The 144179-nt window shown below is 45.4% G+C and overlaps 1 protein-coding gene across 3 annotated transcripts; it reads right to left on the reverse strand.

Moving 5' to 3' along the window:
- Positions 1-1867: 1867 nt before the first annotated feature.
- Positions 1868-61257, reverse strand: PRAG1 (PEAK1 related, kinase-activating pseudokinase 1). Of its 3 annotated transcripts, none has more exons than XM_075352330.1 (6): positions 61147-61257; positions 40646-41052; positions 37644-39115; positions 18795-18970; positions 9317-10056; positions 1868-5095 (listed from the first exon to the last, which is right to left on the reverse strand). In XM_075352330.1, exons 2-6 carry the CDS (start codon positions 40982-40984, stop codon positions 4061-4063), a joined length of 3762 nt encoding a protein of 1253 aa, XP_075208445.1. In that variant the 5' UTR covers positions 40985-41052; positions 61147-61257; the 3' UTR covers positions 1868-4060. The 3 variants fall into 3 exon arrangements, with proteins under 3 accessions (XP_075208445.1, XP_075208440.1, XP_075208453.1); XM_075352325.1 differs by having other exon boundaries at positions 61128-61257; XM_075352338.1 differs by lacking the exons at positions 40646-41052; positions 61147-61257 and adding an exon at positions 39328-39447.
- Between the last annotated feature and the right edge of the window lie 82922 nt (positions 61258-144179).

Here is a 144179-nt window from a genome sequence, read left to right on the forward strand (position 1 = left end):
AGATGAAACCAAAATAGAACTTTATGGCATAAATTCCACTCGCAGTGTTTGGAGGAAATTTGGAAATCAAGGTCCCTGAGTCTGGAGGAAGAGTAGAGAGGCCACAATCCAAGCTGCTTGAGGTCTAGTGTGAAGTTTCCACAATCAGTGATGGTTTGGGGAGCCATGTCATCTGCTAGTGTAGGTCCACTGTATTTTATCAAAACCAAAGTCAGCGCAGCAGTCTAACAGCACTTCATGCTTCCCTCTGCTGACAAGCTTTTTGGAGATGGCAATTTCATTTTCCAGCACGACTTGGCACCTGTCCACACTGCCAAAAGTACCAATACCTGGTATAATAACAAGAGTATCACTGTGCTTGATTGGCCAGCAAACTCACCTGACCTACAACCCATAGAGAATCTATGGGGTATCATCAAGAGGAAGATGAGACGCCAGACCCAACAATGCAGACGAGCTGAAGGCTGCTATCAAAGCAACCTGGGCTTCCATAACACCTCAGCAGTGCCACAGTCTGATCACCTCCATGCCACGACGCAGTGATGCAGTAATTCATGCAAAAGGAGGCCCAACCAAATATCGAATTAATTTACTATACTTTTCAGTAGGCCAACATTTCTGAGTTTAAAATCATTTTTTCAGTTGGTCTTATATAATATTCTAATTTTCTGAGATGACTTTTGGGTTTTCATTGGCTGTAAGCCATAATCATCAACATTAACAGAAATAAACACTTGAACTAGATCACTGTGTGTAATGACTATATATAATATATGTTTCCCTTTTTGTTTTGAATTATTGAAAAACTTTTTGATGATATTCTAATTTATTGAGATGCACTTGTACAATGTGTCATTTTGCTGTGAATAACTCATGCATGGTCTAAGGGGAAATCTTTTCTCCTTGTGGAGACCTGACAAACCAGTCTGGCTGCCAGTGAGGAGTCTTATAGCTGCAATGGTCCTCTGGGAAATAGTCAAATGGCCTCTTCAGGGAGGAAGGAGACGAACTCTAGTGCCACCTATTGGAAGTAGCAATCCTAAAAGTCAAAAGTGGCCCTTTAACGAGTCTTTTCATAAGAATTAGGATATATGCCAGATCAGAACCTCAATTTGTCTGCAAATCCTTAAGGGGCCCTTTGCACGCTACAACATCGCAGGTGTGATGTCGGTGGGGTCAAATCGAAGGTGACGCATTTCCGGCGTCGCTCTCGACATTGTAGTGTGTAAATAGTTTTAACTAAGATTACGGAGCGCAAAAGCGTCGGTATCGTATGATCGGTGTAGTGTCGGTCATTTTCATTATTTTGGCTACAGTGATGGTACGATGTTGTTCCTCGTTCCTACGGCAGCACACATCGCTGTGTATGAAGTCACAGGAGCGAGGAACATCTACCTGCGTCCCGTCTGCAATGCGGAAGGAAAGGTGGGCGGGATGTTTACGTCCCGCTCATCTCCGCCCCTCCGCTTCTATTGGCCGCCTGCCGTGTGACGCCACACGACCCGCCCCCTTAGGAAGGAGGTGGGACGCCGGCCAGAGCGACGTCGCAGGGCAGGTGAGTGCATGTGAAGCTGCCGTAGCGATAATGTTCGCTACGGCAGCTATCACCATGATATCGCAGCTGCGACGGGGGCGGGGACTATCGCGCTCGGCATCGCAGCATCGGCTTGCGATGCCGTAGTGTGCAAAGGGCCCCTTAATCTTATGAAAAGACTCGTTAAAGGGCCACTTTTGAATTTTAGGATTGCTACTTCCAATAGATGGCGATAGAGTTCGTCTCATTCCTCCCTGAAGACGCCATTTGAATTCAAGTCATGCATGCGTCACTTATTTAAACCCCCAATACAATTACTTGCACAATAAAAGGTCTGTTTTAACGAAGTAGTTTATTTTGCAAATATTATAAAAATTAACACATGAACGTACAAAACATGAAACGATTCGTATTCCGTATGTGATAAATGTGATTTGTAAACAGTATTAAAGCACACAAAAATAAAACCATAGCATGTGAAGCTAATAAACCATTGCACTGCAACGTGATTAGCCTTGCACAAAAATGCTCTAATGATAACTTTATAGAACAAATATACATCTATAATACAAAATACTGGATCACAACTGAGCGACTTCTACTGCTACCTCTTGTTATCCAAATGGAAGCTATATGTAGCAATCCGGGCTACGTTAGCCTTTGTTATATACATATATACGATCAGCGTGGCACGCAACATTCATACAGCCAATGAGGAAAAAAAAACCCCATAAAAAACGAGTCAAGTATTGAAAAGTAGTGGTAAGGTTTTAAAGCAACTCAACCCCAAAATCTGTAATCACCATGAACACAAAATCAGATAAAAAAAATGTCCATCATTATTCGAACAGGAAAGGGATTAGAATGCACCATCCACGGTAGAACTGATAAATGTTTGATCACTGGAGATCCGACTTCTAAATACCCCATCGGTCATAAGAACAGGGGTATATGGGGGGGGGTTCTGTATGAATGGAGCAGTAGTGAGCATGTGCAACCACTGCTCCATACACTATAGCAGAAGTGGTCGCACATGCTCAGTGCTACTCCAGGAACTTTGGGCCCCTGTTCTGTGGATTGACAAGAGTTGTATTTATTGATTCTGTGCATACAATGTTGTTTGAAGGGAAAAACGCTTTTAAGCCAGCCATATACTCAAGATTAGTGTTCAATCAATGGATATTTCTCCTAATTTTACAAATTTGGTAATTTTGATACAGAGGAGTCTGTTAATGCCATGTAAAAAAAAAAATTAAAAAGTGGTAAAATTCAGCATGACCTTGCCTGTTTTTCCCCTTAACGAGGCCACTATACACTATAGTGTAGGCTTCTCCTAACAATCATCAGAATTGGCTATTCTCAAGTGATGGCTCGCTTTTAATGGTTTTTTAACACAGAAGAAATAAGTTTTCACATAATATACAGGAGATTTATTGAAAATTGGCTTTCGTTTAGCAACCTGTGCACTATAAAAGGGTCATTACTTTTCCGATCAGGACATCACCATGGTTCTGTACTGGCTTTAGTAATTCTAGATGGTCACGGTGTGTGGTGCCGAGCTGAGAAGTGTATACCGGGTAGGTACAGAGGCCACGGCCCTGTTTTAGTGCTTAACTTTTACAGTACAAATGCTATATTCAAGTACAGGTCAGAGTGTTGCTCTGGGAGTGATTTCCTTTATAATGCATCGAACAATAGCCAATGTATAACCAGGAGCCATGTAATGGAAAGGTTACATTAAAAAAAGAAAAAAAAAACAAAAAAACAAAAAAATGATTGCTCTGTGCCAAGGAGAAGATAATTGCTAAGTAAGAACATCTTCAACTAAATAAGTCACATTTGGGATTAAATATGTAAAGTTATGTGAAAAATTGGAAAAAAAAAAAAAATTATATATATCTAGGTAGTTGAACAAGGACCTGTCACCAGGCCAAAAGTGGCCAGTGTTCCTCAATTTATTCCTACTGCTCTAAAATGATTTTTTCCTCTTCTTTTTGCCTTCATATGGTTTTAGAGTTATGGGACTTACGCTATTTATTGCAAAGGTTTCTGGGCTTTACAAGGGGATTACCTGGGTGCGCGTTGTTAGGCTGTTCTGCATAACTAACCTGTGAGCCAACACCCCCTTGGCATAGACTATAGAATGCACTAAATATGGCTCAAATCTCCAAAAATATATATATTTATTTCATAGGAGGTAGCAAGAATAAAATAAATGTATAAACTAAACTGGCCTGGCCACTTTGGATCTGGTAACTGATCCACCTTGAAGCCCTCGAGGTGGTTGCCAAAATTCATAAATATTTGCTACAAAAAATATCCCACTACTAAATTTTTTAGAATTCACAGCATTGGATTAAAAGATATTTAGTGGAAATAAGTAAGGAGATAGATCTTTGCCATGTAATGTCTCCAATGAAATGTCTATACTAAAAACAAGGAAAACCCCAGACCAGCTAAAAGTCATCATTATTGTAATATATTGCTTTACACCGATCTCAGGAGGTTAGAATGATACAGCACAGATCATGTAATAAGTTTGATAAGTTTCAGAGTTTTATAAAGGTAGCATGGATCTGCAGATGCCAAGTATTGACAGCATAGCCAGTCCTCGAGAGAAATGTTATGTTCAGGCTCTAAGGCGCGCTCTGCAAACTTCATCATAAGAAGGGCTCGCTTCATGTCAATCCAGTTCTGAAGGGCACAGTGCAACGCTTCTTCATGGCTGAATGGTTGATCTGTCAAGTCTTTCCTTGGGCCCCACAAAAGACATTGAAGAATGCGCTTTGCTTCAGAAATGCGAATGCGTTTAATTGGATCAGCCTCCAAGAGTAAGTGGGCAAGATGTTGAAGGCCACGAGAATAAACTGACAGATTATGGAGTGGGGGCAAGTCTTTCTGACTATACTCATGTTCATGAAGACTTGAACGGACCTCAAATGGGTTTGGTTGGTGGAGTAATTCATAAATAAGGATCCCTGTCTGGAACTCATCAAACTTTTTGTACTGGGAAGCAGCCATGATTTCTGGTGCCAGTCTGGTCTTATCTCTCTTAAGTTTGGAGTCCTCAGAACCAGGTCTGTGTTTGGCTTTGGAAAAGTTGCTCACTATAAGTCTTGGCACATATTTGCCATCTTTAAGTTTATCAGGTGTGGTATGGCAGTGAACAAGAAGTAGATTTTCCAAGCAAAGGTCTCGATGGATGATGGCATGTTCCTTTAAGTGCTCTAAGCCATTACAGAGTTGTAGCAGAAGAAGGCAGACTTGACGTTCATAGATTTCCGGTTGGGTTTTATGAGTGGTTGTGGACTCTTTGACAAAGTCTGCAGTTGTACGATAGGGCACCTCTCGAGTGATCACCACCACACAATCTTCCTCAGAGGATAGGCCAGCAGCCTGCGTTGTTTCACTTGTTGAATGGCCTTTTGATGTATTGGAGGGATGTAACAAGCTTGAAGGCACTGTGGCCAAAAAGTGCCCACAATCTTGCTGTATGTTGAAATGGACCGGTAAAGAAAGGTTGGAATAAAATGGGGTTTTTGTGTCTTCTGTTCTACAAAGCTGTAAAAAAAAGAAAAATAAAAATTTACAATTCTGGTATGAATACAGCGGTTAATATCTTACTAATTAGGCTTATATTTTGTTCAGCAAAGTAGGATGGGTTTACATGATCATATGCCCATTCATACTACGTGTTTCCCAATCCAAAATCATATCATCAGACACACATGAGGCTGTAAGGACAGGTCAGGAGACCCGCTAATAGATTAGAGAAATCCAGTTTCTGTTCAGAGTGTAAAATATATCAGGTGTCTTAAGTTCCATAAAGATGCAATTTTTGTTCAGAGTGTGAAATATGCTCGTGTGAACCTTAGACTAAGTTACACAGGTAAACCTCATGTGAGTTAAAGGGAACCTGTCATCAGAAATTTTGCACTAAACCTAAAAATTCCCCCTCTGCAGCTCCTGGGCTGCATTCTAGCAATGTTCCTGTTGTTTATGTGCCCCCTTTCTGACCAAAATAAAGACTTTGTAAAGTGGTAGATTTTTGTATTCAGATCTTGATAATGGTACACGGGGGCGGGATCTCTGGTGGCCGTTAGTCTGCCTCCTGTCGCTTTAGGCCGTCCCCCATCGAGCAATTTCAAAGAGGTGACGTGAGGTAAGTTGGCCAGCGCTTGCGCAGAACGGTGGAGGCGGTGGTGAAATCGCGACCACGAGATTATGGGCAGGTACTTGCTGATGAAAATCACAGCGCCGCCCATAATCTCGCGCATGCGCAACACGTCATCCAGCGGTCACACTGCACATTGCAGTCCCGCGAAAGTGGCACGGCGCATGCGCGAGATTATGGCCGCCCATAATCTCGCGCATGCGCCATGCCACTCTCGCGGGACTGTTCAATGTGCACAGTGTGACCGCTGGTGACATGTTGCGCATGCGCGAGATTATGGGTGGCGCTGTGACCGTCATCAGCAAGTACCCGCCCATAATCTCGAGGTCGCGCTTTCACCGCCGCCTCCACCATTCTGCGCAAGCGCTGGCCAGCTTACCTCACGTCACCTCTTTGAAATTGCGCGATGGGGGACGGCCTAAAGCAACAGGAGGCAGACTAACGGCCACCAGAGAGCCCGCCCCCGTGTACCATTATCAAGATCTGAATATAAAAAGGTACCACTTTACAAAGTCTTTATTTTGGTCAGAAAGGGGGCACAAACAACAGGAACATTGCTAGAATGCAGCCCAGGAGCTGCAGAGGGGGAATCTTTTAGGTTTAGTGCAAAATTTCTGATGACAGGTTCCCTTTAAAGCGGGTTGTCCCTTTTCAGAAAAAAATTGCCTGCCGAAGACAAAAAAACCCTGCACTTTACTCATTGTCCCCAGGTCCAGCAGTGAGTCTCCTGCACTTCTCTATTGCTTGTGTATAAGGTACAATAATATAGACAGCACAAGCTCTGTGACTGGTTGCAGAGATGTCAACATTACATTACCACTATAGCCAAACAGAGATTGGGGCATTGTCAGAGACCCGAAGAGGCTATAAACTGAGCTGGCAGGCAAAGTTTTCCAAAAGTATAAATTATGGAAGTTTTAAGCGTTTTATATTGTTTTGTTTTTTTTTTTTATGTACTACAACATACAAGCCTGTCCAGCTACTCTTGGGGTTCACGAGTTGAAAATTTTCTCCACGTTACAATGGTAGAATTATTGATCACACTACACATTTTTCAAGAAAATGCCAGTGAAATTGACCAAAATTACTTTTAATGGGATATGTCATGGTTTCAGTGTGTTTGATGGCAAACTATTGTTTTCCCCATATAAACGGTGCTCCGACCTTGGCTGCTATCATCTGTTAGTCAGTAATTGCAAATCCCGTTGCAAGTTTGTCTAAAAATTCAAATTAAGAGGCCGATGTATTAAGTGTATGTGACGAAAGGTAACTAGAGTTTACTTCCATGCAAGTTTAATGAATGCTGAAGTTAAAGCCAGCCATTGTTTTAGAGTCCTAAAACGAAGCCCCTTTTTTAGCCATTTTAATATAATGTAATATATCGCTATACATATACAATAGGTATAGATTTATTTTTTAGCAGATTCTGTAGAAATCCAGAAGAAATACGTAGTGGCATTCTATAGGATTCCTGATAAATCATATAGTGGTATATGATGTCCCTGTGGCTTATTAGTTCACAATCAGTTGAGGGTGTGCCTGTTGGTCAGCCCCCTGCACACACTTTTGCTATGTGCATGATGCTTTAAAAAAAAAAAAAAAACCCAAACTAAAATACCTAGAAAGTACAGCTACATACCATGAGCACTGTGTACACTATGGTGAACCTTGTACATGGCATGCACAGGGCAAAAGTGAAAGGTGGACTTCGGAAGCATACTATATGTAGCAAAAGTAAAATCAGCCATTTAATAGCTAATGCCCAAGTCATTTCAGCAGCTTGTTAAAAAGAGAACCTATCCCCAGTTCAAAATGGGCCACTTTTTGCGTTTTTTATTCCTCCTGCTCCCAATTATTAAGGGCGGCACGGTGGCTCAGTGGTTAGCACTGCAGTCTTGCAGCGCTGGGGTCCTGGGTTCAAATCCCACCAAAGACACCATCTGCAAGGAGTTTCTATGTTCTCCCCGTGTTTGCGTGGGTTTCCTCTGGGTACTCCTGTTTCCTCCCACACTCCAAAGACATACAGATAGGGACTCTACATTGTGAGCCCCAATGGGGACAGTGTTGCGTATGTACTGTATGTAAAGTGCTGTGGAATTAATAGCGCTATATAAATGAATACAATTATTAAATTATTATTAATCTGCCATTTGGTCCTACAGATACAGCCTATTTTATTTGCCTCAAATTTTAATGGTACCGTATTTTTCGCTTTATAAGACGCACCTAATTATAAGACACACCCCCAAATTTGGTGAAGGAAAAGAGAATTTTTTTTTTAATGTTAAATGGGGTCCATCTTATAATGCCAGTGTCTGTCTAACAAATCATATAGGGTATATGTCCCTCATAGCCCCCCCATCCTTAAATTAGTCCCCTTAATCTGGATATGGCGCCGTTATATTGAATATAGCCCCCTTGTGCTGGCACACGCCCCCCAGTGATGCCACATGTCCCCCATTGCTGGCACATGCCCCCTATTGCTGGCACACGTCTCCTATTGATGGAACACGTCCCCTATTTATGGTATATGTGCCCTATTTATGACATATGTGCCCTACAACTGGCACAGGTCTCCTATGGATGGCACACTTCCCCCTGTGTTTGATATGGCCCCCTATGGATGGCACACCTCCCCCTGTGTTTGATATGGCCCCCTATGGATGGCACACCTCCCCCTGTATTTGATATGGCCCCCTATGGATGGCACACCTCCCCCTGTGTTTGATATGGCCCCCATGCTGCTGCCCATAGTAAAATAAAACACTCTTTCCTTACCTTCTCCAGCGCTGCAATCCCGGTGTCTCCCTCCATGCTGCTGAACTCCTGCACTTCCTGATTCTCGGTGCAGGTCATGTGATCGGCACAGCAGAGTGATATCATCTCTGCGTGCCTGATCACAGCGGCAGCAGAGAGACTGGGAGATCAGCGCTGGAGGAGGTAAGTAAAGAGTTTTTTATTTTACTATGGGCAGCAGCATGGAGGCTATATCTAACATGTGCCATCAAAGGGGGGCGCTGCTCCCCCAGCCCATCACTGCGGTGCGGTTTCAGCACCACGGTGATAGACAGCGGCAGTGCATATTATATGAGCGGGAGCAGGAGATCTCCCGCTGCCTCCTGCAGCTTTCACCAGCCTCCACCAGCGCTCCAGAGCTGCCCCCACCTCCCCTGGACCCTGTAGTAGATATATACCCGCATATTTGGATTATAAGACGCACCCCCTACTTTCCCCCAATATTTGGGGGAACAAAAGTGCGTCTAATAAAGTGAAAAATACGGTATTTACAAGGGGGCTGGCTCAGATCACGGGGTAATAAAGTGGAGAATCCCGTGAGCCACGCCCACTTTGTAAAAACCATGAAAATTTGCACCAAATAAAAAAAAGGCCTATACTTCTAAAACTGTATGGTAGAATTCTAGAGGAGCAGTGGTAAACAAAAATATGAAGAAAATGGCCACTTTTGATCTGGTGACAGGTCCACTTTAAATAGGACCTTTCACTAGTTTGAGCAGCCACTATTACATGATGTGGCCAGGTTAACATGCTCAAACTGGTGAAAGGTCCTCTTCAAATTCCCACAAAAAAAAAAAAAAAAAAAAAATTACCTTCACAGCATAATTATTTAGGGGGTCCTTGGCACAAGTGGCACAGTAGTAGATTGCATCCCCAGCGTTGCAGCATGGCTTGTTGCTCGTCAGCTTGAAGAGTGACCAGTTATTTTCATTGAAATGCAGTTCCTTTTTTTGATCCCGCATGAAGTAGTCCTCACATTTGTTCATTAAACGTCTTGTTGACTGTGCATAAAGCCCACTAAGCTTGGCATACATGCCCTCTTTGCTGTCTATATTGCTAAGAAGGTGGTGGAGCTGAAGACTTGACGCTGAAGATGTTTGACTAGAAACGCTTAGCTGGGACATTGACAGGGTAGGTGTTCCTCGGCTTTGAAGACAATTTCTGCTCCTCACCTCATTTCTGTGGCCAGGGCCTCTGCAGCAGGTCTCCAAGGACTCAGAGGAAGAAAACATGGCATGTCTGTCGACTGGACTTAAAGGATGGCTGTGCAGCGTGGATTCTTCTCCACAAACATTGTTTTCTGATTGACTAAGATTAGACCTTGGACTACTGAGATTAACTCCAGTTCTTGATGGGAAAGCCCGACCCCACGCAGAATTATCTGGTGCTGATACAGCTCTATTCATAGACTTCTTTACAGGCAATGGAGGTGGCTGTCCAAGTCCATTCTGAGCTTCCATTCCAGAGTCTACAGAGAATGAAACTTGGGCGAAACGCTTCTTCTCAGTACCAGACGAAAGACTTGGAGAAAGGACCGCTTCACATGACTGACCTACAAAAAAATAAATAAATAAATAAATAAATAAAAAGGTAATTAAACTTGAGAGCGTCATAATAAATGCCATACACTTGGTTTATTTTACGCAAACTACAAAACCAATACTTTTATATGCATGAACACAAACATTTTGCTCCAGATAAAGCTGGGTTCCAATCAAACCAAGAACAACCTTTGCAAGGAGTTTGTATAAGTTTTGCCCCAAAGGGTATGTGCCCACAACATCATCTTCAGACAAAATACTGCTGAAAAAGTGCTTAAGGCCCTGTGCGCACTTGCCTGTTTTTGCCACGGATTTCCTGCCGTTTTGCTGCATGTTTCGCTGCAGAAAATGTTCATAACATCTCTGCAGTGAATCACCAGCAAAACCTATGGGAAAAAAAAAATGCTGTGCGCACTAGGCGGATTTTGACAGCTGCATGTTTTGCTGCGGGATTCCCGCAGCAAAAACAATTGCATGTCAATTCTTTTCCGCACGTCGCTGCAGGATTTCACTCCATTGACTGCAATGTAATTGTGAAATCCCGCAGAGAATAACGCAGGCAGCAAATTCTGTGCGGTTCATTGCGTTTTCCTGCGTTATTCCCTGCGGTATTTCGCGGTTTACCAGCGGTAATGTAAATCGCTGCCCTGCGGTTTGCGAGACAGCAGAGGTAACCACAGGGCATTTCCTACGGCCGGTAATGTGAACTCACTACCGACCGTGAGAAATGCAGCGATCTATCCCTCTATCTATTCTTCTGTCTATTTATTTATCATCTATCTACTATCTATCTCAGAAGGAAATTATTTTTTTTTTTCTTCAATGTGCTAAAACACATGTACCAAACCGAACGCTGCAAAACCGCAAACAATACCGTGGTAAAACCGCAGCAAACCGCATGCGGTTTTCGGGTGCGGTTTGCCGCGTTTTTTTACCGCGAGTGCGGTAAATCTTTCAATGCCTGCGGAATTTTCTTGAGAAAATTCCATTTTCCAGTGCGCACAAAGCCTAAAATAGTTTTAAAAATAATATATATGTATGGCAAGGTCAAGACGACATGTTGTTCATATAGGTTAACTTTGAATCTTAACTGGTTCAGGCTATGAAAGCTGTGAAATGGCTAAAATAATTAGTTTGACCATTTGGAAGCTGCTGATTACTTTTCACACACACACACACACACACACACACACACACACACACACACACACACACACACACACACCCCACACACCACACCACACACACCACACCACACACACACACACACACACACACACACACACACCCCACACACACAACGCAGGTGTCTAAAACAACTAAAAGGGACCCCAAAAGAAGACTCTTCAGGAAAAACCATCAGTGGTGTTTTCCTAAGGCGTCTTCTGCGTCAAAACCTCATTGAGTATGAAAGCATCTAAAAGACACCGTGTGCATATCCCCATTCTCTAAAGACCTAGGGAATTCAGATTACAGGGATGATAATCCCTGTAAAGCGCTGTAGAATAGGTTGGTGCTATAAGTGCAAAGCGTAATATAGAAGATTTTTGGTTGCCATCATCACAGTGTCCTAAATTTGTATTCGACTACAGCAGCATAATTTCCTTCTACCTTTTCTGTGTAATAACTAGTAAACCTGATGCAAACAGATTTTGGTGCCAACAGAGCATATAAAGTTTGTTTGCGTTGCTCCGGTAGGAAGAATAAAGCACATTCCATGGCTGCTCTGTGACAAGAGGCTCATTGCAATCGGATTATAAATAGAGACAGGGAGTGGCACCTTACTGAACACTGATCTGGCAAGCTTATTTTATTTTAAGTACATATTCTGAGTAGAGGGCAGATGTTGCAATAGCCTTAAAGAAGGCTTACGGGGATCTTAAAAAGCAATGATAACCCCTTGCATAACCTTAAATATGTTAGCTTTTCAACGTGCCCTTCTTTATCCAAGCTTCTAAAAAACAACCTAATATGACTACAACGAGCAGTAGAATAGAAGTGTATTCAATACTTACATTGCAGATGAACCAGCTACGTGCAAAACCAACCAGTCCGGAAAGCAAAAAGGTCTACAAGATCATTTTTGTTGGACAAACCACTGATAATCCACTATTACATGGTGGTCAATGAGCAAAAATTATACAGAGTCCATATTGTAATTCTCGCACTGAAGCAAGTGAAAAAAATTAGAGTAAGTCCCGACATATTTGCATACACATGTCCACCAGACATTTGCACAGACTGTAGAAACAGATCTGGTGGACTTTGCTCCTTTCACAAGCGTTATGCAGATATCTTAGAAGAGAATGTTTATGGAGGACCTTACTCTTGTAGAAAAATTTCATAGGAAGAAAAGTACTGCGAGCAGGAATGTCATTAAATAGGACTATGTTTAGGTCACGGTGACCAGCTACTTTATGGGCTTGGCTATCCAATGAAGTAATTTGACTTCCTGATATTATTAAAAGTAAATGTAGTAGATCAGTTAAGCTGTAGGAATGAGAGATCCAAACGGTGAAGTTCAGGGTTTGTACCTGGGGCTGGAACTTAAACACAGACTTAAACAAGGAAAAAAAAAAAAAAAAGTGGTCTGTGTCAGAGTTCGGGTGCTGTTAGTATGTTAATAAATTTTGTTCTTGTGTTATCACGTGTGACTATGTCTGGGCATCCGCCTGCAAAAAGCGTATAGACCCAAAAATGGTGCAAGACAGAGCACACGCTTGCTCTGTCTGCTCCATTATACTCAATGGCCCTGTCGGCGCATACGACTGAAACCCGCTTTATGGGTGAGGGGCAGGATTTCGGACATATGCCCCGACGGAGCCACTGAACGCAATGTGAAAGGAGCCTAAGAAAGTATGTGTGAGTATGTATATACACACGCACACTATACTTGCCGGGTTAGTAATGGAGCTGTCCGATAGAATTCTCCCTATTACTAACCCCTGGACTTAATGCCAGTTTCTCACAGCTAACATCAACCCCAAAAAAGGTATTACCCATTTGCCACCGCACCAAGGCAAATCCGGAAGCACCAGAACTGGCACATCTAATGAGCGCTACTTCTGGGGCGACTGTGAGCTGCTATTTTAAGCTGGGAAGGGCCAAATGACCATGGCTCTTCCCAGCCAGATAATATCAGCTCCCAGCTGTTTGTTTTTAATTATTTAAAATTGCCCTGCAAAGAAACTTTAAATGTAAGGTTCCCCATCATTTTTGATATCTGCCAAGGTAAAGCAGGCAGCTGAGGTTTGCAGCCTGCAGTTGTCCGATTTACCTGCACTGGTTATTAAAAATATATATCTATTCCCTATACATCTTTGTTTGCAGGTCAATTGTCCTGCTCGCACCACTATTTTGCAGTTCTCTGGACCTTACTGCAACCATATTACAGCACCAAAGTTTGGGTCCCCATTCACTTAAAATGGGTCCAGGGTCAAATCGAGATCCTGAACTAAACTTAACTGAAGACCGGCCAAAACCGAACGCCTACAGGTCTGCTCATCCCTATTAAGCAATTTTTCGATTTCTTCAAATCCTGGAAGTAACTTTCAAACAATATTCATTGGCTTTTGCTTTCTTGTGTTAGGCTTAGAAAAAAAAAAAAAGCATTAGGTGTATTTTTTATTTAAAGATCAGTTTAATAAAACTGATCAATGATAGTCAACACATGGACTCCCACCGATCGAAATGTCTGCTATGACTAACCCCAATGATGGTCCACTGCATCGTCACAACACTAGGCCACTTAAGGCCCTGTGCGCACTTGCCGGTTTTTGCCGCGGATTTCCTGCGGTTTTGCTGCATGTTTCGCTGCAGAAAATGTTCATAACATCTCTGCAGTGATTCACCAGCAAAACCTATGGGAAAAAAAATGCTGTGCGCACTAGGCGGATTTTGACAGCTGCATGTTTTGCTGTGGGATTCCCGCAGCAAAAACAATTGCATGTCACTTCTTTTCCTCACGTCGCTGCGGCATTTCACTCCATTGACTGCCATGTAAATCGTGAAATCCCGCAGGGAATAAAGCAGGCAGCAAATTCTGTGCGTTTCACTGCGTTTTCCTGCGTTATTCCCTCCGGTATTTCGCGGTTTCAGGACAATGTTCATCGCTGCCCTGCGGCTTGCAGGGAAGTGATGTCATTATGACAGGAAGAGGAAGCGGAGCTGAGTGTAAACACCCAAACCACAGACACAGAATACACACATAACACTCACACACACATATAGAATACACATACAAATCAAACGGACATATAGAAAAGAGAAAAAAAAAAAAACAACAAAAAACCACGTGTGCTCCGCCATATTTTTACCGTCCAGCCGAGGTAAACACACAGCGGCGGCCCGGTATTCTCAGGCTGGGGAGGGCGAGGGGCAGGGTTAATGCCCCCTCCTCCCACAGCCGAGAATATCAGCCACAGCTACCCCCAGGACTGTCGCATCCATTATGTGGCAGTCCCGGAGTGTCCCCGACTCTTCCAGATGCCATGATACGGTGGCAATCCAGGTAATAAGTTAAATGGCAGCAGATCGCTGCCATTTAAGTCCAGGCTTGATCATGGCAGCGTCTATGTGACAGCTGACATGATCAACTCGTAAGTAAAGTGAACACACACACCGAAAAATCCTTTATTTTAAATAAAACACAAAAAAGCCCCCTCTTTCACCATTTTATTAACCCCCCCGAAGCACACAGCTCCGGCATAATCCACGTCCTGCGATGCTTGCATCCAGCCGTGACTGACACATACTAAATGCAGCCTCGCAACGAGACAGCAGAGGTAACCACAGGTCATTTCCCACGGCCGGTAATGTGAACACCACATTACCGCTCGGGAGAAATGCAGTGATCTGTCCTCTATCACAGAAGGAATTTTTTTTTCTTCAATGTGCTTTATTGCATTGAATGCATTAAAACACATGTACCAACCTGCACGTGGAAAAACCACGGCAATACCGTGGTAAAACCGCGGCAAACGGCATGCGGTTTTCCGCGTTTTTTACCGCGGGTGTGGTAATCTTTCAGTCCCTGCGGAATTTTCTTAAGAAAATTCCGTTTTCCAGTGCGCACAGGGCCTTAAGGCCCAGTTACACACAACGACTTACCAGCGATCCCGAAAACGAAGCGACCTGATAGGGATCGCAGGTAAGTCGCTGGGAGGTTGCAGGTGAGATGTCACAGTCAGATCTTACCAGCGATGCAGGAACAATACAGGTCGCAGTAGCGACCTGTATAACGATCTCAGCAGTCACTGTGACCCTGTCACACAGTGTCAAACACAGCGATGTGTCCTGCCCAGCAGGACATCGCCTTTGAAGAAAATGGCCTGGGCCATTCTGCAACGACTAGAGATCTCACAGCAGGGGCCTGATCGCTGGTAGGTGTCACACATAAGATCGCTAACGGGATCGCTACTGCGTCACGGAAACCGTGACTCAGCTGCGATCTCGTTAGGTGTGACGGTACCTTTAGGGGTACTTCACCCACAGCGAGATCGCTGCTGAGTCACGTTTTTGTGACCTCATTAGCGATCTCGCTGTGTGTGACACTGAGTAGCGATCTGGCCCCTGCTGTGAGATCGCTGCTCGTTACACAGCCCTGGTTCGTTTTTTATTGTTGCTCTCCCACTGATAAGCACACATCGCTGTGTGACAGCGAGAGAGTAACAATCCTGAATGTGCAGGGAGCAGGAGCCGGCATCTGACAGCCTGCGGTAAGCTGTAACCAAGGTAAACATCGGGTAACCAAGGTGGTTACCCGATATTTACCTTCGTTACCAGCCTCCGCAGCTCTCACGCTGCCAGCGCCGGCTCTTGCTCCCTGCACACGCTAAGCTAAGCGGTGTGCGCTGGTAACTAAGGTAAACATCGGGTAACCATACCCGATGTTTACCTTAGTTACCAGTGTCTGCAGCTTACAGACGCCGGCTCCGTGCAAGCGCAGCGTCGCTTGCACGTCGCTGCTGGCTGGGGGCTGGTCACTGGTGAGATCTGCCTGTTTGACAGCTCACCAGCGACCATGTGGCGACGCAGCAGCGATCCTGACCAGGTCAGTTCGCTGGTGGGATCGCTGCTGCGTCGCTAAAGTGTGACGGTACCCTTAGACCTTTGCCAATGAGCTGTCAACCTTAAAAGTGCTGTGGAATGATAACTTTACGAGTCCAGTTCCAGGCAGAGCTGGGCTCATACAATGATCAATTTAATCTTACAATTGTATAGCAAGGACACCAGCACGATCAAGTGTAACCTATCCACTTAATAAATGTTAATTATTGAGCTGAATATTTGGCAAATGTTAATTACAATTTATCTATCCTATAAAATCAAACAAAATTAAATTACATTTACTGATATATCCTTTAGGTCATAATATGCTTTTCCATAGTGAAAAGTGGGTCCTTTAAGTGACAGCTATCAAAAGGATTAAATTAAGTAGATAAACAAGAAGCACTTCAAAGAGATTTCTAGGAATTTCCCAGGAAGGGTCTCTTATGTAAGGTGACCTTGCTCTTCACCAAAGAAAATTGCTTAGAATTTGTATGCTTCATTAAATACTGGTATTTCCCAATTAGGCCATTATTGATTAGGCCGTGTTAACCATTTTCTTAAAAATCCATTCTACATAGAAAAAACTAATTTTTAAAAAATTATACTGTATATTTAGAATATATAATTCTAGAACAATGAAATTATGAAGGGCATAGATGCAAAGACACGAACACATGCACCAATAAAACTGTTAAAACCCCATTTGTTGTGCCCTATTCAGACATAATGGGATATATTAGACAGTTTTTACTCAAATAATTGCAAGGGATTAGAGAGAAAAATGGTTTCAGTTCACAAGGAAGAGAAACATCCAAAAACTAAAACTAAAATTCCATCATGCAAACCGGTATACATATACATAGGCATGACTTGAATTGTTTAGATGGTGGAATTTTAATGATGTGACAGTAAACTTGGATGTTTTTATTCCCTACGAGCTAGGACAATTTTTGCACTTTCTACTTGGTAAGGAAGCCCGGTGAGAGCGGGTTTCCTGCCACCTGGAACTAACATCATAACAGAAGGTGAGCTGGTTTTATTATTTAGGGAATTAGAAAAGAACCTGGACTTAAGAATCAACTAATTGCAAAGCTCACTTCAATTGAACAGAGGTGGTCTTCATGACAGCGTGAGGACCTGCATGGGAACGCACACATACACCCGATGGTACCTGGGATGCAAGCCTCTGCGGTGGAACGCATCGAGTACCTGTGGTGGATCAAATCAATGTCTTCTACAGCATCTCAAATGCCATTGCCTGCCAGAAGCAGTACAGTATCACCGGATGGATGGGTATGCGTGCATGCGTCAGCCAGAAGAGCTGGGGAGGACCACTGTGCAGCACACAAGGACCTGCTAAGAGCGGCCCCACTGTTGGTCGATTGAGAACCTGAGAGCGTTGCAGATGTCAGCTGTCTGGCAAGTATGATTCTCCTGGGGAGGGGGGGGCGCGGACCTGCCTTTTTGGGGGGTAAACTTACCCCCAACACATTTGGCTAAAAATAAGCCCTACCCCAAAAATAAGCCCTAGCACATTTTTTTGAGGAAAAAAAAAAAATATTAGGTAGTGTCTTATTTTTTTTTTTTACTTACTGCCCTGAAGACGTGGTATGATCAGACCATGTTCCTGTACGGTCAGACACATCCATTACACAGTACACAGCAGGAGCACATTCATAAGATCTCCGCTCAGGAATATTTTGCTTTTTTTTTTTAAAAAAAAAAACAAAACCCATCCAATTGTGGAATTTTTCTGAAATGTATTTATTAAAATGGACTTTAAAATTAACTGAGAAAACGCCTTTAATAAATCACTGGGGACCTGATCTCTGGGAACCCATCAGTCCTGAGAATGAAGAAACTACAGCACTATTTCCAAGTAGTGTCCATCATAAGAGATTTCATCTGTGCAACAGCGCTCCTAGTCGCCCATGTGTGCAGGGTTTTGCAGGTCACTCCGTTCAAGTAAATAGGGTCATGCTGCAGCGAGTGACAGAAAACTGTCACGTAGATGTAGTACTGAATAAGCTTTTAGGCATCTTCATTTTAAAGAGCCTCATGGGTCCCAGATGTTGGATCCCCAGTGATAAAGAAATGCCATCACATCATGGAGATGCAGATACCCCTTTAAAATAAGTTAAAGGAAATTCCTAACAATATGGCAGGTGATAATCTGCTGACTGATCCGATTGCTGATATCCCAACTAATCCAGAACATAGAGTCCTGTCTAAATGGACATGGGGCTCTGCAGAGCCCCACTCAGGATTTGTATGGGTCCCAGCTGTTAGTCACTCACCAACCAGCAAGTCATCACCATTCCTGGAGATCAGCGCTCCTCAACCTTTCTGACCTTGAGAGCCACATCCAGCTCTTGTCCCACTGACAGTAGTGACAACCAGAGCCCCAATTAAAGGCTTAACATCATTCAAAGCTTTTCCACAGAAATCCCACCAGTGCAGTATACCAAGATCCAGGGGTTACTACCTTACCTCCATTCAGATCTGCTCTTCTATGTGAGGTTACAAGAGTCACCATCTGTAGACCTGCTTTTCAAGCACCAAGCTGGAAAACGCCCGCAAGCCACACATGGGCCCGCAAGCCATGTGTGGCTCCCGGAGGACTTCTGCTGTAGGTATTCACAAAATTCTAACCTTTTAAAAAGCATCCCATAGAGTTACTACAGGCCCGTCCCATTACCTCCTTCACTACATGTCCTGGAGTCCAGGCTGTCCATAGAGTCGGTACTGAAGCTGACATTGATGTGCACATTGGAGCTGCTGATGTTCGTCGCCTTAAACGATTCTCCAAGACTCTCCACTGATCCAAGGCTCATTTTCTCCAGCTCGCCGCTACTCTTGTTCATTTTCAGATGCCTTGGGACCGCAATAAAAGCAAAAAAACATCATGAGTAACAGTTTTATTATTTTGTTCCTAGTACTTGTCTTTTTTTGTTTTCCAAAGTATTTAATGCTTTGCAAATTAGCAAAGAAATTCACTGAAAAGATTCCTGGGTACGGTTTTGGTGTTACTATAGGGAATAAAAATGATGCCATTGTACATACAGAAAAACACTAAATTATTAACGCTGACAAAGCAGGATGCACAAATTGACACGTCCGGTTCTTTACCCTTAACAGATGAATTAGGGAGCAGTAAAACAGGTTTCTCTTTCCACAAAAATGCACTTTTGAAATGAAGCAGAACGATCAGTATTGTGCCTCCCCAACACAAGCAAACATTAGAACTACTGGAATTACACAACGTATACCGCACCTACACTACAATAACCGGACACACCGTGACTGATGGTCGGTCTACAGAACAGACCCCCCCCTCCGTGCATAATCTGGATAGAATATATGGTATTTGGACCACTTCTAACCATAAAGAGTTGAGCCATTTACAAGACTCTACTTTTTTTCCTGTGTCATTGCCACCTTTGTTAAATGGGCAGCATCCAGTATTGCAGATCAGCACCACTCGTCTCAATTGGCTAAGCTGCAGCATCAATAGCCGTCCATGAACGCCAAGTGTGGTGCTCTTCTCCACCCTAAACAAAGTTCTACTCATAGACAACCCCTTTAGTTCTTGGATAAAAGTGCATAAACTAACAATTGTCAGTGTCATTTGCTAAATATTGACTTAAAAGTGTCACCACTTTGACCTTTTTAAACTGTTAATATGGGCATGTAATAGAATACTGACAACAGTCTTACCTGTATAGCTCATAACAGATGATAGTGTGGCGCCCTGGACTAGCCAGGGGCCACAGGTAACAACACACACACACACACACACACACACACACCAGGTCACAGCAGTCATCCCCAGTGAGACCTGATTTCTCCCTCGGGTTCAGTCAAACACACCAGGTGGGCGGAGTCAGGCAGATTGACACGTCCACCGAGGAGTCTAGCTGGTCTGAGGCAGGAAACAACGCAGACAAGTCCAGGCAGAGAAAGAGAGAGGAGGTGTGTAGAGAGGCAGAAGCAGACTGCCTAGGTTGGAGCCTAGGGCCCTCGTGTAGCAGTCAGGCAGACTGTAGTGGCAGTCTGCGGAAGCCGGGAAGACCGTCTTGGTGGAACCGTAGGTAGCCGGGGTTGGGCGGTGGCCCACCGGTACCGAACCGGGGAGCCAGCTGGAAACCGGAGCACAGGAGGAGCGTACAAGAAGGTGCAGGAAAAGACTTACACTACCAAACTGGAGTCAGGGGAAAAACACCGCAGCCGCCTGTGGGACCCGTCCATCCAGCCGTTTGTTTTACCAGAGACTCCGTGTACGTTACTGGCTGAGTGAGTACCACTGTGCCGTCTGGCACCGCGCTGCCCCCCGCGACTCTGCATCTCGCCAGACCCCGCCATCCACCTTCCAGTCAACATCACTGGGCCCCGGGACCACCAAAATTCCCCCTACCCACAGAGGGGAGAGAACCATCCCAGCTGCTCCCTGTCAACGCTCCCGGGATCCCCGTACAGAGCAGCGGTGGTGTCCCAACCTCACCACATACCGTGGGTGGCGACACAAACCGACATCCCAAACCCCACCAAACCATCCCTTTCACTCACGGGCGAGGAGCGCCGCTCGAGTCCCCGGATCCGGCCCACCGCTCGAGCCACCGAACAGCAGCAGCAGCGCCGGACCCGAGTGTGGTGAGCGCAGCGCCCTCCCTGCCCGCGATAATAGTTCAACAAAAAAGGCACCTGATATTGGTTTTATGCTAAGGCGTTCTTCCAGGCTATGCTCCCCGGAAGATAGCCCTGCAATTCATTACCATAGTTTTTGCAATCTATTATCGTCACATTCTGCCTGTGACGTGTAGTTCCTACTCTTAAATCCTGCACCTGTGCACCAAAGTTTAAAAATAAGCAAACTCTAGATTAAAACAGGGCAGTTATACTTACTGAGTCCTCCACGCAGCTAACACACTACTGTACTTCCGGATCTGCTCATTAACCCTCATGAATATTCTTTACTTCCCCACTCACCTGCTGTGACAGCATCTGTGATTGGTTGCAGTCACACTGCCGGTACCTAATTGGTTGTTGAATGTGAAAATAAATAAGTTGGGGGGGGGGGGGAATGTGCACATACAGTAGCCCGATCCGGTAATCCGGCATATAATTCAATGGGTTCACCAGAGGTCAGTTCACCTGAGATCACACCTGGAGTACAGTGGGAGCTTCTAGCTGTGAACTCATTGAGGGTCCTTCCGTGTGTCACCGACACCACAGTGAGCGGTCACGTTTTCTAATGTGACCGTGCACAACAACCTCAGATGTAGCAGAGTCGTGGCCGTTGTGGGGCCTCCTGTGGATTATGTTGGACCTGCAGGGATTGGGGGGGGGGGGTGGGAGCTGGGGGTGTTAATAAACTGGAGAAAGCTAGCGCGTGTGTGCATTTATTGTAGTTAAAAGAAAAAAGGTTTTGGTACAGTGTTAGCCAGTTGAAAAATGATTGATTGCTCTCTCAGTGAGAAATAAAATTAAAAACTTTGTAGTTGTGATACCTTTTAATGGCTAACTAAAATAAAAAAAAATATGATGTTATAAAACAAGCTTTCGAGACATCTCAAGTCTCTTCCTCAGGCATGGTATAACAAAATATCTGAAGAAACACAAATATATACACAAAACAGGGCAGAGCGATGCATAGTAAAAGGACATTAAATTCATTTAAATGCATGTATTATATACACAGTATTTTATTTATTTTTTAAATAAATGAATTTTCTTTGTGTATTTCTTTTTACTTACAGGGTTAGTAATTGGGGGGGGGGGGTAGAGGGAATTTAACAAAATCACAGCTGTCTATAATATAATATATATACACACACACACACACATACACACACATACATATACACACACACACATACATACATATACACACACACACACACACATACATATACACACATATACATATATGTATATACATACACACACACACCGTATGTATATGTAACACCTTAATTGTCACAGTACCACCAGGGCAATCAGGGTGAGCTGTGTAAGGCAGGGCTGTGGAGTCGGAGTCGTGGAGTCTGAGTCGGAGCTCATTTTGGTGGAGTCGGAGTCGGAGTCTGTATAAAATGCACAGACTCCGACTCCTAAAATATATAATAAATTGGGGACAGGAGTGCAATGCAGAATGTGCTGAATATTTTACTAAATAATAACATTTAGTATAATGCTTATATTTAAGTGAAACATTTATTGTAGTACAATGTGAACATCAGACATTTAATTGTTTTTATGACACAATAATCAAGATATTTGGATAGAACATAAAATATTTATTGGAATACAACTTTAGAACACAAAAAACTAATAAATTGTAAATATGTTATATATATATATATATATATATATATATATATATATATATATATATATATATATATATATATATATATATATATACACACACACACACACACACACACACACACAGTGTATATACACACACAAGATATATATGTAATCTACTGTATATTACATAGTGTATTACATATTTACAATTTATTACAGTTTTTTGTGTTCTAAAGTTGTATTCCAATAAATATATTTTATGTTCTATCCAAATATCTTGATTATTGTATCATAAAAATTATTAAATGTCTGATGTTCACATACACATATTCATGTACTACAATAAATTTTTCACCTAACTATATAAGCAATATATGTAGGAGCCAGAGTCGGAGTCGGAGTCGGAGCCGGAGTCGGAGCCGGTGCAAGAGAATTTGAGGAGTCGGAGTCGGAGTCGAAGGTTTGGCTTACCGACTCCACAGCCCTGGTGTAAGGTGCCAGAATTGTTGCATCTAATGGACGTGACAAGTCTGGGAGGCTGCGGGCTATTTTTAGGCTGCCCACCCCACCCAATCAAGTACCATGGGCCTCCCCAGCCTGTGAATACCAGCCTCCAGCAGTCCACTTTATTTGGCTGGGTATCAAAGTTAGGGGGGCAGCACTCAGGTTTTTTAAAAACTATTTATTTACAAAATTAGAAAAAAAAGCCGCATGGGGTCCCTCGTATTTTTTGATACACAGCCAAGATAACACACACTGCAGCCTGTAGCCGTCTGCTTTATCTGTGCTGGATATCAATATACAGGGGACCCCCCCCAAGTAATTTTTTCCAATTATTTTTACACTCCACAGCCAGATCACAGATGCTGAGCGGGGGAAGCAGTAAATATGCATGCGGACCTGGAAGTAGTATGTCAGTTGCGCGGGTGACTAAAGCCCCCGTCACACACAGCGAGATCGCTAGCGAGATTGCTGAAACGTTACAGGTTTTGTGACGTATCAGCGACCTCACCAGCAATATCGCTGTGTGTGACAAGCATCAGCGAGCGGGCCCCTGCTCGTGACAAAACGATCAGGACCAATTTTTGCTCATTGGTCTCCCGCTGTGCAGCACGCATCGGCATGTTTGACAGCGGTAGACCAACGAGCGCCGGTTCTGAGTGTACAAGGAGCCGTCGTTACACGGGTCGCTGGTGGCTGGTCGCTGTGGAGATCTGCCTGATTGACAGCTCAACAGCGACCATGTAGGGACATTCCAGCGATCCCTGCCAGGTTGGATCGCTGGTACGTCGCTATGTGTAACAGGACCCTAAATATAACTCTCCTGTTTTAAATCTCTATTTTGCTTCCTTTGAACCTTTAATGCACAGGTGTGGAATTTCAGATTAGGAACTTCATGTCACCAGCAGACTGATGCCATTAGGCGGCAAAAACTACGGTATCCTAATGAAGTGCGGAGGCAGGGTTATCTTTCGCTCAGCATATGCCCCATAGCACCAAAGGACTCATTAGCATAAAGTGATAGATGATATTTCAATAACAATATGGAGACATAGGTAAGACTATTGTCAGCATCCTATTACCTGTATGCCCATATTAAACAATTTAAAAAAAAAAAAAAAAAAGGTCAAAACTGGTGACAGATTCCTTTTAAATAAATTAACAGGAAAAAACCCCCAAAAAACAGCCCCCACAAAAGAAAGATGTATCGTCTGCTCAGAAAGCACTCATCTTTAGAATACGACATCACATCCCGACAACATATTCTGATTGGTGGGAGCCAATTTCTAAAAAGCCATGATTTGAAGAAAGAAGAGGTTGCAGTGCTGCTCCCCCACAAAAGGCACCCGTACACATTAAATGGCGGTCATCATACGCTACTTTAGCCACCTTGTCCGGTTCTCCCATGCATAGAGGTGCTTGAACGGGAGAGCATTCTTATGCTCTCTATAAGATGATGCAAAACATTTCTGCTAGTGTCTAATCTGAATGGCAGTCTGAAATCGGACACCCATCTACAATCAGTTGGTTGGCGCCTCCATACACAGAGTCTCTGCTAATCCCGTTGATATTTTGGCGAGTGCATCCAATATTTGTTTGAGTTGGGGTACTTAATGCCTCATTCAAATGTCCATGAAATCCAGTCTGATTTACACACTGGCTATAGGTGTCCTGACATACTTAATAGCATCATATATGCATATAAGGATATCAAGTTTGGTTTTAGAGACCCGCGGACCGGCCGTGCATCATGGTCTATCTGAATGGGACCTTAAAAAAATGGGCCACCATATACAGTCAGAGCTTCAACCCCATCATTGTCAGGATTTGTGGGGACCTCATAGTCCATAACAGTAATACATATCCTATCCTTAATTAAATATTACTTTGTGAACATAAAAGATATTACTCTAGAAAATTGGATTAACCCTTTAAATATCCTGGTGTTAGGGGCTGAATTCCAATTATATCTGAAGTACTGTTTAGAAGCAGATAAACACACACACACACACACGTAAAGTGTCTGAACAAGTATCCTATGCAATCCCTATTGGCACCCATACGCCATCATACATGGCAGTGCACAGGTGAGGATCCTCAGACACAACACCTTTCATATCCGTCAGATCCTCCACTAAGCTGAAGCTGTGCTTGGCTAACGACGTACATATTTCTGGGTGATTAGACTTGGAACAGGTACAAAACAAAAGATAAAAGCTTGGATCTCGGCAGAAATGTGGAAAGACAACCTCGTCCGGGCATAATTAACAGGAATGTTTCTGAAAGAAGACATTGTGATGGTGAATGTTTGCTCTCCTTGGAGCATTAACAATCATTAACCCCATTCTTCTCCGTTCTATATTTATATGCCAGGCATTGGAAGTCTATGCTTGGTTATCTCGGGGTCTCCTCTTTAGCTTTTGGGCTGTAAAGATGATGCTTTTTTAAGCTGCAAATTGATTAGCATTTAGAGTAATGGAGGGCACAGAGTAGGCCAACCACCATGCCCTCGCCACAGAGGCTATGGGAAGAGATGGCAAGCACCGTCTACATAGAAGGTAGCAGGTCATTATGAGACTGTCTCCGGATTCAAGGACACAATGAATTCTTTGCATAACTCCCAGTTCCTCCAAGCGCTCTGCTACTGGGAATTAGAAAACAAATGCCATGTAAGGCTTTGAAGTCTTCTGGAACAAAAACACAGCCTGAACCCTATAACTGGAACAGGTTCTGCCTTTGATAAATGTTACTCAGTCCGTGCCAGGAAAAGTGTGTATAAGACACATACCATCTCCATAGCAGCCCATGGTGTCTCAATACGACTCATATGATTGAAGAGAGTGAAACACAAGGCAAAAAAGGATGCTTAACCATCTGTACAAATTCTTCTGCAAATAGTTACCCATACAGTGCCAATCTACCCCAGTCCGTATAGTCAACACAAGTAAATCACCCAATAAAAGGGGTTGTCCAGGCTAGCACATGTCATTTAGATCATTCACATGCTTTGGGCTGAGTGACACCTCACAATTTGGAGAACGAACTTTATTTTACTATAAGGCTAGGTTCACACTTCCGTTGTTTTGCATCAGTCACAATCCGTCGCCTTGAGGAATTACGGTATCCTGCAAAATATTTTGCAGGCATCCTGTTTTTCCCCATAGACTTCTATTAGTGACGGATTGCGACTGATGATGCTGCATTGCATCCGCTGCGTCACGGTCAGTCATTTTTTAACTGACCGCCGGGCGGGAGCAACGCAGCCTGTAACGTTTTTTGAGCAGCGCAATCCGTAGGATTTCGCTGCGCATGCACTCTCTGGCTCCCTGCACCCGTAACCAGGATACACATCGGGTAACCAAGCAATTTGGTTAGTTACCCGATATTTACAGTGGTTAGGTGTGCAGGGAGCCAGCGCTAAGCAGCATACGCTGGTATCCAAGATAAATATTGGGTAACCAAGCAAAAAGTGCTTTGCTTTTAGTTACCCGATATTTACCCTGGATACGAGTGCAAGGGGGCCGACACTTACCCGCTCGGCTCTGCCCCCTCCCGCCCTCCGCATGTGTACACACACACACACACACACTTGTCCCCAGCCCTGCAGTCCCCGCAGGACTGACGTCCTCAGCGCCACGGCCCCGCTCGGCTCCGCTCCCCTCGCGCTCCGCCCCCCGCACACAACGGAGTCCGACAATGATTTCTGTTCTTTGTCATCCGTTGTACAACGCATCAGTCACATGCGTCAAGCAACGCATGTGACGGATGCAAAACAACGGAAATGTGAACCTAGCCTAAAAGGTTTTATCCACATTTGTAAGATTTAAAGCTTAACAATAGTGGTCACAAAGAGTGAAGTCAGAGGGTCCACCAATGCAGCTGAATGTGTCTCTGCACAACTATACACACCACCCATCATCAGGCTGGCAGCTGATGTTTGCGTGCCCCTATGACAGCTATGGAGGAGGAAGAGGACGCTGCTTGTCGTAAGAGCCGGGGTCGAGGAAAGAAGAAAACTTTATTATTGTCTTTAAAAGAGGTGTCTGATGAGATCCCCAGGATGGGGACATTAGTACAGGAAGGGGCCCAAATCAGGGGACATTGTTACACCAAAGGGACATTATTACAGGAAAAGGTCCAGGATGAGGGACATTAAAGGACAGGTGCCAGGAGGGGGTGACAGACAAAGGCCAGGATGGGGCACATTACAGGTTGATGGCCAGATTGGAGGACATTATTACAGGGCCCATACATCTGGCCAACATGCTGCTGAAGGCCCATGTTAAAATTTTCCACTGCAGCCAACAGGACTCTAGTTGCGCCACTTTTGAATTTTTTTTTTTTTGGATAAGCCAGGAACATAAGGGTATGTGCAAACAACATCTTTTTCATTCTAAAACCCACCCGAAAAAGCACTCCTAATACACTTTCTATGCGTATGCACAGTTATAACATCAGATTTGAAAAGACACAAAGCTGTTACAAGAAGTGAGCCGACCATTCTGCAGGCATTTTCCGCTCTGATGACAGTCAAAAACTTTGAACAAGCCTTCAGGAAAAGGAACTGTGGTGCCCCTGAGGCTTCAGGCACCACAGGGTACTGAACCTCACCCGAGGTGCAGTATTCATTTCGGATACGGGAGTAGGTCATCGCCGGTAAACCACCAACCAATGCAACACATCCAACACAACACGGGAGCTCTCCCACTGGGACTGGGCTAGGGTAGGTGCTGGGGTGGACATCACGAGGTATGGGACCTCTTGCCCAACAGTTCAGCAATCCAGGAGGCGGGGCACCTGCAGGGGAAATTTAGGAACCATCTTACACATTCAGTTCGCTCCAGGCACAATAAGCGTCAGGTCACATTCAGGAAGAGACCGCAGTGAGAAGTGACAAGGACAGCAAGGGGCCCGTGGTCTGGAGCTGACCTGGGTTCTTAGAAAGAAGGGGAATCCTAGGGTTTGCGGGAGTGCAGCAGGCACCCGGAACCCATTCCACGGCCTAGGAGCGGGGGTGGAGGGAAACCGTCAAAGGGAAGGTACAGAAGGAAACACCAGCCTTGACCTCCGAACTATCTGGGATCGGCTGAGGTCCATCACAGAGGGACAGTGGGATGTGACACACCAAGGGCAGAGTGACTTCAGTGAGTAAAAAGAACTTGAACTGTGCCCTCTGTGTCGTCCCATCATTGCCAGCGCCCTGACCATTGTGCCCCTGTGCCATAGGCGACTACTACTCCTACAATCCTCCCTGGGGCCTAGTTCTACCTGTGGAGAGCAGCAACACCCAAGTTGCGTCACCATCGGCCCTAGAAGAGCAAACACCCACAGCGGCAGCTCCCATATTGGCCGCATACCACAGGTGTAGTCACTATTAACTACTCCCATCATCCCCATATTTATTGACACCAACGGGAGTCACGGAACCGGGCCAGGCTGCTGTGGCAACCCGAACCGACACCGGCCCGGTGACGTGTCCCCCAAGACCCCAAGGGTGCATCAAAACCCCCCTCCCCCCACTTCATCTCGGAAAGTAGGCTGCAGACAATCAGTGGCCTTATGATGTAATAGCACAAAACGGGTGGGGAAAATATGACTGATCAGAGAGGCAAATTTTGATTTTTTTCATATAAAAGCACCCTAGGGCCATTAATAATGGTTACTACAATAGTGAACAACCCATTTAAGCACCCCAAACCCTTCCAACAACTGATTAGGGTGGGGGTACAGAGAATTAGACCCAAGGAAAATGGTTTGTAGTGAAAATAGTAGTCTGCCCATGCAATGTATATCCATCCTTCGTCTTCTTGACTAAAACCCAACCTTTTATTGACTATCTGGCCTAGCAGATGAGAAAATGAGTGTTCACCATCCCCCATTGAATTGTCATTAGCATATAGAGCAGACTCTTAGCACACATCATTAATAAAAGTTAATTACTGGCTGTGACCAGGATTAGCGCATCAGTATATATTCTTTGTCCACTACCGCCAGCAGGGAATCTCTCGTACATTATGCATAGTCACATCAGACAAGTGAAAGATCATATAAACTTGAAAGAACGTTTTCTCTCCAAGTAGAGGTATTTTAAGGAGGTATCACCATCTTGGCTGGAAGGGATGTGAGAAACAGAGATAATGTTCACAGTCATGTGTTGATCTAACCTAACAGACAACCTTTTGTGTGTCCAGAGTCAATGATCCCATTCATCTTATGACACAGGTCAATGACAGGAGCTATCAAGTCACACACTTGTATGTGGTGTGTAGTTAGAAAGCCATCAAGCTGCACAATGCCTTTAAGGAATGTTGTGCTGAGTGCTGGAAGGAGGGCGATGATAATTGCTATCAGACAAAGTCACACACCCCATGGTAGCATAAAGCCCACTATAACCAATTAACTTACCATTAATAAAGAATAAATACTCAGACACATGACATTTGGATAAAAATGTCCGTGGTGTTTTATTATTGGTAACTTGATAAATTAAATTCACCATATTATTGAAATTCAATAACCATAAAATTCCATAAATACCACCATAAAGTACCATTAACCACTTATAAAACCACAATCCACCCAACATAGTTGGGCGATTTTTTCCCAAACGGCCGAGTATTAACAATACGAGGCCCCCCCCAAACACCGCAGCCATTTTTCTATCATATTCTGGATACCCACATTAAAAATGTCCAGACCAACGTCAGAGAGATGTACCCCATCAGACCTGTACAGGCCAACCGTAAAACCTTCCAGATCACTATGGCGATATGAGAAGTCGCCCAAACTAACAAAAAATTTTGCCATGTCGCGATTGACACGTTTCCTTATTTTTTCCAAAAAGGCAAGCTGGCCATTCCAAACCAGTCTCGGAACAATTTCAGAAAAAATCAATGCTGAATAAGGAAAAAGATTCTTTAATAACGCAAAATCTCTGCGGAAATTAGATAACAAGTCCAAAGTCTTTATTTTACCCAAGTCATTCCCTCCAATGTGTAAAATTATAAGGTCAGGATACGGATGAGTCAACAGCATACCTTTTAAGGTGCCAAGTAAATTAGAAAATTTCAGACCCCTTATACCGTACCAAAAAACATTTATCAGTTCATACTGAAAAGATAAGTTTTCTGTGTAACTTCTACAAGCCGCTCTCCTCTGCGCCCAGTGTATAAACGAATGGCCTACAAGCCAAATCACCATTGGGCCTAGAATTGGAGAGAGACAGAATAAATTAATTATAATAAATTCGGGCGTATATACAACTGATAGCGTTTTGACGCCCATCTGCCAATTTTACCAATTCTTTTTCCCGTCAGGCCAGCTCTTGCTGCCTCGGTTGCCGCCCCGATCCGAAAAGAATGTGATGAGAAGTTGGAGCTATCTAGCTGCAACTTAACCATACATTTTTTTAATATTGCATTAAATTGAAACTTAGTGGCAGGCGAACCGTCTACATGTAAAAACAACAAACCCGGGGTATCCCCCCGTACAGTAAGCCATTTACATAAATTGGTGACGGGGCATATACATGAATCCCATAAAGGACGCAACTTCACAGAACACCCTTTACCAAGTTGATCCATTTTGGACCTACTAATAAATAACACCGCACAAGAGTCAGAAACATAAACATCCTTTCTATATAAACCCGAGGTGTTGTACCGACTATGGGACAACAACTCACTAATTCTGAGTGCTGCGAAGAAACAAAGCACAAAAGCTGCACGAAATAAACATAACTCAAAATTGTTAAAACAAACTTCACTCAACATAAACCATAATCTTTCTAAAAGATTCACGGATATAGGCCTGCGGCGATCAGGCACAACACAACCTTTTTTACAACCCTTTAGCGCCTGCCGAACCACAAATAAGCTTAATAGAGACTCCTCACCATATAATTTTAAGAAAAAAGAAATTCCACAAAATGTTTTATACAAAAAATTATAACGATAACCTAAACCAACATAAAAATTCAAAAAACCAAGTGCTGTCGACACATCACACTTGCGGGGAACCAGATTCCTGGAATCACAAAATTGATTCCATGCCGACCAAGCAGCAGAGTATGCCTTCCAAGTCCCTGGTGCAATAGAATTTTTAATGGAATCTGCTACTAATCCAAAATTGCCTCCCACAACTGGGACGGGCATGCAGTCAAAAGGGGATCCATCTTTCCTGAACTCTTCCTGAATTCCTCTAACCGCTGAGAAGAGAGGTAAAAAACGGAAGCACTATTGCACTCAGGAGCAAAACGAGCCTTCAACCAAATATTCCACTTCAGACACAATAGAACCAATCTGCGCAATACACCACCCAGAAACCTACACTTCACCACCAAGGTGTTCAAAGCAAAAACCAAACCTTGACAATGCGATATGAGTATAATCCTCCTATTCGCTAGTTCCTTACCCCAAATATGCACTGAAACAAAAACCGGAAAAAGCTCCAATAACACCTGCTTCTCCAGCAAACCTTCCGACAACCAAGATGAAGGCCATGAAGAAAAGCACCAGTGTGTACGAAAAATCGTACCGAACCCCACTTCCTTAGACACCCCTGTAAACCAAAGGAGATCCTGAGACAACATAAAATCCTGTTGAACGCAGCTAATCCCGTTGAAACTTTCTAAAAATTCATACCAAACTCTTAAATCCTTCCTCATCTCACACGAAATTCTAATGTGTGAACCTGAACACCTAACACCCTTAGTTGCATCATACAAACGTCTGGAAAACACTCTCCCCATTGGCAGAATTCTTAATGCAAAGTTCAAACCACCCAGCAGAGATTGGAGCTCTCGCAGGGTACACTTTTTCTTCACTAAAAAACTCGCAATACAGCCTTTTAACTTCGTAATCTTCTGGCCAGGGAGTCTCAATTCCATTTTTTGTGAATCCAGAACAATCCCTAAAAACTCAAGCTCCGTACAAGGGAAAACTGTTTTATCCTGAGCTAATGGCACCCCAAAAAACTTCATCAAACCCAAAACTTTATTTAGCAATTGCAAACAACGTCCTGACCTACCAACAAAAAGGAAATCGTCCAAATAATGTAACATACCCCCCTCTGAAAACCCCTCTTGAACTGACCAATGCAAAAACGTGGAAAAGGACTCAAAATAATAACATGATAAAGAAAAACCCATAGGGAGGCACCTGTCAAAATAAAAAGAGCCCTCAAAACAAAAACCCAAAGAATTAAAACCCAAGGGGTTAATTGGCAGAAGCCGGAAGGCAGACTTGATATCAGATTTGGCCAGGAAACAATCCGGGCCAAACTTCCGTAGCAAATCCACAGCCTCATCAAAGGATGTGTAACTCACCGAAGATGTATTAGGATCAATAGCATCATTCAGTGAGCTACCTGCTGGATAAGACAGGTGATGTATGATCCTAAAAGAATTAACCTCCTTCTTGGGGACAACCCCCAAAGGTGATATCCTAAAATTTGTAAACGGAGGAAATTCAAAAGGACCAGACACCCTGCCTAACAAGAGCTCTTTTTCAATATGTGCCCTGACAACCTCCTTATGGCTATCAACTGATTGTAAATTCCTAGTTACATTACAACCTATACCTTCAAAAGAAGGTACAGGAAAACCTGCCTGAAACCCACTAAGAACCAGAGCCGCCTTCGGCCTGTCTGGAAAACGGTCTAGCCACGGGAGCATTCCTTCCAGGCTCACTGGAGTCTGAGCCTTTGAAAAACTGCTCCCTAACACCAGATGGCTGTACCGTGGACTGACCATGCTTTTTAAAACATTTAAACAAGGGGTGAGCCCCGCCACAAAACGAGCACTCATGGCGAAAGCGACAGGTACCCTGCCACTTGCACGAGGACTCATTGAATGCAAAGCACACCCCCCTTTTTGAATTGACATTCACCTGCTGTCTGTGAGGGTTCTGTCGCTGAGGCAGCATTAAATTCAGCCATAAACCGACATCTTTAACACCCCACTTGACAGCAGGGTGAACCGCCAACTTCTGCCTGAAAGACTCATCGTAATTCAGCCACGCTAAGCCACCGAAATTACGATAAGCCTCCAGAATACAATCTTGGTGCTGAAACAAACCACTACACAATTTAGGAAACTTCTCCCCAAGAACTGCAGCATAAATGGAGAAAGCCTGTAACCATGAATAAAATGATTTAAAATTTTTCTTTCGTTCTGACTCAACCTCTTGTTTTCCATCCAATTTCTCCACTTTATGCTGCAGTTCCCTAGCAACCGGTAACAGAGAAAAGATCTCTACATATTCTTGTCTCCAAATCTTTTCCTTAAGGGAAGCACTGAGATGAAAACCCAAAGGGGAAACATCACATGTCAGTGCTTCCTTTAAATGAGACTCTGCCACCCCAGGGAACCTGTCCTGAATAGAAACTTCAGCAACAGGTGCCTGGGGTAGCACTACATGGCCCCCAAGCAGTTCAGACTAAGTCCTAATGACCATGTCCTTTACACAATTAACATTGGGTGCTCCAGCAAGGGGGCTCTCACCATGTCCTCCGCTCCCGGGTCCATCCAACGCGCTGTACTGGGGTTGACGACCTCCGCTCGCTGCGACGTCCTCTTCGGATTCTTCTGTCGAGCTCCAGACCTGTGTCGCCGCCGCCAAAGCCCCAGCTGAGCTCTTTTGCAATGGGGCTGGCGGCGCGTACAGGCCCGTGAGCGACCCAGGATCTCCGCTATACCCGGCCACAACAGCCGGAGCGGAACTCCCGACGGCGACTTCCGGGATAAATCGCCCGCCGAGCCTTCTGGGAGTCGCGCCCTGATGACGCGGCCAAATCTCGTCGGCTTCTTGGGCGGTCTCGCGATGCTCCGGACCCTCCTCTCGCCGGAACTCCCGCCTCTCGCGATGTCTCCGGCGTCTTCCTCCCATCGCCGCGCCGACCGCGAGCCGATGCCGACCTCTTCCTCCCTCCGCCGGACCGCTGAGAACATGATGCAGGCGGTGAGTAGACGTCGCTCTTCTTCCTCTTCTTCCGCAGGGATCTCCGGACGTCTTCTCCTTCTCCGGGCCGCAGAAGTTCTTCCCTCCGCGCAGGAACGCCGGCGAGATCCGAAGCTGGATCCAGGACCACTTCGGCGGCTTCGTTCACCGGCGCCAGACACCTCTTCAGCCACTCCTCGCCGTCCGCTGCGCCGACCCGAGCCATCATCTTCTCCAGGAGGGACTCCATCTGGATTCTTCTTTCTTCACAGCTGGAAACTGACACAGCTGGCTCACAGCTGGCTCCTTATAAAGGCAAGTCTCCTGCATATTTACCTCTGTCCACCAATGACAGACTTTAAAATTGGCGCGCAGCATGCTGACCAATCACACAGCCTGCTCGCGTTACTCACAGGGGGCAGATTAACCCCATAAATTCCCATCATAACAACTTCCATTACCACCACGCAGCAGGCTGACCAATCACAGCAGCCTGCTCGTGTTACCACATGAAGGGAATTAACCCTTCATTCCCCATACTGAATTTGGCACCGCTCAATGCCACAGCTTAAACTTGAAACACCTATAAACATACTGTCAGGGGGCCCATGCCACCATGTAATCACCAGGCTATACGCTGCTGGTGATTATACATTACGGTGAAGTGACCTTTTTCCAATTACACAGCATTATAGAGTTAACCGGCATGAACAGTTTCTGGTGGAAAGGAAAAGTGGAGTGCGACGATTAGGTATAAACGGGTTACATAACTGGCATTACATTCGCTCTACTCATCCGACTGCATAAAGTGTAAGGCCAAAGCTAGAAAGGATTTATGGGAAATACCTACTTTACTAACTCATAGATTAAGAGGAAAAAAAAAATACGGACATTAACTGCTGATTAGACGTAAAGTTTAGGCCTGGGCTACGCTGTGACTTTTTGTACTACTGACTGACTTTAAATATTATATGGCCGCTGTAGTTCACCCAGTTGCATACAACTCTGTGTATATACTTATAGTCCAAATCCACCTGTAGAGTCACAAAGAGTTACAGTGTAGCCAAGGCCTACATTTTACAACAGGCTTTATATAGATCAGAAGATTGTCACATTAAATTGTCCAAAATTGCCTCCCATATGATGTGCATGGGCCTCCCAACATTATTAGAGGATATAAGGATCAGGATAATGACTCGCCCACCCCAGGGCTATGGGACACCCGGTGCCGAGCCGGACTAGTCCGGGGGATCGTCAGTGGTGGCGGGGCCCGACTCCGTACCCTGGTGGGGTCAATTAATATGGCTGGTGACTTGGGGGTGATTACAGTTTATAATTTTCGAGACGCCACCTGTGGTTTGCGGCTATTAAGCCGCTGCTGTATGAGGCCTCCGGGGTGATGGAACGGCAGCAATGGTGTTCCTGCTCCCCACAGGTGGAGCGGTGCCCCGGGGCAACAGTTGGTGCTTGTAACTGTCTATGGTGCGTAGTAAGGGAGGCGACACCAGGGGGTGCAGTTTCAAGATCTTTACTCACAATTCCTGGTTGTGGCGCGCAGGTGCCTTTGGACTGCTAGGACCCACTGTCAGGGACCTCCGCCGATCCCGGGTAGATCCTGGAATAAAAGCCGGTGCACCCCTCTACTGTGTTCCTTTCTTCAGCTGACTTCTGAGCCTCACCCTTGTTGGCTGAACCTGGCTTGGCCTCCACTACAGCCTCCGGGCCAGGGGCATGCCTGTCGGTAGTTTTACCCCCTTTCCAGAGGTTCTGCTGTGGGTTGTGGCCCGGGGAGTTTGCAACTTCCCTGGGCCTCGGTTTTTACTTTTGGAGTTGACTTCTCCTCCTCCAGTTTCTAGGGACTGTCCCCTGTGTGCAGCTTGATCCCTCCACCGATGTTTCTGTGGAACAGGCCACGAGCCTGAAAGCCATCTGTGGCCCTGGAATCCCTTCTGTTCTCTACTTTGTGTCACCTGGACCTACTGGGCCCCAGGGTCTTCACCAGGAAGCGTCGCTTTCTTCTTCTTGCTCCTGACTGACTAGAGCTCTTTCCTACTGCCTCTCCTTCTCCTCTGCCTCCCGCAGACCTCCTCACACTCCTTCCTTCTCTCTCCACTTCAACTTCATCTCTCTGACTACTCTTGACCTTCCTTGTCTACTCTGCTCTTGGGTGGCTCCTCCCACCCCCCAGTTGCTAAGCTCCCACCCTATGGGAGCAGGGATGGGTCTTACGGCCCCTCCCAGCATGCAGCATGGGAGGGTTGCTGCCACTGTCCCTGTGTGTACCCAACAATTGTGTAGTGCAAATTTGCCTGTGGACCGGCGTTTACTCCTTTCCTTACCCAGGATGGGACATCACACCTCTGGCTGGGGTGTAATGTTCCTGTGGCGACGGAAGCCTCAGGGGCGCCACAATAACTCTCCCCAAACATCTAATGTGTACGGCCACTTTAAGGGGTTTTACATTACTATGTTATTGATGATCTAGTGTTCGGATAAGTCATTAATATCAAATCGGAGGGGAATACCACAACTGGCACTCCACCAATCAGATGTTACTAGCTCTGGCAGTGACAGGATGTGACACATGGCAGCTCAATTATAACGTTTAGTGGCCGCGGCAGGGTTCTACCCATCAGTACTTAAAGAGGTATTCTCATCTCCTAGGTCCTATCCCAATATGTAGGTGTAATCATATTAGCAAATGCCTCCAATTAGAAATGTACTATAGTTCTCCTGATATAGCCATGTCTCTTACCTGATGTGCAGGGCATTGCAGCTTAGGTATCCATGGTTACGCCCACTCATAGTGACAGTTCGTTGCTGTGGTCATAAACATAGATACCCAAGCTGCAATGCCCTGCAAAAGCATATGTCAAACATCAGTTCCCAGTAATAGGAAGAGTTTATTGGCCTTTCGCAGGGAGCTTTAACCACTGTCTCAGTTAGGTCCCCATGTGGGCAGAAAACTTATTAAATAGAGCTAAGAACATTTCTTTTCACAGCGTAGCTTCCAGATTCTTGGCACAGCCGTAACCTATCAGACTAGTATGTTCTTGTAATTAGGGAGAAAAGAAAAACTAAGCATGATACAACCCGGGGCTATAAGCAATGCAGACTAGTACAGGGGACATTCCATTGCACTGAACTTTCATCTGCCTTGTGATTATAGACCATTTACTAGCAAAGACCGGAAAAACACTTTGTAATGAATACTGTGGGAGAAAACAACGGACATCTATTTTCCATCAACTGTATGCAGATCACCATCTACATTTTCCTTAACTCCGGAAGCCAACGCTCTAAAGGCAGAAGGGTCCCATGAAGCTACAAGCATGTGATGAACCAGAAGTCTGCATTTAAATATTATTAATTTGGGCATTTTTATAGATCGACAATGAATTCACCCTACTAGGCCATACTGACCTATAGATGTAAAAAAGGTGCCCTAAGCCATAAGTGTGCACTGTTACAGTGCACATCATTTATTCACTATAGTGGTAGAATGGTTTCATTATGTAAAGCACCATGGTGTGCCCATGTTAATCAAATAGCACACCGGCGGTAGCCCTTGCTTGGTTTAAAGGGAAATTATTTACATTAAAAAAAAACAAAAACTTTATGACCACACATTCATTTTCCTATGATCACTTCCTCTTCATAATCACTGATCTGTCAGATGAGGTGTATCCCATGCTAAATCCTATAAGTATCCAATCTAATGAAAGCATCCTGTATTAGAGAAATGATTCAGGAATTTTAGAATGAAAGAGTGCAATTAAGTCACAAATAGTTCATACCTGGTCTGTTTTTTTGGAGGAGGAGGTGGCGGTTCAGAGGAGCCTTCAATGTCAGTACTTGCGTTTAACAGTTCACCCGGGCAGGAAACAGATTTGCTCATGCCTTTTTGGCCCCTCTGTTCATCTAAAGTGTCTCTTTCTTTAGAAATATAGATGGGTGGACCAGGAGGTCCATTGCTTATGGCAGTTGTTTGTGGTTGTGATGGAGGAGGTGAGGTCTCCTCCTCCTCTTCTTCATCAATCCTGCACTGCTGGCTCCATGTTGTGTGTGTGATCCGCTGCCTACGGTCTCCAGTTAGACACCTGTCATTCAGATCCAAGGGTTCTTTTTTATGAGACGTTGAGGAGAATATCCCGGTAGTGTGTGTTGGGGATAAGGATTTGGAAGTAGAAAAATTCTCAAATTTGGTAGTTTTATTTGATGGTGCAACCAGACTGGAACTACACTGGTATTTCTGCGATAAGGAAGCCGGATACTTTTTATGGACATCCATACCTTTTCCATGGTTCCGTTCTGCCCAGAGAAACGTAGGCGAGAGATTTGCATTCTCTACAGAAGGACTACCACATGTCCATTCAACCCCAACTGCGGAGTCAGGGCTACTTAGGTAGATTGTCCGGTTGTCTTCTTCTGTGTGTGCAGCCATGACAGTTATCCTAGCTGCCACATGTGTGGTAGACTCCTGCAATATGCTCTCAATGTTCACACACTGGTTCACTTTGGTGCCATTTTCATCTTGCTTCAAATTAGTTTTTTCTGTTTGCATCACAGTTTTTGTCCTCTTGCTCTGAACACCTTTTCTTTTAGTACTTTCAGCATAAATTGGTTCAATGTTCCTTCTATCCACTGGTACTACAGACGACTGAAACGGAGTCTGGGAATCTGTAAAAGTTGGTGATGAAAGAGGGTTGTCCTTCACATTTGCACATGAGTGTGTCTCGGAGACGTTATGTGACTCAGAATGAAGTGATACTTTCATTCTGCTGAAGAACATGCTCTTACTAGAAGCAGATTCTGAGTTATGGCACGGTTTGCGATCACTCAAAGACATTGCTTGATTGCACAATTCGGGACTGGCTTTGGAGAATAATTCACTAGCTGAACCTTCTTTAGAATAAAGGCTTCTTTTGGGAGACAGCGCAGATTCAGTTTGGAGGCCATTCAGCTTCTTAGTTTCTCCATCTAGTTTTGATAACAAAGTACATCCGTCGGAAGGTGAAGGCAACTTTTCTTTAAGGAACACAGCTTTGTCAACCTGACCACCAAAGTGGCTTACATACGTTAAGTTCTGCACTGCATTAAATTCGAGCTTCTTCTCATTATTTGACAATCCATTGAAATTATATTTAGGTGCGTCATTGGACAAGTTGAAATTATGAGTGAAAGGCCTTGCAAATTTATCCAAAATATCATTTGAAATATCCCCAGACTTCAGAATAGAATTGCTGTTTGATGATTCTTTCCAGCTAACCTAAAAACAGAAACAAACAAAAATCACCAAAAAAAATTAAATAAATAATGATGATTGTAGAAGATTAAAAGCATTAAAAGGGAGCCTGTCAGGTCCCATATGCCTTGTAACCTACAAGCAGGGTGATGTGTGGCCTAGAAACCCCTCCCTACCCATCCCTGTGTTGTAATAATGTGTAAAATGAATGTATAAAAAAAAGTTTTATAACTTACGTGTTCCTTATGTAAATGAGCAGAGGATCTAGTCCTCTGGGCGTGGCTTCGACCCATGGGCGTGATACTATGGATTTACATGAGCGACATCACAGTTACAGGTTCCAGTGTTGCGCTGTGTCGGGTGTTTGCTTTCCGGCTTTAGACACGCTCTGTGCATGACCAGAAACCTCTAACCTGGCTCAAGTACACTGCGGAACCAAAGACCAAAGAGAGAGGACATATTTATAAAGGTGCACCCGGCTAAGAAGGCTGCGCGAATGAAAAGCGCGCACGCGTGGGATTTCTAAGCGGTAAAGGTGACGTTGCTCATGTAAATCCATAGTATCACGCCCATGGGGCGAAGTAACGCCCAGGGGACTAGACTCTCTGCTCATTTACATAGGGAACATGCAAGTAATACAACTTTTTTTATACATTCATATTACACAATATTACAACACAGGGATGGTTAGGAAGGTGTTTCTAAGCCACACAAACCCTGCTTGTAGGATAGAACGCATATGGGACCTGACATGTTCCCTTTAAAAGAACCCTAGGGTATGGGTATACAGCAAATTTTTTAATCCAAATCACCCGCTTAGTTTTTCAAGACACTTCAAGAAAATGCCAACAATCCTTTCTCTGAACTGTCTTTTCCTGTTGTCTACTTGGAAGGTTTTTTATACCATCTGTATATAAAATATTGGGGTTTTCAAACAGAAACCATTTAGCTCACTTTTAGCTCCAAGCCTTTTGAAACTTAAAGCATTCAAAAGAAGTGACAAAAGACTGAAAATATACAGAGCAAGTCATTTTGACATTGCTATGCATATGTTTATTTTTCTTGACACATATATATATATATATATATATATATATATATATATATATATATATATATATATATATATATATATATATATATATATATATATATATATATATATATATATTTTTATAGATACATACCCTTCGATAGTAACAGATCCTCAAATAGCTAACATGAGCTCCTTCTCCCGACGCCCCCTCTCCCATACGCAGCCTGGTGTACATGGCTTTTCACTGGAGAAAGTTACATAAGCCACTGCCAGACACCACTTTTGGTGACGGCTTATCTCCTCTAGGAATGAAAGGATCAGGCATTGAAATTTAACATTCATGTCAGATGATAATCAGGAGGCCGACCATGCCAATCAGATAGTCAGCTAGGTTTTTTAATTAATAAGCATATTCCTCACATCTGTATTTGATTGTCCCCTTTAGATAGTTGACTTTAGGTTCTAATATTTGGTTACTGCGCAATCCTTTAATATATTAATCTAAGGATGCCGATTACCTGAGCTAGTGTCTCTGTGCTGTTCAACTGTGCCCATTCCTCCACAGTCTCTGATGTAATCATTGTCGGTTTCACTGCTATGGTCGGCTTGGAATACAGAGCAGCAATTATAATGTCATCATCTTGGTTTGTGTTCTCCTGCTTGATCCTAATCCCATTAAGACTTGGCAGGACTGGCAAGTTGTTGGCTTTTCCATCTGAAGGTGCTTGATACTTTCGATGATCACTCTTTGGGTGAAAGCAATTCTTACAGGATCCAGGTTTCCAAATATGTTCAACAAAATCATTGCAGGCAGACATCTTCAAGCCTTGACTGGTCATTAGGATGGCTCTGTGCATGTTCGGTTCAGAATTTCCACTCTCATCTTGTGAACGCAAATGTGTAGAGCAAGAATGGAGGCTTCTTTCTGCAATTAAAAAAGACAGCATAACATATTAATTTATAGAAATGCACCGGAATAAAGTTCTATTTGCTAATGGTGGTGACCGCCTCCACCCATCCCCGCCTAAAATAGGGACTCTTTAGCATAACCCGTGTAAAAATGTACAGAGAATGAATGAATGAATGAATGTATGTGTATAATATATATATATATATATATTATATATATATACACACACACACACACACATATAGCTAGATAGAGATAGATAATCATGTAAATTAGCAATAAACCATATCCTATAATAGGGGGTAGCTGCTTTAATAGTCAGGTAAGCATTTTATTATTTCTTTTTCAGCCTTTTGATTGAAACAGAGGTTATGTCTAAAACTCAGTAAGAAAAAAGTGGTTTGGTTGTTTTGCACAACTACTCCACTTATAGTCTACATTAATTTTAGACCTCCAATATTGATAAAGCCCTCTAACCGTTAACATACCGGCCCGTAGTATAAAACAGAGGCGCTTTCTATCAAACATACCACGTGAAGAAACTTCAAAAAAGTCTGATTCCACAAATAATAGGTCAATGCAATTTAGAAGAATCGTACAAGAACCTTTGTCAGGACAATTTGTCTATATGCAACATTGGTAATGTTATATTATATATAGACAAACTGTCCTGATTAGAGCGGAGTGAACCCAAACTGTAAAATGTTGGGGTTCAAATCCAGTATTTTTTTCTTGAAAAAGTCAGATTTAGGGTGCTGTTAACCACTCAGATCAAGCATTGGGGGGTGCTCTGGTAAGCTCGGCCTAGTGAAAGTCACTTGGAGGGTCTCTAAAAACATTTTCGGATGTAATATCCAAAAAGAAAAAAAAAAAAAAAAAAGAAAAAAGCCCCCCCCCACTTCCCCGAAATGCTATGTTTATGGCTGACTGTGGGCAGAGCGCTGAACTGCCCAATCATTGACTTCCATTATGTTAGTTACTCGAGTCGAGCCAGTTAGTTCAGGTCCCCATTGACATATGGGATTCGGAGTCCAGGAACAAGTTCAGGTCAAGTTTGGGTCCAGTCTGGCTGAACCCTACCTAACATCCATGAGTCCATACATCTCTAGTCCCAATGAAGAGATCTCTACGACTTTGAAACACGTTGACCTATCGTCTGTGGAATCAATAAACTACTTTGATTGGAGACTTTATCGACCTTGTACGTTTGATGGCAGCAGAGAGGCCAGGTGAACCCACGTTTTGACAAGCCTGTGTTTTATACCTCAAACACTCTTAAATAGTTATATCCGGCAGTAAATTCTCAAAAGCATCATCTGATTAAACGTGATTAACTATATAAGGTGATTCATCAAGCATTGACTTGAGCAAATCCACTTAGGTCAGCACCAATAACTATACACTGAATGAAATGATATCATGAATCACCAATATAATCTACATGTCTTTTGACAGATCTGTTACTCAGTATTTGGCAAGTTGCACGAGCCAGAATCCTCCCTGTGATCACGAGTGCAAGAGTCACGAAACAGGGATTCTGATATTGTGCGATATCCCAATTTTCCTGCAATTCCTGTGTAATCTGGTGACTCTTTGCCCTTATGTACAGTTCCAACAGAAAACTTATTCATCCTGTATTGCAATAGTCATTTCCTTTCTTGGCTCAATGACAATTAAAAGTGACACCTTGAACCTTTACCATATCAAAGGTGCTCATTGCCATTCACAGATGCCCCAGACTGTTTGAGTTGAAAGGACAGGCTTTACATCCCACACCAATTGGTGTTACTCATTACATAATTGCCTGGGTCATCGTTATTTCCATATCCTAAACTGAAATATCCTAGCACACACCTAGAAATAAAGATTCAATACAATATGCGGAATTTATTGGCTGAAAACATTAGCACTGCTGCAGTCACCATGAGACATCATCAATAACAGATAGCTGGTGATTTGTTATCTACAATCAGGCTCTCGAGAGTCGAGACACTTTGGGCTACATTTATCAAGATTTTACTCCAGAATAATAAGCTTTGAAATGGCATTGTTTTGGCATAACTTAAAACGGAGCTAAAATTTTGGCGGTCTCATGCCATTTTCATTTAGTTCTGACAATGTGGGAGTTTTGGTGACCACTGCTCATCAAATTCATGAGGAGTTGTAAATTTGCTATGCCTAGAACCCTAATTCCAGCAGGGACTGGAGTAAAATTAGTGGTGAGACCTAAATGGAGGCTCATGCAACTCGTCCAACGCTCCTCATCCATTAAAAGCCGTGAGTGCGCCACTCCATGAATTAGGAGCGTCTGACTTTAGCACCCCCCCGCATCAAATACAAAGCCACTCCTGGCAAACTGGGCCCTTCATTTTTATGGGTGCCATCAAACAACCCTAGCCAAATCATTAAGTTTACAGCAATAGATCATTACCACTCTGCAGATTGGTTACTACTACAGAAAATTTGAAAAAGTTTCAGGAGTTTTAAAAATATTTTTATCCTTTAGTTTTATTCTAATAAAATTTACTAATTCATACTAAGCACAACCTCATGTGTATCGATTTGGTCCTCAAGAACAGATGTGAGATAGTAAAGTCACTGTTTCAAACTCCTCATTCAGCATATGGTCGATTTCAAGCAGACATACGAGTGGTTTTTTTTCAGTCCGTATTATGGATGCCACAAACAAACCTCCCCTGTTTTATTACCGTGTCGACCAGGGAATTGGATACTCGGTCCCGGGCGGTGTATCACTGGGGAATGTCACTTTGGTGGCCGTTGCCCAGTCCCGTGCCCTGGGTGCTTTTTTTTTTTTTTTTTTTTTAATGGGGAACATTTACAGGGGAGATTAAAGTCATTTGTGTGACGTCCGTACATTTTAGCATCTACCTTTATTCTTAGTGCACGATCTAGACGCACACAGCACTAGACTTATGCACGACCTGAAAGCAGCGGCCCGCCGTGACACGGAGCCTCGGTGTGTACAGCGCACGCTCCCATCTCCCCATCCCTTCCACCAACATTTTTAATCCCCAGATTCTGGTTTCCATAGACTTATATGGGTACTGGATTCCGGATCGGTCACAGAATAAAAAAACAAAAAAAAAAAACAAAAAACAAAAACAACCAAACAGGTTATCTGCGAGTCCACCCATCTCTAGTAATAATGTCATATGTTATGTTTTCATGTATATTGGATAGCACTAATATGTGGTTGCCAGACTATAGGGTAAGAAGTAGTTAAGTATTGGGACTCACTCACAAATGGGAGGGGTTAGTTCATAGGGAACATAAGACTATTTCCAGAAGTTAGTGAAGACCTAGTGTGTGATGAGCGCAGACCTGCAGTCTGAAGGGCATCAAGGCTACATGCAATGGGTTATTTATGGCAAGAGAAGGAGAAGGGAGACTGGAACGGAGATAGCATGATCCTGAAGGAGTGACAAACATGGACCTTTGCACCATGTTAAATGAAATCTCTCACCAGGTTTTTGCTTGTGAGCAGCATAATGTAGACACAGAGACCCTGATTACAGTGATGTGTCACTTATTAAGCTCTTTGCTGTCATTCTGATAAAATCAATGTTTTCTCTGCTGCAAATATAGCAGTTATACAGATCTCATGAATATACTGAACTACCTGCCAGCAAGCCAAGTAGTCCTCTAATGATAATCTACTGCTGATTAAACAGATTTAATGAAAAACTACCCTAAGCAGGCCAGCAAGTGACACCACTGGGAATCAGGATCTCTGCCCCTACATTATGCTGCTCTCAGATTAGGTGGCAAAAACGTGGTGACAGATTCCTTTCAGTCTGGAAACTGACCTTCCAATGGAGTGGCCCTCAGACAGGAAGATCCAGAAAATGCAACTGAAGAAGGTAGGCCCCCAAGTAGCTTACAGATCAAAAGCCAACATGCCACGATGGACTAGTGCGTAAACGGAGTTGACTTTTATCGGCATAGTCTACCTAGGGCTAAAGCGGTGACAGTGGCCATTTCAGCAAACTCCTCCTTGAAGTGAAGCTGTAGAAAGGGAAAGTGACCATCACAGACTGGACTGTGGCGTTAGGCTAGGCTGAGCTGAGCCAGGACTCAAATGCTCAGTAAAAAGGAACATCCCAGATGAAACTGAGTGCCTGAATATGGCCTGTATAACTAAAACGTACTGGAAGTTATGCGCTCATTACCTCATGTATAAAGTGGTGTATGAAGAACTGCTAAGTAAAGTTTTGTCGTTTGACCTGAACTGTTTGTCTCCTTGTTGGAATAAGTAGTCATCCAGTGGAAGCCATTAGCAACATACGGCCTGCACTACACAAGTCCACACGCGCAGCCAGGACTGTGCTTTTTATATAGCTTGCCGGGCAGTCAAGAAGCAATACCTCGCCCATGACTACCGCTCCATGCCACTTCAAAGAGTGGTGTATGGGAGACTTCAAACCACAGATCAGTGTTAGGAGAGATCAGGCTTGCGCAGATTGAAGGTAAACCCCCCACCTTTTTGGTCTTCAGCAGATAAATCAGTAGAAGGGCCATTTGGCATCACCTTTCTATGCTCTTCCCTTTGAATAAACATGAACTTTCAAACAAACCAATTCATCTGTATGTGGGGGACTGGAAGAGATGGTATCTGCAGAAATATATAGCAGGATCACATGATGACATATCATTTGCAATAAACTGAACAAACTCTAAAATGTACAAAATGCGCACTAACATTTTACTAGAATTAGAAATATCATCCTGAAGTTAAAAGTAATCTTAAGGCTCTGTGCGCACTGGGAAATGAAATTTCCTTGCGTAAATTCCGCATGCTCTCAAAGATTACCGCACCCGCGGTAAAAAACCGGGGGAAACCGCAGCCGAAAACCGCATGCGGTTTGCCGCGGTTTGCTGCGGTTTTACCGCGGTATTGTTCGCGGTATTGCCGCGTGCGGGTTGGGATGTGCTTTATTGCATTCAATGCAATAAAGCACATTGAAGAAAAAAAAAAAAAAAATACATTTAATTCTGATAGTAGATAGACAGAAGAATAGATAGAGGGATAGATAGATAGACAGACAGACAGATAGAGGGATAGATAGAGGACAGATCGCTGCATTTCCCACGGTCGGCAGTGAGTTCACATTACCGGCCGTGGGAAATGACCGGTAATTACCTCTGCTGTCTGCTGCTTTCATTCAGCGCTGTGTCTGTGACACATCGCGGCTGGATGTCAGCAGTGCAGGACCCTGTGGATTACGCCGGAGCTGTGGATTACGCCGGTGTTTTGTTTGGGGGGGTTAATAAAATGGTGAACGAGGCTTGTTGGTTTTATTTAAAATAAAGGATTTTTGGTGTCTGTGTTTTTTCACTTTACTTACGGGTTGATCATGTCAGCTGTCACATAGACGCTGCCATGATCAAGCCTGGGGTTAATGGCGGTGATCCCCCACCACCATTAACCCCTTGTATTACCTTGCCACCACTGCTACACGGTGGCAAGAAGAGCCGAGGACACTCCGGTAGTGCCGCATATTGCATGCGACAGTGCCGGGGCAGCTGCGGCTGATATTCTCGGCTGCCGGAGGGGGAGTGAGGCGGGGGACATTAACCCTGCCCCTCTCCCTCCCCAGCCTGAGAATACCGGGCCGCCGCTGTGTGCTTACCTCGGCTGGAAGGTAAATATACAGCGGAGCCCACGTTCTTTGTTTTCTATATTTCCGTTTTCTTTCTATGTGTGTTCTATGTGTCTGTGTCTATGTGTTCTATGTGTCTGTGTCTATGTGTTCTATGTGTCTGTGTCTATGTGTTCTATGTGTCTGTGTCTATGTGTTCTATGTGTCTGTGTCTATGTGTTCTATGTGTCTGTGTCTGTGTCTGTGATGTGTTCTGTGTCTGTGATGTGTTCTGTGTCTGTGTCTATGTGTTCTATGTGTCTGTGTCTATGTGTTCTATGTGTCTGTGTCTATGTGTTCTATGTGTCTGTGTCTATGTGTTCTATGTGTCTGTGTCTATGTGTTCTATGTGTCTGTGTCTATGTGTTCTATGTGTCTGTGTCTATGTGTTCTATGTGTCTGTGTCTGTGTCTGTGATGTGTTCTGTGTCTGTGATGTGTTCTGTGTCTGTGTCTATGTGTTCTATGTGTCTGTGTCTATGTGTTCTATGTGTCTGTGTCTATGTGTTCTATGTGTCTGTGTCTGTGTCTGTGATGTGTTCTGTGTCTGTGATGTGTTCTGTGTCTGTGATGTGTTCTGTGTCTGTGATGTGTTCTGTGTCTGTGATGTGTTCTGTGTCTGTGATGTGTTCTGTGTCTGTGATGTGTTCTGTGTCTGTGATGTGTTCTGTGTCTGTGATGTGTTCTGTGTCTGTGATGTGTTCTGTGTCTGTGATGTGTTCTGTGTCTGTGATGTGTTCTGTGTCTGTGATGTGTTCTGTGTCTGTGATGTGTTCTGTGTCTGTGATGTGTTCTGTGTCTGTGATGTGTTCTGTGTCTGTGATGTGTTCTGTGTCTGTGATGTGTTCTGTGTCTGTGATGTGTTCTGTGTCTGTGATGTGTTCTGTGTCTGTGATGTGTTCTGTGTCTGTGATGTGTTCTGTGTCTGTGATGTGTTCTGTGTCTGTGATGTGTTCTGTGTCTGTGATGTGTTCTGTGTCTGTGATGTGTTCTGTGTCTGTGATGTGTTCTGTGTCTGTGATGTGTTCTGTGTCTGTGATGTGTTCTGTGTCTGTGATGTGTTCTGTGTCTGTGATGTGTTCTGTGTCTGTGATGTGTTCTGTGTCTGTGATGTGTTCTGTGTCTGTGATGTGTTCTGTGTCTGTGATGTGTGTCTGTGTGTGTGATCTGTGTGTGTTTACTCTCTGCACGGCTTCCTCTTCCTGTAATGACATCACTTCCCTGCAAAACCGCAGACAAGCGATGCACATTACCGGAGGTAAACCGCGAAATACCGCAGGGAATAACGCAGGAAAACGCAGTGAACCGCACAGAATTTGCTGCCTGCGTTATTCCCTGCGGGATTTCATGATTAACATTGAGTCAATGGAGTGAAATCCCGCAGCGATGTGCGGAAAAGAAGTGACATGCACTTGTTTTTGCTGCGGGATTCCCGCAGCAAAACATGCAGCTGTCAAATTCCGCCCAGTGCGCACAGGATTTTTTTTCTCCATAGGAATTGCTGGTGATTCACTGCAGAGATGTTATGAACATTTTCTGCAGCGAAACATGCAGCAAATCCGCGGAAAATCCGCGGCAAAATCCGGTAAGTGCGCACATAGCCTTACACATCTAATACATGGTCTTATTCCTGTTGATTCTGTGACGTCCCTGCAGCGGTCGAACCGCTCGGATCCGGGGGTCGCTGTGGCTCAAGGGTCTCCGGACCCGGGGGCTCGCGTCCACTTCAAATGAAAAGGGGGTATTTACAGGGGATAAGAGTTTGTGACGCCACCCGTGGTTCGTGGTAAGGGGAGTACCGCCGCTGCCGATGGGAGTGCCCGGGGGAGATGGAGTGGGGCCGCCAGATGACGTTCCCTCCACGGGTAGGGGAGACCCCGGGACTCTGGATGGTGAGGCAGGTTTGAGAGTTTGGGAGGAAGGGAGCAGGCTACTCACTGCTGGTAGTAGTGGTGCTGGATGATGTTTTGTAAAGTCATTACACACACGCTGCAGGTGAACCAAAAGTCCCAGTGCACCACTGCTGCTTGGGAAGGAGAGCACGTCCAGATATCCGCTCCCAATAGTATTGCTTTGCTGTATCCCAATTTAGTCCGACCTCTCTGGAGCTTTGACTCCTCGACCCCTCACATTATGGGGGCCACTACTTCACTTTTCCTGGGAGATCCAATCCCCGGTTCCCTCTCCCTTTGAGCGTTTCTACTCCACTTCCTCTCCCTTTGCTCCCCTGGAGCTGACTGCTCTGTCACCTCCCACCAGTCTGTCTGACCCCTAGGTGGGCGGCCCTTTCTCAGCTAGACCAACCCACTGGCTTGTCTGTCCTGGTGTGAGTGTGGATTGGGATTTGAATGCAGTTGGTAGCAATACCATAGGGTGGAACCTGCAACCAAGGGAGGGTAGGCCCTGCATCCCTTGGAGGGGGTGTAGTTCCCTGTGGCACCCTGACATGCTGAGGGGCGCCACACTTCTCAAGTCAGAAAATAAAAAAATAAATAAAAAACCCTTTTAGTAATGCCATAACGGGATTCCACAGACAACTTCTCTCCCCTAAAGATCCTCAATGGTATTTTCAACAAGGCAGATAAGGTTATCGCTGCATCACAAACACATTGCTTAGATTACAAGTCATTAGGGTCATATGTCACGTAAACTATCGCACCTTGAGACTTCTGCTGATGAATTGCATGATCCATCCTTCTGTGACAGGTTTAAAACAAATAAATCAGGTAACAGAAACAGACTTAGATTTCTGCTGGGGTTTAGGAACAGGACACGTTTTTCTGAACATCATCACTCTGGTTCTCCAACTGTAGGAATAGCTTTCCTATGTCAATCTGAGATAACTATCATCCTAGCTGAGGGACTGAATAGGTGTCCCCCATCTCGTCATAGGTGGGAGTCCCAGTGAGCGGACTATTACCGATTTAACATTTATCATCTGTCCAGTGAGGAAGTAATCTACTATTATCTCTTAAAGGGAATCTCTCACCAGCTTGTTGCCACCTAATCTAAGAGCATCATAATCTAGGGGCAAAGACCCTTATTCCAGTGATGTATCACTTGCTGGGCTGCTTGCTGTAGTTTTGATTAAAAAAAAAAAAAAAAAAAAAAAAAATACCCACTGTTTTAATCAGCAGGAGATCACAACCATCTACAACCTGTCTCCTCCCTACATCTGTGACCTAGTCTCCCGGTACTTACCTGCACGTAACCTTCGATACTGACAAGGTCTCCTTCTCTGCTCCCCTCTCATCTCCTCTTCCAACAATCGCATCCAAGATTTCTCCCGTGCCTCCCCCATACTCTGGAATGCTCTGCCACAACATATCAGACTCTCTCCTACCTTGACAAGCTTCAAAAGGAACCTGAAGACCCACCTCTTCCGAAAAGCCTACAACCTGCCGTAATCCTCTGTCTGATACAGCGACGCACGACCATCTCTACTGTCACCTACTGTACCCATCCATTGTAGACTGAGCCCTCACGAACAGGGTCCTCTCTCCTCCTGTACTTTGTTTTATTTACGATTATTATACTTGTCCCTACTATGTGTACCCCTTTCCATATGTACAATGCCATGGAATAAATGGTGCTATAATATTATATTTTTATTATGATTATTATTTTATTAATAACCACTAGAGGACTAGTAATTCTGCTGCTATGTAGTCCTCCACATTCATGACGGCTGTATAACCACACCCCCACCACTGTAGCAGCTTTCTGCCTATGCACAGTGTATACAATTATATATAGCAACTCCCCTGTTAAATTAACACAATGCATGTTCGTTGGGTGAAATATTAAAAAAAAAAAACCCCACAAAACCCCCATCACTCTTGACAGCACATTGCCCTGTGCAAACGTCAATGTGCCTATGCACTCGGAACAATTACGTAGCGTTCAGTGTGCATTTTAACAAGCTTTCTCCCTGTGTAAACAGGTTATTAAACGTGACCGCTGATCAGTAAATATTTCCCGATCAGCGGTTGTTTACTGCCGCCAGTTGGTCTGTGCAAACGGAGCTTTAGCTCAATGATTTTAATTAGTTCTCATTATAGATTTGACAGAATACTGGGATTAGTCATTATAGCTATTGTGTGCTAATGACAAGCTCCTTTTCCTACAAAAGGCAAGGAAATAGGCGTAAAAACTCAGGAAATAACTTGAAACCCATACTACCAGAAAAACTAGGATTTCAGCTTCATGTCCCGAAACTAAAACCTGCAATTCACGTTCCTGTGCTATCCAATTTCACCCAAAAAGGCTGTTATGCAATACACTGGGTTTTACGTTCCTGAAAAGCTTGTTGTACAATGCGTTGGTGAAATTCAGTGAATGACATTCCACTTTGTTGCTGGCCTGTTTTCCTTCAGCAGGCTCTATAATAGTGGGAGCTTTAGTAGTTCACACAACTATCTTTAGATTTCCCTTGACTCTCAAATACCCTTTCCTTAGTTTGTCTATATACATTAGATGGCTGTTGGTCAAAAGATGCTTTAGCCAATCGTTCAGCCAAGAGCCAACTCAGCCGACTCCCATACATACACATACGATGACTCATTTTGCAAAGTGCTCCAGATAGGAAAGTCGCCAATTGACTAGTCTGCCGACCACTTATCTTGATAACAGAGAGTGATAGAAGAAGGGTCTTAATTCCGCGCCAAGGACTCAATGGATCCAGGAAGAGATTAATGCTTCTTTAATAACATGCACAAGTCTACGCGTTTCTGGAGACACAGCTCCCTTCATCAGGACATTGGCAAGAGAACATCAAATCTCTTCCTGGATCCATTGAGTCCTTGGCGCGGAATTAAGACCCATCTTCTATCACTCTCTGTTATCAGCCAACTTTGGGACTGCTGCCTGGACCTGGATCTTATGTATGCCTGTATAGTGGTTGTGACTGGCACAACCATTATAGGCGAGTGTGTTTTTATTACATATCTTCCTCCCTTTTTGGGGTAAGACCCTATTGCGCTTTTCTTTCCACAGTTTCTCCTCGACCACTTATCTTGGGGATAACAATTTCATTAGTCCAGAATCGGAAATGCACGATTAACATCGCCTGCCGACACCCCTATATGCATTAGGTCGCCAGCCGAAAACTTTTATATCAGTGGTTTTTGCCAACCTTAGCCTAATGTTTAGTTTAGTGCCTTTAGTGTAGTTTGAAATTACTTGGATTTTGGATGCTCTTCTACCGCTATGATATTTATGACCCATCCTAGGTATAGGTCATCAATACCGAATCGCTAGGAGTCCACCAACCGGTATCCTCACCGATCTGCTGTCCAGAAGTAAGCAGTGTGTGGACTGGAACTCCTCAGTTAGGTACACTGTTTAGAGACTTTAGATCAGCTGATATTTGGATAAGAGCTGATCTGCAGCAAACCCCTTTAAGGCAATGTGCACACAGTGCGTTTTTCGCGGCGTTTTTGGCCTCAAAACTGCATGACACTGCTTCCCCAGCAAAGTCTATGAGTTTTTATTTTTGCTGTCCGCACACAATTTTTTTTTAAGCTGCGTTTTTTAGCTTAAAAAAAAAAAAAATGGACTTGGCAATTCTTTCCTGCGTTTTTCTGCGTTTTCCCCCCCATGCAATGCATTGGAAAAACGCAGAGATCAAAAACGCAGCAAAACGCAGTCAAAAACTCACCAAATTGCTGTAAAAACGCAGCGTCATAAAAACGCAGCACGTTCATATAGCCTAAAGGGAACCTGTCAACACTTTTTTGGCCTATAAACTGTAGCCACCACCAGCGGGCTCTAATATACAGCATGTTAGAATGCTGTATATAAAAGCCCAGGCTGCTGTGAGAACATAAACACTTTATAATACTTACCTAACGGTCATGCGGTGGGTCATATGGGCGTTTCCGTTCTCAGATGCCGGCGCCTCCTCTTTCGGCCATCTTCGTCCTCCATCTTCTGAAGCTGCGGTGCATGACGCGTCCGACGTCATCCACACTTGCTAACATTCAGGTCCTGAGCAGGATGTAGACGCGTCATGCACACAGGCTTCAGAAAGAGGACGAAGATGACCGAAAGAAGAGGCGCCGGCACCAGAGAACAGAGACGCCCATATGGCCAACCGCGCGACCGTTAGGCAAAGTCTTATAAAGTGTTTTTTTTTTTTTATGTTCTCACAGCGGCCTGGGCTCTTATATACAGCAGGTTAGAATGCGGTATATAAGAGGCCGGTGGTGGTGGCCGCAGCTTATAAGCCAAAAAAGTGGTGACAGGTTCCTTTTAATATTAACTCCTTAATTCATGTGAAGAATGAGTAGGTGTAGAAGAGCATTAGATTAACTTTTCCATTTTTGGCTGAATAAATGCACCCCTACATGGTTCCTAAAGGACAGAATGCCTGCAGAAAAGGTCTGTTTTGTCTATTACTTGTGTATGTCTGTACGACTAAGCTTTCCAATATTCCAAGATATAGCGAAAGTAATGAAAAATAGAAAATAAAAAATAATTGGGGTAACAGCCAATAGTGACCAATCAGATTTCAGTATTCCTATTGCTAGTGCAGGTTACAGAGAAGCACAGCAGTGACCCGATCATTAGCAAGTCATTGTACATTCCTGAAGCAGTCCCTCCGGGGGTAAAGTCTGACTGATTCATTTAGTCAGTAGTCACCAATATGTTGAAACCTCCAGACTGGAAACGTGACGTGCAATCCAATAATAACTAAAAGCAAAATACTTACAGCCCTATTCATTTGGCCCAAGCAGCTGAATTACCCATGTAGAAAAAAAAAAAAAAATTCCGATCATTAAATAATTAAAATTTTAAAGCAACTCTATAGAATAGGTCAATGAGTGGTAACCCCAGATACCTACAGATTAGTCCTAATATTGTAAACACAGGCGGTTTATTTCAGACACTGTCTTGCTGTGAAACCAGCCCTGGAAGCCTCTATCTGCATGGCCTGATCAGTTCACATTCCTGACTTCTTTATGGACGGCTACGATTGCCTTTGTTATGGAGCAGAGGGGAGATTCCCATTCTAGAGAGATCCTGCATTCCACACCAGAAATAGGCCAAAGCACAATATTCCCAAGAAAAGCCCAAGTAATTTATCTTTAAAGTAAAAGGTTTAACTGAATTCCAATCAACATGACAGTTAAAAGCCAGGAATTTTAATTAGAATGTCAAGAATGTAAACTTTCAAATTTGTATAAACTGCTGTGACAATTCTTCTTATTGACCAAAGAACGGTAACTATAAGTGGTGAGGAAATGTGCAAATATTAATGCTCACTTGTAAACCAGATCACACGTTTCATGGTCCGAACGGCCCGTTACCCATGTCCGACATTCACAGTCTGCATACGAACCACAATAACCGGACCAGTACTTGACAGCCTCATGTATGAGACTGTTCAGTCCTGGCCAGGAGACCTACAGCTCGTCCAGACATCACGTTCCAAACTTGGATGGGGAAAATCAGCTGCTTCTCCAAGGCCACCAACATGTATGCCACATATTTATCACAAGTTGACTTAAAAACAAATTTGGGACATTTAGACCACCGTATACAATAGCAGTCAGCTGATTGATGGGTTTGGCCAATCCTTTGGCTGACAGCTCTCTCGCCTGTTTTTCCCAACCACTTGAGTGCTCCTGTGTTCTCTATAAAAGAGCTGCTGCCCAACTCCTCTGGCGGCTTATCTCACAAAGATCAAAAATATCAGAAGACCAAAACCAGATATGCCGGTATGTAGGCTTGTCAAGCCTACCTTGACAAGCTTCAAAAGGAACCTGAAGACCCACCTCTTCCGACAAGCCTACAACCTGCCGCAACCCTCAGTATGATACAGCGCCGCACAATCAGCACTACCCTCACCTACTGTATCCTCACCTATCCCTTGTAGACTGCGAGCCTTCGCGGGCAGGGACCTCTCTCCTCCTGTACCTGTGTCTTGTATTATTTATGATTATTGTACCTGTCCCCAGGGCTGTGGAGTCGGTAAGCCAAACCTTCGACTCCGACTCCGACTCCTCAAATTCTCTTGCACCGACTCCGACTCCGGCTCCGACTCCGACTCCTACATATATTGCTTATAGTTAGGTGAAAAATTTATTGTAGTACATGAATATGTGTATGTGAACATCAGACATTTAATAATTTTTATGATACAATAATCAAGATATTTGGATAGAACATAAAATATATTTATTGGAATACAACTTTAGAACACAAAAAACTGTAATAAATTGTAAATATGTAATACACTATGTAATATACAGTAGATTACATATATATCTTGTGTGTGTATATACACTGTGTATATATATATTACATATTTACAATTTATTAGTTTTTTGTGTTCTAAAGTTGTATTCCAATAAATATTTTATGTTCTATCCAAATATCTTGATTATTGTATCATAAAAACAATTAAATGTCTGATGTTCACATTGTACTACAATACATTTTTCACTTAAATATAAGCATTATACTAAATGTTATTATTTAGTAAAATATTCAGCACATTCTGCATTGCACTCCTGTCCCCAATTTATTATATATTTTAGGAGTCGGAGTCGGTGCATTTTATACCGACTCCGACTCCACCAAAATGAGCTCCGACTCCGACTCCGACTCCACGACTCGGACTCCGACTCCACAGCCCTGCCTGTCCCTATTATGTATACCCCTTTCACATGTAAAGCGCCATGGAATTGATGGCGCAATAATAATAATAATTCTTATCTACCACAACATCATCTGTTGGGCCATACCTGTCTACCTTGGTAGGATTGACCAACGTTGGTCTAATGTGTATGGAGGCCTTAAAACTGCCTTTACACCTATATATAAAATACGTTCCACTGTGTACAGTCACCTTAGTGTCGTCAAAATGATTGGTCTATAATTATGTTGTCAGTGTGCTTCTAGCAACACAGCCATAAAATCTACTTGGTCATATAGGTCAATTGAGTAATCCCTTTTGAGCGAAAGCAGCAATATAGCACATGTAACGGCAACAAATAAATGCCATATAGTCAATCATGTGGCACACAAAGCTTCAAGAGGAACCTCAAGATCCACCTCTTCCAACAAGCCTACAACCTACAATAGCCGTCAGTCCAGTAGACTACTGCACAACCAGCTCTGTCCTCACCTATTGTACCATCACCCATTCCCTGTAGACTGTGAGCCCTCGCGGGCAGGGTCCTCTCTCCTCCTGTACCAGTCTGTTTTGTACTGTTAATGATTGTTGTACGTATACCCTCTTTCACTTGTAAAGCGCCATGGAATAAATGGCGCTATAATAAATAATAACAAAGCATGACACGTACGTTTTTTTCCATTTTTGTTATTAGCCCTAGTACTTCTAAGTGCAATCCACAAACTGTGTGCCTGCCTCGGATATACTCTTTCCAGCCATAGCCACCCCATAACAGTAGGCTAGTAATAGATGACTCCATAATGGTATGTTAACCACAAATGCTCACAGCATGATCCAATCAGATACCCTACCATCCCAGTCTTTTTACCATTGATCATATCTTGTTCCATGGAGGTTCCAGTGTCAAGCTGCCCACTCCCATGTTACTCAATTTATTAACAGCTAGAAATTAATTGGCTAATTCCAGGCCTAAGTGATAGCATATTGTGGTGACTTTCACATTAGGCTCCGGGCTCAGGGTCCATCTAAAGGGGTTGCACCATGTTTGGAAGCAATCCATTATTTCTACAGTGCTCAGAGCCCAATTTTTAGGATTGGTGGTGGTCCCAGCAGTTGGATTTACAGCAATTAGGAAATCAACAAATTTGGTACAACCACGTTAACGACTATGTCCCCTTTCATAATCAATCTACTGATCATTGATAGATCATGGTCAAATTTGCACTTAACAGTGGAGATATGGGTTTGTAACCGGAATGGGCACATATGCATTTGCTGCAGAGTTTCTTCTATTCTCTATATTTGGCTAATATAGCCAACACCCCCCCCCCCCAAAAAAAAAAAAAAGGCAGAAGAAGTTTGCCAACAGACATACTTGGCGTATAGGTTGCCAGTTACTCTGCTTTTCAGGATATACAGTTAAGTAATAATAATAATAATAATAATAAATAATAATAATAATAAGTCACTACTGAGATTTTCCACCATTTTTTGTGTTTAAAAAAAAAAAAAAGAGCACCATTGACCCAAATGTTTTCAAGGTACTTTTTTTGTGTTGTGATATTTGCTACTTTCTTTTTTGTACAAATGGCCCACAAGAATTATGAATTCTCCAATTTTTGTTACCCGTGTTGTGACTTTTTAGGTCTAAAAGACACGTTTTACTAAAATATACGCCCAAATTTCAGGCATTCATAAACTACTGATGGAAAGAGGGAGGGGACTAGAGTACATTTGCAACTTTTCAAAAGTGGTAAATGATGAATTAGGCGAACATATGTGGAAACTAAACTGCACCCGGATTGGCAAAAAATACCCATATGAACAACAACAAAAAAAAAAAAAAAAATTGGACAGTTTCACAAAACCCAAAACGTTGGCTAGAATAAAATTGTTGCCACCCTCAACTTTATATTTGGTTGCACATCCTTTGGAATAAATAGCTGGAATCAATCACTTCCTATAACCATCAACAAGCTTCTTACACCTCTCAACTGGAATTTTGGGCCACTCTTTTGGAAACTGCTCCAGGTCTCATATTTGAAGGCTGCCTTCTCCCAATAACAGTTTTGAGAGCTCTACACATGTTTTCAATGGGCTTTAGATCTGTATTCTTTGTTGGTCTCTTCAGGACGCTCCAGCACTTTGTTTCCATCCATGCCTGGCAGTTTCTTGCCTTATGTTTGGGGTCATTGTCCTGCTTCGAGACCCATGACCTAGGATGCAAACCCAGCTTTCTTACACTGGGAGTTACATTGCAATCCAATATCCTTTGGTAATCTTCATATTTCATGATGCCTTGCACACAGTCAAGGCACCCAGTGCAAGAGGCAGCAAAACAACCCCAAAACATCTTTGAACCTCCACCATATTTGACTGTAGGTATTGTGGTCTTTTCTTTGTAGGCATCATTCACTTTTCAGTAAACAGTAGAATTATGTGCTTTACCAAAAAGCTTTATCTTGGTCTCATCTGTCCACAACACCCTTTCCCAGAAGGATTTTGGCTTACTCATGTTCATTTTGACAAACTGAAGTCTAACTTTTTTGTGTGTCAGCAGTGGAGTCCTCCGGGGTCTCCTGCCACAGCATATCATTCAAATGTCAGATAGTTTGCACTGAAACTGATGCACCAAGAGCTTGATTGGGGTGGCTTTTTCACTATCCTATGTTACAACTTTTCATCAATTTTTCTCTGCCATCCACGACCAATAAGATTAGCTTCAATGCCATGGGTTGTAAACGTCTTGATTATGTTGCACACTGTGGACTAAGGAACATAAAAGATCTTTGTAGATAGACTTGTAACCTTGACATTGTTGATATTTTTCAAAAATTTTGGTTCTCAAATTTTTTATACAGTTCTCTTCATTGTCTGTTCTCCATGGTTAGTGTGACACACAGATACATAATGCAAAGACTAAAGGCTGCTTTACACGCAGCGATCTCGCTAGCGAGATCACTAGCGTGCGTACCCGCATCCGTCGCTTGTGCGTCACGGGCAAATCGCTGCCCGTGGCGCACAACATCGCTCGGACCAGTCACACTACTTACCTGCCTAGCGACGTCGCTCTGGCCGGCGAACCGCCTCCTTTCTAAGGGGGCGGTTCGTTCGGCATCACAGCGACATCACTAAGCAGTCGGCCAATAGAAGCGGAAGGGGCGGAGATGAGCAAGACGAACATCCCGACATCTCGCCCACCTACTTCCTTTCTCATTGCGGGCGGCCGCAGGTAAGGTGAGGTTCCGCGTTCCTGCGGTATCACACATAGCGATGTGTGCTGCCGCAGGAACGACGAACAACCTGCGTCCTGCAACAGCAACAATATTTGGGAACTGGACAGCGTGTCAACGATAGGTGAGTATTTTTTGATCGTTAGCGGTCACTCGTACGTTTCACACGCAACGACGTCGCTAACGAGAACGGATGTGCGTCACGAATTCCGTGACCCCAACGGCATCGCGTTAGCGATGCTGTCGTGTGTAAAGCGGCCTTAAGTCAATTACTCACATTTTAATCTGACTTCGGCCCGTTTCACACGTCAGTGAAAAACAGTGACGTTTTTCACTGGCGTGTAAAACACGCACATGTCCCTGTGGGTTGTCTAAGTGCAATCCGGGCTACGTTCTCCGTGATTGCACTTAGAAATCAACTCACCTGCGCCCGCTCCCGCTGTCCATGGTGCTGATCGCTCCCGTGACGCAGCATCCGGCCGGCGGTGACCCCCGCAGCAGCTGCTTCCAGGTCGGCTGTGTCGCGCATAATGAATATGCGCGACAGTAATCAGCCGGCTTAGAAGCAGCAGGGAGGACGGGCTGCAGAGGACATCGCTGGACGCCGGGTGAGTTAAAATGTTTATTATTTTAAATGCACGTTTTTTTCTGGCACGTGTTTCACGGACCACACCACTGCGTGGTCCGTGGAACATCAGTGATGCCAGAAAAAAATGGACATGTCTCCGTGCGGCAATCACGGACACGCGGGTACGCCGCACGGAGACATCTCTGGCGGTGACTTATCTTGGGGAGAGCAAAGCACTGACCATTCCAATGTCAGTCATACCGATCGATCGACATCCCCTCCAATGATCAGGTGTCCGAGGCCTCCAAATAAATTAGACTTTCAGCCGAATCTGTTGATATTGGCCTGTTTGGGCGACATTAGTCTAATATGTACAGACACAACCATATTTTCAGTTCAAGTGCTGTGTATGTAAAAATCAGAAGTCACAGACAGCATTAGGACCAATGTTAGTCAATTGGACTGTTTAGATGATAGCCTTCTACTTGGACTGAATGTCAGTGTGAAAATAATTGCAGCATGAACTGGTCTCTTCCATAGCTTGAATGCAACTTGCCTATTTATATTTGAGTGTGCAAAAAGGAATATATATATTATATAATAATTACATCTCTCAGATTACATGTGGTCAATATAAATCAATCGTACGGTAAACAAAATTATGAATAAATTGCTGTTATTAAAGTCTTGTAAAGTTTATGAGAGATATATATATATATATATATATATATATATATATATATATATATATATATATATTATATATCTCTATCTCCGTATATCGACCGTTTTTTTTCCAATACACATGCGTAAACAGCCTTGGGGAATGCTTCCACCGGTGTATACGAAAAGTAAAAGTAGAATAAAAATATATCCCATTCTCATCCAGAATAGTTGGAAGAGCGGAATCCGTTTTGTATTCCGTATGCCATGTGAGATTTTTTTTTTTCTAGTCTAGATTACATTTGAGGGAAAAAAAAAATGTGCGGAACATCGAATAACATGGGTCCAAGTGTAATGCGTTTTTTTTTTCTCCCATTGCACTTGCCCATTTTTACCCAAGTGGGAGCGAGCCCTCACAGTCAGACGCCGGCCACCTGAGGTATAAACTACTACCTATTTTTTAGCCACCCAGTGGAGTCTGCAATCCATTCACAATGAAGACGGATTCCTGTGATCCCATAGAACGTAACAGTAGGAACATTTATTACGATAATAAAGCCATAAAAAAAAAATAAATTGTTGACTTGTATACAAAATAAGAAAACTACACATTCCATAACCATGACGAACGTTCACGTCTTCAGTGATAATGGCAAAGTGAGGCTTACAATCTAGAAAACAAGATAAGGGTCAAGGTCGCACTTGGGGAACATGCAATATGTCATTAATAAATGACTGCCAAGTCCACAGGTCAGGGTCTATGGTGACAAGTCCAGTACCCACCACCAATTCCCACACAATACCAGTTGTGATTCCACAATCCATTTTTCTATGGACAGGTGAGATCCATAAACTCACTTCCACAGTTTTCACTGTGAAATCTTTTGGTAGACTTTGTCACCTGTGGATCTGGGTCTCGTCTCTCCTGATTATCCTCCCTCCTAAGATTTCTTGGAATTTACCTGTCCAGCTAAACAGGATCCTGAGTGGAGAATACATCTCCAAGATCCCTTTACAAAAGTCCTCATTAACAAAAGAATAGTCTGATTTGGGCTGAAATGCAATACCCCAAAAGTCTCCACCATGGCTTGTGTTTCTCCTATCCCTTGGGATAGGTGGCAAACCTGCCCTGTAACCCTTTCACCGCTGCTGTCAGAAGCCTGGAGGAAGAAGGGGTGGGTAACACTACTCTTTGGAAAGTGAGAAAGTAAAACATTGCCCAGGCAAGTCCTCAATGCGCTAGAAAACAATGCCTGAAAAGGAGAACACTTTTTTTGAAGGCATTTTATACACAGAATTGAGCAGAACATGTGTTTGGCTACTTACTATGGAGTTTTCCCATTACCTGAATCTGCAGCTCCTCAAGGTTTCTTCTAACATGCAATAATCCAAGAAGGAGCAGATGAGTAGGATGCCAGGATGGATGTGCCAGTCACACACACTGCAGCAGCTCAGTGCTCACAGGGAGCAGGATCACTACTGGAGAGAGGTGGAGTCCTCCTGCACTCTCTGCACTCCACACTCTCCACCCACAGGGCATGGATTGTTACTTTTGTTCTCCTTAACTATTTCAGTACTTCAGGCTACAGCCATTTACTGGAAAATGACAAGCAGATGCAGGAGGGGCAATACTTCCCAACCTCTAGAATTACATTACACCTTGGGTTAGAGAGGATTGTCACTTTAGTACTCAGACTTCATGAGTGTACTAAAGTAATAAATGGCAGCCGCTTTATATTATCCCAATACCTCAGAGGTGTCCAATAATGAAAGGAATTCAGTTAATGAATCTGCAGATCATTAAAAAGGAGTCAGGTGTGTGGATCAATGGCAATGTGTTATTGAGCTACGTCTATGAAATCAGAAAATATATCAGACGTATGTCCCTGAGGGTATGTGCCCACAAAGCGGACACGCTGCGTTCTAGACGCAAGTGAATGCGCTGCTTGTGCCCACAATCAGGGATCTAGGCGCAGCGTAATTTCTCTTGCTGAGATGCTAGTGCTCACCGCAAGAGAACGCAGCATCCGTGCCCACGATTAGGGTTCTAGGCGCAGCATAATTTCTCTTGCCGAGATGCTAGTGCTCACTGCGAGAGATCGCAGCGTTCGTGCCCACAATTAGGGTTCTAGACACAGCATAATTTCTCTTGTCGAGATGCTAGTGCTCACCGCGAGAGAACACAGCGTCCATTCCCACGATTAGGGTTCTAGGTGCAGTGCAATTTATTTTGACGTGATGCTAGTGCTCACCGCGAGAGAACGCACCGTTCGTGCCCACGATTAAGGTTCTAGACACAGCATAATTTCTCTTGCCGAGATGCTAGTGCTCACCGCGAGAGAATGCAGCATCCGTGCCCACGATTAGGGTTCTAGGTGCAGAGCAATTTCTTTTGCCGTGATGCTAGTGCTCACCGCGAGAGAACGCAGCATCCATGGCCATGATTAAGGTTCTAGACACAGCATAATTTCTCTTGCCGAGATGTTATTGCTCATCACAAGAGAACGCAGCATCCGTGCCCACCATTAGGGTTCTGGATGCAGCATAATTTCTCTTGCCGAGATGCTAGTGCTAACTGCGAGAGAACGCAGCGTCCGTGCCCACAATTAGGGTTCTAGGCGCACTACAATTTCTCTTGCCGAGATGCTAGTGTTCACCGCGAGAGAACACAGCGTTTGTGTCCAGGATTAGGGTTCTAGGCGGAGCGTCATTTCTCTTGCCAAGATGCTAGTGTTCGCCGCGAGAGAATGCAGCATCTGTGCCCACGATTAGAGTTCTAGACACAGCGTAATTTCTCTAGCCGAGATGCTAGTGCTTGCCACGAGAGAACGCAGCGTTTGTGCCCACAATTAGGGTTCTAGGCACAGCGTAATTTCTCTTGCCGAGATGCTAGTGCCCACCACGAGAGAACACAGCGTCCGTGCCCATGATTAGGGTACTAGGCGCAGGGCAATTTCTCTTGGCGTCATACTAGTACTCACCATGAGAGAACACAGCGTCCGTACCCACGATTAGGGTTCTAGGTGCAGTACAATTTTTCTTGCTAAGATGCTAGTGCTTGCCGCAAGAGAACGCAGCATTCGTGCCCACGATTAAGGTTCTAGACGCAGCGTAATTTCTCTTGCCGAGATGCTAGTACTCACCGTGAGAGAACGCAGCAATTATGCCCACCATTAGGGTTCTAGGTGGAGTGTCATTTCTCTTGCCGAGATGCTGGTGCTCACCGTGAGAGAACGCAGCGTCTGTGGCCACCATTTGGGGTTCTAGGCGCAGTACAATTTCTCTTGCTAAGATGCTAGTGTTCACTGTGAGAGAACACAGTGTTCGTGCCCAGGATTAGGGTTCTAGGCGCAACGTAATTTCTCTTGTCAAGATGCTAGTGCTCACCGCGAGAGAATGCAACATCAGTGCCCATGATTAGGGTTCTAGACGCAGTGTAATTTCTCTTGCCGGGATGCTAGTACTCACCGTGAGAGAATGCAGCATTCGTGCCTACGATTAGGGTTCTTGGTGCAGTGTAATTTCTCTTGCCGAGATGCTGCTGCTCACCGCGAGAGAACACAGCGTCCATGCCCACAATCAGGGTTCTAGGTGCAGCATAATTTCTCTTGCTGAGATGCCAGTGCTCACCGAGAGAGAACTCAGCGTCCATGCCCACAATCAGGGTTCTAGGTGCAGCATAATTACTCTTGCCGATATGCTAGTGCTCACCGCAAGAGAATGTAGCGTCTGTGCCCACGATTAGGGTTCTAGGTGCTGTACACTTTCTCTTGCCGAGATGCTAGTGTTCACAGCGAGAGTACACAGCGTTCGTGCCTAGGATTAGGGACAAAGCGCAGCGTAATTTCTCTTGCCAATATGCTAGTGCTCACCGCAAGAGAATGTAGCGTCTGTGCCCACGGTTATGGTTCTAGGTGCAGCGGCTTTTCGCTGTGTTCTCCCGCTGAGAACACTCACGTCTCCGCAAACATAAATTGACACGCTGTGGCTCAGAAAGCTGCGCCAAAGGTCAGTTCATACTCCAGAACAAAGGAAACACAGTGGACATGAGATTCCTATGAATCCCATCCACTGTGCTTGTACTGTAAAAGGCGGTGTTTTGGACGCAGCAAAAATACACTGCCTTCAAAACGCTATTCCTTATTGGGGGAACATTCTCTAAGGCCATGTTCACACATCGCGTATTTGTTGAGTTGTTTACTTCAGTATTTGTAAGAGGAAACCAAGAGTGGGTAATAATACAGAAATGGTGTCGTGTTTCTATTGTACTTTTCCTCTGATTGTTCCACTCCTAGTTTTGACTTACAAATTCAGAGTTAAAAATACTCATCAAATACTCAATGTGTGAACGTGGTCTTTAAGGCTGAATTCACATACCCGTATGAGGATAAGTTCAAACAAATGTGTAAAAAAAAATCATCTGATTTATATCCAGATTGCAATCCGTACGGCATTTGTTTTTTATACAGCAGCAATGAATAAAATTTACAAAACCAAAAACAGGTTGCTATGTTAATAATAATAATAATAATAATAATAAAAATAATAATAATAACAATATATCCATAAAAATCAGATGCAATATGGGTGATTTGTAAGGGATTAGATTTTTTGTTTTGGGATAGGTTGGTCATATCCAAATAATGGAGGACACTTGTGCATGCTGCAATTTTTTTCATACATTCGGTCTGTGCAAAATAAAAAAAGTGGCCATTTTAAAAGCTCTATGGAAATAGATTTGTTCAAGTGCTGAGGTTTTTCCACAATCGACAATACAGTGGTGTGAACCTAGTCTTACCATCCGAGAGAAACGGATTTAATTCTCAGCCGTTTTGTTTTTACTGAAGCAGGTAAACTGAGCTTTTTTTTTTTCAATGACTCCTAGCAATGTGAGGCTAACATTATATAGTTTCTCATGTTCCATCTTTTCTGCGCCTATTCAGTAAATTGTGATTTTTCATTGTGTTTTTGAGTGTTTTGTTACATGCATTTTGTAACTTACTAGCTGTAGTACCCGGGCGTTGTCTGGGATAGTAACTGTCTCTCTGTCTCTCTCCCAGTCTCTCTCTGTTTGTCTTTGTCTGTGTGTCTGTCTCTGTGTGTCTGTCTCTGTGTCTGTCTCTGTCTGTCTCTGTCTGTCTCTGTCTGTCTCTCTTTCCGTCTCTTTACCTGTCTGTCTCTGTGCGTCTGTCTCTCTGTCTGTCTCTGTGTCTGTCTCTTACCCTGTCTGTCTCTGTCTGTGTGTCTGTCTCTATGCATGTGTGTCTCTGTCTTTATCCATGTCTATCTGTCTGTCTGTGTCTATCTCTCGGTCTATCTGTGTCTATGTCTCTGTCTATCTCTGTTTCAGTCTCTCTCTATCTCTTTGTCCATCTCTCTCTGTATCTGTCTATCTGTAGGTCTCTTTCCCTGCCTGTCTCTTTCCTCGTCTGTCTCGTTCCAGGTCTGTCTTGTTCCAGGTCTGTTTCGTTTCAGATCTGTCTCTTTTCCCATCTGTTTCATTCCCCGTCTGTCTCGTTCTCCATCTGTCTCATTCCCCGTGTGTCTCTTTCCCCGTTTGTCTCTGTCTTTTTCCGTCTCTTTCCTTGTCTCTCTCTCTTTCCCTGTCTTTTTCCTTGTCTGCCTCTTTTCATGTTTTTGTCTCTTTCCCTGTCTCTGTGTCTTTCCCTGTCTCTGTGTCTTTGCCTGTCTCTGTCTCTTTTCCTGTCTCTGTCTCTTTCCATGTCTGTCTCTTTCCATGTCTGTCTCTCTGTCTGTGTCTTTCCCTGTCTGTCTGTATCTGTCTGTCTGTGTCTGTCTGCTTCTGTCTCTTTGACTGTCTGTCTCTCTCTCTCTTTCACTCTCTGTCTGTTTCGTCTCTGTCTGCCTCTGTCTCTTTGACTGTTAGGGGTACATTGCACACTACGACATCGCAGGTGCGATGTCGGTGGGGTCAAATCGAAAGTGATGCACATCCGGCGTCGCTGTCGACATCGGAGTATGTGAATCGTTTTTACTACGATTAATGAGCGCAAAAGCGTCGAAATCATATGATCGGTGTAGTGTCGGTCATTTCCATAATTTTGGAAGGACCGATGTTATGATGTTGTTCCTCGTTCCTGCGGCAGCACACATCGCTATGTGTGAAGCTGCAGGTGCGAGGAACATCGCCTTACCTGCATCCCGGCTGCAATGAGGAAGGAAGAAGGTGGGCGGGATGTTTACGTCCCGCTCATCTCCGCCCCCCTGCTTCTATTGTCCGCCTGCCATGTGACATCGCTGTGACACCGCACGACCCGCCCCCTTAGGAAGGAGGCGGTTTGCCAGCCAGAGCGACGTCGCAGGGCAGGTAATTGCATGTGAAACTGCCATAGTGATAATGTTCGCTACGGCAGCTATCACAAGATATCGCAGCTGCGACAGGGGCGGGGACTATCGCACTCGGCATCGCTACCATCGGCTTGCGATGTCGTAGTGTGCAAAGTACACCTTAGTCTCTCTCTGTCTCTTTTCCTATCTGTCTGTGTGTCTCTATCTCTGTCTGTCTCTTTCCCTGTCTCTTTCACTGTCTGTCTGCCTCTGTCTGTCTCTTTGACTGTCTCCTTCTCTGTCTCTTTCGCTGTCTCTCTGTCTCTTTCCCTGTATGCCTCTTACTCTGTCTGTGCCTATGTCTGTCTTTTTGTCTCTCTCTATCCATCTCATTCCCTGTCTGTCTGTCTCTTTGAATGTCTGTCTCTCTCTCTTTGTCGATTTTCCTGTCTGTCTGTCTCTGTCTGTCTGTCTCTTTCCCTGTCTGTCTGTGTCTGTCTGCCTCTGTCTGTCTCTTTGACTGTCTCTCTCTCTGTCTCTTTCCCTGTCTGCCACTTACTCTGCCTGTGCCTATGTCTGTCTGTCTCCTTCTGTCTCTCTTTATCTCTCTCTCCACCGACATATTACTTCACACATAAGCTTCTAATACTATGAATGTCCTTTGTTCCTATAGCAACCACTCACAGCTCCTATTAATAACATATAGCTCGCAGCTTCATTGACGTTACTGGAGGCAGGTTTTTTGGAGAGTAACTGTAAAGCACGGGGTTAAATTTTCCCATCAAAACATAGTCTATGATGTTTCCTGAGTCACATGGGGTGCCTGCGCAAAATTTCGTGATTATAAATGCGACGGTGCGGATTCCTTTAGCGAACATACACACACGCGCACACACACACACACACACACACACACACACATACACTCAGCTTTATATATTAGATCTGACTCAGCGTTTTTTTGTCTCTGGTATGTCATGCATTAGGCCTAAAACACACTTCCGCATAAAAAACGTCCGTGTGACACAGTCCGTTTTTCTGGTCTGTGTTCCGTTTTTTTGGGGCGTTTCTCCGGTACGTATGGCATTTGTGTGATGGCGTATGCGAGCCGTGTGTACGTGTAAAATGTCCGTGTTTGTGTGTAAAATGCCCCTGTATGTGTACGTGAAATGTCCGTGTGGAATGTCCGTTTGTGTGTTGCACAATGTCGTTGATACATGTTGGCTGACAGCAGACAGAGTTGCGCGATGAGAATGAACTCGGGTGAACTTCACCCGACTTCATTTTCATGCCGCGGCTCTGTCTGTGTGCCGCGTACTGATTAGCGGTCACCTGTGAAGGATTCACCAGTGACCGCTAATCCCCCGAGTGACTGAAGTGAGCAGCCCTCTCTCATACTTACCGCTCCCCGATCACCAGCGCGGCGAGGAACAGCTGTGCAGAGAATACGCGGCAACAATTACTTTGAATTTGCCGGCCGCTCATTAATCAATCTCGTATTCCCTGCTTTCCCCACCCACAGACGCCTGTGATTGGTTGCAGTCAGACACGCCCCCCACGCTGAGTGACAGCTGTCTCACTGCACCCAATCACAGCAGCCGGTGGGCGTGTCTATACTGTGCAGTAAAATAAATAAATAAATAATTAAAAAAAACGGCGTGCGGTCCCCCCCAATTTTAATACCAGCCAGATAAAGCCATACGGCTGAAGGCTGGTATTCTCAGGATGGGGAGCCCGACGTTATGGGGAGCCCCCCAGCCTAACAATATCAGTCAGCAGCCACCCAGAATTGCCGCATACATTATATGCGACAGTTCTGGGACTGTACCCGGCTCTTCCCGATTTGCCCTGGTGCATTGGCATTCGGGGTAATAAGGAGTTTTTGGCAGCCCATAGCTGCCAATAAGTCCTAAATTAATCATGTCAGGCGTCTCCCCGAGATACCTTCCATGATTAACCTGTAAATTACAGTAAATAAACACACACACACGGACAATTCTTTATTAGAAAAAAAAACACTAACAAATTGCCTTGTTCACCAATTTTATAAGCCTGAAAAAGCCCTCCATGTCTGGCGTAATCCAGGATGTTCCAGCGTCGCATCCAGCTGTGCTGCATGAAGGTGACCAGAGCTGCAGAAGACACCGCCGCTCCTGTCAGCTCCACGCAGCTAATAAAGGGAATAGCGCAATCAGCTGAGTTGTCACTGAGGTTACTCGCGGCCAACGCTGAATACAGCTGATCATGCTATTCCCTTCATTAGCTGCGTGGAGCTGACAGGAGCGGCGGTGTCTTCTGCAGCTCCGGTCACCTTCATGCAGCACAGCTGGATGCGACGCTGGAACATCCTGTATTACGCCGGACAAGGAGGGCTTTTTCGGGCTTATAAAATTGGTGAACAAGGCAATTTGTTAGTGTTTTTTTTTCTAATAAAGGATTGTCCGTGTGTGTGTTTATTTACTGTAATTTACAGGTTAATCATGGAAGGTATCTCGGGGAGACGCCTGACATGATTAATCTAGGACATATTGGTAGCTATGGGCTGTCAAAAACTCCTTATTACCCCGAATGCCAATGCACCAGGGCAAATTGGGAAGAGCCGGGTACAGTCCCAGAACTGTCGCATATAATGTATGCGGCAATTCTGGGTGGCTGCTGACTGATATTGTTAGGCTGGGGGGCTCCCCATAACGTGGGGCTCCATCCTGAGAATACCAGCCTTCAGCCGTATGGCTTTATCTGGCTGGTATTAAAATTGGGGGGGAACGCACGCCGTTTTTTTAATTATTTATTTATTTTACTGCACAGTATAGACACGCCCACCGGCTGCTGTGATTGGGTGCAGTGAGACAGCTGTCACTCAGCGTGGGGGGCGTGTCTGACTGCAAACAATCACAGGCGTCTGTGGGTGGGGAAAGCAGGGAATACGAGATTGATTAATGAGCGGCCGGCATATTCAAAGTAATTGTTGCCGTGTATTCTCTGCACAGCTGTTCCTCGCCGCGCTGGTGATCGGGGAGCGGTATGAGCTGGGGGAAGAAAAAAAACGAGCGCCAATGTAAGTATGACTGAGAACAGCAGAAAAAAAGGTAAGTATACTGAATTTAATTTAAAAAAAAAATAAAAATAAGATTGATAGTGTAAAAACGCACACGCACGAAACGTGCTGAACACGGACATACTCCGTGTGCGGTCAGTGCAGGCACGGACCCATAGACTTTAGCGGGTCCGTGCCTGCGTGCTGCCGGCCAAAAACGGACATGTCGTCCGTGCAGAAAAGCGCACACACGTACTTATCACATGGACACACGTTCCGTGTGATTTTACGTGTGTGTGCCATCTACCATTGAATAACATGGGTCTCCGTGTGTACGTGTCTCTGGTACGTGCAAATACGTACCGCACACGTACAAAAAAAACGGATGTGTGTTGCGGGTCTTAAATAAAGCTGCTTTTTTTTGATACTCGGCTTTAACAAAACTTTATTGATAGTCATGTGCAGATTATATGCGTTTTTAGTGCGTTTTCACATTTTTTTTTACTTGCGGTTTTTCCTCATCTAATGCAAGTCTATGGGAAAATCTGCACAGAAAACTTGCCGTTCCTGCAAGAGAAATTGAGGTGTTCCGGAATTGAAACACGCACCGCGGGTCACTTTAGCTCCATCCACTTTACGGAACTGTAAGATGCTGCATTTTATGAGCAACAAAAATACACATCAAAAACTCATCCTGGGCACAAAGCCTTAAAGGGGTTATCCGGCTTATTTTGACTTTTTTTTATTATTTCCCTATTGGGCTACATTGGGACAGGTAAGTAGATAGTGACCACTTACCTGCTCCACTGTCAGCCCCTCTCCCCCGGCTCAGAGCGGTCATGTGACCGCTCCTGCCGCGATTTTGCTGCTTCTGGTCATTTCATGTCAACATGGGCAGGACCATGATGACATGCAAATCTGGAACAGCATGTTGCCGCCCTGCTGGGTGGTACAGTGCGTGAGTCCCCGCCCTCCTTCCCTGCACCCTCCCACGCATTCCCCCACACCCCGTACTCTCCCCACAACCTCCCCCTGCACTGCTGTGGGGTCCGTCACCTGGGTGAGGGTCCTGGCGGCGGCTGCCGTGGTGTCAGCTCCAGCACCGCGGGCCCCTGCTCAGGATCGCACATTCAAATGTACCGGCATCACAGATCACAGATGCCGATATAGTTGAAAGCGCTGATGAGAGGGAGCGCAGCGCTGCTTCTCATCACTGTCCCACTGTCTGTGCTCTCTTCAGCACAGCAGTGACATCACTACTGTGCTGATATGTCCAGAGCACAGACAGCGTGCAAACGTGCAGGAGCGGCGGGGACCGAGGAGGGGTGAGTTTGTATTCCCTACATGTGTTCCCTTTGGGGGTAGGGAGGTCGGTACAGAGCACCGTGTGTGCGTGCGGTGCAGAGCCATATGTGTGTGTGTGCGGTGCAGAGCCATATGTGTGTGTGCAGTGCAGAGCCATATGTGTGTGTGTGCGGTGCAGAGCCATATGTGTGTGTGCCGTGCAGAGCCATATGTGTGTGTGCCGTGCAGAGCCATATGTGTGTGTGCCGTGCAGAGCCATATCTGTGTGTGCCGTGCAGAGCCATATGTGTGTGTGCGGTGCAGAGCCATATGTGTGTGTGCGGTGCAGAGCCATATTTGTGTGTGCGGTGCAGAGCCCAATGTGTGTGCGGTGCAGAGCCATATGTGTGTGTGCGGTGCAGAGCCCGATGTGTGTGTGGGGAGTGCAGAGCCCGATGTGGGGCTGTTATTTGCAATGCTGTAGTGATAACAGGTCAGGTGCTGGGGCAGAATAGGGAATGTCTGTGCAGGGGGTGGGCAGAGGGCAGGGCTGGGCAAGGGGTGGGCAGGGGGCGAGGATGGACACTGAGGCCGGGCGGTGCCAGCTCTGACTGGGAGGTTTACACAGGAAATTATCATGTTTGCTAGAGCTGAATGTAAACAAAGAGCTGCAGAGAATAAAGGGATAATTCAAGAGGAACAAAAGTTAGAAAACAAAAAATAACAATGTAGGGGTGTTTTATATGACAATACAGCACAGATTAGCTTACCAAAAATTTTTAAGTTTATGTCGGACAACTCCTTTAAAGGGCCCCTTCAGATAAGTATGAAAAATCATCCAATCATCATTCATCCGTGTCCATTTTTTATGTCCTTGTGATGTCTGTGTGCCGTCCGTGTGCGATCCGTTTTCATACATCTACATAAAAAAATGTACATAATCAAATACAGTTTCCTAGTTTTATATAAGAAATATATCCACAATAATAAGATTCCACTCAGATGTTCAGTGTGGGATCAGATTTTTTTTATGTCCGATAGACCTGAATGGGCGAATCTTATCCCAGACTCGGAAGAAAGTAGTGTATGCTGCGATTTTTTTTCTTATGACCCGTAAGGCCCCTTTCACATGTCAGTGATTCTGGTACGTTTGTGCTTTTTTTTAAACGTACCAGAATCACTGACATACGCAGACCCATTATAATGAATGGGTCTGCTCACACATCAGTGATTTTTCACTGCACGTGTCTGTTCGGCGTACCCGCGTGTGCGTGATTGCTGCACGGAGACATGTCCATTTTTTTCTGGCATCACTGATGTTCCACGGACCACGCAGTGGTGTGGTCCGTGAAACACGTGCCAGAAAAAAACGTGCTTTTAAAATAATAAACATTTTAACTCACCCGGCGTCCAGCGATGTCCTCTGCAGCCCGTGCAGCTTGCTCCTTCTAAGCCGGCTGATTACTGTCGCGCATATTCATGATGCGCGACACAGCCGACCCGGAAGTAGCTCCTGCAGGGGTCACCGCCGGCCAGATGCTGCGTCGCGGGAGCGATCAGCACCACGGAGAGCGGGAGCGGGCGCAGGTAAGTGAATCTCTAAGTGCAATCACGGGCCACGGAGAACGGAGCCCGGATTGCACTTAGACAACCCACGTGTGCCGTGATTTTCGTCATACGCAGGGACATGTGCGTGTTTTACACGCCAGTGAAAAACGTCTGTGTTTTTCACTGACGTGTGAAACGGGCCTTAGACTGAACAAAAAATCGTTCATCTGAACAGCCCTATTGAATTACAAGGTCAGGGTGCTGTGTGTGTGCTATCCAATGAAAAACTAGACAGCACATGTCCGATTTATATGTTTGTCTGCATGAGCCCAAAAACGGATGAATTTTGATGGAAACCTGAAGTATAAAGTATGTTTTCTGAGTGTCATCCATTTTATAGGAATTGCCATAGATTTTAATGGGCGTAAAAAGAATGAGAATAGGACTTGCTCTGAGCCTCATGGACAAGAAACACAGATCGGTTTAAAACCAGATGTGTGGATGGATCAATGAAACTCTATGGGTCAGTGTGCTGTCCAAAAAAACAAAGGTCACACACACTGTGTGAATATAGCCTCTGTACGTATTCACACATCCATACCAGAGAAACAGACCTATTTATTTTTTTTAAGATATCATCCTAGTTGTAACCTAGTTGCAAACCAGAAGCAAATTGGAAGCCGTCCAATTTGCATGTGTGTCTCATGGATCCCCATAGATTTTAATGGCTAAATCTGATCCACAAAATCAGATCAAAATTTTACACAAATGTATTTGTCTCTCAAATCTATGATTTTAACAGATGTGTGAATATATCAATTCTGCTGTATGGGTCTATGACAAAAAATGGACAGCAATACGACATTTCAAACAATTATTAATGCAGCCTAAGAATCAGTGGCGTGACTAGAGTCCGATGGGCTCCGGTGCAAAATTTGACCCCGGTGCACCACCACGCTGGATGTTGGTCAGATGTATGGGCCCTTGTTCGGAATCCTATAAAGATATGTGTTTCCCCCTGGACTCCATCCTGGTAAATATGTCCCCCATCCTGGTATATACGTCCCCCATCCTGATATATATGTCCCCATCCTAATATATATGTCCCCCATCCTGGTGGATATGACTTCTGTCTTGGGCTCCTTTCCAGTGAATATGTCCCCCATCCTTATAAATATGTTCCCCATCCTAGGCTCCATCCTGGTATATATGTCCCCCATCCTGGTATATATATATCTTCTGTCCTGGGCATCTTCCTGGTAAATATGCCTGGGCCCCTTACAGTTATATATCTTCTCCCTTCCCATGCGTGGCATCCTCCTCTGTAGCAAATGCAGTGGACGGCAGCTGAGATTGGTATATCCCTGCGCCGCAATCCATTTCAGCTGGATGTGCATCCTCGGATGCCCATCTAGCTGAAGTAGGTGCTGGGGTCGGTGGGCCCCCTCCATCCCTAGGCCCAATCTGCGACTTCAATTATTTCGCCCATGCTAAGAATTCATGCCGACAAGCATATAAATTGGACATATGTTGTCTAATTTTTGATTGGATAATACGCAGATGGTACACTGACCATGTTATTCAGTAGGGCTATTCGGATGAACAACTTTTCTCTCAGACAGTCAGTTAGAAAACAATCTCAGTGTGTACTATTCTATTCCAAGTCTTGGACAAAACTCACCCATTCAATTCTATGAATTCATTAAAAAATCAGAAGCCAAACATATCATCCAGAAACATTTCTATTGTTAACCTAGGAAACTGTATTTGATCATGTACATTTTTATGTACTGTAGATGTAAGGAAACAGATCACAAATGGACATCACAAGAATGTCACAATTAGGAGGTGGTGCGCTGGGCCGGACCGGGGGACGTTGGTGTACTCACTGTTGAATAATTGCACACGAGTCTGTTGGTAAACCAAGGTGTCAGTGGCCGGCCGCCATGTTCAGGTGTACATGGGTCCCACACCCGGTTGGTGCACCGATATCCCTTCTTCCGGCACTTTGTAATTCTTTTCACTTCTGGACAACTCCCTATGGAACGGGGAAGTCCACTCCCGGTATATTCTGTTTGGGAGACGTGCCCCTGAAAACTGACCCTTGGGATTTCAGTGGGTGTTTGCGGATACCCTATCCCCTGCGGTGGGCTGCCGTTTTGCTCTATCTGGGCTAACACTTCTGGAACAAGGCCTGCAACCTTGCTCCCGGCCTGGTAAAGTAGAGAAGGGGCTTGCAACCGTCTTCTAACTAGGGTCCAGGTACCCCGCCTGTGCACGGTCTCCGCGGTCAGTACCGGCAGGCTCCAACCCTGCCCCGGTCCACTCTGGATCTCCCGCGAACGGACTCCCGTCGCCTTTGGACACGGTACACTGCTTGCCACCTAGCCAGTAGACCAGGGCCACTACCCTGGCTACACTTCACTAGGCTGTCAGCTCCAACTCTCCACTTCAAAACTCCAACAGAACTCTCTGGTTCCTGCCCCCGGATCCTCAAGACCCCTAGGTGGGCGCTCCCAATCCGCCTGGTCCCACCCACGGGTGTGTCCTTCTTACTCTGAGGGGTGTGGCTAGGATTTTGGTGGAAGATGGTACCTGATGTGGGATGGTGTTGTGTCGGGTGTATTGTTTCACTGTGACCACCTGGCGGCGCCAGGGCGTCACACATGCTATGGGGAGTTTTTCAGCTGCAGGGACAGGACGACTGTTTGCAATTGAATGAAAGATGAATGTGGCCAAGTACAGAGATATCCTGGAAGAAAACCTCTTCCAGAGTGCTCTGGACCTCAGACTTGGCCAAAGGTTCACTTTCCAACAAGATAATGACCCTAAGTACACAGCTAAAATAACAAAGGAGTGGCTTCAGAAAAACTCTGTGACCATTCTTGACCGGCCCAGCCAGAGCCCTGACCTAAACCCAATTGAGCATCTCTGGAGAGACCTGAAAATGACTGTCCACCAACATTCACCATCCAACCTGACGGAACTGGAGAGGATCTGCAAGGAAGAATGGCAGAGGATCCCCAAATCCAGGTGTGAAAAACTTTTTGCATCATTCCCAAGAAAACACATGGCTGTACTAGCTCAAAGGGTGCTTCTACTCAATACTGAGCAAAGGGGCTGAATACGTATGACCATGTGATATTTCAGTTTTTCTTGTTTAATAAATTTGCAAAATTTCTAAATTTCTGTTTTTTTTTCTTACAAGATGGGGTACAGAGGGTATATTAATGCGGAAAAAAATGAACTTTTTTGAATTTACCAAGTGGCTGAAATGAAATAAAGAGTGAAAATTTTAAACGGGTCTGAATACTTTCCGTACCACTGTATAATGTAAATGTACAGGTAATACAGTGATCACCAGTAACATTATACACAATAGCCTTTATATAGTGTACAGTGTACAGGTAACAGAGGACTTATCAATGACATTATACACAGGAGCTTTGTACATAGTGTATAGTGTAAATGTACAGGTAATACAAAGATCACTGGTGACATTATACACAGGAGCATCTTCATATAATGTACAGTGTAAAGGTTAGAAAGTGAGCATTGGTGACATTATAGACAGGAGCTCTTTATAGAGTATATAGTGTGTGTATAGGAAGTGCCAGGAGGAAGGTCACAGATCACCAGGCAGCACCATTTGGGACGAGACCCGAACTAGCTCCCATCAGCGGCAGCGGTATCCAGAACTTTGGTTTATCCAGTTGTTGGTGTCAGCTTTATGGACTGAGTGAGTACAAAAGTGACCCCTTCGCACCCAACGGCACTCCCCAGCTCCCACCACCGAGTCCCAGGGCATTCCCCCTACTCGTGGAGGGTTCTAACACTTGGCTGCCCCACTGCATCGCCCCGGGTACTCCCAACTGCAGCGGTGGTACTCCATCTTACCACATACCGCTGATGGCGTCACAAACTCTAAATATGATCCCCTGTAAATACCCCCCTTCATTTGAGTGGCCGAATGACCCCCGGGTCCGGATGCCCCTCGAGCCATTGCAGATCCGGATCCGAGTAGCCCGGCTGCCGACACGGGGGCAGCACATATGTAAATGCTGCAGAAATAACCTCATTCAGATAAATAGAACTGCTTTTTTAGTTGCGGAAATGTATCATTTTTTTAATGTTAATTCTGCGTTCTTAGATTTCAGAATACATAGCGCTCCACCGACAATATCAGTTACTATTTTATACAATATTATAAAAGTGTCTTCCTTGTAAAATAAAAAAAAAAACATATACCCACCTTCCACACCGGCGCCATTCCAGTAATATTTAATATTGGCGTCAGATCTATTATAGCTCTTCAGATTAATGTTAAATAGATGAAGTGAGACAGTGGCCACTGGTTATCTGCAGGGCTCACAGAACAATATTACATGAGACCCGGAAGACGTAGTCATGACAATACTGGAATGGCGCAGGTGCCTGAGGTGAGTTTGTGTTTTTTTTATTTTACAAGTGGGACTAGTAATTCAATAAGGGGCTAGGTTGTGGACAACCCCTTTAAATTTTATGATACTTTAAGCTACACAAACATTGCAATTTTTGGACATGTCTAGTTCCATACACTTGTCTACATAACGGACACGTTCATGAGCAAAGTGCCATTGAGGCTAAAAGCCACTTTACACGCTGCGATATCGGTATCGATATCGCTAGAGAAAGTACCCGCCCCCATCGGTTGTGCGTCACGGGCAAACCGCTGCCCGTGGTGCACAACATCGCTTACACCCGTCACACGGACTTATCTTCCCTGCGACGTCGCTGTGGCCGGCTAACCGCCTTCTTTCTAAGGGGGCGGTTTATGCGGCGTCACAGCGACATCACACGGCAGCCATCCAATAGAAGCAGAGGGGCGGAGATGAGTGGGCGGAATATCCTGCCCACCTCCTTCCTTCCTCATTGCCGGCGGCCACAGGTACGATGTAGTTCCTCGTTCCTGCGGTGTCACACATAGCGATGTGTGCTGCTGCAGGAACGACGAACAACCTGCGTCCTGCAACAGCAACGATATTCGGGAAAGGAATGACGCGTCAATGATCAACAATAAGGTGAGTAATTTTGATCGTTAACGGTCGTTCCTGCGCTTCAGACGCAACGATGTAGCTAATGTAGCTGGTGAGCGAATTCCGTGACCCCAACGACATCTCGTTAGCGATGTCGTTGTGTGTAAAGCGGCCTTAACACTCCATATATGAGGAAGACTGGTGCATGCTATGATTTTTTATCACGTACAGAAAACCACTCATGTGAACTGCCACATTGAATTTCATTTGTCATCGTACATTGCACACATCTGCACATTGCCTTGGTTAGTATATGAGCTCATCACATTTAGAAAACATCCCTGGTAAATGAAAAGTTATATAGTGAGAAGTAATATTTAAGCCTCCACCTTAAAAATACACATTTCACTAGTGGTTATGAATATGCATAGAGGTGTATTACTATCTCATACATTTATGACATACCCAGAAGGAATAGGACCATCACTTGTCTCAAGAATAGGCACCTGTTGTGTGGTTGTGTCAATGGAGAGGTGGTCAGAATTCCCTCTCCCCATGCACCAGTACGTTGGGGCCCCATATCTAAGCAGTTTCCATTGGTTTCTTCTCTACATTTATAGCATTTCTGTTAAATATACCATTAATGCACAAGATGCGACTTAATTCACTTTTAACCATGGACTAGCTAATACAATAATTGCTTAGTCATCTAGAGTCTCTCAGAGTTTGTGGCTGTCCTTCAGGGATGGTCAGTCATATACTCCATCTGCCCAACAGATAACCTTCTTGTGCTAATGCCTAATGACAGAGGTCAGCACCAGGGAAGAAAGTGACATACAAATGACCTCTTATTGGCTTTTCACATGTCACTTTCTGGCATTGAAAGAGACTAGTATGGGAAAATGAAGGTGATTTTTTTTCTTTTTTCTTTTTTGGTAAATACTATTATGTAATTTTTTTTTAGGAGCTAGGGGTTCATACTGAGTTCTGAATTTATTTTTAGCACTATCATACCGGTATAGACACCATTGAGCGTTATTGTAGACCTTTTGAGTTTAAAATATTTTGTCATTTGTCCCAATGCATGGAGGTCAAGTTTAAAAGGGAAGAGTAAGGAGTACTTTGCACACTACGACATCGCAGATGTGATGTCGGTGGGGTCAAATCGAAAGTGACGCACAACCGGCGTCGCTGTCGATATCGGAGTGTGTAGATCCTTTTTGATACGATTAACGAGCGCAAAAGCGTCGTAATCGTATCATCGGTGTAGTGTCCGACATTTTCATAATTTCGCTGCAGCGACGGTACGATGTTGTTCCCCGTTCCCCTGCGGCAGCACACATCGCTGTGTGAGAAGCCGCAGGAGCGAGGAACATCAGCGTACCTGCGGCACGGCGGCTCACGCCGGCTATGCGGAAGGACGGAGGTGGGCGGGATGTTTACGTCCCGCTCATCTCCGCCCCTCTGCTTCTATTGGCCGCCTGCTGTGTGACGTCGCTGTGACGCCGCACGACCCGCCCCCTTAGGAAGGAGGTGGTTTGCCGGCCAGAACGACGTCGCAGGGCAGGTATGTGCATGTGAAGCTGCCGTAGCGATAATGTTCGCTACGGCAGCTATCACAAGATATCGCTGTTGCGATGGGGGCGGGGACTATCACACTCGGCATCGCAAGCATCGGCTTGCGATGTCGTAGTGTGCAAAGTACCCCTAAGATGTAAAAAATGCAATTTCTGTGTTCCAGAAACAGTGCCACTTTTTGTCCACAGGCTTTTTCTGGAACTTCACATCAAAGGTTCAACCCATGAAAAACATCCATGGATTTCCTAAAGAAAGTAGTCTTATTTTCAATCTTTTGCAATCTATTTAAATTTCTTTTCAAAATGGGCAATAACACATTGGAAGGCAGGCTTTTACATTATCTGAATAGTAGCCTATCATGAGGTATGAAGAATATGTCACCCATAAAGCTGGGTTCACATTGCATTTAGATACTACGTTTATGGGTTCTGTTCTCCAGTGGAACCATTGAGTGAAATGAGGAAAGCAATGATACTTGGCACTCAAATGGTATGAAGATAAATTAAAATGTTTTATATTTGCCACCCAAGATTACCTTCATCAGTACATATTGACAGGAGACATCTGTTTAAGGAGCACGGGATTGCTACATACACCGCTTACTTGGTGTGCTCCTTAGTAAGCGGAGGATGCCGCACTTCAGTGCTCTTCAAACAGATTTGTCCTCACAATCCGTACTGATGAAGGTCTACATTTTGACTAAAACATCTATAATCTTGGATTGTAAAAAAAAAAATGGTGAATTTATCTTCATACCATTTCAATGCCAACTATTATGGACTCCATATTACGGGTCTGGATCTGATTTGGGCACCACCAACCTAAAGAAAAGAAATTATGTTATTCAATGATGAAAACAAGTTTGCAACTTTACATGGAATGTGAACCAAGCCTAAAAGGGCACTTAAAGGGGTTTAGACTACAAGTCTGCAGTCATTCTATGTGACTGCAGACTTGTGAATTTTTACATCGTGTACACTCCACTCTGTGAGGATTCTCCATTGCTGCTTCCGCCCACAGCCTCTAGCACAACCCTCAAATGAAGTGTCATCAGTGCTGGTATCACTTAATGCCTCTAGCACCACTCTCAAACAAAAGTCATCAGCACTTGGGTCACTTACTGCCTTTAGCACCAACCTCAAATGAAGCAGAGTGGTGCAAAAGCAGTAAGTGACACCAGCACTGATAACGCTTTGTTTGAAAACAGTGCTAGAGGCAAATAGTGACACCAGCGCTGATGGCGCTTTGTTTGAAGGTCATGCTAGAAGCTGTGGGGCGGTGCTGGTGTCACCTAGCACTGCCCCCTGCTTATGTCTTTTACATAAGCAATGGAAGTGGTTGCATAGAGATGAGTAACATGCCGACGCTGGAATAACCTTGGCCACAACTTCCATTACTCATCATCCAGGATACATGCCAAGAGGTGTAGACTAAGTGCAGTAATATGGTGTAAAAATTTCACCACCAAATCTGCATCTCTTGGCAAAAAAAATGTGCTTTTCTGCCAGAAGATACAGGTCTGTGAACTCAGTGAGTGAGGTGAGGTCACTGAGTTTACTGAGGTTACCTGTGATCACAGGTTGAGGATGGGAACCTCCAGCTGTCATTGCAAATAACCTGAGTGACGTCTCCGCTCATCTCGCGGCTCTGTCTCTGCCTAAAGCTCACAGTGGGCGGTCATGTTCTGTGCCCACTTGCTGTGCCTTCAGAAAGTAAAAAAACTCAAATGGTTGTGGGATTTTGTGTGGCTTATGTAGGACCTGGGTGTTTTGGGGGTTAATAAAGGGATGAAAAAGGTTGTTGTTTTCTATTTAATTTCAAATAAAGTATTTTTCCGGTGTGGGGGGTCTCATAAACCATACACATTACTAATCTAGGGCTTAGTGGCAGCTTTGGGCTGTCATTAACTCCTTATTACCCTGATTGCCATTGCACCAGGGAAATCGGGATGAATCGGGTAAAGTCATGGGGTTGTCGCATCTAATGGATGCGACAATCCTGGGAGGCTGCAGGTTGCTATTTTTAGACTGAAGGGCCCAATAACCATGGGTCTCCCCAGCCTGAGAATACCAGCCCTCAGCCATCGGACTTTATCGTGGCTGGGTATCAAAATTGGGGGGAACCGCATGCAGTTTTTTAAAATGTTTTATTTAAATAATTAAAAAAATCCACACGTGGTCCCTTTTATTTTGATACACAGCCAATATAAGTGCATGGCTGGAAGCTGCTGCTTGTAGCCGTGGCTTTATCTGTGCTGTGTATCATAATATGGGCAAACCCTATGCCAATTTTTTTATTTAGTTTTACACCACGATAGAGACCCGCTGACAGTGTCTGTGATTGGTTGCAGTCAAACACACTGTCACACAGGGTGGGGATGCTGTCTGACTGAAACCAATCACATAGGCGGAGACTGCCGGTGGGCGGGGAAAGAAGTGCATATGGACGAGCGATAATGAGCGGCCCTAGCAGTAGTTACAGACTCGGTAACTATAATATGCTTCCTTCATTCTTATTTTCTTTATTTTTCCTTTCATTTTTTCTTTCCCGAATTGCCGGATCTGAATCATTATCTGGAGTTCCCTGAGAACTCCGGGCCCGGGTCCAGCACTCTGGTACTTTTAAAACTGCGTGGATTCTGACTTTTACAGTCCTGTACCACAAATCCAGAGTCTGCTAATCTTTCTGAACATCTTTTGCACTTAAGCAGGGGTTCTGATTTGCCTCTCCAGAAATCCTATGAGCTGCTCTCTCATAAATTTAGCTTGATCTTCCAGACCTTATCTTGACTTCCACTGTTCCTGTTAACTCCCAATTCTTAATTAGATTTCAAACTGAGGAAAGGACAACTTGAAAATGCTTTGCTATCTTCTCCTAGCATTCTCCTGCTTCGTGGGTGTCCACCATTTTTATTTTCAGAGTGCCAGGAAGCTGCTTAGAAGAACCCATGACTGCTGTTTTTTGGCACAAGAATAGAGGAGGCTGGGTTTTATAAAGCTGTGAAATTTCCAGCACCTGGCCTTTCCTAACGAGGATAGTGAACAAGCCATAACCCTAACAGGTTAATTATGGTCTGAAACCCTGGTGAAAGGGTCCATTTACTTTTTTTTTTTAATATTAAAAATGTAAAAGATTAAAATAATTTTTCTTTTTTGCCTAAAATACAAAGGAAATGTGTGATCTTTAACTTTATAACTTTTAGAGATCATTTCATCTTCATCATGCTTAACTGTTCACAATAAATGTAATTTTGACCAGGGGTCTCCAAACTTTTACATGTCACTGTACACATATCAATGAAATACTGAATATTAGTGAAATATCAATATTTCACTGAATACAAGAACAATTTCCAATTTTAGCAAGACTGAGTCGAAGAGAACACTTTTATCCATAACATGAAAGTAAGGTAATCGTATACCTTTCAATACAAAAGCTTCAGTTTAACTCAAATTAGATGATGCAAAAATGAAAATACCTCACAATAAAAGCTACTACATATAGTACTTTGTACATCCACCGTGATTTTTAAGGACAACGTCAAGTCTTCTAGGCATGGAATGAACAAGTTAACCACATATTGCAACAGCTATCTTTTTCTATTCTTCTTCAGAAATGCAACAAATGTGTGTTTTAGATCATTATCATATTGGAAAAGTGCCAAGGACATGGAATGACAGTTGCATCTTCTTTTTCAATAAAGAGCAGTACATCTGTGAACTCGTGATGTCATCTATAATGTATAGCTCCCCAAAACCAGCAATACTCATGCAGCCTCACATAAGAATGCTGCCACCATCATATTTCATTGTAGACACACCATGCATTTCGAAAAAATGCACATCTACCAAGGGCACGGAGTGATGATAGCATATTACTTTTAAATGTAGAGCAGTACATCTGTGAATTTATGATACTTGAAATGTAGCTCCCTGACACCAGCAGCCCTCATGCAGACCCACATAAGGAACACTGCCAACATCATGTTTCACTGTAGGCACCATGCATTTTTCTAAATTCTGTTTTCTATATTAATGGTGCCTATAGTGAAACATGGTGGTGGCAGTGTCCTTATGTGGGGCTCTATGAGTGCTGCTGGTGTCGGGGAGCTACATTTTATTGATTGTAGATGTACTGCCCTATGTTGAAAGAGTAGTTGCTACCATGATTCCGTGCCCTGAGTAGAATTGCAGTTTTCCAACATTACAATGATCCAAAACGGACGTATTGCATTTCTGAACAAGAACAGGGTGAAAGTAAGAACGTATGACTCCTGATCTGAACACAAATGAACACCTAACCAAAAGTTAGATTTTATTAACCTTACTGTTTTATGTAAAAAAAAAAGTTCTATGAAACTCAGTGTTATCAAAAATTTCTAAATGGTTCTTGTATTTAGTTAGATATTGATTAATATCTTACTTTTCAAAGGGGATGTATTCATTAATGCTGAGCACTGTACATATAGTTCTGTTTTCTAAATTCACTATGCGGATTTAACCTACTTTAGTGTCTTATATTGTTGTAAACAGGAACTAATTTCCACAGTAACCTATGTACTTTCTATACAGGAAGGGAAGTGGTGTCAGCATTTCCCCAGGGAATAGATGTAATATCTGGATATTTACTAATGCTTCCTTTTTCTCATTGCACCTTTTCCGTTTCCTTTTTTTCAAGGCTACAGCACAAAAGCTCAATATGCAACATTCCAACATTTTTACTAAAACTGTCCATTTCAATTATGCCTCTCTAGATACTCCACTCAATGGTGATATACATTGACGGCTGAAATAGTGCAAACACCATCAGCCCAGAGCAATTCCCCTTTTTGTACTGTAGGCATCTTGCCTACCTAGCCTTATTAGCTTACATTGAAAAAATAATGACAAAATCATAGTCTATGGACTTGATTTATTTCTAGTAGAATACCATCATAATATAGCTCCTATAACCTCCGTGATAGGGCATCCGTAAAACCTATACCAACCTATGATTTTAATATAGATTTCTTTTCATGCTGGGAAAATTGTGCCACATCTGTCCCTTTGTTTGTCCCTGAGCCCTGTCCCTGGCTGGCCCATATAAAACTGTAGGGGGAAAAAAAGCGCAATAGGGTCTTACCCGGTAAGGCCTAAAACACACTTCCGCAAAAAAAACGTACATGTCTCACGGTCCGTTTTTCGGGTCCGTGTTCCGTTTTTTAGGGGCGTTTCTCCGGTACATATGGCATCCGTGTGATGGCGTATGCGAGCCGTGTGTGTGTGTGGAATGTCCGTATTGACATAAAATACGTACGTGTGCTGTCCGTGTGCTGTCCATTTATAAAGGCCCGCATTCTTACCCAATTAACCTTGTTAATCATTCATCATGAGATCCTGGTGTTTTTGTTTGCCATTTTGTGATTAAAAACGGACACGGACGATACGTGCTGAACACGGACATAATCCGTGTGCGGTCCGTGCAGGCATGGACCCATAGAATAAAGCGGGTCCGTGCCTGCGTGCTGCCGGACAAAAACGGACATGTCGTCCGTGTAGAAAAGCGCACACACGTACTTACCACACGGAAACACGTTCCGTGTGCTTTTACATGTGTGTGCCATCTAGCATTGAATAACATGGGTCTCCGTGTCTCCGTGTCTCCGGTACGTACAAAAAAAACGGATGTGTGTTGCGGGTCTAAGAAGGTAGACAGACAAGACAAAGACACACTCACCTGGTGAGATTGTGCCAGTCACAACCCCTTATGATAGCCTGTGAGTGCCCGGTGGTTTAGCTGCAGCCCCGGGAGAGGAATTTTGTATCACACAGGTAGAAGAGAAGACCGGGTTTATGCCGTGCTAAAAACCCCTGATGCGTGTAAATTAAAAGATTTCCTTTTTATTTGACAGTTCCTATGCGTTTCAGAAACATCCGTCTTCTTCCTCAGGAAAAGAAATCAACTTTTTGATTTCTTTTCCTGAGGAAGGAGACGGATGTCTCTGAAACGCGTAGGAACTGTCAAATAAAAAGGAAATCTTTTAAGTTACACGCATCAGTGGTTTTTAGCGTGGCATAAACCCGGTCTTCTCTTCTACCTGTGTAGCTGGCCCATAGACAGGGGCAGCCAAATTAACTGAAGTCTGAAATCAAATATTGTAGCCTTGCTATCATGGTTCTAGGTCACAAAGTATACCTGAACTGCAAAGACATCCAGAAATGCCCACACTCTAATGCCCATGTTTGTCTGTGAGCACTCCTAAGTGTCTGCCCTTGTCTGGCATTACTCTTCAGTGTGTTTGCTCAATACCTTCTCCCTGCCACCTAACTGAGCAGCACACCAAAAGAATACATGCCCATGCACGCTGTGAATGCCTATAACCTGTGAAAAAATCTGGTAAAGAACCTCGTGGGAGGTCCAAAGTAATAACGCATGTAAATACGTTCATTCTTCACTGAACCAAGTATCTTTTCACCTGGCCCAAAGTGTGCTTCGGGAACAGAAGGAAGCTTATTATTCTGTACCAAAAACACACTTTGGATCCATGTGGGATGAGTAGCCAGGGTCCTGAGAAGGTTAGAGGTTGTGGGAACCCCAGCACCCGATGTATCATGTGACATATCACATGTTTTTTTTTTATAGCTATCATGTGATATGTCATGTAGTTAACACACAGGTGCTCTGGTGAACAACAACAAATGCAAAAAGACAGAGATCTAATTTTTTTTCCTTATGTACAACACTGTACATAAGATAACACTATACACAATAGACCAGAGGTCTCAAACACGCGGCCCACGGGCCGCATGTGTCCCCTGAGTCTACTTCTTGTGGCCCACAGACCTGTTGACTCGATAACAATTGCCGGTGCAGGGACCACAGCCATCAGCACTTTATTTCAGACTAGCTGTAGAACCTAGCGTTGCCCGGGATAGTAACTGTCTCTCTGTCCCTCTCCCTGTCTCTCTCTGTCTGTATCTGTGTGTCTGTCTCTGTCTGTCTGTCTCTTTCCCTGTCTGCCTCTGTCTGTCTATCTTTGTGTTTGTCTCTTTCCCTGCCTGCCTTTGTCTGTGTCTGTCTGTCTCTTTCCCTGTCTGCCTGTCTCTGTCTGTCTGTGCCTATGTCTGTCTGTGCTATGTCTGTGTCTATGGAAATAAGGAAGTGCATATTACTACAAGGGGAAAATGATAGGCACATTACTACAGGATGGGCACATTACTACAAGATGGGGACAAGGATAGGCACCATACTATAATATGGGGCCAAAAATGGACATATTTGTTGTGAACACATTTGGACTAGGTTCCGGTTTGGGGCTCCCTCTTGTGGCCAGTGCTGGTAGTAGAGTTGGTCTACTTAACAGAAGCCAGACAGCTGATGATGATTGGAAATCAGGCTGCTCAGACTGGGCCTATATAACTGAGTAGTGTTCTCCTGGTCTGGGCGGGTGATCAATGTTGTCTCCTGTGGTGCTGTGGACATTCTGGAGCCTGCCCAATCTTCTGTTTCTACCTGAACTCCTTGCAGATAAGTTTTCCATTTTCTTGTTGTTTTATTGTTGTGGTACTAAGGCTTGTCTCCTGCTTTTGCTTGTGTGGAGTTCTAGGTGGAGTTGGATCATTCCCTACTGGGAATGTCTGTGTAGCTTGCTCCATATTCTGCAATGTATTTTTGTTTTGTCATGCTTGGTATTGATGTCAGTCTTTCCTCTATATTAGTGTTTTGCTTGGATTCCAGTAACACTAGAGTACTGATATAGTGGGGGAGAGGCCGTGTGGTCTCAGCTTTTTCATATCAGGTGTGTTGGTTATTTTTAGGGTATTGTGCGGCTGCAGACAGTGCTCTTTTCTGTCCTTTCCTATATACATAGTTTTGGCCTCATCTTTGCTGAATCTGTTTTCTACTTGTGTACTGTGTTTCATCTTGTCTCCCCGGCTTTACATGTTTGCGGGCTATCTATATCTTTGGGGGACTTCTCCGAAGCAGATTAGCTTTCCTTGTTTTTCTCTCTTTAGGAATAATTAGCTCTCCGGCTGTGTTGAGGTGACTAGGTCACAAAAGGCACGCCCCACAGGTACTTCTAGTTGTGTTGTCAGTTACAGGTCTGCAGTCAGCTGAGTTTCCAACCACTCTGGTGATTCTCTGGGCTTCCTAGTTTTTGTCCCTTTTTGATCCTCCTCGGTCACTGAATCATAACAGTATCCTTGGCCATATTTTAGGCTAGGTTCACATTTCCGTTGTTTTGCATCAGTCACAATCCGTCACTCTGATAAACAACGCAATCCATTTAGTGGATTCCGTTGTTTCCCATAGACTTATATGAGTGGCGGATTGTGACTGATACCCTTGCGTTGCATCTTCCGCCAGACTGATCAGTCGTGGAATGACTGACCGTCGGGCAGCAGGAACGCAGAGTGTAATGGTTTTTGAGCAGTGGAATACTTAGGATTTCGCTGCGCATGCTCTCTCTCGGTGGCAGCCTTCTGTGAGCAATCAGCTGATCTCCCGGCGGCCGGCATCTGTTAGCGATCAGCTGATCACCCGGCGGCCAGCTGTTGTGAGCGATCAGCTGATCTCCTGGCGGCCGGCTTCTGTAAGTGATCAGCTGATCACCCAGTGGCCGACTGCTGTGAGCGATCAGCTGATCTCCCGGCGGCCGGCTGCTGTGAGCGATCAGCTGATCACCCGGTGGCTGGCTGCTGTGAGCGATCAGCTGATCTCCCGGCGGCCGGCTGCTCTGAGCGATCAGCTGATCTCCCGGCGGCCAGCTGCTGTGAGCAATCAGCTGATCACCCATCAGCTGGCTGCTGTGAGCGATCAGCTGATCACCCGGCGGCCTGCTTCTGTGAGCGATCAGCTGATCTCCCAGCGGCCGGCTGCTGTGAGCGATCAGCTGATCACCTGGCGGCCAGCTGCTGTGAGCGATCAGCTGATCTCCCGGTGGCCGGCTGCTGTGAGCGATCAGCTGATCTCCCAGCGGCCGGCTGCTCTGAGCAATCGGCTGATGTCCCGGCGGCCGGCTGCTCTGAGCGATCAGCTGATCTCCCGGCGTCCGGCTGCGGTGAGCGATCAGCTGATCTCCCGGCCGCCGGCTAATGAGAGCAATCAGCTGATTGTTCACAATAGCCGGCCGCTGGGAGATCATCTGATCGCTCTCAAAAGCCGGCGGCCAGAAAATCAGGTGATCGCTCTCAAAATCCGGCGGCCGCTATTGTGAACGATCAGCTGATCGTTCTCTCGCTCTCGTTTTACAACAGAATCCACTTTCTAATTACAATTATTGTCCGTTGTTCAACGCATCAGTCACAAGCGTCAAGCAACGCATGTGACTGATGCAAAACAACGGAAATGTGAACCTAGCCTAAGATACAAAGGTCCTAAATAGAAGGAAAAAAAAGTGTGTCAGAATTTTTTTTTTTTCCTCTGTTTCTCTGGGTGTCGTGGAGGATCTTGTGCTGCAATGGATGTTACACAATTAGCTGATCGAGTTGATCATCTTGCTTCTCAGGTTAAGGATATATCCGATTATCTTGCTCAGACACCTGCTGTAGAACCTAAGATCCCTGTCCCTGATTTGTTTTCTGGGGATCGGTCTATATTTTGGAACTTTAAGAAAAATTGTAAGGTATTTTCTGCCTTGAAACCAAAGTCCTTAGGATCCTCCATGCAGCAAGTCAAGATTGTTATCTCCCTGTTGCGTGGTGACCCCCAGGATTGGGCTTTTTCGCTGGCGCCTGGAGATCCGATTCTTGCTGATGTGGATTTTTTTTTTCAGGTTCTGGGGTTGTTCTATGATGAACCCAATTCTACTGATCAAGCCGAGAAGACATTATTGGCTTTGATCCAGGGTCAGGAACCCGCAGAGATATATTGTCAGAAATTTCGAAAGTGGGTGGTCCTTACTAAATGGAATGATGCGGCTCTTGCAGCTTTTTTTGGAAGGGCTTGGCGGAGCCTGTAAAGGATTTTATGGTGGGCTTTCCTGTCCCCTCTGGTCTCAATAACTTTGTCATTGGCCATTCAGATTGACAGACGTTTACGTGAACGTAACACAATGCGAGCAAAGGTATCGCTCTCAGAGCAGTCTCCGGAGCCTATGCAGTGTGATAGGGTCCTTTCTAGGGCTGAATGGCAGGGTTTTAGACAGCGTAATAAGTTTTGTTTTTTATGTGAAGATGCCTCTCATACTATTTCCGTCTGCCCTAAGCGCAAAAAATGATTTGCCCGTTTATTTACTTTCGGTCATGTACTGCCTAAGTTTCTTTTGTTAGTTTCTTTGATCTGTTCCCTATCATCATTTTCTGCTATGGCTTTTGTTGATTCAGGAGCTGCCCTAAACTTGATGGATTTTGGGTTTGCTGAGCATTGTGGTTTCCCTATGGTAACTTTGCAAACTCCTATTCCTTTGAGGGGTATTGATGCTACTTCTTTAGCTGAAAATAAGCCCCATTTTTGGACCCAGGTGATGATGCGGGTCGCACCAGACCACCAGGAGGATTGTAAGTTTTTGGTGTTGCATAATTTGCATGACATTTTGGTACTGGGATTCCCTTGGTTGCAAGACCATAATCTAGTTCTGGATTGGACATCTTTGTCTGTGACTAGTTGGGGCTGTCAATGTGTGCATAGTGATACTCCTGTTTTGTCTTTTTCATCTCAGACACAGGAGGTCCCTGACTATTTGTCAGATTTCATGGATGTGTTTAATGAGACTGAGGCTGCGTCCTTGCCTCCGCATAGGGACTATGACTGCGCTATTGAATTAGTGCCTGGATGTAAATTTCCTAAGAGACGGCTTTTCAATTTATTTGTACCTGAACATGTTGCTATGCAGACTTATATTAAGGAGTAATTGGAGAGGGGTCACATTAGACCGTCATCTTCACCTTTGGGTGTCGTTTTTTTCTTTGTGGCCAAGAAGGATGGCTCATTGCGACCCTGTATTGACTATTGTCTCCTTAATAAAATTACGGTTAAATATCAGTATCCATTGCCTCTGATTTCCGACCTGTTTTCTAGAGTAAAGGGTGCTACTTGGTTTACTAGGCTCGATCTTCGGGGGGCGTATAATCTCATCCGCATTAAGCAGGGTGATGAATGGAAGACGGCGTTTAATACCCCTGAGGGGCATTTTGAGTAGCTAGTGATGCTCTTTGGGCTCACTAATACCCCTTCCGTCTTCCAGTCTTTTATGAATGATATTTTCTGGGACTTTGTTGACAAGTTTTTGATTGTCTATTTTGACAACATTTTGATTTTTTCTGACGACTGGGATTCTCATGTTGAACAGGTTCGGACAGTGTTTCAGGTTCTCAGGGACAATGCGCTATATTTGTCAAGGGATCGAAATGTCTTTTTGGCGTACAAAACTTCTCTTTTTTGGGGTTCATTTTGTCCCCATCTTCTATTGAAATGGATCCAGTCAAGGTTCAGGCCATTCATGATTGGGTTCAGCCTACTTCTTTGAAAGCCCTTCAGAAGTTTTTGGGTTTTGCAAATTTCTATTGTAAATTCATAGGTACCGTATTTTTCGGACCATAAGACGCACCCTGGTTTTAGAGAAGGAAAATAGGAAAATAAAATTTTAAGCAAAAAATGTGGTCATGACACACTTATGGGGCGAGGATCTGCTGCTGACACACTATTATGGGGGTAATGTCCCCAAATTCTCTAGTAAGGTACCCCATCCTGGTAATGATTCTCCTGCCTTGTATATAATCCCCATCCTTATATTTATATATATATATATATATATATATATATATATATATATATATAATGTGTGTGTATGTATGTATGTATGTGTGTGTGTGTGTCCCTCATCCTGCTATATGTGCCTCATCCTGCTATAGGTCTCTCATCCTGCTATAGGTCCCCCATCATCCTGCTATATGTCCCCCATCATCCTGCTATATGTCCCCCATCATCCTGCTATATGTCCCCCATCATCCTGCTATATGTCCCCCATCATCCTGCTATATGTGCCCCATCATCCTGCTCATATGTGCCCCATCATCCTGCTCATATGTGCCCCATTATCCTGCTCATGTGCCCCATTATCCTGCTCATATTTGCCCCATCATCCTGCTCACATGTGCCCCATCATCCTGCTCATATGTGCCCCATCATCCTGCTCATATGTGCCCCATCATCCTGCTCATATGTGCCCCATCATCCTGCTCATATGTGCCCCATCATCCTGCTCATATGTGCCCCATCATCCTGCTCATATGTGCCCCATCATCCTGCTCACATGTGCCCCATCATCCTGCTCACATGTGCCCCATCATCCTGCTCACATGTGCCCCATCATCCTGCTCACATGTGCCCCATCATCCTGCTCACATGTGCCCCATCATCCTGCTTACATTTGCCCCATCATCCTGCTCATATGTGCCCCATCATCCTGCTCATATGTACCCCATCATCCTGCTCACATTTGCCCCATCATCCTGCTCATATGTGCCCCATCATCCTGCTCATATGTGCCCCATCATCCTGCTCATATGTGCCCCATCATCCTGCTCACATTTGCCCCATCATCCTGCTCATATGTGCCCCATCATCCTGCTCATATGTGCCCCATCATCCTGCTCATATGTGCCCCATCATCCTGCTCATATGTGCCCCATCATCCTGCTCACATGTGCCCCATCATCCTGCTCATATGTGCCCCATCATCCTGCTCATATTTGCCCCATCATCCTGCTCATATGTGCCCCATCATCCTGCTCACATGTGCCCCATCATCCTGCTCACATGTGCCCCATCATCCTGCTTACATGTGCCCCATCATCCTGCTCACATGTGCCCCATCATCCTGCTCACATTTGCCCCATCATCCTGCTCACATTTGCCCCATCATCCTGCTCATATGTGCCCCATCATCCTGCTCATATGTGCCCCATCATCCTGCTCATATGTGCCCCATCATCCTGCTCACATGTGCCCCATCATCCTGCTCATATGTGCCCCATCATCCTGCTCATATTTGCCCCATCATCCTGCTCACATGTGCCCCATCATCCTGCTCACATGTGCCCCATCATCCTGCTCACATTTGCCCCATCATCCTGCTCACATTTGCCCCATCATCCTGCTCATATTTGCCCCATCATCCTGCTCATATGTGCCCCATCATCCTGCGGAACACACATAAAAAAAATAAAATAAACATTTATATTCACCTTTCCTCGCTCCACGCAGCGTCGCTCCTGCTCCGTCTGTGCCGGCAGCGCTTTGTGGAGCCGGCCACGCTCCCTGCTGCACCGCGATCTCCTTCTGTCTGTGCCGGCGATGCTGTGTGGACACGTGCGCACAGCGATGACGTCATCGCTGTGAGCCCCGTTAGTCTCTACACAGCGCGGCCGGCAATCAGGAGGACATCGCGGTGCTGCGGGGAACGGTGAGTAATGTGCACTGATTCACTGCACCCCACGCTGATGATGATGCGCGGGGAGCAGTGAATACAGCCGCACATGATCACTCCTGGCTGTAGTTGCCAGGGGTGATCACGGCTGGCTGTTTACTTCGCGCGCGTCCCCGCTCATCACCCCGCCCACCTGTCAGCGCTGAGAGATGGTCGGGAGGATGGGCGTGCATATGTAATGAGCAGGCCCACGTGGGCACGGCAGGCGCTGCTGCTGCCTGCTCGTGCCCCCGATGACCCGCTCCACCGCAGCACCCTCATTCCCCGCAGCCATGCCTTACATTCAGACCATTAGACGCACCCCCCACTTTCCCCCAACATTTGGGGGAAAAAAAGTGCGTCTTATGGTCCGAAAAATACGGTAATTTTTCTGGTATTGTCAAGCAATTGACTGATTTGACCAAAAAGGGAGCTGATGTTGTGAATTGTTCTCCAGAGGCAGTCTTGGCTTTTCAGGAGCTTAAAAGGAGGCTTACTTCTGCTCCAGTCTTTCGGCAGCCTGATGTGTCTCTTCCGTTTCAGGTGGAAATCGATGCGTCAGAGATTGGAGCAGGGGCTGTCTTGTTTCAAAGAGATCCTGTGACTTCTAAAATGAAACCTTGTGCCTTCTTTCCTGAAAATTTTCACCACCGGAACAAAATTATTATGTGGGGAATTTGGGAATTATTGGATATGTATTGGGCCTTTGAAGAATAGAGGGAGACATTGGTTGGAGGGCACAAGACATCAAATTGTTGTAATCACAGATCATAAGAATCTGATCTATCTCGAATCAGCCAGGAGGTTGAATCCCAGGTAGGCTAGATGGGCCTGGTTTTTCACGCGGTTTAATTTTGTGGTCTCTTATCTTCCGGGCACTAAGAATATTAAGCGGATGCCCTCTCTAGGAATTTCTTTGCTTATTCTCTTGATGTGACGACTGAGCCTGCTACCATCCTGCATGAGGGAGTGGTTCTCTCCGCTATTTCACCTGATTTGAGACTAGCTCTTGAGGAATTTCAGGAGGGCAAACCTGAAAGATGTCCTGTGGGGAAATTGTACATTCCTGACCAGTGGAGGAGTAAAGTGATGTCTAAAATTCATTGTTCTGCGCTGGCTGGTCATCCTGGGAGTTTTGGCATCAGGGATTTGCTGAGTAGGTACTTTTGGTGGCCTTCTTTATCTCGTGATGTGAGGAATTGTGTGCAATCCTGTGGGATTTGTTCTAGATCCAAGCCTTGTTCTCGTTCTAGTGGATTGTTATTGCTAATGCCAGTGACTAAGAGACCATGCACTCACATCTCAATGGATTTTATTTCTGATCTCCCTGTTTCTCAGAGGATGACGGTTATTTGGGTAATCTGTGATAGATTTTCCAAAATGGTCCATTTGGTGCCACTGCCTAAGTTACCATCATCTTCGGACATGTTGCCCTTATTTCTCCGTCAGGCCACTTTGATGTCTCCTTTTTTTGCAATTTCGGGTTTCATTCCAGGTTTCCTTCGGGGCAGGTGGAGGCTTCAGCCTGTCTGGGCGTTGATTCTGTGGTAGAGAAAATGCAGCAAGTGGTAGATAAATTGTCCCACTCCCAGGAAAATGCCCAACGGTTTGCCAACTGGCGTTGGACTGTGGGTCCCCAGTTTAAAGTGGGGGATATTGACTGGTTGTCCTCCAGACATGTTCCTATGAAAGTTTCTTCTCCAAAACTTAAGCCAAGGTTTATTAGGCTTTATAAGATTTTGGAGATGATTAATCCTGTTTCTTTCCGTTTGTCTCTTCCAGAGACTTTTAAGATTCACAATGTCTTTCTTAAGTCTTTGTTGAAAAAGTATGTTGAACCGGTAGTGCCCATAGCTGCGCCTCCTGATCCTGTGTTGGTCAAAGGGGATCTGGAATATGTAGTGGAGAAGATTTTGGATTCCCGTCTTACTAGATGGAAGCTCCATTACCTGGTCAAGTGGGAAGGTTATGGTCAGGAGGATAATTCTTGGGTGTTTGCTTCTGACATACAGGCTGATCGATTGATCCATGCTTTTCATCGGGCCCATCCTGACAAACCGAGGGGCTCTGGTGAAGGTTCGGTGACCCCTCCTCAAGGGGGGGGGGGACTGTTGTTAACACATTTGTACTGGGTTCCGGTTTGGGGCTCTCTCTCGTGGCCCGTGCTGGTAGTAGAGTTGGTCTGCTTAACAGAAGCCAGACAGCTGATGATGATTGGGTTATACTACTCGGTTATATAGGCTGCTCAGACTAGGCCTATATAACTGAGTAGTGTTCTCTTGGTCTGGGCTGGTGATCAATGTTGTCTCGTGTGGTACTGTGGACATTCTGGAGTCTGCCCTATCTTCTATTTCTACCTGAAATCATTGCAGATAAGTTTTTTCTTTGTACCTCTTGCTGGTTTATTTCCATTTTTTTGTTGTTTTATTTTTGTGGTACTAAGGCTTGTCTCCTGGTTTTGCTTGTGTGGAGTTCTGGGTGGAGTTGGATCATTCCCTGCTGGGAATGTCTGTGTAGCTTGCTCCATATTCTGCAATGTATTTTTGTTTTGTCATGTTTGGTATTAATGTCAGTTCTTCCTCTATATTAGTATTTTGCTTGAATTCCAGTAACCCCAGATATAGTGGGGGAGAGGCCGTGTGGTCTCAGCTTTTTTCATATCAGGTGTGTTGTGGTTTTTTTTTAGAGTATTGTGCGGCTGCAGAGAGTGCTCTTTTCTGTCCTTTCCTATATAGATAGTTTGGGCCTCATCTTTGCTGAATCTGTTTTCTACTTGTGTACTGTGTTTAATGTTGTCTCCCAGGCTTTACATGTTTGCGGGCTATCTATATCTTTGGGGGACTGTTCCAAGGAAGATTAGCTTTCCTTGTTTTTCTCTCTTTAGGAATAATTAGCTCTACGGTTGCATCGAGGCGACTAGGTCATCGTAGGTACTGTACGTCCCACGGCTACTTCTAGTTGTGTTGTCAGTTACATGTCTGCAGTCAGCTGAGTTTCTAACCAATTTGGTGATTCTCTGGGTTTCCTAGTTCTTGCCCCTTTTTGATCCTCCTCGGTCACTGAATCATAACACACATTACTACAGGATGAGGACCAGGATGGGGCACATTACTACCAGAAGGGGACAAGAATAGGCACATTACTAAAAGAAGGGGAAAAGGATGGGGACAGTACAACAAGATGGCCAGATTGCTACAGGATGGAAATAAGGAAGTACACATTACTACAAGGTGACAACAATGGGCACATTACTACAGAATGGGGACATTACCACAAGATGGGGACAAGGATGTGCACATTACTACAAGGGGACAAGGATGGGACACATTACTACAGAATGGGGAGCAAGATGGTGCACATTACTACGAAAATGGGAACAGGATGTAGGACATTACTAAAAGATGAGGACCAGGATGGGAACATTACTACAAGATGTTGGCCACAATTACTATATGGTACTAATTGTAAAACTGTATTACTTACAAAAGGGATAAAATGTAAAAAAAAAAATCAAAATAAAGCATGATTTTCTTTTTGCCAGCAAAAATGGTTTATATATATACAGCTCTGGCAAAAATTAAGAGACCACTGCAAAATTGTCATTTTTTTCTGATTTTTCTCTTTACAGGTATCTTTTTGAGTAAAATGTAAATTGTTTTTTTTATTCTATAAACTACTGACAACATGTATACCCTCCAGAAGTGTCTGTCCCCTGATTCCAGTGGTGTATAACCTCCAGAAGTGTCTGTCTCCTGATCCCAATGGTGTGTACCCTCCAGAAGTGTCTGTCCCCTGATTCCAGTAGTCTATATCCTCCAGATGTGTCTGTCCCCTGATCCCAGTGGTGTATGCCCTCCAGAACTGTGTGTCCCCTGACCCCAATGCTGTAGACCCTCCAGACGTGTCTGTCTCCTGACCCCAGTACTGTATGCCTTCCAAAAGTGTCTGTCCCCGACCCCAGTGCTGTATGCCCTCGAGAAGTGTCTGTCCCCTGACCCCAGTGCTGTATACCCTCCAGAAGTGTCTGTCCCCTGACCCCAGTGCTGTCTGCCCTCCAGAAGTGTCTGTCCCCTGATCCCATTGCTGTGTACCCTCCAGAAGTGTCTGTTCCCTGATTCCAGTGGTGTATACCCTCCAGATGTGTCTATCTCCTGACCCCAGTACTGTATGCCCTCCAAAAGTGTCTGTCCCCTGACCCCAGTGCTGTATGCCCTCCAGAAGTGTCTGTCCCCTGACCCCGGTGCTCTATACCCTCCAGAAGTGTCTGTCCCCTGACCCCGGTGCTGAATACCCTTAGAGCTGTTTGTCCCCCGCACTCCAGTGCGGTATACCAGCCAGAGCTGAATGTCTCCTCCACACCAGTGCTGTATATCCCACAAGAGCTGAATGTCCTCCTATTGCTGTATGTCCCCAGCCTTTCCTGTGATGTATATATGTCACGGGCGGGAAAGGACGCCGCTGCGCTCGCTAACGCTCGGGTCCGGCGCTGATGCGATGGCTGCTGGGTGGCTCGAGCGGTGGGCCAGATCCGGGGACTCGAGCGGCGCTCCTCGCCCGTGAGTGAAAGGGGGTAGTTTGGTTTGGGGATTTGGTCCGTGACGCCACCCACGGGTTGTGGTGAGGTTGGGCACCACCGCTGCTGGTGATGGGGATCCCGGGAGCGATGGCAGGGAGCAGCTGGGATGTTGTTTTCCCCCTCCGTGGGTAGGGGTTGGTGGTCCCGGGGCCCGGTGAGATAACGGGGAGGCAGGGTTGGATGGGTGCAGGGTCGCTTGGACTGCGCAGCGCGGTGCCAGACAGCACGGTAGTACTCACTCAGCCACAAAGGTACGCAAAGTCTCTGGTAAACCAAACGGCTGGATGGACGGGTCCCGCAGCCGGCTGCTGTGGCTTCTCCTGGACAGTTAGTGGTGGCTGCCTTTCCCTGCACCTTTGTGTATGTTCGGTCCCGATGGATTCCCACTGGTAACCCGCTCCCCAGCGTATATATGTGCCGGAGGAGCCCTTTTGCCCGCAGGCTCTGGCCCTTGGAACTCTAGCTGTGGCGGTAGCTGTATTTCCTTCTCTTGGTTGGACGGTTGCCTTCAATCGGGTCTTGGCTGTTAGGAAACCCCTGGGGTTCTAGTCACTGACGGATTTGACCTCTAATGGCGGCTCCAAGCCTGGTCGGGGTCCGCAGGCCCTGCCTGTGTGTGCTGGCTTCACTTCGCTCCCCGGTCCTACGGTTCCGCATTGATCTGCCTCTCCTGCAGACGGCCACCACCGTCTGCCAACCTTGCTCTTGGTGCCCGGGCGACACACCCGGACACGGTCAGTTTGCTCCTCTCCTACCACGTCCCTAACTCAACTCTCAACTCTGACTGACTTCCTTCTCCCGCCTCCAGGACTGTGAACTCCTCAGTGGGTGGGGCCAACCACCTGGCTCCACCCCATCTGGTGTGGACATCAGCCCCTGGAGGGAGGCAACAAGGATTTTGTGTCTGGCTGATGTGCCTGTCTCAGGGTGGGGGGTGTATGTTGTAGTACCTGTGACGACCTGGCTAGTCCAGGGCGCCACATATACAGCAATGTCAGTGTGCACTGTGCACGGCCATGTCTGTTAGTCATGGCCACCAATAAGCGCGGCACAGCCACATTCCCGGGAGGAGCTTGATGGGTGACAAGTGGGGGAGATGAGTGAGACTGCTGCTAGTTTCCCGATATTAAAAAAAGTCTCCAATGTGTCTCTGTCTGTATGTATGATTGTATCTATGTATGTCAGTGTATATGACTGTGTATTTATGTCTATTTAGATGTATTTTTGTGAATTTGTCTTTAAATATGTATATGTACTGTATGTATGCCTGTATGTGTGTGTCTGCGTTTGCGTTTGCATGGGGCCGACTGAGACTCTTTCGCCCAGGGCCCACAAAAACCTGGAGCCAGCCTTGATCCACATATTAATGATTAGTTGACAAATGAACAAAACGTTTATATGGGCCTTAAAATCATCGTTTTCAAGCTGTGAATTGAACAAAATCTAAAAAGTAAAGGTACCGAACAGATTTTTTTAGGGCCCATACAGTTTGCATTGCCCCATATAAAGTAACTTGCTATTTTGTTGATTAATGCTCGTTATATGCAAAAATCAACCTGTGTAAACTCAACCTGAGGCCAAATTCAGACATCCATTTGTCAAAGCCCCAACAAAGACAGCGATGCACAGACCGGACACAGGTATTTTTACCTGAACTTGATAGCCTCAACGACATACTGTATATGAGGCTGTCAAGTGTGGTCAGGAGATCCATGGCCAGTCCATGCTTTGTGTACAGAGACCTTGTTTCACGGATGTCTGAATGAGCACCAGGACAACTACATAACTAATTTAATGTCACTAATTAGTATAATGCCTTATTTTGTTTAATTATGTAACCCTTTAGTATCCCAAACAATCCATTTAATTAACAATTGTGGCACTTAATTCTGCCAATTTAATTTTACATGTCAGTGTAATGGCATTCATAGAAATATTTTATTATTTTTTTACTAATTTACTGGTTTTAAAAAAATCAGAAATTAATTAAAAATTATTTTGGTTCATGTTGCCTTTTTATGAGACCCATAACTTTTTTTATTTTCCCACCAAGGGAGCTTGTATGAGTGCTTGAGTTTTGCATGGTTAACTGTTTCTCCATGTAAGTCTATGCACATTGAGAATCTCCACATCTAATTGGTGATCACATGGTGCAGAAGAGGACTGGCATGACATCTAAAACCAAAGAAGATGACCATTTCAAAGCAAATAAAAAGAAATCACTGGAGTGCTACTTTAAGGGTCCACACTATGTTGTTTCTGCCAGTGAAAGACTAAGGGGCACTTTGCACACTGCGACATCGCAGGCCGATGCTGCGATGCCGAGTGCGATAGTCCCCGCCCCCGTCGCAGCAGCGATATGTGGTGATAGCTGGCGTAGCGAAAATTATCGCTACGCCAGCTTCACACACACACTCACCTGTCCTGCGACGTCCCCGTGATCGGCGACCCGCCTCCTTGTTAAGGGGGCGGGTCGTGCACCGTCACTGCGACGTCACACGGCAGGCGGCCAATCGGAGCGGAGGGGCGGAGATAAACAGGATGTAAACATCCTGCCCACCTCCTTCCTTCTGCATAACCTACGGAAGCCGCGGTGACGCCGGTAGGAGATGTTCCTCGCTCCTGCGGCTTCACACACAGCGATGTGTGCTGTCGCAGGAGCGAGGAACAACATCGGACCGTCGCGTCAGCGTAATTATGCATTACGCTGACACTGCACCGATGATACGATTACGACGCTTTTGCGCTCGTTAATCGTATCATCTAGGCTTTACACACTGCGATGTCGCATGCGATGCCGGATGTGCGTCACTTTCAATTTGACCCCACCGACATCGCACCTGCGATGTCGCAGTGTGCAAAGTGCCCCTAAGTTTTCTGTTGGAACCTGCTTCAAGAAACTCTCCTTCTCTATAGTGTTTTTTGGAGGCGTGTTTTCATTTATTTAATTTATTTCTATATTTTTTGGCCTTTTGATTGGATAATGCCTAGCTGGTAACATTCTCCATCTATAACGCTCAAAAGCTTGAACATATTATTATAATTTATTTTTAAGACATCATTAACCCCTTAACGACCGCGGGCAGTAAAATTACGTCCTAAATGTCATTATGTTACTGCCTGCGGTCCTCCGGCGGCAGCATGCCGCGATCGGCGCACATCTCAGCTGATTTTCACAGCTCAGATGTGTGCCTGCTAGGCACGAGCAGAATCATTATCTGCTCGTGCCGATTAACCCCTTAAATGGCGCTGTCAATACGTGACAGCGCCATTATAAGCGTGATCGCGGTAAACTTTTACTTACCGCCCGATACCGGAAGTCACGTGACGCGATCACGTGACTTCCGATAGTTGTCATGGTAGCACAGGGTCATGTGATGACTCCTGTACTACACATGACTTGCTTTCACTTTCGCTGTGCCCGCTGCACAGTGAAAAAGAAAGAGAGCGTATCTGCTGTTTACAGCTGTGTAGCTGTGATCAGCAGATACTGCAGAGTGATTGGATTGCTGATCGCAATAGCCCCCTAGGGGGACTAGTAAAATAAAAAAAAAAAAGTTAAAAAAAAGTCTTAAAAATTAAAAAAAAAAAAAAAAAAACCTAAAAGTTCAAATCAGCCCCCATTCGCCCCATTGAAAATTAAAGGGTTAAAAAAATAAAAAATATACACACTTTTGGTATCGCCGTGTTCAGAAACGCCCGATCTATCAAAATATAAAATCAATTAATCTGGTCAGTATACGGCGTAGTGGAAAAAAAATTCCAAACGCCAAAACGACGTTTTTTTTTGTCGCCACAACTTTTGCACAAAATGCAATAAGAGGCGATCAAAACGTAGCATCTGCGCAAAAATTGTACCGTTAAAAACGTCAGCTCAAGACGCAAAAAATAAGCCATCACTGAGCCATAGATCACGAAAAATCAGAACGCTACGGGTCACGGAATATGGCGTAAAACGTGCGCCACTTTTTTCGGACAAACTTCCAATTTTTTTTAACCCCTTATATAAAAGTAAACCTATACATGTTTGGTGTCTACAAACTCGCACTGACCTGAGGCATCACACCCACACATCAGTTTTACCATATAGTGAACACAGTGAATAAAATATCTCAAAAACCATAGTGCTATCGCACTTTTTTTGCAATTTTTATGCATTTGGAATTTTTTTGCCGTTTTCCAGTACACTATATGGTAAAACTGATGGTCTATTTAAAAGTACAGTTCGTTCTGCAAAAAATGAGCCCTCACATGACCATATTGACTGAAAAATAAAAAAGTTACGTCTCTCAGAAAAAGAATGGCGAAAAAAAAAACGGAAAGCGAAAAATCGGCCGTTCTTGAAGGGGTTAATTTCATGGTGCTGTACATTTGAGAATTATTACATACATACAGTATTACATGTATAAAATAAAGCAGACTTGCAAAGAGATGAGAGGACTCTACCCTCATTGGATTAAAATATGCAGAGTATTGAGGTAGGAGACAAAAGGTGTTAGTGAGGTGCGATGGGTCATTGCAGGTTGTAGTATGTTCTGAAGGGATGAGTTTTCAGGTCATGTCTGAAAGTTCCAAATGTGGGAGACAATCAGAAGTGCTGAGTCACTGAATTCCAAATGATGGAGGATGGCTGGGAGAAGGCTTGGAGGTGTTTGGTGAGGACCGAAGATTATGTATGGGGAAATATAAGAAAATTAGTTTGGAGATATATGGAGGAGACAGATTATGGACAGCTTGATCAATTGTTATGGTATCATAATATAAATTGTTAGCAGTTAAACTGGATTCACTGTGAATTTGGAAACCAGTGAATTATTTTGCAGAGGGCAAAGGCAGAGTAGCAAAATGATAGGTGGATAAATCGGGCTACAAAATTAAGGACTGATTGGAGTGAGTGTGTTAGTTGGGAGACCACAGAAGAGGATATTGCAGTAGTCAAGGCGAGAGATGATAGGGCCTGCACTTACATTTTAGAAGATTATGGGTTGAAATTAGGACAAATTCTGGAAATATATATTTCACTTGGAGGCAGCAGGAGGTGGTAATGGCTTGAATGTGTGGTTTAAAGGACAAGGTACAGTCAAGGGTTACTCTGAGGCAACGAAGTTGTTTTATATGATAGCATGATGTAATTTGTTGTGATAGATAAATCTGGTAGGGAGGATGAATGAGATGAAGGAAAGTTTATCTGTTTGATTTTGTCCATATTGAGATTGAAAAAGTGCAATGAGAAGAAGGAGGATATGATTGATAGACACTCTGAGATACTGGACAACAGAGAGATACATTTTATTATCATCCACATATAGGTGCTACTGGAGCCATGGGACTTTGAGTTGTTATAGGTCAAAGGTATGGATGGAGAACAGTAGGGGTCTCAGACAGAGTCTTGAGGAATACAGATAGAGAGAGGGTGGGATGAGGAGCTAGTGGGGATGGAAGTCGCTAAATGTGCAATTAGTGAGACATGATGAGATCCACGAGAGAGCAAGGTCTTTGATGCCAAGGGAAGAAGCCATGTTGTTTTTCCATAAAAATAAATATGAAGTTCCTTTTGTGCATTTTATGAACACTTTTTCCAGCATTTTTAAGAGAGGTGCCAGGCAAACAAAGCCTAAAAAAGAAGCAATATGAGCTTATCCTAAAGCATAGTGGATCAGGTAATGTTTTATATTTCAGCCAGTTCTTGTATTTTTTAATATAATGATCCCTCACCTATTGCGGAAGTTATGTTCCAGAGACCCCCGCAATAGGAGAAAATCCGCAAAGTAGCGACGTTATATTTATTTTATTATTTGGATATATTTTAAAGGCTTTATAAACCCTTCTCACAATCCTATAACCTCCCACACTCTTGTAAACACTTCATAGGCTCTTTAACACAAGCAGTAGTGGCGTACAGTAGTGCATTTCCAATGTGTACAGTACAGTATTCATCCGCTGATGAAGTACATCGTAAAATCCCACGATATAGTGAAACCTCTGCAATACAGAATTAGATATATATATAAAACTCGAGATACAAGTGAACCGCGATATAGCGAGGGGCGACTGTATTTCCTTTTTCTTACCTGTTCTCATGAATGTATGTGCCTCTGACAAAAGTTTAAAGTGCATAGAACACATAAAACAGATGCACGAGGCAGAACATTCCAGTCTGCACCTGCTGCCTGCTTTACAAGTTCTACACGGATAAACAGTTAACGGATATACCAAGAGGGCTACCTGACTCCAGGGCTTTCTCTCCTAAACAAAGATCGCTTTTCAATGCTCCCAGTCCCTAGGCCAAGTGTGCATTATATCAAAGCAGTAACTTGTAAGCGTGAAATATAGTTTTATGAGATGCAAGTCATTTACATACCATAGAATGTGGAATGTGGGGAATTTCACAAAGGGGATAATCGAGACAACTTTTCCACCCATACTTTATAAGTTGCAAATCAATAGACCATCTGCTACCATGCCTATTATGAATGCGGCATAGATGTATGTGCTTCAGACAGCTGCCAATTAAATTGAATAACAGTACAGCTCCAAAGGAGAACTTTCCATATGTGCCAAACACTAAGACTGAGTCTAAACACCCCAATGCATTCAATGGACAACTTCTATTCATTCCTAAATGGTAAAGTATAGCAAACTGCATTATAATTGATTATTTAATAATAATCTATGTGTGAAGAAGCTGACTTTGAATATACTCCAAAAAAATTAAAAAAGAAAATGTTGCTGTTATGATTGAGCCCTACTACTTATGGGATGGATGAACTAGGAGAGATGTGAGCCCTGCAATCCACCGGTCCCTATTCAAACTAAAAGCCCTAAATCTGACCCTGATTTGTCCCTGCGTGACCTTTGAAGTTGGTACCCTAAGATTACTCAGTGGTGCCCCCACTGAATGTCAGCTGAAACTGTGTGTCTTTTACTACATACTCAATTATAAACAATGTGTAACACAAAGCAACAAAACCATGAAGGAAGTGAACAAAAGCAGAGGGTGAGACTGAGGGCTAAGAACTTGTACGGTAAAACAGGGAAGATGGCGGAAAACGGAAGAAGCCCAAAAGACTTACGGAATGTTTGGAAACGCCCCCAAATCCTAAACATAACAGAATGAAAAGAATGCTGGGGAGGGAAACTTACAAACAAATCACAGGGAACAGCAAGAGGAAAGTAAATACAAAAGAAATATTAGCAGTAGGACAGATGCAAAACAGGCTGTGGTCTGAGAGGAAAACTGAGCACACAACCAGAGGTCTCCGAATAGAGCGCAGAGTTGAGCCATGACAGTACCCCCCTTCTAAAAGGGGCCACTGGACCCTCAGAACCCCTCATCATCTGATAACGTAGAAGGAACTCTCTTTTCAGGTGAGCCGCATGAAGATGGTCTGAATTACCATCCTGGCCCTGCTCATGGCCAGCCCTGATCTAATACCCCCTTTTCCCACCACCCCAGAGGAGGGCAGGGACCGGAGTGGTAACCCCACAGAAAATAGTCAAATAGGGGACACCAAAAACGTCTATCCGATAGCATGCTAAGAAAAGTATAAAACAACACGAGTAAAGGTAGATAACAAGAGGATAAACAACCAACCAAAGCGAACACCAGATAGCACACAACACGGATCCAATAGCTTTACAAGAACCTTCCTGTCTCCTCAGGTGGTCAGTATGGAATGAATCTATATCCGACATCACATGTTGGATCATGTGAGTATTTAAAGAGGAGGGGAGTGGTCAGAAGCCACCTGCAGCTGAGATAATCTAGTAAGCAGCAAACTGCAAGGAAAAAACAACATTAAACCTTGCAGTGCCAACAGAAAGCAAATACATAACCACCAAATATCCATAAGGCACATATAACAAAGAAATAAGGAAAACCATTAGGTGTGAAAGTAATGCCACATATTGGTTGGCATAAAGATTACTGCAAATAATCAAGAACCTGGAGGCAAAGGAATAGTTTTATCGTCATAAAAAATATATATATATGTTTTAAACAAGGTAAAAACAATTGACATCACATACCATGTCAATAAAATATGCACAAAATACAAACAAACAAGTACAAATAGAAAGATGCGTATAGATCTTAGGCTTTAAATGCACACTAGGATAAATATCAGAATGAGTACGTTCCCCACATTCAAAAGACCCTGTTAAACAATTAATCAAACATAATCAGACAGACATAATAATCCACACAGTATAAAAGAGTCAATAGGATAAAGTGAGAACCTCCTGAGCACATACCAAGTCAAGTGCCTAGTGCAAGGAGCCAATTCTGGACCTCAAGAGAAGACCCCCGACATGCGTTTCACATGTTTGTTAATGACGTTGCTTATTCATGGGGAAAAGGACCTTCTACCTTGCAGGACCTTAAATCTCCATGCCTCAAACTCTGGAGTCATGCGCATTGAGCCGATATTCCCCGTCGGACGCAATGGCAGCCGGAGAGGTGAGTATGATCATCCTATCCTATTGTATTCATTATCATGATAGCACACCCACAGGAGCGTACTAACATGCTAATGGGGGGACTGGCCGGGGAACTAACGCCCAGGGGGCTCGTCCCCTCACTAATTAGCATATGGTAAAAGATCTTTAGAAACAATTATTCTAAAGATCTCTTTATCTATGCTACAGGGACAGTTAGGCAGAGATTAGCAATACGCACAGAACTGCTCGTGGTTCTGGATGCATATTGCACCTGACAGGTTCCCTTAAACAGTTGATCTGAATAATTTTGATGCGGCTTTCGCTTAGAAGCCATCACTATGTTATATATAGAATGTAAAAAAGACGGTGGCAAAACTGCTGCGAAAGACATTCAAAAAGACAACAGAAAAGATGCTTCAGGAAGTACGTATACTGCCAGCATTTTCCTGAAGTGTCTTCTGACCCAAAAACAATGCGGTAAAGCTGGTGTCTAAAAGTTGCTGTGCACACAAACCCTGATATGTAATAACATCATTTTCTATTGCTTTGTGCAGGGAAAGAACGCAATATAAGATTTTATCAGTTATATGAAACTTTATTACCACGTTGCCAAAAACATTAGCAAACATTAGAAAAAAAAAGAAACAACAGACCAACTCATTACTCTTTATTATCTTGTAATCCACTAGTCATGCATGACCCTAACAGTGATTTACAGGCAGTTAGGTCTAAAGAGATCCACTAATTGTATTGTGTATAGTCACCAATGTATAAGCAGACGTCTCATTAGTAGAAGCCTTTTCATTGTGATGGCCGCAATTAAAAAATGCATTTTAAAACAATAGCTACAAGCAGTGAAGTCTGAGGACTTAAGGACCCTGTTTACTTTTCCTGAGAAAAGTCCTTTAGCCCTGGATGACTTCCCCTGATGGACTATTATAGACCTGTAGATATTCTGGTGGCCCCGTTTGGCCTCCACATTTCTTCAAGAAACAAATACCCCCACAATATAGCCAGCCTAGGAATATGGTTCAAGATTTTACCTGATGGGTTTATAAGAAATCAGTGAGTGAAAAATTATTGTATTCTAATTACACAGGGGCGTACTAACATGCTAATGGAGCCAACTAGCAAGGGAAGCAACACCCTTGGGACTAGTCCCGAGCTCTTTAGAATACAATAAAAGATCTTTAGAAACACTTTTTCTAAAGATCCCTTTATCTATGCTACCAGATACAGGGACGGTTAGGCAGAGATTAGCAATATGCATCCAGAACTGCTCGTGGTTCAGGGTACATATTGCTCCTGGCAGGTTCCCTTGAACTGTATTTATTTTTTGCACAGTTACCTTGTGCATATTTTTTAAGCTTATCACCTAAGTCAAAATATATCACAGTCTCTCACTTAAACAGTATATAAGTGTGGTTTATATATATATATATATATATATATAAAAATATATATAATATCCAGTATACACAGTTGAAACCAGAATTTTAAATACACTAAAAAAAAGACACATGTGCGTGTTTTTTCTCACTATCTGACATGAAATCAGAATACACCTTTCCCGTTTTAGGTCAATTAGGATTGCCAAAATTATTTATATTTGCCAAATGCCAGAATAATGAGAGATAGAATGTTTTATGGCATTTTTATTTCTTTCTGCAAAGTCAAAAATTTACATACACTAAGGGGCACTTTGCACACTGCGACATCGCAGGTGCGATGTCGGTGGGGTCAAATTGAAAATGACGCACTTCCGGCATCGCATGCGACATCGCAGTGTGTAAAGGCTGGATGATACGATTAACGAGCGCAAAAGCGTCGTAATCGTATCATCGGTACAGCGTCGGCGTAATCCATGATTACGCTGACGCAATGGTCCGATGTTGTTCCTCGCTCCTGCGGCAGCACACATCGCTGTGTGTGAAGTCGCAGGAGCGAGGAACGTCTCCTACCGGCCTCACTGCGGCTTCCGTAGGATATGCGGAAGGAAGGAGGTGGGCAGGATGTTTACATCCTGCTCATCTCCGCCCCTCCGCTCCGATTGGCCGCCTGCCGTGTGACGTCGCAGTGACGCCGCACGGCCCGCCCCCTTAACAAGGAGGCGGGTCGCCGGCCACAGGGACGTCGCACGGCAGGTGAGTGTGTGTGTGAAGCTGGCGTAGCGATAACTTTCGCTACGCCAGCTATCACCACATATCGCTGCTGCGACGGGGGCGGGCACTATCGCACTCGGCATCGCAGCATCGGCCTGCGATGTCGCAGTGTGCAAAGTGCCCCTAAGAGTACTAAGCCTTTAAACAATATGGGACAGCCCATATGATGATGTCATGCCTTTGGACACTTCAAATTGGTGTATTGGCAACATCTGAGTTAATTAGAGACACACCTGTGGATGTATTTTAATGCACACCTGAAACACACTGCTTCTTTGTGTGGTATCATGGGAAAATCAAAAGAAATCAGCCAAGATCTCATGAAGAGCATTGTGGACTTGCACAAGTCTGGTTCATCCTTGGGTGCAATTTCCAGATACCTGAAGGTGTCTTGGTCATCCGTACAAACAATTATATGCAAATACAAACAAGATGGGAATGTCCAGCCATCATACCGCTGAGGATGGAGACAAGCTCTGTGTACAAGAGATGAATGTGTTTTGGTCAGACATGTGCATATCAACCCAAGAACAAAAGCAAAAGACCTTATGAAGGTGTTAAGATTGTGTCATTATGCACAGTGAAACGAGTACTGTATCAATATGGGCTGAAAAGCCACTTTGCCAGGAAGAAGCCATTACCCAAAAGAAACAAACAGATTAATGTTTGCAAATGCACACAGGAACAAAGATCTTAATTTTTAGAGACATGTCTTGTGGTCTGACGAAACTAAAATTGAACTGTTTGTCCATAATGACAATCCAAGACTTCTTCCGAGCTGCACCAACCCTCTGGAACGCTCTACCCCAAGAAGTTAGGACAAATCACAACTTACTCAGCTTCAGACGCACCCTAAAGACGCATCTTTTTAGGGCGGCCTATCACACTCCCTAATCAGATTCGATTCACATAGTCCCTCTACAACCTCTCACAACATAGCTCCACATCAAACTCCATGGCACCCAAAGGCATCTCAAGGCTCGGGCCCACTGGTCCAGGAAACCATTATCCAGCCCCATTTCCGTGAGATGGTTGGATTGTCATTGTAAATAAGCACTTGAACCTTGCCTCTCCCCCCATCTCATTGTAGATTGTAAGCTCTCACGAGCAGGGTTGTATTTTTTTTCCCCTCTAAATATTGTATTTCTATAACTGTTACTTGTTTGTATATGATCCTCCTGAATTGTAAAGCGCTACGGAATATGTTGGCGCTATAGAAATAAAGATTATTATTATATTATTATTATTAATTGTTATGTTTGGAGGAAAAAGGGAGAAGCTTTGAAGACTAAGTGTTACGCTCACCGAGGAGCGGCGAGCGTCCGGAGGTGGACCAACTGGACCGTGCACCGGACTCCCCCGAGAAGGCGACCAGCAGCGAACCCCTATACAGGGACTGTGCGGCGCCTCCCCAGAAGGCCTAAATGCACGGCAGCCAGGAACCGGTAGTAGGAGTCTCTGTAGGGCCAGGTGTAGCAAGGTTGTGACGTCCACAGCCGGCAGAACACGGAAACGGCACCGGAGATGTTCACAGCAGGTGACGTCCACAGCAGGTACGGTACAGATAATGTCCACGGCAGGTAGGGCACGGTGACGTCCACTGTCGGTATGAGCGGTGACGTCCACTGCGGGTATGGCCGGTGACGTCCACTGCGGGTATGTATAGATAGTGTCCACGGCAGGTATGGCACGGTGACGTCCATGGTAGGTATAAGCGGTGACGTCCACAGCCGGAATGGTATAGATGGCACTACGGTGAGACACAGGATTAGAACCAGGTATCAAATGCACGGATATCAAATAATAGCACAAACGGATCTGGACACTGGCAATGCACTAATAGAGGCGTTGCTCGGGCGCCTGCTGCCAGGGGAGGTGAACTTAAATACCATATGGCAACAGGTGACCTCTGAGGTAATTGGGTGCTACCACTTTAAGAAAGGGGGCGTGGCCTCACGCGCAGCCTAGAATCAGACACTGCAGAACTGTGTGTGCTTTGCAGACAGGAAGAGGCTGAAGCAGCCCCAGGAGCATGATGTCTGACCCGGGAGTGAGCAGGAGCAGAGTCATGAGACCGGGAAGGCCGTCGCTGCCTGGAGCTATGACTGGGAGTGCAAGTGGGAGCCATGCTGGGACTGGGCACATGTGAGGGAGCGCGCCCCCCACGGGGTCTGGTGGGACTAGGCGCTACACTAAGACCACCATCCCAACTGTGAAACATGGGAATGGCAACATCATGTTGTGGGGTTGTTTTGCTGCTGGAGGAACTGGTGCACTTAACAAAATAGATGGCATCATGAGAAAGGAAGATTGTGGGGTAAATAAGTGATGTGCTGGAGGCAGGATTAGTAGAGCAGAGAAGGGCACTGGCATGTCATCCCACGGCCCAGCGGGTAGCTGCGTGATAAGATCATCACTCTGCGATCTCATCACACTGCTGCAGGAAACAGAGCTGTGGAGGTAGCAAGGATGTGGCAGCCAGCAAGGAAAGGTAAGTGATCGATGAGCTGAAGACAGGAGAGGGACGATTGCCCCAATTGCAATGGGTGGTGGGGGCACGCTGACCCCAACCCCTGCCTTGCGTCAGCTGGATGTGCGTCAAAGGGCGCACATCCAACTGAAATGCATCGCGCCTCAGAGAGGAAGCTGTATGATGTGGGAGCAGGGGAGGGTGAGTAAAATGTTTTTGTGTTTTTGTGGCATACAAATATACCAGGAGGAGCCCTGGAAGGGGACATATATAACAGGAGGAGTACAAATATACCAGGAAGGGGTCAGAAACCAGGGTGGGGACATATATACCATAATTTGCCCAGGAGGGGAATGTAAATACCAGGAGGAGCCCAAGAAGGGGACATATATATACCAGGAGGAGTACAAATATACCAGGAAGGGGACAGGAACCAAAATGGAAACATGTATACCAGAATGTGCCCAGGAGAGGGCTATATATACCTGGAGGAGCTCTGGAAGGGGACATATATACCAGAAGGAGGACAAGTATACCAGGAAGGGGACAGAAACCAGGATGGGCTGAATAATTGCATGGTCCTGGGCAGTGCTAAGGACGAGTCAGATGGTTACTTGCTTGAATTTCTTTATTCATACCACAACTCGTTTCGATATCAATGTAATATCTTCATCAGGTGGATAATTATTATAATACAGGAAATGACATATAAAGGGGTTGATAAATTCTTATTGGTATGTTACAATTAGCATGTGGACTAACAAAGGTTAAACCTTACTTGACAAACAGTTAATCCCTATCATAGATTAAAAATCCTTGGTATGAATAGCATAAAAATAGATGTCTAAAAACAACAAGGAAATATAAATCAATGTAAAACAACAAAAATATATATATAAAAAAAAAAAAAAAATTATTCCAGCGATCTCCAGTTTTTGGACCTTTTTGTGAGGTTGGATGAACATGGGGGGTGTCCACCTCAACACACTTCAAGCAGGTAGATGTAAATAGCTACTTGGGGTTTGACAGTGGACACCTCCCTACTTGGATCACTAACATCCCATATGGCCAATACTGGAGGGTTAGGAAAAATTGCACCAGTGATGACGACTTCCTACAGGAATCATGTCTCTTATGTAAGAGATTTTTGCAAAAGGGTTACCCATTAAAATTGTTGAAAGATGCTTTTAAGAAGACTGTCAATTTTTCTCAGGATTCTTGTATCAACAAGATTAATAGTAATCAAAACATTGAAACAACAAAGAGCCAGCACCAGTGTGCACTAAGGCATCAAATATTCCAAACTGCATTATAAAAATTTTTTTTGAGATTTTTGGCAAAAAATTGCAATTTCTTGAGCTGCTTCGCCACGTCACGGCAAATCTCATTTGAAGCAGTCCTACACTAAAATATTTTTATAAAATGTGCCATGCGGCCTCACATATAAATAGCAGAACTGCTCTCAGCAGCACTCACCTGGTCTATTGCAGTCCCGTACCCATGACTGAGTCATGGCTGTGGGCGGGACAGGTCCAAGCAAATGCTGCATGAAGTATATATATAGCCTGTGGACAAAGCCTGATGACCCAATGTGAACAGTCACCAAACGCCAAAATCTATACAGATGGAATACATCCCAAATTGGGGTGCATAGCAAGGTGGAGGTCAACCACCGACCAATTCAACAAAGAAACAACAAAGAGCCAGCACCAGTGTGCACTAAGGCATCAAATATTCCAAACTGCATTATAAAAATTTTTTTTTGAGATTTTTGGCAAAAAATTGCAATTTCTTGAGCTGCTTCGCCACGTCACGGCAAATCTCATTTGAAGCAGTCCTACACTAAAATATTTTTATAAAATGTGCCATGCGGCCTCACATATAAATAGCAGAACTGCTCTCAGCAGCACTCACCTGGTCTATTGCAGTCCCGTACCCATGACTGAGTCATGGCTGTGGGCGGGACAGGTCCAAGCAAATGCTGCATGAAGTATATATATAGCCTGTGGACAAAGCCTGATGACCCAATGTGAACAGTCACCAAACGCCAAAATCTATACAGATGGAATACATCCCAAATTGGGGTGCATAGCAAGGTGGAGGTCAACCACCGACCAATTCAACAAAGAAACAACAAAGAGCCAGCACCAGTGTGCACTAAGGCATCAAATATTCCAAACTGCATTATAAAAATTTTTTTTTTTTGAGATTTTTGGCAAAAAATTGCAATTTCTTGAGCTGCTTCGCCACGTCACGGCAAATCTCATTTGAAGCAGTCCTACACTAAAATATTTTTATAAAATGTGCCATGCGGCCTCACATATAAATAGCAGAACTGCTCTCAGCAGCACTCACCTGGTCTATTGCAGTCCCGTACCCATGACTGAGTCATGGCTGTGGGCGGGACAGGTCCAAGCAAATGCTGCATGAAGTATATATATAGCCTGTGGACAAAGCCTGATGACCCAATGTGAACAGTCACCAAACGCCAAAATCTATACAGATGGAATACATCCCAAATTGGGGTGCATAGCAAGGTGGAGGTCAACCACCGACCAATTCAACAAAGAAACAACAAAGAGCCAGCACCAGTGTGCACTAAGGCATCAAATATTCCAAACTGCATTATAAAAATTTTTTTTGAGATTTTTGGCAAAAAATTGCAATTTCTTGAGCTGCTTCGCCACGTCACGGCAAATCTCATTTGAAGCAGTCCTACACTAAAATATTTTTATAAAATGTGCCATGCGGCCTCACATATAAATAGCAGAACTGCTCTCAGCAGCACTCACCTGGTCTATTGCAGTCCCGTACCCATGACTGAGTCATGGCTGTGGGCGGGACAGGTCCAAGCAAATGCTGCATGAAGTATATATATAGCCTGTGGACAAAGCCTGATGACCCAATGTGAACAGTCACCAAACGCCAAAATCTATACAGATGGAATACATCCCAAATTGGGGTGCATAGCAAGGTGGAGGTCAACCACCGACCAATTCAACAAAGAAACAACAAAGAGCCAGCACCAGTGTGCACTAAGGCATCAAATATTCCAAACTGCATTATAAAAATTTTTTTTGAGATTTTTGGCAAAAAATTGCAATTTCTTGAGCTGCTTCGCCACGTCACGGCAAATCTCATGTGAGGCCGCATGGCACATTTTATAAAAATATTTTAGTGTAGGACTGCTTCAAATGAGATTTGCCGTGACGTGGCGAAGCAGCTCAAGAAATTGCAATTTTTTGCCAAAAATCTCAAAAAAATTTTTTATAATGCAGTTTGGAATATTTGATGCCTTAGTGCACATTGGTGCTGGCTCTTTGTTGTTTCTTTGTTGAATTGGTCGGTGGTTGACCTCCACCTTGCTATGCACCCCAATTTGGGATGTATTCCATCTGTATAGATTTTGGCGTTTGGTGACTGTTCACATTGGGTCATCAGGCTTTGTCCACAGGCTATATATATACTTCATGCAGCATTTGCTTGGACCTGTCCCGCCCACAGCCATGACTCAGTCATGGGTACGGGACTGCAATAGACCAGGTGAGTGCTGCTGAGAGCAGTTCTGCTATTTATATGTGAGGCCGCATGGCACATTTTATAAAAATATTTTAGTGTAGGACTGCTTCAAATGAGATTTGCCGTGACGTGGCGAAGCAGCTCAAGAAATTGCAATTTTTTGCCAAAAATCTCAAAAAAATTTTTTATAATGCAGTTTGGAATATTTGATGCCTTAGTGCACATTGGTGCTGGCTCTTTGTTGTTTCTTTGTTGAATTGGTCGGTGGTTGACCTCCACCTTGCTATGCACCCCAATTTGGGATGTATTCCATCTGTATAGATTTTGGCGTTTGGTGACTGTTCACATTGGGTCATCAGGCTTTGTCCACAGGCTATATATATACTTCATGCAGCATTTGCTTGGACCTGTCCCGCCCACAGCCATGACTCAGTCATGGGTACGGGACTGCAATAGACCAGGTGAGTGCTGCTGAGAGCAGTTCTGCTATTTATATGTGAGGCCGCATGGCACATTTTATAAAAATATTTTAGTGTAGGACTGCTTCAAATGAGATTTGCCGTGACGTGGCGAAGCAGCTCAAGAAATTGCAATTTTTTGCCAAAAATCTCAAAAAAATTTTTTATAATGCAGTTTGGAATATTTGATGCCTTAGTGCACATTGGTGCTGGCTCTTTGTTGTTTCTTTGTTGAATTGGTCGGTGGTTGACCTCCACCTTGCTATGCACCCCAATTTGGGATGTATTCCATCTGTATAGATTTTGGCGTTTGGTGACTGTTCACATTGGGTCATCAGGCTTTGTCCACAGGCTATATATATACTTCATGCAGCATTTGCTTGGACCTGTCCCGCCCACAGCCATGACTCAGTCATGGGTACGGGACTGCAATAGACCAGGTGAGTGCTGCTGAGAGCAGTTCTGCTATTTATATGTGAGGCCGCATGGCACATTTTATAAAAATATTTTAGTGTAGGACTGCTTCAAATGAGATTTGCCGTGACGTGGCGAAGCAGCTCAAGAAATTGCAATTTTTTGCCAAAAATCTCAAAAAAATTTTTTATAATGCAGTTTGGAATATTTGATGCCTTAGTGCACATTGGTGCTGGCTCTTTGTTGTTTCTTTGTTGAATTGGTCGGTGGTTGACCTCCACCTTGCTATGCACCCCAATTTGGGATGTATTCCATCTGTATAGATTTTGGCGTTTGGTGACTGTTCACATTGGGTCATCAGGCTTTGTCCACAGGCTATATATATACTTCATGCAGCATTTGCTTGGACCTGTCCCGCCCACAGCCATGACTCAGTCATGGGTACGGGACTGCAATAGACCAGGTGAGTGCTGCTGAGAGCAGTTCTGCTATTTATATGTGAGGCCGCATGGCACATTTTATAAAAATATTTTAGTGTAGGACTGCTTCAAATGAGATTTGCCGTGACGTGGCGAAGCAGCTCAAGAAATTGCAATTTTTTGCCAAAAATCTCAAAAAAATTTTTTATAATGCAGTTTGGAATATTTGATGCCTTAGTGCACATTGGTGCTGGCTCTTTGTTGTTTCTTTGTTGAATTGGTCGGTGGTTGACCTCCACCTTGCTATGCACCCCAATTTGGGATGTATTCCATCTGTATAGATTTTGGCGTTTGGTGACTGTTCACATTGGGTCATCAGGCTTTGTCCACAGGCTATATATATACTTCATGCAGCATTTGCTTGGACCTGTCCCGCCCACAGCCATGACTCAGTCATGGGTACGGGACTGCAATAGACCAGGTGAGTGCTGCTGAGAGCAGTTCTGCTATTTATATGTGAGGCCGCATGGCACATTTTATAAAAATATTTTAGTGTAGGACTGCTTCAAATGAGATTTGCCGTGACGTGGCGAAGCAGCTCAAGAAATTGCAATTTTTTGCCAAAAATCTCAAAAAAATTTTTTATAATGCAGTTTGGAATATTTGATGCCTTAGTGCACATTGGTGCTGGCTCTTTGTTGTTTCTTTGTTGAATTGGTCGGTGGTTGACCTCCACCTTGCTATGCACCCCAATTTGGGATGTATTCCATCTGTATAGATTTTGGCGTTTGGTGACTGTTCACATTGGGTCATCAGGCTTTGTCCACAGGCTATATATATACTTCATGCAGCATTTGCTTGGACCTGTCCCGCCCACAGCCATGACTCAGTCATGGGTACGGGACTGCAATAGACCAGGTGAGTGCTGCTGAGAGCAGTTCTGCTATTTATATGTGAGGCCGCATGGCACATTTTATAAAAATATTTTAGTGTAGGACTGCTTCAAATGAGATTTGCCGTGACGTGGCGAAGCAGCTCAAGAAATTGCAATTTTTTGCCAAAAATCTCAAAAAAATTTTTTATAATGCAGTTTGGAATATTTGATGCCTTAGTGCACATTGGTGCTGGCTCTTTGTTGTTTCTTTAGTAATCAAAACATTGATTAATTAAATAAAACTAAATCAGGATTTAGTAAATGGAGCCTAATCACCACTTTTTGTCGCTCCAGAGTTCAAATCCATGATCTGTTGAAAAAATATTGGTTTATTTTGCAAGGCGATTCTCTGTGTCATTATCTTATTCCCCCTAAGCCATCTATCATTTATCATAGGAGCACCAGTCTACGCAATTTGGTAGCCCCATGCAACCCGTTTTCTAAAGGGGGCTTTACATGCAGCGATATCGCTATTAATATTGCTAGTGAGCGTACCCGCCCCCATTATTTGTGCGTCACGAGCAAATCGCTGCCCGTGGCGCACAATATCTTTAGGAGCCGTCACACGGACTTACCTACCTAGCGACGTCGCTGTGGTTGGGGAACCGCCTCCTTTGTAAGGGGGCGGTTCGTGCGCCATCACAGCGGCATCACTAAGCGACCGCCCAATAGAAGCGGAGGGGCGGAGATGAGCGGCCGTAACATCCCGCCTACCTCCTTCCTTCCTCAATGCCGGCGGCCGCAGGTAAGCTGTAATTCGTCGTTCCCGAGGTGTCACACATAGCGATGTGTGCTGCCTCGGGAACGACGAACAACCTGCGTCCTCAACAATCAACGATTTTATGAAAATGAACGGCGTGTCAACGATGAATGATTTGGTGAGTATTTTCCATCGTTAACGGCCGCTCGTTGGTGTCACACGCAATGACGTCGCTAACGATGCCAGATGTGCGTCACGGAATCCGTAACCCCGGCGATATATCGTTAGATACGTTGTTGCGTGTAACGGGGCTCGAACACTTTACCTGTTGCTACAGCCACTCCAGTAGGCAAGGGGTGTTTCTGTTGTAATATCCCTAGATGCCTGTGTTGTGAAGTAATTGGGGACAATGTCCCTTCCTTCAGATCCCGCACGACAAGCCTGTCTTATTTAATCAAATTTAAATTGACTTGCCAAAGTACTTATATAGTCTACCTGATGGAATGTACATGCGGCCTACAGTACGTGGGGCGCACTGTGCAATGGATACAAACAACATAGTATAGTTTATGCAGACACTTTAGTACCACGCATCAAAAGGACTCCAAACAACTAAGATTAATTATCATCGATCATGTGGTGAACTCTGGCTCTGATCGAATTGAGAAATTAATAAAATGTGAGAGCTATTGGATATACAAATTAGGGACCCTGCACCATAAAGGGTGCTTTACTCGCTGCGAACTCGCTAACGATATATCGTCGGGGTCACGTCGTTAGTGAAACACATCCGCTGCCGTTAGCGACATCGCAGCGTGTGACACCAATGAGCGAATATCAACAAGCGCAAAAACGTGAACAATCTTTGCTCGTTGCACGTTGTTCATTTCCTTAATATCATTGCTGCTGCAGGTCCAATGTTGTTCGTCGTTCCTGCGACATCACACATCGCTGTGTGTGACACCGCAGGAACAACGAACATCTCCTTACCTGTGTCCACCGGCAATGAGGAAGGAAGAAGGTGGGCGGCATGTTCTGGCCGCTCATTTCCGCCCCTCCTCTGCTATTGGACGGCTGCCGTGTGATGTCGCTGTGACACTGCATGGACTGCCCCTTTAGAAAGGAGGCGGATCGCTAGCCAGAGCAACGTCGCAGGGAAAGTAAGTCCGTGTGATGGGTGTTAGCGATGTTGTGCACCACGGGCAGCGATTTGCCTGTTTCGCACAACCGACGGGGGCAGGTACGCTCGCTAGCAATATCGGTACCGATATCGCAGCGTGTAAAGTACCCTTAAGGGTTTGAATCTGACCATTGAAAATGTTGCCAAGCAATGAGAATAAGGTAATAGAGGGAAAAGGAGAGTAATGAAGGAAGGAAAGGAGTCGCAGGAGGGAGTAGAGTGGGGGGAGGAAAAAAATTAAAAAATACCCCTTTAAATCAGTCTGCAAATTGTATTTATTTGTGGTGAGCCCGCGGTTGGTCAGTTTGCGGTACATCAATATTACTACTATTATTGTGATTTTGCTTGTGTACTATTCTTGCATTGCAATTGATTTGCATAATATTATATTTCCATATTAATGGGCATTTTTTTTATATATATACATATATATATATATATATATATATATAGTTGTTGTTTTACATTGATTTATAGTTCCTTGTTGTTTTTAGACATCTATTTTTATGCTATTCATACCAAGGATTTTTAATCTGTCTATGATAGGGATTAACTGTTTGTCAAGTAAGGGTTAACTTTTGTTAGTCCACATGCTAATTGTAACAACCAATAGGAATTTCTCAACCCCTTTATATGTCATTTCACGTATTTTAATAATTATCCACCTGATGAAGATATTACATTGATATCGAAACGAGTTGTGGTGTGAATAAAGAAATTCAAGCAAGTAACCATCTGTCTTGTCCTTAGTGCTCTCCAGGACCATACAATAATTCAGCCCATTCCACATTCCCATATTTGGACTCACGGCAGGAGCTGCTTTAAGCCTGAGGCTGGAAATCTCTTCTGGGATCGGCAGTGACAAGGCTTCACATGACCGCCCCACAGGACACAGTTTACTCGGGCAGAGGATCTCCATAGTGGCGTCTGGGTGTAATGTCCAGCCCCACAACCAACGCTCTAACTGAGGTTGTGCATGGTTGCACAACCTCTCCAGGTGAGCGGTTTGAAAACCCTCCTTACTATCGTATTCCTGAAATCCTTCACATGTGCTCCTCCTCTCTTTTCGTGTACTTAGAAACCAGGATGGGGACATATATACCAGATTGTGCCCAGGAGAAGGATAGATACCAGGAGGGCCCCAAGATAGGACATATATACCAGGATTAGGACAAATAAACCAGGATGGGGACATATGTACCAGGAGTGGCCCAGAAAGAATGCATATATACCAGGAGGAGCACATATATACCAGGAAGGGGACAGAAACCAGGATGGGGACATATATACTATAATGTGCCCAGGAGAGGGCTATATACACCAGGAGGATCCCAGGAAGGTGATATATATACACCAGGAAGAGGACATATATACCAGGGAGTGAACAGAAACCAGGATAGGGACATATATACCAGATTGTGGCCAGGAAAAGGGTATATACCAGGAGGGCCCCAATATGGGTCATATATACCAGGATGGGGACAAAAAAAACAGGATGAGGACATATGTACTGGGAGTAAAATGGAAGTAAGCTAGGCTCGACTGCTTATAGCCTGATGCTCAGGAGAAAAAAGCAACTCAAACAAAAGAGAACCCTGGCACACAGTTCAGGAAAAAATGAATAAATCAATAGGTTTGTTGTATGCTCATGATTTATTCAAAATTGTAGAGGTGACAACCAGTATGTACCAATTCACATTGAACGGTTCTGTCCCAACGCTTCGGCTCATAAAAGAGCCTTCATCAGGGACACATTAACACTAAATAAAACAGGGTATAACAAAGAGATTACAATCTCATTATGGCATGACATAAGGACATACAAAAAGGACATACAAAAATGACCTGTGAAATATAGAAATAGATACATCGCAATATGTAAATACTATGAATGTATATAGAGAGAATAAGGTAAGACGACTGAAGAAAAAATTGTGGTGATATATACGTGAATTGGAGGGGAGTGAAATGGGGGTGGCGAGAGGAAAAATCTTGGAACCTTCAGGTCTCAATAGGGAATATGAGGTAATTTATTAATTATTGTATCTTTGTATCTCTTATGCTATACTCCAGGGGGGCCCCCTAACTTTGTCATACCATCCCATATTATCCTTATGGTATTGATTGCCAATTTTCGACAGTCTATGTGACTTATATATCCCTATAATCTGTTATGCTTCATTTCAGTGATGTACCCGTATATTCATGTATGTATAACTAAATATGTTTTTACTACTGCCATATGATTATTCCTAATTCTCCAATTTTTCTGATACCATTATCACCACTATCGTTCCGATATATATAAATATCGTATTAAGATTGACTATTAATTCATGATTTTAATTCTCTCTTCCTTTTTTCCCCCTAGATGTCCTAGAACACCTTCCACTGGCTTCTATAACGTGCACTCCATCCTCTTCACACATGCACGCTCCACCACCATCTGTTACGACCGATTATGGACACCACGGCACTGCAACTACATCTGAGCAGCGCGCCTGCGCCATACTCCTTCACCTCCCTGCACTTGCACAGCGCATGCGTACATTGCGTGCCACTCGCCTGCGTTCCAACTACAGGAAGGGAGTGCGAGTGTAGCGCAATGCGCATGCACGATACGTCACCATTTCCCAGTATTCCCATACCCGGAAATTGGACACACGCCACATCACCGGCATATTAACCGCCATTCCCTCACCCTGTCTCTGGGGTCCCTTATTCCACATACTCCCTGGTGATAGGTAAGATCTTACCACACTATTCCTGCTCTCTCCCCTTTTTCTTTGATATACTATGTCTGAACGTTTCCTCAATAATATTGCAGGCTTCCTCCCGGTACTCTTGCCTATTCTTTGACAGCCTTAGGTATGTCCTCCTTTATACCATATACTTATGGAATATGACTCTTTATATCACAACATGATCCGTTTTATCTTTTAGCTTTGCCACTTCAAGCTTCATGGGGGTTTCTTTCCCCTTAAATTGGTCACTGATTCTGAATACCTATTCTTGACTGCTGTAGGGTAAGATTCTACCACTTTCCACATTGGTACGTTATTTTCCTACTATAACCCATACTTGAGGCCACATTACTCTGATCCCATTGTATCTTACAACTTTATTTTTAGCACAACCATACTATTGTGACTCCTCTATAACATACCAATTTTGAGCTCCAATTCTCCCACATAAACACGGTTTTATATACTGGTATGTACAACCACATTACCGTTTTTACTACATTCCTGTGTGCTTTTCTTGTAGTCATTTAAGGCCACTTTACACGCTGTGACATCGCTAGCAATTGCTGGCGATGTCGAGCGCGATAGCACCCGCCCCCGTCGTTGTAGCGATATGTGGTGATCGTTGCCGTAGCGAACATTATTGCTACAGCAACGTCACACGCACATACCTGTGCAGCGACGCCGCTGTGACCGGCGAACTGCCTCCTTTCTAAGGGGGCGGTTCGTTCAGCGTCACAGTGACGTCACAGCAGTGTCACTGAACCGCCACCCAATAGAAAAGGAGGGGAGGAGATGAGCGGCCGGAACATGCCGCCCACCTCCTTCCTTCCTCCTTTTCCGGTGGATGCAGGTAAGGAGATGTTTGTCGTTCCAGCGGCGTCACAGATAGCGATGTGTGCTGCTCCAGGAACGACAAACAACATCGTTACTGCAGCAGCAACGATATTTGGGAAGAGGGGGGGCATGTCACCGATGAGCGATATTGAACGTTTTTGCGACGATTCAAAATCGCTCTTAGGTGTCACACGCAACGACATCGCTAAAGTGGCCGGATGTGCGTCACAAATTCCGTGACACCAACGAGATCGCTTTAGCGATCTCGTAGCGTGTAAAGCCACCTTTAGTCTTGTTTACCTCGTTTCCAGTAGGGAATTTTCTTCCTCCTTATCATTTTCTACCTACACCACGGTGTCCCATCTACTCTTAATATAAAGAACGTGACATGTAAGTTACATAATTCTTTTTAATCTATTCTTTGTCACAGTATAAAATACATACTAAAGGCCCCGTCACACACAGAGATAAATCTTTGGCAGATCTGTGGTTGCAGTGAAATCATGGACATATTGTACCATTTGTACACAGCCACAAGCCTGGCACTGATTGTCCACAATTTCACTGCAACCACAGATCTGCTGCAGATTTAACTCTGTGTGTGACAGGGCCTTTAGTCTGCACTTATTTTCCTTTAGACCAATCTTCATCCTATACGTATATGTAAGGACCTCATTTCTCATACTTACCATTCGGGTATGTCTCTTTTCTTTTCGCTTTTCGCTCTTCACTTTTTTCTCTTTTCTTTTTTCTTCTCCTTCTTCTTTCTTGTTCTCTCGTTCTCTCACTCTCTCTTTCTCTTTTTCCCCTTTTTTCCTCTCTTTACCCCCATTTTACTCCCCTCCAATTCACATATATATTACCACAATTTTTTCGTCAGTCGTCTTACCTTATTCTCTCTATATATATTCATAGTATATACATATTGCTATGTATCTATTTTCTTGTTATTTATATACATATTTCACAGGTCATTTTTGTATGTCCTTTTTGTATGTCCTTATGTCATGCCATGACGAGATTGTAATCTCTTTGTTATACCCTGTTTTATTTAGTGTTAATGTGTCCTTGATAAAGGCTCTTTTATGAGCCGAAGCGTTGGACAGAACCGTTCAATGTAAATTGTTACACACGTCAACTCTACAATTTTGAATAAATCACGAGCATACAACAAACCTATTGACTTATTCATTTTTTCCTGAACTGTGTGCCAGGGTTCTCTTTTGTTTGATATGTATTAGGAGTGGCCCAGAACGGGTGCATAGATACCAGGAGTAGCACATATATACCAGGAAGGGCACAGAAACCAGGATGGGGACATATATACTATAATGTGCCCGGGAGAGGGCTATATACACCAGGAGGAGCCCAGGAAGGTGACATGTATACCAGGAGGAGGACATATATACCAGGGAGGGGACAGAAACCAGGATGGGGATATATATACCAGACTGTGCCCAAGAGAGGGCTATATCTACCAGGAGGAGTCCAGAAAGGGGACATATATTCCAATAAGGGGACTGAAACCAGGATGGGAACATATATACCAGAATTTGCCCAAGAGAAGCATATACTGTAAAAAACAAGTGGGGACCCAGCATTGGAGATATAAATCAGGGTAAGGACAAATAAACCAAGATGGTGACATATATAACAGGATGGGCCCAGGAGGAGGACATATATACAAGGAGGGGGACATACATACCAGGAAGGGCCCAAGATGGGGACATGTATACCAGGAGGATATTATACAGAGGGTCAGTGTGTGGGGGGATAGTATACAGAGCGGTAGTGTGTGGCGATATGCAGAGGGGCAGTTTGTGTGGGAGGATATTATAAAGAAGGGCAGCTTGTGCGGGGTCATAGTACACAGAGGGGAAGCTTATCTGAGGGATATTATACAGAGGGGCAGTGCGTGTGGTGTGTGGGGGGATAGTATACAGAGGGCCAGTGTGTTGGGGAATATTATACAGAGGGGCAGTGTGTGTAGGGGATATTATACAGAGGAGCTGTGTGTGAAGGGATATTATACAGAAAGGCATTGTGTGGGGGTATATTATAAAGAGGGGCAGTGTGTATGGGGTATATTATACATAAGGGCAGTGTGGGAGAGATAAAGAGATATTATGGAGAGGGGCAGTGTAGAGGGTGTATTATGGAGAGGGGCAGTGTAGAGGGTGTATTATGGAGAGGGGCAGTGTAGAGGGTGTATTATTAATATTCTAAGGGAATTATTTCAATTTCTTGACCAACTGCATGGGTGCAAACACTTTTGGCCATGTGTGCATATATATATATATATATATATATATATATATATATATATATAAAAATTGTAATTTTATGGTGAAGAATCAACAACAAGTGGGACACAATTGTGAATTTGAACAAAATTTATTGCTTATTTTAAACTTTTATAAAAAAATAATAAACTGAAAATTGGGGCGTGTACTATTATTTGGCCCCTTTAAGTTAATACTTTGTAGCGCCACCTTTTGCTGCGGTTACAGCTGCAAGTCGCTTGGGGTATGTCTCTATCAGTTTTGCACATCGAGAGACTGAAATTCTTGCCCATTCTTTGCAAACAGCTGGAGCTGAGTGAGGTTGGATGGAGAATGTTTGTGAACAGCAGTTTTCAGCTCTTTCCACAGATTCTTGATTGAATTCAGGTCTGGACTTTGACTTGGCCATTCTAAAACCAGGATATGTTTATTTGTGAACCATTCCATTGTAGATTTTACTTTATGTTTAGGATCATTGTCTTGTTTAAAGACAAATCTCCATCCTAGTCTCAGGTCTTTTGCAGACTCCAACAGGTTTTCTTCAAGAATGTTCCTGTATTTGGCTCCATCCATCTTCCTATCAATTTTAACCATCTTCCCTGTCCCTGCTGAAGAAAAGCAGGCCCAAACCATGATGCTGCCACCACCATGTTTGACAGTGGGAATGGTGTGTTCAGGGTGATGAGCTATGTTGCTTGTACACAAAACATATCGTTTGGCATTGTGCCCAAAAAGTTCAATTTTGGTTTCATCTGACCAGAGCACCTTCTTCCACATGTTTGGTGTGTCTCCCAGGTGGCTTGGAGCAAACTTTAAACAACACTTTTTATGGATATCTTTGAGAAATGGCTTTCTCCTTGCCACTCTTCCATAAAGGCCAGATTTGTGCAGTGTATGACTGATTGTTGTCCTAAGGACAGACTCTCCTACCTCAGCTGTAGATCTCTGCAGTTCATTCAGAGTGATCATGGGCGTCTTGCCTGCATCTCTGATCAGTCTTCTCCTTGTTTGAGATTACATTTTTGAGGGACGGCCGAGTCTTGGTAGATTTGCAGTGGTATGATACTCCTTCCATTTCAATATGATCGCTTGCACAGTGCTTCTTGGGATGTTTAAAGTTGAGGAAATCTTTTTGTAACCAAATTCGGCTTTAAACTTCTCCACAACAGTATCACGGACCTGCTTGTTGTGTTCCTTGGTCTTCATGATGCTCTATGCGCATTAAACAGAACACTGAGACTATCACAGAGCAGGTGCATTTATACGGAGACTTGATTATACACAGGTGGCTTATATTTATCATCATCAGTCATTTAGGACAACATTTAGGACAACATTGGGTCATTCAGAGATCTTCAATGAACTTCTGGAGTGAGTTTGCTGCACTGAAGGTAAAGGGGCCGAATAATATTGCACGCCCCAATTTTCAGTTTATTCTTTTTTACAAAAGTTTAAAATAAGCAATACATTTCGTTCAACTTCACAATTGTGTCTCACTTGTTGATTCTTCATAATATTTCATAATATTGAAATTTTTATCTTTATGTTTGAAGCCTGAAATGTGGGAAAAGGTTGAAAAATTCAAGGGGGCTGAATACTTTTGCAAGGCACTGTATATACGTTTTTCCAAGAGTGGCAGTTGAACTGTGGAAGGTTAGAGGGGTGAAGGCGGAGGTGGAGTGAGGCCTGGGCGGAGTCTCAAGGGGGCCCAAAAATTTTGCCAGTATGGGGCATGAAATTCCTAGTGGCGGCCCTGTCTCTCACTCATTTGGTAAATATAAATAATTTTGGTAAACATAATTGACCTAAAACGGGAAAGGTTTATTTTGAATTCATATCAAATAGTGAGAAAAACATGCAGATGTGTCTTTTAGATAGTGGATATAAACCTCTGATTTCAACTAGATAGACAGTATATCACAAGAGTGAGTACACCCAGGGCCGTATTTACCACTAGGCACCCGTGCCTGGGGCGGCAGGTTCCAGGGGACAGCACCTTCTGGCAGCAAAAAAAAAAAAATTTTTTTACATTTTTTTATTTTTTTTACACATCCTCTCCCTCTCCGTTAGACAGTCGATTAAATCCGCTGTGTTTTTGGAGGGGGGAGAGGCGCACCTCCATTTATTTGTATCCGCGTCAATTAAGACGCGAATGCAGACAAACAGTGGCAGCCGGGCACAGGGTGCTGATTGACCCCAGAACTGCCGGAACCTGCACTTCTGGGGTCACAGGCGCACGCCAATCAGCTCCTTCCTTTGTGCTGCATCTAATGCTGTGTGCACATCGAATGCAGAGCTCACAGCAGGACGCCGGTGTCAGAAGAGGATACTCACGTGAGCCAGGAAGATGGCGGCAGGCACTGGAGCAGGTAAGTGCTCGCAGAGCTGAAGATTCATAAGGAGTGTTTGGGTGTCTCTAATGCAGACTGGAGATCTGCGCATGCGGTGGGGGGAGAGAGGCTGATAAGGGGGGACTTGGGGGAAGAGAGGCTGCTAGTGGGGGAGACTTGGGGGAAGAGAGGCTGCTAGTGGGGGAGACTTGGGGGAAGAGAGGCCGATACTGGGGGAGACTTGGGGGAAGAGAGGCTGATACTGGGGGAGACTTGGGGGAAGAGAGGTTGATACGGGGGGAGACTTGGGGGAAGAGAGGCTGATACTGGGGGAGGCTGGGAGGAGAAAGGCTGATGCTGGGGGAGGCTGATGCTGAGGGAGGCTGGGAGGGGGGAGGCTGAGGCTGGGGGAGGCTGGGAGGCAGATGCTGGGGGAGGCTGATGCTGTGGGAGGCTGGGAGGGGGAGGCTGATGCTGTGGGAGGCTGGGAGGGGGAGGCTGATGCTGTGGGAGGCTGGGAGGGGGGAAGCTGATGCTGGGGAGGCTGATGCTGGGGGAGGCTGGGAGGAGAGAGGCTGATGCTGGTGAGGGAGGCTGGGAGGAGAGAGGCTGATGCTGGGGGAGGCTGGGAGGAGAGAGGCTGATGCTGGGGGAGGCTAGGAGGAGAGAGGCTGATGCTGGGGGAGGCTGGGAGGGGGATGCTGATGCTGGGGGAGGCTGGGAGGCGGATGCTGAGGCTGGGGGAGGCTGGGAGGGGGAGGCTGATCCTGGAGGAGGCTGGGAGCGGGAGGCTGATGCTGGAGGAGGCTGGGAGGAGGGAGGCTGATGCTTGGGGAGGCTGATGCTGGGGGAGGCTGGGAGGAGGGAGGCTGATGCTTGGGGAGGCTGATGCTGGGGGAGGCTGGGAGGAGAGAGGCTGATGCTGGGGGAAGCTGGGGGAGAGAGGCTGATGCTGGGGGAAGCTGGGGGAGAGAGGCTGATGCTGGGGAAAGAGAAGCTGATGCTGGGGGAGGCTGGGGGCAGAGAGGCTGATGCTGGGGGCAGAGAGGCTGATGCTGGGGGAAGCTGGGGGAGAGAGGCTGATGCTGGGGAAAGAGAGGCTGATGCTGGGGGAAGCTGGGGGAGAGAGACTGATGCTGGAAGGAGGCTGGGGGGAGAGAGGCTGATGCTGGGGGCAGAGAGGCTGATGCTGGGGGCAGCTGGGGGAGAGAGGCTGATGCTGTGGAAAGAGAGGCTGATGCTGGGGGAGGCTAGGGGAAGAGAGGCTGATGCTGGGGGAGAGAGGCTGATGCTGGGGGAGGCTGGGGGAGAGAGGAGGCTGGGGGAGAGAAGCTGATGCTGGGGGAGAGGCTGCTGCTGGAGGCGGGGGGAGAGTGGCTGATGCTGGGGGAGAGGCTGCTGCTGGAGGCGGGGGGAGAGTGGCTGATGCTGGAGGAGAGGCTGCTGCTGGTGGAGTGGGAGAGAGGGGCCAATGCTAGAGACAGAGGACAAGGGTTGAGGGATAGTGCAATGACAAAATTTATGGGTTGGAGTGTAAGGACTCAGAATGAGAGGGGGACAGCATTGGGAGCTCATTATGGAGAAGGGGCAGCATGTGTGGGCTCAGTATGGAGTGGAGCAATGTAGGGAAGTCAATATCAAGAGAGGGGTAGTGTGTGTGTGTGTGTGTGTGGGGGGGGTGTCTCAGCATAAGCTCTAGTGTGGTGGTCTTAGTATGATGAGTGGGGCAGCATGGAGGTGTCATTATAGAAAAGAGGAAGGCAGCATTAGGAGCTCATGGAGAGGGGCAGCATGCATTGGACATTGTGAGGAGGGGGCAGCATGCATGTGACACTGTGAGGAGGGGGCAGCATGCATGGGACACTGAGGAGGGGGCAGCATGCATGGGACACTGTGAGGAGGGGGCAGCATGCATGGGACACTGTGAGGAGGGGGCAGCATGCATGGGACATTGTGAGGAGGGGGCAGCATGAATGGGACACTGTGAGGAGGGAGCAGCATGCATGGGACACTGTGAGGAGGGGGCAGCATGCACGGGACACTGTGAGAAGGGGGCAGCATGCATGGGACACTGTGAGGAGGGGGCAGCATTCAGGGGACACTGAGGAGGGAGCAGCATGCATGGGACACTGTGAGGAGGGGGCAGCATGCATGGGACACTGTGAGGAGGGGGCAGCATGCATGGGACATTGTGAGGAGGGGGCAGCATGCATGGGACATTGTGAGGAGGGAGCAGCTCCTAACAACATAAATAAAAACATAGTAACCCTTAACTTGTCAGACGGCACAAGACTTTATTAAAGAGATTTTCCATTACTTTAACATTAATGACCTTTCCTTAGGATAGGTCACCAATGTCTGACTGGTTGTGGTCCGGCACCTGGCAACTCCGCCAATTCCCTATTCTAGATGTCGGTGGTGGGCGGAAGTGCTCAGTTCTGCATCTGCTCCGTCTTCTGATAGTGGCAGCAGTCTCCCATTAAAATCAATTAAGTGGATGTGCAGTACTCGGCCGTGGACACCATCAGAGGACGGAGCAGATCCAGAAATAAGCATTTCCGGCAACCTGCACCATAATCAGCTGATCAGTGGGGGTCCCATTTCGCTCACATCAGAAGCAATGCTCAAATGGGACCAACGCCTAATGATAAGACATAGTCAGTATCACAAATAAATATTTACATTCAGGTACCTTATAGATGATGTTGTCTCTAGTCATTTCTTTCTATTCTTCATCTTGTCCTGACGTAATGATGACTTTTCACATTCACATCTCGTCTCTGCAGATTTCCATCTTCTCCGGTCTTCTGTAACACATCCCGACACGATGCCCCTCAAAATAGCAGAATGATTATAATACTTCTACTTAAAAATATCTGCCCTACACTGTGCCCCTGAATAAATAATGGCCCCACACAGTATTCTCTGCACAAAATATGACCCACACTGTCCCTTTTATGGAACATGTCCTCCATATTCCCTCTCTTTCCAAACTGAGCCTACTGTTTACAGTATCCTTTACACTGTGTCCCCTTATACTGCCCAGTCTTTATACTGTGCCTTCATCACACTCCCCCTCCTTGCTATAACCTCACACTGTCCTCCCATTCTGCCCCCTCTCCATACCACCCCCCTCCACTACCCAGTCTTTATTCTGTGCCCCTCACATTCTTCTCATCCCTTACTGTCTCCTCACTACCTCCTGTGTGTCCATATACTTTTCCACCTCACTCCCCATCCTGCCCAATTGCTCCTCATACCATGTCACTCTTTATTCTGTGTCCTCAAAATTTCTTTCCAGTTTGCTCCACATCCTCTCTGTCCCCATGCCTCACCCCTCATCCTCTCTGTCACCATGTATCACCCCTTATCCTCTCTGTCCTCATGCATCACCCATCATCCTCTCTGTCCCCATGCATCACCCCTCATCCTCTCTGTCCCCATGCATCACCCCATATCCTCTCTGTCCCCATGCATCACCCCACATCCTCTCTGTCCCCATGCATCACCCCTCATCCTCTCTGTCCCCATGCATCACTCCTCATCCTCTCTGTCCCCATGCATGAAACCTCATCCTCTCTCTGCCCATGCATGAAACCTCATCCTCTCTCTCCCCATGCATGAAACCTCATCCTCTCTCTCCCCATACTGTGTCCAAAGATACTTCCCCCTCCCCATCCTCTCTTCCCACCATACTCTGTCTACAGATAGTTCCCTCCCCCACCCATACCGTGTATATAGATATTGCCCCCTCCTCACCCTCTGTCCCCCCAATGTGTGTTCACAGATGGTTCGCATTCCCCACCCTCTGTCCACCCCATAGTGTGTCCACAGATAATTCCCTCCCCCACCCGCTCTCCCCTATACTGTTTCATAAATACTCCCCTCTCACCCCATAATCTTCCTCCTCTGTGCCTTCAGCTCCACAGTGGAGCACTTATCAGCATTTGTCTGCCACCTCTGCGCTGCGGCGCTGGCATCCGGGTCAGCAGTCTGATCAGCTGATTTGATCACATGAAAGCCGTCGCGCTGACCCGGAAGTCAGCACCAGGGATCACCGCTTTAATTATCCTTGCGTCTGACAGATACAAGGACAATTGAGCAATGGGAGCTGCGCGCTACACTTTCTATGGGTGCGGCTGTCAGTGTGACAGCCACGCTCAGGGAATAGCGGCTCCCACCCCGGCAGACTTCCACACCACCGTATCAGGCAACCCGCCAGCGCCCCGCCAGCTCCCACCTAGATACGCCTTTGGCTTGTGCCTCCGCTCCACACATGGCTAATTTGTATAGTTTACAAATTAGCCATGTGGATTGAGCCAGAGGTGCTCTTCAGATTTTCCGGTACGCCGTACCGGCGCATACCACCACAAAAAAAAGCACTGTCATTCACACAATCTCTCATAATCATCACTGGGAATTCAACATGGCATGGCATGGTAAAGAATTCACTGAGGATCTGAAAAACAGAATTGTTGCTATAAAGATGTCCTAGGCTATAAGAAGATTGCCAATATCCTAAAACTGAGCTGAAGTGTTGCGGGCGGGGGCCGCTGCCGCTTCTTCTCGGGGGCCTGCTCGGATCTGGGTTAGCTGCTGCAGCTCGAGTTGTGACCGGTCCCGGGCTCGCATGGCCGCCCATCCTCACAACTGTCGGAAAAGGGGATATTTACAAGGGAGATTGTCTGTGACGCCACCCGTGGGTTGCAGTGAGGGATGTTGGCACTGCCGCTGCCGGTTGATGGGGCGCCCGAGGCTGATGGAGCAGGGGGGCAGCAAGTTGGGATCCCCTCCATGGGTAGGGGAGGTGTTGTCCCGGGGCCTGAGGGTCGAACACGGGAGTGATGGCTGGTGGAGGTGGCGTGTCGGACCGGACCGGGGGACAGTGGTGTACTCACAGTTCAATAACTTCACACAAGTACAGTAGTAAACCAAGTTGCCAGTGGCTGGCTGCCCTTGGAGGGTGCATTCGGGTCCCGCACCCATATTGATGAACAGATATGCCTTCCTCCTGCACTTTGTGTTTCCTTCTCTTTTGGACAACTTTGCATGGAACGGAGAAGTCCATTCCCGATTCTATTTGTGTTGGGAGCTGTGGCCCGTGAAAGCTGACCCTTGGGATTTCAGTGGGTTCTTGGCGGACACCCTATTCCCCACATTGGGCTTCCGTTTCGCTCTATCTGAGCAGTAAATTGGGACAAGGTCTGGAACCTTGTCCCCGGCTGGTCAATTGGAGAGGGGCTTGCAACCTTCCTCACCTTAGGGTCCAGGCACCTCGACTGTGCACGGCCTCTGGATCGGCTTCCCGCTGTCAGTACCGGCGGGCTACAACACTGCCCCGGTCCACTTTAGGTCCCCCGCGACCGGATCTCCGTCACCTGTGGATCTACTCACCGTCTGCCACCTAGCCACGTAGTCCAAGGGCCACTACCCCTGACTACCACTGCACAGTTTGTACTTCAAACTCTCCACTCAACTCCTAATGACAACTGTCGACTCTAAACTCTAAACTGAACTGAACTGCTGTACTCACATGTTCCCACCTCTGACACCTCAGGACCCCTAGGTGGGCATTCTCATCCGCCTGATCCCGCCCACTGGTGTGTCCCTATTATCATGAGGGGGTGGCTAGGATTTAATGGCTGTGTGTTATACCTAAGTGTAGGTTTCTGATGGTAACAAGGAGAATGTACACATTTGTGGCTACCTGGTTTTGCCAGGACGTTACAGAAGCACAGTTTCAAAGACCATGCAGCAGTTTAACAAAACAGGTTCCACTCAGAACAGGTCTTGCCATGTTGACCAAAGAAGTTCAGAGTATATGCTCAGCATCATATCTAGAGGTTGTCTTCTCAAAGTAGACGTCTGAGTCCTGAGAGCATGGCGGAAGACGTTACAGGGGTGGGAGTTAGCCTGTTAGTGCTCAGACAATACGCTGCATCAAATTATTCAGCATGGCTGTCATTCCAGAAGTAAGCCTCTTCTAAAGATGATGCACAAGGAAGCCAGCAAACAGTTTGCTGAAGACAGAGAAAGGAAATGGATTACTGGAACCATGTCCTGTGCTTTCATCAGACCAAGATAAACTTATTTGGTTCAGATGGTGTCAAGCGTGTGTGGCGGCAATCAGGTGAGGAGTACAAAGACAAGTGTATCTTGCCTACAGTAATGGTAGTAGGAGTGTCATAATTTGGGGTTGCATGAGTGCTGCTGGCTGTTGGGAGCTACAGTTCATTGAGGGAATCATGAATGGCAACATGTACTGTGACATACTGAAGCAGAGCATGATCCCCTCCCTTTAGAAACTGGGCCTCAGGGCAGTAGTCAAACATGATAATGACCCCAAACACACCTCCAAGATGACCACCTCATTGCTAAAAAACTTATTGCACATCTGTGGGGCATCTTCAAACGGAAGGTGGAGGAGAGCAAGGTCTCTAACATCCACCAGTTATGTGATGTCATCATGGAGGGTGGAAGAGGATTCCAGTGGCTCCTGTGTCACTCTAATGAACTCCATGCCCAAAAGTGTTAAGCAGTGCTTGATAATAATAATGATATTAAATACTTGAATGAGATTCTTGCTTTTGTCGTCGTAATCAAAACTTTTTCTTTCTTTCAGTGAATAAATCCTTATATTCCTTATGAGTTTGACGTGATTATTATTTTTATAAAATAGTTGCGTAGAGATCACAGATTCACAGCTGTATCCAATGCATTTCTCTGCTTACAGTCAAAGGTACAAATGTGTTAGGAGAATGTGATAGTGTTCTAGGGGTTGGACATGATAAGACAAGCACAGCAGGCGAATGATGAAAATCCCAACAATACAGCCCCCAATAGACGGGAAATCTCTGTTACGCAATTATAAGTTTTCCTACCTAGTGGCCAATTGTTTCCTTTTTGTGAAATCTCATTACCAGGGTGAATTGTGGAGAATTGGGTGGGAGATTAAGCTACTATAGTGGGATAAAAAAGAGCTTTGTCTAAGATACTAAACAAACACAAAACCAAAAATTGTTAGTGTAAACCTTAGGGTTGTGCAGCTTATTGAGTCTCCACTTGTATGGGGTTTGTCTTGCTGACTATAAAACATCAGCCGCAAATGATATAAAAGCATGACCATTATTTTTCTGAATGGAACAAGTCCCAACATAAAAAAACAACTCCCCACTGATTTCTCGCTGCCCCCACACAAGAGTTTCCCTAGCCCCTTCCATCTACATTGCGAATTACCGAAGCTAGTGTTTACCAAACACCAGGGGTGATTGCTTACAAAGACAAGCATTAGATCGGATGGGCTAAATTCTCTTCCCTTTAAACTCAGCGTGATTAAAATGATGCATAGGAAAAGAAAGCGAAGAAGAAGGGCACAAAAGAAAACATCCCAGCAAGGATTTCCAGTACTATCATGAGCTATTTGTTTTCTATGGACGATACATAATGCTATGTAAATGCCAAGCTGTTAGGTTGCCCATACACATTGGATACATGCCAATCTGTTTGCCATAGGGCCTGTTCAACTCTCCTTTGACATCTGCTGTTGTTATGAAACCTGACTATTTCAACATGGCCTGTCCTTTGTTTCCTTAAAGAAATATGTAAAAGTGAGACTAAGAAAGTTATATTCATTGCTCAGTATAAATGAGTACACCCCTTTGAAAAATAAGATTTTAATCAATATCTCACTGAAAACAATTTACAAGACTAAGGCGGGCTTTACACGTTGCGATATCGGTAACGATATATCGTCGGGGTCACGTCGTTAGTGACGCACATCCGGCGCCGTTACCGACATCACAGCATGTAAACCCTGGGAGCGACGATCACCGATCGCAAAAACGTCAAAAATTGTGGATCGGTGACACGTCGCTCCTTTTCATAATATCGCTGCTGCTGCCGGTACGATGTTGTTTGTCGTTCCTGCAACACCACACATCGCTGTGTGAGACATCGCAGAAACAACAAACATCTCCTTACCTGCCTCCACCGACAATGCAGAAGGAAGGAGATGGGCGGGATGTTCTGTCCCGCTCATCTCCGCCCCTTTGCTTCTATTGGGCGGCCGCTTAGTGACGTCGTGGTGATGTCGTTGTGACGCCGAAAGCACCTCCCCATTGAAGGAGATATTGTTCGGCGGTCACAGCGACGTTGCCGACCAGGTATGTGCTTGTGAAGCTGCCGTAGCGATAATGTTCGCTACGGCAGCGATCACCATATATCGCATGTGCGACGGGGGCGGGTGCTATCGTGCTCGACATCGCTACCAATTCCTAGCGATGTCGCAACGTGTAAAACCTGCCTAAAGGGCCCGTTACACGCGTCGATTTATCGGGAGATATGTCGTCGGGGTCACGGATTCCGTGACGCACATCCGGCATCGTTTGCGACGTCGTTGCGTGTGACACCTACGAGCGACTCTGAACAATCGCAAATAGGATGAAAATCGTGGATCGTTGACACGTCGTTCATTTTTTAAAAATTGTTTGTTTTGGGGAAGCAGCCGACATATTGCTCTGTTTGACACCCTGCCAACATCGAACAACATTCAAATGACCGCCTGGGTCCAACAATATATCGTTGATCGCTGATGGGTCCATTTTGAGATCGTTACATGTGACAGAAAATAAACGACCTATAAGCGATACCGGCAAATCGTAAATACGATCTGGGCGTGTCACGTCACAAATGTGATCGCACGATAAATCGACGCTTGTAACGGGCCCTTAAAGGCCCCGTTACACGATACGATTTATCTGACAATATGTCGTCGGGGTCACGGTCATCGTGACGAATTTCCATCATCGTCGTTGCGTGTGACACCTAGTTTTTTTTAAATATTTGCAGTGAGTTTCTTTGTGACTGAGCACTCCGCCCTATAAACCAGGCTGTGTTCATAATCCTTATACCAGGAGTCCTAGCTGCCCAGATATGGAGGTTAGTCCAGATAGTGGCATCTCAAGTTAGATTTTTAGTCTAGCTGCCCAGACATGGATGTTTTTAACCTAGATAGTGGCATTTTAGTTAGGGACCCGGAATATTGAGATTTACCTTGCCGTTGGTTTCCGGGCTTACATGCATTGGCCAATTCATAAACTAAAAATCTCATTTTTTCATATAGCAGTAATGCAGTACCAGAGTTCCCTTATACATTGATGGCATTTAGTGTGCAGCTGTATCCATTTTGTATGTGATATTGCTACGTTTGACTCCCTGCCAATGACGAACAACATCATTAGTGCGTCCGTCATCAGCGACGCGGGCGTGTCATTACTAGCAATGCTCCATGCCTCCTCCGTTTTGATTGGTGGTACCAACTGCATTTTGATTTAGCAGGCATGGTTGATAAGCTGGACACAGAAAGGCGTAAAGGATGCCACACACACACACACACACACACACACAAAACAGATCACGCGTGCGGCAGCGGTGGTTGCGTCACACAAGGCAGCCGCAAATGCGTCCTTTTATTTCACAGACAGCCAATCATGTAACAGAAGACCGGAGGAGATTCTGACAGTATGGAAGTTGGGGCGTGTAGAGGGCGAGCCAATCACACGCCAGGGTGTATGCTATGGACAATTAAACTCCTCTGTTATTGGCGGAATCGTTGGGAGGAATGCTGTGTGACGGTGTCCACACAACCGCCTTTGTCAAACAATATATCACTGAACGATGTAGCGTCGTTTGTGAGATGAGTACGTGTGACCGCTACAAAACGACCTATGAGCGATCTCGGCAAATCGTAGCAACGATCGTGGGCAAATCGCTAGCGATATTGTTGTGTGTAAAGTGGCCTTAACTCTCATAGAACATTTTTTTTATATTCTTGTAAAGAGATGGGTGTTTAGGTACCGCGCCAACGACCACTAATACAGGAGATGAAATTAACGTGACTTTATTCCATGTTCAGGTCTACGCGTTTCAGGAGCATCCGCTCCCTTCCTCAGGACAATACAGGCACAAGCAACATCAAAATCCGATTTTGATGTTGCTTGTGCCTGTATTGTCCTGAGGAAGGGAGCGGATGCTCCTGAAACGCGTAGACCTGAACATGGAATAAAGTCACGTTAATTTCATCTCCTGTATTAGTGGTCGTTGGCGCGGTACCTAAACACCCATCTCTTTACAAGAATATAACTTCATCCTAGGGGTGACTGCTGCCGCTGACCCAGTATATATGTTTGCATAGTGGTTGTGACTTTCACAACTCCACTTGGTGAGTAACCTCTGTGAATTATACCCTATCTGTTTGTAGGGTAAGACCCTATTGCGCTCTCTTTCCACAGTGTTTTCAAGAACATTATTTTTAACAGACATGAAAGTAAAGTTAATATTATTACTTTCATTACAAAATCTTCAGTTTTACTCAAATTAGTTGATGCAAAAATTAATACACCCCACATAAATAACAACTATGTCTAGTATTTTGTATAACGTCCATGACTTTTAAGGACAGAACCAAGGCTTCTATGTAGGATCTCAACAAGTTGGTGACATACTGCAACATGTATCTTTTCCATTCTTCAAGAACGACCTCTTTTAGAGCCTGGATGTTGGATGAAGAGTGATGCTCAACTTGTTTCTTCAGAATTTTCCATAGGTGTTTCAGTTGGGTTCAGATCAGGAGACATACTTGGCCACTGGATCACTTTCACCCTGTACTTCTTAAGAAATACAATAGATGTATGTTTTGAATCATTGTCATGTTGGAAAAGTGCATGTCTACCATGGGCATGGAGAGATGGGAGTATCTACTCTTTCCATACAGAGCAGTAGATCTGTGAAATACCAACAATAGAAATGTAGCTCCCTGACACCAGCAGCACTCATACAACCACACATAATGACACGGCCACCACCATGTTTCACTACAGGTACCATGCATTTAGAAAAAAGATTTTAGAAAAATATATATATGAAGATGAAATGATCTTTAAAAGGAATAAAGTTAAAGATGATGTATTTCATTTGTATTTGAGGGAGAAAAGAAAAAAATATTTTTATCTTTTAGATTTTAAACATTTCAAAAAGGTAAATGGGCAGAAGGAAATGTTTGGGCACCCTTTGAGATTTGTATGTTCAGGAGGAACTGCTGCACTTCCCAAAATAAATGTCATCATGAAGCCAGGCAAAAGCCTTTCAATTCTTGTTTGAGGGATTTTCATGCATTCTTCCTTGGAAAAGTCTTCCAGTTTTGAGAGATTCCTGGGTTGTTGTAGTGCTGGCATCCCTGGATCCCTTGCTCTCCTCCCAGCTGTGATGCACACTTACTCACTGCCGCGGCCGGCTCTCACCATGCTGCCTGGCGTCCCCGCGCTCCTCCACATGAATGCTTCCTGTTTCTCGCTCCCAGGGCCTGTGCGCATGGCACAGTTCCTCCGGGAGTGCTCCTAGGGCGTGCACGTGCCCTTCTCTTAAAAGGCAAGCATGTCACTCAAGACATGCCTCTCAGCCTATCGTTGAGAGGCACTGGGTACTTATGGCACTCTGCCACTAGAGGAGGTGCCTGATCAATGCCTTGTTTAGTTATCCAGTGTTTTTGTGCCCTAACCAGGTCGTTGTCAGGTCCCCTTGTCTGTCCTGTCCTGCCTGCACCTGGTCCCAGCCCATCCTGCCCTGTTGGCACCTGGTCCAAGGCCATCCTGCTCTGTTGGCAACTGATTCCGGTCCATCCTGTCCTGCCTGTATCTGATCTCAGCCCATCCTGTCCTGCCTGTACCTAGTTCAAGTCCGTTTTGTCCTGCCTGAACCTAGTTCCTGTCCGTCATGTCCTGTTGGTATCTGCTACCTGTCCATCCTGCCCTGTTGGTGCTAGTGACTCTGCCTGTCCGTCCTGGCCATGCCATCTGCCTCAGCTACTCCGGAGGTCCCAGCCTTGCTAGTGACTATGCCTATCTTTCCTGCCTGTGCTGTCTACTTCAGCTGCTCAGATGGTCCCCGTCTACACCAAAGACTCAGCCTGTCTGCACCTGTGTCCATTCTTGCCTTGATGGTCAGCTGCCACAGTCCCAGCCTCTGCCCTGGGAGTAGCTCCTGGCTTCTGCCTTGCGGTGGGCACTTAGTTAAGCCACTAAAGGGTAATCCAGGCATGACCCTGTGGGAACTATGATGGCTATTGTAAAACCTTTAGCTTGTGTATTTTCATGTAGTTTATTGTGGCTTTTGATGTGCTTAGGAACATTATCTATTTGTAGAAATTATCCTCTTTTCAACTTCAGCTTTTTTACATATGGTGCTATGTTTGCATCAATAATTTGTTGAAATTTCATTGAATCCATTCTTCCCTCTACCCATGAAATGTTTCCCATGCCATTGGCTGCAACACAAACCTAAAGCATGATTCATCCACCCCCATGCTTAAAGCCTGCTTTGCACGTTGCAATTTCGCATACGATATCGTATGCGATTTGCAACGGCCCCATCGTATGTGCAGCACGTTCAATTTGTTAAACGTGCCGCACATACAATTAACCCCCGTCACACATACTTACCTTCCATACGACCTCAATGTGGGCGGCGAACGTCCACTTCCTGGAGTGGGAGGGACGTTTGTCGTCACATCGACGTCACGCGGCAGCCGGCCAATAGAAGCGGAGGGGCGGAGCTGATCGGGACGTAAACATCCCGCCCACCTCCTTCCTTCCGCATTGTGGGCTGGGAGCCGCAGGAAGCAGGTGAGATCTGTTCATCGTTCCTGGGGTGTCACACACTGCGATGTGCGCTACCCCGGGTACGATGAACAACCTGACGTTCAATTTGTCAGGAATGAACGACGTGCATACGATGAACGTTTTTTCGTTCAATCGCAATTGCACGTCGCTGTCACACGCTACAACATACCTTATGATGCCGGATGTGCGTCACTTACGACGTGACCCCGCCGACACATCGTAAGTAGTGATGAGCGAGCATGCTTGTCACTACTCGGTACTCGCACGAGTATCGCTGTACTCGGGCTGCTCGGCGGGGACCGAGTAATCTCGCGATACTCGTGCTGTACTCGTGGTCTTCATTTCTGCATGTTGGCGCTCTTTTGAGAGCCAGCCCTCATGCAGGGATTGGCTGGCAGACCACTGCAATGCCACAGCCCTGTTAGTTGTGGAATTGCAGTGATTGGCCGGCCTGCACAGCGTGACCGAGCCTTTATATCGGCCGGCGCGCTGTGCTCTGCTCACAACTATCCAGACAGTCAGTGCAGGGAGAGTGTCGCTGATTCAGGGAAAGCTTTGCGGCCCTTTATAGTTAGTTCCGGAGCAGGGCTGCAAACAGTGTGACCAGAAGTCCTTCTCAGGATTATTCTAGTTGTATACAGGCAGGCAGGGTATAGCCAGGTCGGAGTACAGTAGCAGAGTCCTTCTCAGGACTATTGTTGCTATATACAGGCAGGGTATAGCCAGGTCGGAATACAGGCTAGTGACCAGAAGAGTCCTTGTCAGGACTATTGTAGCAGTATACAGGCAGGCAGGCAGGGTAGTGGTGACCGTATACCAGCCTTCATTCAATCTGGGGCTGGTGTACACAGTGTAAAACAGTCCAGATAGAGAAAGCCATGGAACCCATAGGGTGGAGGGGCGACATGACTAGAGGGAAGGGAAGGAGTGATGGGGTTAATGGAAACAGGAATGGTTTGTTTATAAGGCAGAGTAAAGGGATTGGTGGGTAGGAGGAGTTCCCTGGAGGAAGAGGTGGGACAGTTGAGGGGTGTAAGTAAAGGACTTTGACTTACCCCCTCTCTCTTGACTTCCGGATATGGAACGATCTGACTGGAGAGGTTCCTATAAGGTGTCAGGACGTCACCTTCTATTTCTCCATGGAGGAGTGGGAGTATTTAGAAGGACACAAAGATCTGTACAAGGACGTCATGATGGAGATTCCCCAGCCCCTCACATCACCAGACTTCCGGATATGGAACGATCCGGACGTGCGACAGGATGGCTGCTACCCGGGAGCAGCGGATTCATCATGGCAGTGCACGGGCCCCTGGCAGCGCGGTCCCACGTCTTGGCTGCTGGGGGTTAACCCGTTGGCACTTTCCCCTCGCTCCCCTGTCAGCTGCGGGCGGCGTCCCCCCTCCCTCATATCTCAGGTACTTGCCGTGTGCGGGGGGAGCGAGGAGGAGATGCGAGAGCCCCTTCGGGGACCCTCCGCGGTAGGACGTGGGCAGGGCAGTACTCAGCTGCTGCTCCGGCCGCGGGAGGAATCTCCGTCCGGGCCGCGGCAGCCGGGAGGGGGGCGTGGCTTGGCTGCGGCCTACTTCCGGTCCGAGCCGCGGCCTGGATTGCTGGATGCGGCGGCTCCCGGACGGGGAGAGCGCCCGGCGGTGACAGAGGCCAGCTTTACCCCTCGCGGAAGGCGGGGGGGGGCCGCGGAGCTGCAGCCAGTGGTGGGTCCGGCACCAGGGCAGGCGGGCCTGGGGCGACGGGTGCCCAGGAAGCGTCGGTGAGTGGGGGTGACGGCAGGGGCCCTGCAGTTCCTGCTTGGTCACCCAGATCAGGTTGCAGCTCCCGGCCGCGGCGGTCTCCCCCAGGAGGGGGAGGGCCCAGCGGACAGAGGCTTTCATGGGGCCCAGGAGGGCTGGATGCGGCGGCTCCTGGCCAGGAGAGTGCCCGGCGAGGACGGAGGCCAGCGTTACCCCCCCCCCCCCGCGGGTGGAGGGGGGGGGGCGGGGGGCTGCAGCAAGCAAGGGGTCCGGCACCAGGGCAGGCGAGCATGGTGCGACGGATGCCCGGGAGGCGTCGGTACGTGGGGGTGACGGCGGGGGCCCTGCGGTCCCCCAGAGCAGGCGTGCAGCTCCCGGCAGCGGCGGTCTCCCCCAAGGGGGGGAGGGCCCGGCGGACGGATGCCTTCTGGGCCCAGGAGGGCAGGAGGCTGGCGGCTCTGGATGGGAGTCTGCTGGCAGCGGGTCGGGCCACAGGTACCCCTTGTCCTTGCAGGTAGCAAGGGGGGGTCAGGCCAGAAGATAAGGCCCGCGGTGGCAGCCCGTAGGACGGGACGGTTTCCGGGGTTGTCGCCGCGGGACAGAAGATGGAGCTTGGAGGATGGTGCCCACGCGGCGTACCAGGAGGACGGCCGTGGTGGTGGCAGCGCTTCGGCGGCGTCTGCATTACATGAGCCAGAGGCGGTCGGCTGCAGCGAGGAGGAGGAGGAAGCAGCGACGGATGAATCAGACGTCCGGATGGCGTGATTTTGATTCCAGGATATGCCGGGTCGCGGTCGGGTGAGACGGCCGTGGATTTGGCAGGGCTGGGGGGGGGCGGCTGCGGACACGGCAGCGCCAAGTGGGTTGGTGTTTTGACCAGGTATGGGGTTTACTGAAGTGGTGTATACGGTTGTGGAGAGTGCGCATGCACCGCCGGCGGCATGGACGGGATCGGTGGTTAGTAGGCGCAGGTGCGGCAGGCAGAGTGAGGGCGCATGAGGCGGCAGGGGAGCATTTTCGGGCAGAGGCGGCAAGGGCTGTGACAGAGTGAGTGGTGAGGAACGAAGAGGGGGATGAGGTGGTGCGTCTGGCTGACAGTGGCCAAGTGTGAGAGGTATGGGTGCTTCAAAGGCCCGCTGGGGGGGCTCACTTGCTGGAGGATGTGAGGGATAAGATTTGAATGGGGAACGTGTAGCAATAGTTTCGCTGCTCCCCCGGGAACAGTTTCACCTGGATTAGGTTAAGCCAAGTGATTCTAGGAAGGATAAGTAGAGGGAGGGGAGCGCCGGTGGAGGCTCACCCTCGTACATTTGCAACGTGGCTGCGGGCATTTGCGTTTTTTGGCAAGGGTATCGGGGGAAGGAATTGGGTAATTGGTTCGGCATGGTTCGGTTATATGGATCCATTTGGGGTGGCTTGTTAGGTCATATGGCGGTTTAGTCTGGCTTCAGTACGCCGAGTAATTTCAGCAAGGGAAGGTGTTGCCTGCCAGTATGCGGTAGGATCATACGGGCACATCCTTATGGCTGCAGTGGATGGTGGCTCCTAGTCAGCCCCCCCCCTTTTTGGGGGGTAGTTGGCTGTTCGGGGCTTGGAACCCCGGCGACACGGACGATGAGGGTTTTTTGGGGGGAATAGAAGGATGGGTGGTGCAGATTTGGCGCGGACGGTTGTCTTAAGCATAAGTGTTGGGTTGTGGTAAGGAACATAGTAATTCTGCGTCATTCTATTTATATTGGTGGATCTTTGCCTCCTTATTGGAAGTTTGCGCTGGGCTAGGGGACACCTGGTGGTTGTCAGTGGAAAGAGGGGTCAGGAAGTGGTGTTGGGCAGGATGGGTGGGCCATTCGGGGCCCTCCTTGTCACGATTGGGTTTCTCTGTTGGGGGGTAGTGCCGGAAATGAGCCGTATATAGATGTATATATTTCGGCTTGTTCAAAACGTATCTTATCTGGAGGAGTCATCGGTGTATGCCTGCTTGGCTCCAGAATTGTCGGCGGTTTATTATGTGTCGTTTGACAGAGGGTGGGATTTGGTAAAGGCGGTGAGCCGGGGAGCATTGATGGCAAAGGCGAATTTGGAGGCGGCATTTAGGTTGTTACTGGTCCACCCTGCTAGCTAGCAGTTCTGGTGCTGCGGTGGGGAGGGGAGTTATTATTATGTTGATCGGTGGGTGCTAATGGGTTGTTGTCCCATTTTATGTTCCTTTGGAGGCGGTTATTTCTTGGTGGAGTGGTTTGTGCGTGGTGTGTCCCAGCTTACACCTCTTATTCATTATAGGTTGATTCTCTTTACATCGGGTTGGCGGGTTGATGATTCGTTGAGGTTGATTGTTTTATTACAGATGGTGGTGGATACTCTTTTGGGCCTGTTGGCGCAGGCGAAGACTGAGGGTCCAACGCCAGTGATACGGTTTGTGGGGATAAAGTTTGATGTTATGGTCAGAGGGGTAGGATTCGTGGGTAATGGTGTGGTCCTATGGGCTGCGATAGAGGCAGTTAGGTCAGCTAAGACGGTGCGGTTTCAGGCGGTGCAGTCTTTGCAGGGGCGGTCGAACCACGGGTGCAGAGTTACGCCGCTGGGGTGCGTGTCTGCTGGACGGCTGGCGATGGCTGCGCCAAGGGTGCAGCCATCGGATCCTTTGTGTGTGGTCACGAGGGAGATCAATGATGATCTGATGGTGTAGGAGGTTTTTTTCTTACGGCGATTTAGTGGCCGCGGATTGTGGCTGGGTAAGGTGCTACCTGATGAAACGTAGCTGCGGTACTCGGAGGCAGCGGGTCCAGTTGTTTTCTGGTTGGGCATTGTGGGGTAGCGCTTCCAATCGGTGGTAGTGGTCGGGTGGTGGAGGTTGGCAGTTTTTTCCAAGAGGAAGGTGTGCTGTCATTCTGGCTATCAGTTGGTGGAGAATTCGATTAATAGTTGGTTTGCTAATCCTGGGGCCAAGGGTGGCGTACTTGCGACAGTTGGTTTCTCAATTGGATGTGTTTTAAAAAAAAAAAAATGTTATGCGTGGCGCAACCAGTACTGGGGTTCGCCAAGGGAATAGCAGCTGCTGTGTTTCCTTCCAGTTCTGCAGGTCTCGGGAGTTGAGGCCGGGTAGCAGACGAGGTGGGCACGGTGTGTCCGGAGGGCTTGTGGAGTCTGGTGTGGCTGTGTTGGGGAGCGGCTCGGTGCCCAGTGACTGAGGTTATTTGGGGCTGATATTCAGAAGTATGGGTGGCGCGGATAACGTTTGGGACAATGTGTGAGGAAGGCCCGGTGGAGTATTTGATGGTGGCGTTGGCAGTGGTGAGTAACGGTTTTCAGGCTGCTAGGCCGGCGTCCGCAGTGGAGCAGAGGGTGGCGGCTGTGGCTGTCTTGTTAAGGATTAGATGTGGAGAGATGTTTTCGCAGGATCTTAGGGCGCGGCAGGCCTTGAAGGGTTTGGTCGTAAGGGTGTGAGGGAGCGGGATACAAGGGTCCGTCTCCGTTGTTTTGTGGCAGGGTTTGGTGAGTGGTTTGTGGCGGCTATGTTCATCTGAGCACGAGCGGGTTTTTGTTTCCCTTGTCCAAAACGGTTTGTGTTAGCCTTTTGGGGGGCTTTGAGATTGTGGGGTTGGTCAGCCCATCTACGGTCAAGAGCGGAGGTTGGATGTTGGAGGATGTGTCCGAGGTGGTGCAGTGGGTTGAGCGCCGGCTTTGTCGCTCACCGAATTAGATTAGGCGGGTGGTGAAGGTTGGTGTTGTTATACGCGGTCCCGGGTGCAGAATTATGTTGTGAGGGCGCCCAGGCTCATTATTGTGTCGCGTTTGTTAAGGTACCATTTTGTGGCAGTGCTGCAGACTTGATTGCAGGTGGCGGGGGTGGGCGCCCGGAATACTATGGGTCGTATTCCTTCTGGATTGGGCTGCCACGGAGGCCCCTCGGTGGGCTCAGAAAAGGGGTTGTGAGAAGTATTGGGAGGTGGGAGTCCTCTTGTTTCGGTGTTACGTTTGGCCTCAGTTGTTATCGGGTTAAGGCAATGGGGGCATTTGAGTCTTTTGGGAGTGGAATGGGTTGGCGTAACAGGTTGGTGTTATCTGTGGGTTTATAACCCCTGGGTTTTTGTGGTGAGGGTGTGCCTCATTTGGATATTTGGGCATTCGTTGGTTCTCGGGGCCTCGACGGTCTGAGGCTCGCCTGAATGTTGCCAGTTGGGTCTGGACGGGTCGATGGTACTGGTCCAGTAAATTGGAGGCAGCGATTTGGTATCTCAAGAAGTTATTTATGAATGTTTTAAAAAAAAAAAAAAAAATTGTTGGTTGTTGCATTGTGTAAGACATACCTGAGCTTAATCGTGGGGTAGTTTTGATAGTGTGACCAGGTTGGAATG

Source organism: Anomaloglossus baeobatrachus, chromosome 1 (assembly GCF_048569485.1).
Source record: "Anomaloglossus baeobatrachus isolate aAnoBae1 chromosome 1, aAnoBae1.hap1, whole genome shotgun sequence".
Classification (NCBI taxonomy): Eukaryota; Metazoa; Chordata; class Amphibia; order Anura; family Aromobatidae; genus Anomaloglossus; species Anomaloglossus baeobatrachus.

Coding starts and splice junctions, on each gene's coding strand:
- PRAG1 (XM_075352325.1), bottom strand. Junction 18,971..37,643: donor CCTCCAAAAAAACAGACCAG/GTATGAACTATT, acceptor TGCGGTCCCAAG/GCATCTGAAAATGAACAAGA. Junction 10,057..18,794: donor CAGGACATGTAGTGAAGGAG/GTAATGGGACGG, acceptor ATTTTTTTGTAG/GTCAGTCATGTGAAGCGGTC.